At 38.6% G+C, this 121,573-nt stretch overlaps 1 protein-coding gene across 1 annotated transcript; it reads left to right on the top strand.

Moving 5' to 3' along the window:
- Window positions 1–39,927: 39,927 nt before the first annotated feature.
- Window positions 39,928–85,922, top strand: ZNF713 (zinc finger protein 713). The gene is made up of 5 exons (XM_047089554.1): window positions 39,928–40,079; window positions 52,665–52,753; window positions 73,307–73,433; window positions 73,771–73,863; window positions 84,376–85,922. The coding sequence occupies exons 2-5, from the start codon at window positions 52,667–52,669 to the stop codon at window positions 85,431–85,433; spliced, it is 1,365 nt and encodes a 454-aa protein (XP_046945510.1). The 5' UTR covers window positions 39,928–40,079; window positions 52,665–52,666; the 3' UTR covers window positions 85,434–85,922.
- Window positions 85,923–121,573: the final 35,651 nt, after the last annotated feature.

Here is a 121,573-nt window from a genome sequence, read left to right as displayed (position 1 = left end):
TCATCCTCAATGGGGAAAAACTGAGAGCTTTTTCCCTAAGATCAGGAACACAACAGGGATGTCCACTCTCACCGCTGTTGTTTAACATAGTGTTGGAAGTTCTAGCATCAGCAATCAGACAACAAAAGGAAATCAAAGGCATCAAAATTGGCAAAGATGAAGTCAAGCTTTCACTTTTTGCAGATGACATGATATTATACATGGAAAACCCAATAGACTCCACCAAAAGTCTGCTAGAACTGATACATGGGTTCAGCAAAATGGCAGGATACAAAATTAATATACAGAAATCAGTTGAATTCTTATACACTAATAATGAAGCAACAGAAAGACAAATAAAGAAACTGATCCCTTTCACAATTGCACCAAGAAGCATAAAATACCTAGGGATAAACCTAACCAAAAATGTAAAAGATCTGTATGCTGAAAACTATAGAAAGCTTATGACGGATATTGAAGAAGACATAAAGAAATGGAAAAACATTCCATGCTCATGGACTGGAAGAATAAATATTGTCAAAATGTCAATACTACCCAAAGCTATCTACACATTCAATGCAATCCCAATCAAAATTGCACCAGCATTCTTCTCGAAGCTAGAACAAGCAATCCTAAAATTTGTATGGAACCACAAAAGACCCCAAATAGCCAAAGTAATTTTGAAGAAGAAGACCAAAGCGGGAGGCATCACAATCCCAGACTTTAGCCTCTACTACAAAGCTATAATCATCAAGACAGCATGGTATTGGCACAAAAACAGACACATAGGCCAATGGAATAGAATAGAAACCCCAGGACTAGACCCACAAAAGTATGGCCAACTAATCTTTGACAAAGCGGGAAAGAATATCCAATAGAAAAAAGACAGTCTCTTTAACAAATGGTGCTGGGAGAACTGGACAGCAACATGCAGAATAATGAAACTAGACCACTTTCTCACACCATTCACAAAAATAAACTCAAAATGGATAAAGGACCTGAATGTGAGACAGGAAACCATCCAAACCCTAGAGGAGAAAGCAGGAAAAGACCTCTCTGACCTCAGCTGTAGCAATTTCTTACTTGACACATCCCCAAAGGCAAGGGAATTAAAAGCAAAAATGAACTATTAGGACCTCATGAAGATAAAAAGCTTCTGCACTGCAAAGGAAACAGTCAACAAAACTAAACGGCAACCAACGGATTGGGAAAAGATATTTGCAAATCTTTTTGCAAACTGGACAAAGGGCTAGTATCCAAAATCTATAAAGAGCTCACCAAACTCCACACTCGAAAAACAAATAATCCAGTGAAGAAATGGGCAGAAAACATGAATAGACACTTCTCTAAAGAAGACATCCGGATGGCCAACAGGCACATGAAAAGATGCTCAATGTCACTCCTCATCAGGGAAATACAAATCAAAACCACACTCAGATATCTCCTCACGCCAGTCAGAGTGGCCAAAATGAACAAATCAGGAGACTTTACATGCTGGAGAGGATGTGGAGAAATGGGAACCCTCTTGCAGTGTTGGTGGGAATGCAAATTGGTGCAGCCACTCTGGAAAACAGTGTGGAGGTTCCTCAAAAAATTAAAAATAGATCTACCCTATGACCCAGCAGTAGCACTGCTAGGAATTTACCCAAGGGATACAGGAGTACTGATGCATAGGGGCACTTGTACCCCAGTGTTTATAGCAGCACTTTCAACAATAGCCAAATTATGGAAAGAGCCTAAATGTGCATCAACTGATGAATGGATAAAGAAATTGTGGTTTATATACACAACGGAGTACTATGTGGCAATGAGAAAGAATGAAATATGGCCCTTTGTAGCAACATGGACAGCACTGGAGAGTGTTATGCTAAGTGAAATAAGCCATACAGAGAAAGACAGATACCATATGTTTTCACTCTTAGGTGGATCCTGAGAAACTTAACAGGAACCCATGAGGGAGGGGAAAGAAAAAAAAAAGAGAGAGAGAGGTTAGAGTGGGAGAGAGCCAAAACATAAGAGACCCTTAAAAAATGAGAACAAACAGGGTTGATGGGGGGAGGGAGGGAGGAGAGGGTGGGTGTGGGTATTGAAGAGGGCATCTTTTGGAACGTGCACTGGGTGTTGTATGGAAACTAATTTGACAATAAATTTCATATATCTAAAAAATGTTTTTTAATTAATTTTTCTACATGATGGAAGGTTAGATTGCAACTTTATTCTCTGATACGTGAGTACCCCATTTTCCCAACACAATTGTTGAAAAGTTTGTTCTTTCCCCCTATTGAAAGTTCTCAGGACTGTAGTTGAAAATTATTTGATTATATATGTGAGGGTTTATTTCCCTATTCTATTTCATTGGTCTATATGTTTGTCTTTATGCCAGTGCCATGCTGCTTTGATTACTTTAGCTTTGTAATAAGTTGTGAGGTCAAGAACTGTGAGATCTCTGAGCTTTTCCTATTTTTAAGATTTTTTTTTTTGCCTTTATAGGGCTCTGAAGACTCTATATGAATTTTAGGACAAATTTTTCTATATTTGGAAATACGTGTAAATTTTGGTAGGGATTACTTGAATCTGGAGATCATTTTGAGTAATATTTACATCTTAACAATATTAAGTTTTCCAATTAATGAACACAGGATTTCTATATTTGTTTGTCTTTTTCACCAGTTTTCTTTAATTAAGCCAAATATTTAGGAAATTTTAAAAACTGCAATTCTTAACAAATTTCCCTTCCTTCTGCAATGCTTCTCCAGTGCCTTCTACTGCTAAAGCTTAATACACTGGCTGGAAAAGGAAAAATATTTAAAAGGTCAATATAAATTTTCACAGTGCTGAAAATGAAGAGTGAACTCAGAGTTGAGAGGAAACACATTGATAACTAGCATAGTCTATCCCTTTGACTATTCAATTTTCATACACACCCTTGAATATATGTTTGAACTCCTACATATCAACAAAACAATTTCATATAGTCATCTAACAAGATACATATTTCTTTCTTACGAATGAAGAGGTTCTTAGCCTTTCCCTAAAATGAGGAAATGTACAATTCCAAAAGTAACTGTATCCATTGCTGGCTCAGATTCATTACTTCTCAAATATAGTCACAGTCACACTGAATACTTAGTTTCCTAATGAATAAATTGTTGCTTTAACCTCCAACAAGTTGTATATAAAATAAAATGGGGAAGGTAGAGAATAAAATTATTGTTGTACACAAATAAACATACATATTTCAAGCAAAGAAAAAATGTGCAAAGACACTACAGTCCTTTTTATTCTGTAATTGGTCATGAGGTCATAGTTGATATTCACTGCTTCATTCTTCAACCCTTTCCACATTTTTCTTGCTTTTTGTCAGAAGCTGAGTTGCTCTATGTTCTTTACCTGGTTAAGTAACCCAAATCTTCATTCCTGAAAGGTTTGAGTTCTCAATCGTTTTGCCTCTTTTTTCTTTTCTTTTTCAAACTTTTATTTAAATTCTAGTTAGTTAATAGTGCAATATTGGTTTCAGGAGTAGAACTCAGTGTTTCATCAATTACATACAACACCCAGTGCTCATGATAACCAGTGCCCTCCTTATTAATACCCATCACCTATCTAACCCATCCTCCACCTAACTCCCTCCATCAACCCTCAGTTCTCTACTGTTAAGAATCTCTCATGGTATTTTCCCTCTCTTATCCTCCCTCCAGTATGTCAATCTATTTTGTTTCTTAAATTCCACATTTGAGTGAAATCTTGTGGTATTTACCTTTCTCTGACTGACTTATTTCACTTAGCACAACACACTCCAGCTATGTCAGTGCAAATGGCAAGATTTCATTCTTTTTTATGGCTCATTTAATGGCCCATTGTGTGTGTGTGTGTGTGTGTGTGTGTGTGTGTGTGTGCCAATGTTCTTTAGTCATTCATCAATCAATCGATGAACATTGGACTCTCTCCATAGTTTGGCCAATATTGATAATGCTGCTATAAACATCGGGGTGCATGTATTCCTTCAAGTCTGTATTTTTGTATCCTTTGGGTAAATACCTAGTAGTGCAATTGCTGGATCTTAGGGTAGTTTTATGTTTAACTTTTTGAGAACTTTCTGTTCTCCAGAGTGGCTGCACCTGTTTGCATTCCCTCCAAAAGTTTAAAAGTGTTCCCCTTTCTCCACATCCTCATCAATATCTGTTGTTTCCTGAGTTGTCAATTTTAGCCATTCTGACAGGTGTGAGGTGGTATCTCATTGTGATTTTGATTTGTATTTCCCTGATGATGAGTGACGTTGAGCACATTTTCATGTGTCTGTTAGCCATCTGGATGTCTTCTTTGGAAAAAAATGTCTATTCATGTTTTCTGCCCATTTCTTAACTGGATTATTTTTTTTGCCTTTATTCTTTTCCTCCTCCTCCTCCTCTTCTTCTCCTCCTTCGTCTTCCTCTTTTTTTTTTTTCGTCTTCCTCTTGGTTGCTGCACTTCACTCTTGACCATGAAAGTACTAAGAAGCACTTTCAGAGAATTCCAGTTTGCATATATAGTCCTTTTTGTATTGTATAGCAACAATCCAATTTCTTCTTGGTAATCTAGATCAATCACCCTACTCATTAAATTAATCCTCTCTCTCTCTCCCTCTCTCTTTTGCCTCTGGGCTCAGTGGCATAGTACCCCAAAATGGCCAGCTGAGTCTCACATTCCAATTCAGTAAAATCATTTTTATTCCATATTATGGCACATTTCCAGATAAACTAGATGATTTATAAAGTATTGCATTTCACAAAAGTTCATGAGAGTGGAAAGAAATAGAGAACTGATATATGACCTCTTCCCTTTTTCTTATATTTTCCTGGTTAAGGTTCACTCATTGGAGCTTCAACTCCTCACATTTGCTGGTTGCTTCTCACATTACCTACAGGCCACCATGTTACTGAACCCAAGTTTGGCTGCCTATCTTTCAAAAGGCCAACACTCGGGAGACAAGTTTTGATTGCAAAGGAATATGAGCCTTATTCAGGAGGCTGACAACCTGGAGAGAAGGCAGGCTTTTGTCCAAAAGCCAACTCTGGTTCTACCTGGCCCAAAGATTTTTAAGGGTTTAAACAGTTAAAGGAGTGCAGTGGTCTATGACATTTCTCAATTACATACAGACTTGATTATACCAGCTACCAAGTTATCCTTATGCTCAAATGTTGTGTAAGAAGGTCTAGTTCTTTAGTGCCCATGATAGGGGTTGTACAAGAATGCCTGGTCCTTGGCACCTGGGGGTTGTGCAAGAATATCTTATTCTTTCTGTAAAGGAGTGCAAAGTCTACAGATGGGCAAAGGGGGGTCAGAAAATTCATTTGTGTGACCTTAAAAAAGAAAAACATTTTGCTAAAAGATTGCTGAGCTTATCAGAAAGCCAAGTTGGCTTCAAACAGACTTGCTGGCCTCTGTGACCTGGGAAAGTTCTGGCCCTTCATTCCCCAAGGCCAATGGTCTGTAAATCTCAAAGAAAGTAAATTAGTTGTGCTACAAATTAAGGGCCTTAGGTCAGCAAGCAAGGAGTGTGTTAACTTGAAGAAAGTTAATGCTTAAGACAAGCTGGAGTGCTGTTACAACCATGGGGTAAGTTCCCAAGAGAAATGCAGCAGTATCCACAGCATGAATCAGTGCTCATACAGTGCTGTGCCCCAGCATCTCACCCACAGCCTTGCAAGTCTCCTGGAAAACTGGTGCACATGTAGAGATGCCCAGTGTTTTCACAACACTTTTCACACAAAACATCAAGGAAGCCTATCTAGGAAGTGGGAGACAGAATATTGTTGGGTCATGCCAATGAGCAATATGGAAGACTTGGAACAATAGGCCAGTGCTTGGATAAGTAGTCAGTGCATCACAATGGTGTGGCCCCTGTGATACCCTGAAACCAGTAATAGATCCCAAAGAATCTTCCTCTGGGGAATATTAAAATCTCTCTTCTATGGCCTATAAGAATTCAGGTGGTACTAGAATATCTTTCTGAAATGCTTCCATTAGCTTCAAGCAGAAAACCATTGCTGAGAAAATACAGGAAGGCACATAAACTGTGAGAGACTGAATAAACAATCTAACATAAACAGAGAATATATAATACAACTCTAATCTACAATACTCCAGGAATCCAAACTACAATCTCTGTCTACAGCAACTGACTTATAATGGTGAAAACCTGGCCAATGACTATCAACTTTCCTATATTTTTCGCCATCTTCTGACTTATGACCAACCAGAGAGCACTGAATATACTCTCCAACTCTGTCACATAAGATTCCCCTCTCATAGTTACTCTGCCTCCAGTTTCCCCATGCCAAAGACCTCCAATCAGAGTATGTCTGAACCTTTTCCTTTTTTTCCACTATAAAGCTTTCCCACTTCCCTGCTTGCCTTTGAGTCTCTGACAAATACAAGAGATAGTGGCTGATTCTCTTGCTATAGCAAGCTCTGTTGACTCTGATATCGTGAATGGTCTTTGTTTATTTCTACAACTGGATTTGGCACAGCCTCTCATCAAACAAAGAAACAAAGAAACACATGTAACTTCTTACCATAACCTATAACCTGTAACCTGTAACTTCTTTTTGCTTCTTATAAAGTTTTACATAACCTTACCACTACTTTTTATCCACTATTTCCCTGTCCTTCACTAAATAGACTCCCAACACATTGGCCTCCTTTCTATTCTTTGAACTCATCAAGCCAGTACCACTCGAAGTACTTTGGTTTGTTGTACCCTTTGCCTGATATTCTCTCTCCCCCTCTCTCTCAACCTATTTTTTAGAGTAGTTTACCACTCATAACAAAATTAAGGAGAAGGTCCAGATATTTTCCATATACTTACTGTCCCCACACATGCATAGGCCCCCTCACATGCATAGGTGTTGATCTCACAGTTCGTGGGTTTGAGCCCCACATCAGGCTCTGTACTGACAGCTCAGAGCCTGGAGCCTGCTTCATATTCTGTGTGTGTCTCTCTCTCTGCCCTTCTCCTACTTGTGCTCTGTCTCTCTCTCACTCTCAAAAATAAATGAACATTAAAAATTTTTTTAAAAGAATATGATTTTCAGTTGAAAGGACAAAAGTTTCTTAGATTATTAGTCTTTTCTTAATAGGAAATTGTAAACAAATATTTTTATTTACCTTTAATGCAATCTACCTAGAAAACAAAGATTCTGTGTTTAGTCTTTATCATATCTTTGATTAAGAATATTGAATCTTCTCTATTAAAAGAACTCAGTTTTTTTAACTGTGTTTAACTTTTTGCATATGTTCCATTTTATGGGAAGCATTAACAAATACTAAGTGATGCTAAACTTTCTTTAGTGTATATTTCAAATCTGATATATCCTGGAATAATGTTTACAGTCATAGTTTAAAAACATATGTCACAGAAATACCCAAATTATCTGCTCAACTGCGTTATAATGAACTTTCACCAGTTCTTTAACCATGGATATTTTAAAGTCTTCTGTCATTTGCAGACAACTATTTTTTCATTCTGATGCTTTAGCAAGGAAGAAAGAAGAAGAAGAAGAAGAAGAAGAAGAAGAAGAAGAAGAAGAAAAGAAAAGAAGAGAAGAGAAGAAGAAGAAGAAGAAGAAGAAGAAAAAAAAAGAAAGAAAGAAAGAAAGAAAGAAAGAAAGAAAGAAAGAGGAAAGGTAATGAAAGGAAAGGAACAAGGAAAGAAAAGAAAAAGTGTTCTTGTAAAAGTGCCTGAACTTCAAAGAGATTCATGGAAAAGACTTGGATATGTTTCTGATTACAGAGATCAATTTGCCTTCTTGTGGGAGGGATAATAATGAACCTATCATGTGCTTCACCAAAGCTACCTGCATAGCCTCACAATATATCATGAGATGGTAACCTGAGACCTGTCCCTGTTTTCCTTCCTCATATCAGTAAAATAGGACCATTACATCAAGATATGATGCTAACATCCAAAGACTTGCCTCTGCTGCAGGACACTTTTCAGACTTTGCTGGAGTATCTGGGAGAAAGTAGATGAAAGGTGAACCCACAGACAATTCAAGGCCCAGGCAAACCATCAGTTTTGGAAGTCATTAAGTCAATTAAAATTCACACTGTCCCAACAAATCAGCCCTCAACAAGTATAAAAATCATACCGTGCATATTTTCAGACCACAATGCTATGAAACTCGAAATCAACCACAAGAAAAAATTCGGAAAGGTAACAAACACCTGGATACTAAAGAACATCCTACTAAAGAATGAATGGGATAACCAAGAAGTTAAAGTGGAAACTAAAAAGTATATGGAAGCCAATGAAAATGATAACACCACCACCCAAAACCTCTGGGTCACAACAAAGGCGTCATAAAAGGAAAGTATATGCCAATCCAGGCCTTCCTCAAGAAGGAAGAAACGTGACAGATACACAACCTAACATTACACCTTAAAGACCTGGGAAAAGAACAGCAAATAAAACCCAAAACCAGCAGAAGACAGGAAATTATAAAGATTAGAGCAGAAATTAATGCTATTGAAACAAACAACAAAAAAAAACCCACCAGTAGAACAGATCAATGAAACCAGAAGCTGCTTCTTTGAAAGAATTAACAAAATTGATCAACCACTAGCCAGTTTGATCAAAAACAAAAAGGAAAGGACCCAAATAAATAAAATCAAGAATGAAAGAAGACAGACCACAACCAACACACCAGAAATAAAAACAATAATAAGAGAATGTTATGAGCAATTATATGCCAATAAAATGGGCAATCTGGAAGAAATGGGCAAATTCCTAGAAACATATACACTGCCAAAACTGAAACAGCAAGAAATAGAAAATTTGAACAGACCCATAACCAGTAAAGAAATCGAATAAGTAATTAAAATTCTTCCAAAAAACTAGAGTCCAGGGCCAGATGGCTTTCCAGGGGAATTCTACAAAACATTTAAGGAAGAGTTAACACCTGTTGTCTTAAAGTTGTTCCAAAAAATAGAAATGGAAGGAAAACTTCCAAACTCTATGAAGCCAGCATTACCTTGATTCCAAACCCAGACAGAGACTCCACTAAAAGGAGAACTATAGACCAATTTCCCTGATGGACACAGATGCAAAAATCCCCAACAAGATATGAGCCAACCGGATCCGACAATACATTTAAAAAATTGTTCACCATGACTAAGTGGGATTTATACCTGGGATGCAGGGCTGGTTCAATATCCACAAAACAATTAACATGATTCATCACATCAATAAAAGAAAGGACAAGAACCATATAATCCTCTCAATAGATGCAGAGAAAGCATTTGACAAAATACAGCATCCTTTCTTGATAAAAACCCTCAAGAAAGTAGGAATACAAGTATCATACCTCGAGATCATAAAAGCCATACATGAACAAACCAATGCTAAAACAATTCTCAATGGGGGGAAACTGAAAGCTTTCCCCCTAAGGTCAGGAACAAGATAGGGATGTCCACTCCCACCATTGCTATTCAACATAGTATTGGAAGTCTTAGCCTCTGCAATCAGAAAACACAAACAAATAAAGGCATCCAGATCGGCCAAGAGGTGGTCAAACTTCCACTCTTCGCAGATGACAGGATACTCTATATGGAAAACCCAAAAGATTCCACCAAAAAAGTTCTAGAACTGATTCATGAACTCAGCAAAGTTGCAGGATATAAAATCAATGCACAGAAATCAGTTGCATTCCTATAAACCAACAATGAAGGAACAGAAAGAGAAATCAAGGAATCGATCCCATTTACAATTGCACCAAAAACTGTAAAATACTTGGGAATAAATCTAACCAAAAAGGTGAAAAATCTATACACTGAAAACTATAGAAACCTTATGAAAGAAATTGAAGAAGACACAAAAAATGGAAAAAGATTCCATGCTCCTGGATAGGAAGAACAAATATTGTTAAAATGTCAATACTACCCAAAGCAATCTACATATTCCGTGCAATCCCTATCAAAATAACACCAGCATTCTTCACAGAGCTAGAACAAAAAATCCTAAAACTTGTATGGAACCAGAAAAGACCCTGGATAGCCAAAGCAATCTTGAAAATGAAAACCAAAACAGGAGCCACACAATCCTGGACTTCAAGCTATATTACAAAGCTGTAATCATCAAGACAGTATGATACTGGCACAAGAACAGGCACTCAGACCAATGGAACAAAATAGAGAACCCAGAAATGGACCCACAAACATATGGCCATCTAATCTTTGACAAATGCAGGAAAGAATATTCAGTGGAATAAAGACAATCTCTTCAGCAAGTTGTGCTGGGAAAACTGGACAGCGACATGCAAAAAATGAGCCTGGACCTCTTTTTTACACCACACACAAAAATAAACTCAAAATGGATGAAAGACCTCAATGTAAAACAGGAAGCCATCAAAATCCTCGAGGAGAAAGCAGCAAAAAACTCTTTGATCTTGGCCACAGCAACTTCTTACTCAAGACATCTCCAGAGGCAAAAGAAACAAAAGTAAAAATGAACCATTGGGACCTCATTAAAATAAAAGCTTCTGCACAGCGAAAGAAACAATCAGCAAAACTGAAAGGTAACCGAAAGAATGGGAGAAGATATTTGCAAATGACATATCAGATAAACGGTTAGTATCCAAAATCTATAAAGAACTTACCAAACTCAACACCCAAAACACAAATAATTCAGCGAAGAAATGGGAAAAAGACATGAATAGACACTTCTCCAAAGAAGACATCCAGATGCCCAACCAACACATGAAAAAATGCTCCACATCACTCATCATCAGGAAAATACAAATCAAAACCACAATGAGACACCACCTCACACCTGTCAGAATGGCTAACATTAACAACTCAGGCAACAACAGATGTTGGGGAGGATGTGGAGAAAGAGGATCTCTTTTGCATTGTGGGTGGGAATTCAAGCTGGTGCATCCACTCTGGAAAACAGTATGGCGGTTCCTCAGATAGTTAAAAATAGGACTACCCTACCACCTAGCAATTGCACTACTAGGTATTTATCCAAGGGATACGAGGATGCTGTTTTGAAGGGGCACATGCACCCCAATGTTTATAGCAATGTTTACTGAAAGAGCCCAAATATCCATTGATGGATGAATGGATAAAGAAGATGTGGTACATATATACAATGGAGCATTACACAGCAATCAAAAAGAATGAAATCTTGCCATTTGCAACTACGTGGATGGAACTAGAGGGTATTAGGCTAAGCGAAATTAGTCAGAGAAAGTCAAATATCATATGACTTAACTCATATGAGGACTTTAAGACACAGAACAGATGAACATAAGGGAAGGGAAGCAAAAATAATATGAAAACAGGGAGGGGGACAAAACATAAGAGACTCTTAAATATGGAGAACAAACCGAGGGTTACTGGAGGGGGTGTGGGAGGGGGGGATGGGCTAAATGGGTAAGGGGCATCAAGTAATTTACTCCTGAAATCATTGTTGCACTATAGGCTAACTAACTAGGATATAAGTTTTTTTAAAATGAGTTAAAAAATTAAAAAAGAAAAAAAAATGATTCACATTGTCCAGAAATTGTGATTGATAAGATGCAAGTTCACCCAATCCCTAAGAATGTGAATGAGGTGCAAGCCTTTGGTGGGGATTTAGGGGTTTTAAGGAATTTTATTCCCTACTTGGCACAGTGTCTCAATCTCTTATACTGCCTGTTAAAGAAAGGACACGTGTAGGAATGGGGGTCAGAGTAGTGAGTCATCTTTGAGAAAACAAATAGAAAAATGAAGCAAATAGAAAATATAGGCATCTCCCATGCAGGGTTATCTTTTGAGTTAAATGAGCTTGTAACTTGAGAAGGTATGCATCAGATACTGTGGCAAAAACAAAAAAGGGAATAATGTCCCTAGGATTTTTGTCCTAGCTCTGGAAGGGAGCAAAAACACAATATACTCCATAAAGCAACAGCTCCTAGCAGTGTACACAGTGCTTCTCCAGTTAGAACCTCTCAAGAAAGAGTAACTTATAGCAAGTCAATGGGCTGAACCCAAAGTGGTTTGACTGGTCATGAACCCTGGTCATTAACCCTTTGCACTAACAGTTGGGCTGTTCTAAAGAGATTAGAATGGCAATGGGAAACTGAGGGATGTAAAATCATGAATAAACCCTTGTGTGGTCAGGATATATAGAAAGACATTTTGGTTCATCCACAAGAGCTGAGACAGTTCTCACTGCTTTTCATATCTCAGCTCATAAGGCACTGACACCCCTGCAACGAGGAAGCTGATGCCCTTAGCTTGGATGTAAGCCCTAATAACTGAATCTTAAGTAGATCAGAAGATTGGGTGTACAGAAGGAAAGATCATTGCAGTGCCTTGGTGGGATGGCATACTGCCAAGGGTGCCAGATTGGTCTTGAATTACTGTGACTTGGTTAATGTAGTAATATCATGTCCTGTATGTTCTAAACAATGCCCAAGACTTTGCCAAAGGAGTCTGGGGCCATCCACCAAAGTTCCCAATCAGTAAGGGATTGGCAAATTGATTATACTTGCCTCCTCCCTCTGAGTGAGGGTCCTAAATATACCCTGGTTTGTATGAACACTGAGTCTGAATTAACCCAAGTTTTCCCTTGTTACCATGTAAACTAGGCTGCCATCATTAGGAGGCTTAAAAAGCTGAGCACCATGTCTGGATACCTTTATCAACTAGACAGTGATCAAGGGTCATATTTCAAAGGTCATAATATGAAAGATTGGGCAAAAGAACATTACATTTGTTGGAAGTTCCATCATTCCTATAATCTGCAAGCAGAGGGTTGGTAGAAAAAATGGAATATTAAAGCAGCAGATTGAATTATTAACAACTGAAACCATCTTGGCTAAATGCACTAAAGTACTGTGTCAGGCTTTAATACATTTGAATTATCAACTAATATGGTCTATTGCCATAGGCATCCAATACCATAAAGGTATGGAAGCCTTGGGAACAACCATTGCCCTGGCTCTTACTGTGGATGATATGTTACTGAGAATACCTAGCTCCATCACAGCTGTAAAAGAAATTATCTACTGGAATTTGCTATGGGACATTCCACCAGGATGGGTAAGTTATGAAGCATCCCTGGTGAGGGGGAATTACTCATTCTACCCTGGATCGCACTGTCCTGCTGCAAGCTGGACCTGGTGAAATGCACTATACATGGAATGGAACATGTACCATTGAAAGAGGGAAGAAAAAAAGAGTTTTAGTCTGGCATATCCTACTGACAGTCCGTCTCTTTATGCCTGACAACTCTTTATGTCCTCCACTGGACAGCGTGTATGGTATGTACAAACACGTTAAGTTGCTAAAACTGCCAACTTTGCTCTCCTAAATGCTATGTGGGTATGTTATGTTTACCACTGGTAATAGTTATTTGGCCACTGTCTTTTTCCCCTCCATTGGCCTGGAGTATATTATAGCACACGTAAATGCCTTACTAACTTTGTCCAGCAAACTTTAAATAATAGTCAACAAAGCCTGTTCTTACTGAACACTGAAATGTCTTTAATAAAAGTGGTCCTCCAAAATAAGATGGTCTTGGACATTGTTACTTCTTTGCAAGAAGGCATCTGTGCCATTATCCAAAAAGAATGCTGTTGTTTCATACCTGGTGACTCTACTAATGTATAATCTTATTAATTTACACAAGAACACAAGTGAACAACCTGAGTGATGTGACTCCCAGTCTAGAAGACTTAATAAATCAATGGTTCATATCATGGGCATTTAGGTGGATAAATTCTCACTGATATGGGAAATCATTGTCTTAATCTGTGTTTTCTCTTACATGAGCCTGTGCTGTTGCTGTGTCATCTGCCTCTGATGCACCCAGCTGCCAAAAGAGCCACCTCCATGCTAATGAAACACCTTGCTGACTTCTCAGGGCATATAAGATTGTAATAGTTTGTCATGAAGGATGTATTATTGGGGAGGTCATGGAGAAGATGTGACTGCCAGCTCACATGTGAGATGGAGCCCAGCAACTGAAGACTCTTTACCCTCAGTCCCTCTCCTTGGAATATGCATTTCATTTGCCTTCTCTGCTCCCAGAGGCTGTCCCAAAGACATACATAACCTTGAGATAATGTTGTATTAAGACCATCTGGAAGGTAAATGTGACTGAACCCAGTCAGGCCCTTTATATAAACTTTTAAGATTTGGTGGGTAGGTGCTGAGATCTCTTCATTTTGCAGTCACCCTAAACTAGCCTCATATGTAAGTTCCTTTGGTTATTAAGCCTGTCAATTACCAATCTGGAGTAGGCTGGGCAAGTCTCCCCCTGCCCACTACCATGTATGGGGGCCAGTTTCCAATTACACCTGGGAAGTTCCAGAGGCGCTTGTAAACCAACAATGCTAAAATTACAAATTCTCATCCCTATTAATCTTGTCACCTGGCTTTGTTTTAGATCATATATTTATCAATCCTTGGCATTATACTAAGTGTTTGTTTTTAAGTGGTTTACTGTCTGTTTGTATTATTCAAGTAGGCTGGAACCTTGTCATGTGTTTTTTTTTTTAATTTAATGGAAATATATAAGTCCTCATTGCCCAAAATAGTGCCTGGCTGACATATAATTGGCATTTGCTGAGTATTTTCTAAATGAAAGAGAACTGTTAACACCTGCATTTCTGAGCAGAAGTCAGTGTCTAGAATGGATCCCTTGGGCAGTGCTGTAAGATGCAAATGCCTTTCCTCTGGAAAGCCTAATCTTGAATGACATTGTGAGGGAACAGGAAAGTCTATTTCAGGCCTAGTGGCTTCTCAGACAGGCTTCTGCACAGGCACAGCACTATCTGGTTCTGGTGCCTCAGGTTAGAATTACACAGGTGGGTCTGGTTTGAAAGTCCTTACCTGGATCCATGGATAGGTCTGTCAGGAAAAGGAGGCAGCCATAGAGTCCTGAGAAAGCCTGGAGAGGGTGAAATGGTGAGGGCTGCAGGATTGTGAAAGGTAACAAGGACATCCACGGATGTAAATGTAGTACAGAAGGATCCTTAGTACTATACACAAATTATTATTCTTTCCTAATATAAGTCAATTTCATGGCAAAGAATGGAAGAAACTTCTCCCCTTAAGAAAATATCAGAGAATTACAATTATGTTACATTTTTTAAAAAGATACTCTGTTTTTCACATTTGTGTTGTGTGACAATACACAGCTTTGCTTCTACTCAGGAATAGATTAAGGGAGCACACACTCTTCATGGTATTTTACCACTACAAATGCCAGAAGCTGGAGAGGCATCTATCCTAGAAGCTTCCAGAGAAACAGAGCATGGGGACTAACTAGCCTCCTAACCTTTCCATATGCTCAGAGTCAATACTAACATGCCTCCCTTACCTGTTTTCTCAGGAACCACTAAAGTTCAGGTCTTGTGGGTGCTGGATCATTAGTTCCTGATCCTCAATCCTCTCCTTGCTCTGTACATCCCTCATCTAATTCTTTATCCTTTTTTCCTTCCCTCTCAAACCCTTCAAGGTCATGTTCCTGCAGTGTGAGGCTGAGGTCCAGAGAAAACGAGGGTCAAAACTACTATTAGCTATCAGCTCATACCTGTTAAAATGGCTATTACCAAAAACAACAACAACAACAACAACAACAACAACAACAACAAACAAGAAATAACAAATGCTGGCAAGGATGTAGAGAAAAGAGAACCCTTGTGCACTGTTGGTGGAAATGTAATTTGGTGTACCAATGTAAAAAAAGAGTATAGAGTTTCTTCACAAAAGTTAAAAATAAAACCATATGAGAGAGACTTGGGGAAGATGGTGGTGGATTAAAGAGACCCTAGGTTTGCCTCCATCCATGGACACAAATAGGTAACTATCAAATCATTCTCAATATCGCAGAAATCAACCTGAAGACAGACAAACTCCACAATTAAAGGGAGAGAAGAAGCCACATCAAAGAATATAGGAATTGTGGAGACCTGGTTCAAGGGAGAAATGGATCTTGGGGGTGCAGAAGGGAGGGAGACATGGTCACAGAGTAAAGTGAGAGAGAGGGGCAGGAGGGAACACACAGGGGAAGGCACAAGGAGAGCATTTCCCCAAAGCCATTGACTTAGAAACCAAGAGGAGCTGAATTTCATGAGTTCTTATAACCAGTGGAGCTTAAAGCCTGGAGTTTTAAAGGTGAGAGGGCTTAGCTGGAATACAGCCTGAAGATAGACCTGCTCTGGAGAGAATGCAGGCAAATAACTCAGGAGCAAACAGTGTGGAAACAGCAATCAGAAAAACACTTGGGCACAGAATGGGGAGACTATTCGCTCTTCTTGGAGCATGTATCTAAGAGGTAGTGTCCATGGAGACACCTCTCAAGGAAAAAAAAAAAAAGCTGGCTGGCTCCATTTCCCTCCCCAACCCCTCAGCATAAACACAGAGCCACCTGTTGAAAGCAGCACAGCATGGACACTGACTGCCAAATTTGCCTACAGCAAACTCCACCCCCACCCTCCACTCTGGTGTGACTGCCTTTCTCAGTCAATCATGCCTCAGTCCCAGCACACTGGGCCTCTCCGCCAGAATACCAGCACAAACCTCTGCCCACACCATGTCTCTTGGCCATAGTGCTCTGCTTGGCCTCAGTTCTAGTGGAAGTGGTATCAGGTCTCATTTAAAGAGCACCATTTAGTTTAACTCTTAGTTTAACACTTAGTTAAAACTCACCACATATGGCCAGGGACCAAACACAGCCCTCTGCAGGGAAAGAGAACTTCTGCAGATGACCGGCCTAAAGGATTGAGTATCCAAAGCACAAGAGCAGAGTACACCCAAAACACACAAGAGACACTCCCTGAAATGCCAGGCCCAGGGTACTACATAACCTCCTCTTCATAAGGCCATTACTTTCAGAAGCAGGAAACATAGCTGGCTTTCCTACCACAGAGAAGAAGGCAGAGACTTGTACAAAATACCAACATGGAGGAATTTATAAAAGGATAAGACCATGGTCAGAGATCTAAGTGAAACAGATATAAGTAACATGCCTGATGGAGAATTAAACAATCATAAGGATACTCACTGGGATTGAGAAAAGAATAGAAAACATCAGGGAGGTCTTATCACAGAGATAAAAGGATTAAAAAAGAATGAATCCGAGATGAAGAGTGCAGGCTTGATGCAATGAACAACAAGCTAAAAGAAGCAGGGGAACAAATTAGTGACATAGAAGACACAAGAATGGAAATTAATGAAGTTGAACACAAGAGAGAAAGATTTATGCAACACAAGAATAGATTTAGGGAACTCAGTGACTCCATCGAATGTAATAACATTCATGTTATAGGAATGCCAGAAGAAGAGAGAGAAAGGGGGCAGAAAATTTATTTGAAGAAATAATAGCTGAAAACTTCCCTAATCTGAAGAAGGAAATAGATATCCAGATCCAAAAGACACAGAGAACCCCCATCAAAATCAACAAAAGCAGGCCAACAACAAGACAAATAGTAATTAAATTTGCAAAACATAATGATCTTAAGAAAACATCTTTAAAGTAGCAAAAGAAGTCCTTAACTTACAAAGAAAAACTGATAAGGCTAGCTGGAGACTTCTCAACAGAAACTTGGCAAGTCAAAAGGGAATGACATGATATGTTCAAAGTGCTGAATGGGAAAAATTTATAGCCAAGAATACTCTATCCAACAAGGGTATCATTCAGAATAGAGGGAGACATAAAGGGTTTCCCATGCAGACAAAAATTAAAGGCGTTTGTGACCACTAAAACAGCCCTGCAAGAACCAAATGGCCATCAACTGATAGATGGATGAAGAAGATGTGATATGTACACACACACACACACACACACACACACACACACACACACACTGGAATATTACTCAGCCATCAAAAAGAATGGAACCTTGCCGTTTTCAATGACATGGATGGAGCTAGAGTGCATTATGCTAAGTGAAATAAGTCAGTCTGAGAAAGACAAATGCCATATGAATTCACTCATTTGTGGTTTTTAAGAAACAAAACAAATGGGAGGCTGGGGTAGCTCAGTCAGTTAAGTGTCTGACTCTTGATTTCAGCTCAGGTCATGAGCTCACAGTTTGTGAGTTTGAGCCCCCAGTCAGGCTCTGTACTCTGACTCTCTCTCTCTCTGCCCTTCCCTCACTCACTCTCTATCTCTCTCTCAAAATAAATAAAAATAAACTTTAAAATATTTTAATGTTTTGTTTTATTTTTGAGAGAGAGAGAAAGAGTATGAGTGGGGGAGGGGCAGAGAGTGAGGGAGACACAGAACATGAAGCAGGCTCCAGGTTCCATGCTATCAGCACAGAGCCCATTGTGGGGCTTGAACCCACTAACTGTGAGATCATGACCTAAGTCAAAGTTGCGCTTAACTGACTAAGGCACCCAGGCGCCCCAATAAAAATAAACTTCGTGGGGAAAAAAAACGGATGAACATAAGGGAAGGGGAAAAAAAGAGGGATGCAAACCACAAGAGACTCAACTATAGAGAACAAACCGAGGGTTGATAGAGGGGAGGTGGGTGCGGGATTTGTCAAATAGGTAATGGGTATTAAAAAGGACATTTGTGATGAACACTGGGTATTATATGTAAATGATGAATCACTAAATTCTACTCCTAAAACCAATATTACACTGTATGTTAACTAACTGGAATTTAAATAAAAACTTGATACCAAAAGATAAGACAGCCCTGCAAGAAATATTAAAGGAGACTCTGAGTGGAAAAGGGAGATGAAAAGAGACAAATACAAGAGAGGGTAAGAGAAAATCTCCAGTAACAATGACAAGACAAGCAATAAAATGGCACTAAATATCTATCTATCAATAATGAACTTGACTGTAAATGGACTAAACACTCCAATCAAAAGATAAATGTCAGGGGTGCCTGGGTGGCTCTGTCAGTTGAGCGTCTGACTTTGGCTCAGGTCATGATCTCACAGTTTGTGAGTTCAAGCCCCACGTCGGGCTCTGTGCTGACAGCTCGGAGCCTGGAGCCTGCTTCAGGTTCTGTGTCTCCCTCTCTCTCTGCCCCATCCCCACTCATGCTCTGTCTCTCTCTGTCTTAAAAATAAATAAAATATTTTTTTAAAAAAGATAAATGTCAGAATGGATAAAAACAAAAACAACAAGACTCACCTACATGCTGCCTAAAATAGAATCATTTTAGACTGAAATACACCTGGAGATTGAATGTGATGAGATGGAGAAATATTTATCACACAAATAGATGTCAAAAGGGAGCCAGAGTAGTGATACTTATAGTGGACAAACTGGATTTTAAACAAAGTCTGTATCAAGAGACAAAAAGTTGGCACTATAGCATAATAAAGGGGACAATCCAACAAAAGATCTAACAATTGTAGATATTTATGAACCCAATACGGAAGTACATAAATATTAACAGATATATTCAGAACATTTCAACCTAAAACAGCAGAATACACATTCTTTTCAAGTGAACATTGGGCATTCTCCAGAATAGATCACATATTAGGTCATTAAACATGTCTCAACAAATATAAAAATATTGATATCATACCATGCATATTTTCTGACCACAACACTGTGAAACTAGAAGTCAACCACAAGAAAAAGAATGGAAAGACCACAAACATAGAGGTGAAACAACATGCTACTAAACAAAGAATGATTCCATGAAGAAATCTAAGAAGAAATTTTAAAAATACATGGAGGGGCGCCTGGGTGGCGCAGTCGGTTAAGCGTCCGACTTCAGCCAGGTCATGATCTCGCGGTCCGTGAGTTCGAGCCCCGCGTCAGGCTCTGGGCTGATGGCTCAGAGCCTGGAGCCTGTTTCCGATTCTGTGTCTCCCTCTCTCTCTGCCCCTCCCCCGTTCATGCTCTGTCTCTCTCTGTCCCAAAAAAAATAAATAAACGTTGAAAAAAAAATTTAAAAAAAAAATAAAAATAAAAATACATGGAAACAAATGAAAATGAAAACACGATGATGCAAAATGTTGGAATGTAGCAAAAGCAGTCCTATGAGGGGAGTAGATAGCAATACAGGTCTACCTCAAGAAGCAAGAAAAATCTCAAATACACAACCTAACCATGTACCTAAAGGAGCTTGAAAAAGAACAATAAATAAAACCTAAAGCCAGAAGGAGGAAGGAAGTAATAAAGATTGGAGCAGAAATAAATGATATAAAAACTAAAGCCATGATAGAACAGATCAATGAAACCAGAAGTTGGTTCTTTGAAAAAAATAATAAAATTGATAAACATCTACTCAGACTTATCAAAGAGAAGAGAAAGACCCAGACAAAAAAAAAATCACAAATGAACAGAAGATAAGTACCAACAAACACCACAGAAATACGAATAATTATCAGAGATTATGAAAAACTATATGTCAACAAATCGGACAACCGGGAAGAAATAAATACATTCCTAGAAACATGTAAACTACCAAAACTGAAACAGGAAGAAATAGAAAATTTGAATAGAAAAATAACCAGCAAACTAATTGAATCAGTAATCAAAAAGCTCTCCAAAAACAAAAGGCCAGGGCCAGAGGGCTTCAAGATGAATTCTACGAAATAATTAAGAAGATTTAATACCTATTCTCAAATTATTCCAAAAAAACAGAAAAAGAAAGAAAACTTCCAAATTCATTCTCTGAGACTAGCATTAGCCTGATACCAAAACCAGATAAAGAATCCACTAAAAAAGGAAACTACAGGCCAATATTCCTGATAAACATGGAAACAAAAATTCTCAATACAATGCTAACAAACCAAATCCACCAATAGATTTTTAAAAAACATTTATGAGAGGTGCCTGGGTGGTTCAGTTGGTTAAGTGTCCTACTTCGGCTCAGGTCATGATCTCACCATTCATGAGTTCAAACCCCACGTTGGAATCTGAGCTGATGGCTCAGAGCCTGGAGCCTGCTTCAGATTCTGTGTCTCCCTCTCTATCTGCCCCTCCCCTGCTTGCTTTCTGTCTCTCTCTCTCTCTCTCAAAAATAATAAACATTAATTTTTTTTAATGATAATAAAAATAAAAGTCATTCACCATGATCAAGTGGGATTTATTCTTGGGCTGGAAGGGTGGTTCAATATTTGCAAATCAATCAATCAATGTGATACACCACATGAATAAAAGAAAGGATAAGAGCCATATAATCCTTTCAATAGATGCAAAAAAAAGCATTTGACAAAGTACAACATCAAGTGATGATAAAACCCTCAACAAAGTAGAGGTAGAGGAGAGACATTCCTAAACACAGTAAAGGCTGTATACAAAAAAATCCACAGCTAGTATCCTCCTCAATGGGGAAAAAATGAGAGATTTTGCCCTACAGTCAGGAACAAGATGGGGATATCCACTCTCACCACTGTTATTTAGCATAGTACTGGAAGTCCTTGCCACAGCACTCAAACAACAAAAAGAAATAAAAGGCATGCAAGTTGGCAAGAAAGTAGTTGGAACTTTCACTACTTGCAAATGACTTGATATTCTACATAGAAAACCCAAAAGACCCCACCAAAAAATTGCTAGAACTCATACACAAATTCAGTAAAGTTTCAGGATACAAAATCATGTACAGAAATCTGTTGCATTTCTAGACACCAATAATGAAGCAGCAGAAAGAGAAAGCAAGGAATCAATTTACCATGTACAATTGCACCCCAAACAATAAGATACCTAGAAATAAACCTAACCAAAGAGGTGAAAGACCTATACTCTGAAAGCCATAAAGCACTGATGAAAAAAATTGAAGATGACACCAAGAAATGGAAAGACATTCCATGTTCAAAGATAAGAAGAATAAATATTGAGAGGAGCCAAGATGGTGGAACAGCATGGAAGTTTTTTGTGTGTCTCGTGTACTGAAATACAGCCAGACCAACACTAAACCATCCTACACACCTAGAAAACTGATTGGAGGATTAACACAACAATCTGCACAACCTGAACCACAGAATTCAGCAGGTACACGGCATGGAGAGGTGAACTTGGGGAGTGAAAAGCTGCTGAGAGAAGGGAACCGCTTTTGTGGGAGGAGAGAAGACAGAGACTGGGGAGGAGGGGAGAATATGGGAAAAACACTCCTCCCCAAAAGCAGCTGGAGAGAAAGTGAAAAATTGGAAACAGCTGCAGGGACTAAACTAAAAAGGGAGAAAGGAGAAAGGAGAGGGTTTAAATTCCATTAAGACTGTAAAAAAGGGGAGCACAAAGTCTGCAACTCCGCAGCTTGATACCTGGCGGTGCTCTGGTGGGAAGGGTGAATCCCCAGGAGCAGAGTGAGGTCCAGGAGGTTCTCGGGTCACACGGGGAAAAGCGGTTCCACTGCTGGAAAGACATCTGGTAGAGACTGTTGAGGCCACCTGGTCCTAGCAGACCCCAGAGAATGGCCACATTCACTGGTGCTGGAACAAGGTCTTTAAGGGTGAAGCCTGGTGCCAGATGTGTGGTGATTTTCCACAATCCCTGAAATGCTGCTGCTACACTGTCTCATGAATTTTTTCTGGGGTGGGCTGGTACTTGGCTGCAGTCTCTGGTCACCAGCAGCAGGGTCCAGCAAGCGTTCCTGGGTGCAGCCAACATTTGGCCATTGCTCATTTGGCCATTGCTCGGTGAGACCCTTCCACAGAGGGGCGGAACAGGTCAAAACCACAGTCCTTCAGAAGTAAGGGGCCGGGTAAAACAGCCGCATCTGAGACAACTCTGGAGAGAGGTACTGCCTGGGGCTTGGTCACAGAGACTGAAAAGGCAAGGAGTGGATGAAAGCTGAAGACAGAGGATGGGTGGGCAATTGCTGATCAGTGAGAACACACTGGGTCGCTGGGTGGCGCCATTTTCACCACTCCCACATATGCGCTAGGCACCTACGAGCCCAACAACAATCCACCCCAGGAGGCTAGCAGCACCATCTAGTGGAGAGCGGAGCTGTTACACTGAGTCCCACCCAACTGGGCCAACTTCGCTCTTCAAGAACACAAGTCTCACTGTCAGCTTAGTTTATGGACTATAAAGCGCTTCATATTCTGACTTCTAGGGGAAAACAAAGTAATTTCAGTCCAACTTCAATCTGATAGCAGGTTCATCTATTCAATTTTCTTTCTTTTTTCTTTTTCTCTTTTACAATTATCTTTTTCTTGAATACAGAAAGAAAAAATTCATTTTTATTTTCAATTTTTATTAAAAATATTTTTCTTTAATTTTTTTACTATGTGTTTTACTTTTGTGTAAATATTTTCAAATTCTATTTTACTTCCATCATTTTATTTTGGTCTACTTCAGTGTATTCACCTTTTCAAATTTTCAAGCAATGTCCTTTTTCTTTCTTTCTTTCTTTTTTCCTCTTTCTCATTTCTTTTCTTTTTCTTGAATGCAGAAGAGAAAAACTTCATTTTTACTTTAAGTTTCTATTAAAAATATTTTTTATTTAGTTTTTTTACTATATTTTTGCTTTCATGTAAATTTTTCAAATTCTATTTTACTTCCATCATTTTATTTTAGTCTACTACAGTGTATTCACTTTTTCAAATTTTCAAACGATTTCCTTTTTTTCTTTATTTTTTAAATCTTTTTTTCTCTTTTTCATTTCTTTTAATTTTTCTTGAATACATAAAAAGAAAAAATTCATATTTATTTTTAACTTTTATTAAAAATATTTTTGTTTAATATTTTCTACTATAATCTTTACTTTTGTGTACATTTTTTCAAGTACTATTTTACCCTAATCATCTCATTTTAGTCTACTTCAGTGTATTCATTTTTTCAAATTCTCAAATGATTTCCTTCCCCCCCCACTTTTTTTCTCTAATCTGTCAAACCACTTTCAACATCCAGACCAAAACACACTTGGGATCTAGCAACATCTATTTGGTTTGTGTGTGTGTGTGTGTGTGTGTGTGTGTGTGTGTGTGTGTGTTTAATTTTTAATTATAATATTTTTTATTTTAATTTTTTTAATTTCAACTTTTCTACCTCATTAATTCCTTTTCTCCCTTCAAAATGACAAAAACGAAGGAATTCACCCCAAAGGAAAAAGCATGAGGAAACAACAGCCAGGGACTTAACCAACACAGATACAAGCAAGATGTCTGAACCAGAATTTAGAATCACAATAATAAGAATATTAGCTGGAGTAAAAAATAAATCAGAATCCCTTTCTGCAGTGAAAAAGAAGTAAAAAATAGCCAGAATGAAATTAAAAATTCTATAATGAGCTGCAATCATGGATGGATGCCCCGGCAGCAAGATGGATGAGGCAAAACAGAGAATCAGTGATATAGAGGACAAACTTGTCGAGAATAATGAAGCAGAAAAAAAGAGGGAGATCAAAGCAAAAGAGCATGATTTAAGAATTAGAGAAATCAGTGACTCATTAAAAAGGAACAACATCAGAATCATAGGGGTCCCAGAAGAGGAAGAGAGAGAAATAGGGGTAGAAGGGTTATGTGAGCAAATCATAGCAGACAGCTTTCCTAACCTGGGGAAAGACACAGACATCAAAATCCAGGAAGCACAGAGGACCCCCATTCGATTCAACAAAAACTGACCATCGACAAGGTATATCATAGTCAAATTCACAAAATACTCAGGCAAGAAGAGAATCATGAAAGCAGCAAGGAAAAAAAGTCCCTAACATACAAGGGAAGACAGATCAGGTTTGCAGCAGACCTATCCACAGAAACTTGGCAGGCCAGAAAAGAGTGGCAGGATATATTCAGTGTGCTGAATCAGAAAAATGTGCAGCCAAGAATTCTTTATCCAGCAAGACTGTCATTCAAAATAGAAGGAGAGATAAAAATTTCCCAAACAAAAATTAAAGGAGTTTGTGACCACTTAACCAACCCTGCAAGAAATTTTAAGGGGGACTTTCTGAGGGGAGAAAAGATGAATATACATACATACATACATACATACATACATACATACATACCAAAAGCAACAAAGATTAGAAATGACCAGAGAACACTACCAGAAACTCCAACTCTACAAGCAACATAATGGCAATAAATTCATATGTTCAGTACTCACTCTAAACGTCAATGGACTCAACGCTCCAGTCAAAAGACATAGGGTAACAGAATGGATAAGAAAACAAGATCCATCAATATACTGTTTACAAGAGACCCACTTTAGACCTACAGACACCTTCAGATTGAAAGTAAGGGGATGGAGAACTATCTATCATGGTAATGGTCAACAAAAGAAAGCCAGAGTAGCCATGCTTATGTCAGACAATCTAGACTTTAAAATAAAGACTGTATCAAGAGATGCAGAAGGGCATTATATCATAATTAAGGGGTCTATCCACTAAGAAGACCTATCAATTGTAACCATTCATACGTCAAATGTGGGAGCAACCAAATATATAAATCAATTAATCACAAACATAAATAAACTCATTGATAGTAATACCATAATAGTAGGGGACTTAAACACCCAACTAACAGCAACAGACAGATCATCTAAGCATAAAATCAACAAGGAAAGATGGCTTTGAATGCCACACTGGACCAGATGGACTTAACAGATATATTCAGAACATTTCATCCTAAAGCAGCAGAATATACATTCTTCTCCAGTGCACATCGAACGTTCTCCAGAATAGACCACATACTGGGACAGAAATCAGCCTTCAGCAAGTACAAAAAGACTGAGATCATACTGTGCATATTTTCAGACCACAATGCTATGAAACTCAAAATCAACCACAAGAAAAAAATTTGGAAAGGTAACAAATACTTGGAGACTGAAGAACATCAAACTAAAGAATGACTAGGCTAACCAAGAAGTTAAAGAGGAAATTAAAAAGTATGGGAAGCCAATGAAAATGATAACACCACAACCCAAAACCTCTGGGAAGCAGCAAATGCGGTATTAAGAGGAAAGTATATAGCAATCCAGGCCTTCCTAAAGAAGGAAGAAAGATCTCAGATACACAACCTAACCTTATGCCTCAAAGAGCTGGAAAAAGAACTGCAAGTGAAACCCAAAACCAGCAGAAGACAGGAAATAATAAAGATTAGAGCAGAAATTAATGCTATTGAAGCCAAAAAACAGAACAAATCAATGAAACCAGAAGCCAGTTCTTTGAATGAATTAACAAAATTGATCAACCACTAGCCAGTTTGATCAAAAACAAAAAGGAAAGGACCAAATAAATAAAATCAAGAATGAAAGAGGACAGATCACAACCAACACATCAGAAATAAACATAATAAGAGAATATTATGAGCAATTATATGCCAATAAAATGGGCAATATGGAAGATATGGACAAATTCCTAGAAACATATACACTACCAAAACTGACACAAGAAGAAATAGAAAATTTGAACAGACCCATAACCAGTAAGGAAGTCGAATTAGTAATCAAAAATCTCCCAAAAAACAAGAATCCTGGGCCAGATGGCTTTGCAGGCGAATTCTACCAAACATTTTTTTAATGTTTTTATTTATTTTTGAGACAGAGAGAGACAGAGCATGACCAGGGGAGGGGCAAAGAGAGACACAGAATCTGAAGTAGGATTCAGGCTCTGAGCTGTCAACACAGAGCCCAACACGGGGCTTGAACTCACAGACAGTGAGATCATGACCTGAGCTGAAGTCGGACGCTTAACCGACTGAGTCACCCAGGCGCCCCATACCAAACATTAAAGAAGAGTTAACACCTATTCTCTTGAAGCTGTTCCAAAAGAGAGAAATGGAAGGAAAACTTCCAAACTCATTCTATAAAGCCAGCACTACCTTGATTCCAAACCCAGACAGAGACTCCACTAAAAGAACTATAGACCAATTTTCCTGATGAACACAGATGCAAAAATCCCCTACAAGATATGAGCCAACTGGATCCAACAATACATTAAAAAAATTATTCACCATGACTAAGTGGGATTTATACCTGGGATGCAGGGCTGGTTCAATATCCACAAAACAATTGACATGATTTATCACATCAATAAAAGAAAGGACAAGAACCATATGATCCTCTCAATAGATGCAGAGAAACATTTGACAAAATACAGCATCCTTTCTTGATAAAAACCCTCAAGAAAGTAGGAATACAAGTATCATACCTCGAGATCATAAAAGCCATACATGAACAAACCAATGCTAAAACCATCCTCAATGGAAGAAAACTGACAGCTTTCCCCCTAAGGTCAGGATCAAGAGGGGATGTCCACTCTCGCCACTGTTACTCAACACAGTATTGGAAGTCTTAGCCTCTACAATCAGACAACACAAAGAAATAAAAGGCATCCAAATTGTCCAGAAGGAGTTCAAACTTTCACTCTTTGCAGATGACATGATATTCTATATGGAACACCCAGATGATTCCACCAAAAAACTGCTAGAACTGATTCATGAATTTAGCAAAGTTGCAGAATATAAAATCAATGCACAGAAATCGGTTGCATTCCTATACATCAACAATAAAGCAACAGAAAGAGAAGTCAAGGAATCAATCCCATTTACAATTGAACCAAAAACCATAAAATACCTTTGGTTAGGAGAAATCTAATCAAAGAGGTGAAAAATCTATACACTGAAAACTATAGAAACCTTATGAAAGAAATTGAAGAAGACACACAAAAAAGGAAAAAGATTCCATGCTCCTGGATAGGAAGAACAAATATTGTTAAAATGTCAATACTACATATTCAATGCAATCTACATATTCAATGTAATCCCTATCAAAACAACACCAGCATTCTTCACAGAGCTAGAACAAACAATCCTAAAACTTGTATGGAACCAGAAAAGACCCTGGATAGCCAAAGCAATCTTGAAAAAGAAAACCAAAACAGGAGGCACCACAATCCTGGACTTCAAGCTGTATTACAAAGCTGTAATCATCAAGACAGTATGGTACTGGCACAAGAACACTCAGATCAACAGAACAGAATAGAGAACCCAGAAATGGACCCACAAACGTATGGCCAACTACTCTTTGACAAAGCAGGAAAGAATATCCATTGGAATAAAGACAGTCTCTTCAGCAAGTGGTGCTGGGAAAACTGGACAGCGACATGCAGAAAAATGAACCTGGACCACTTTCTTACACCATACACAAAAGTAAACTCAAAATGGATGAAAGTCCTCAATGTAAGATACGAAGCCATCAAAATCCTCGAGGAGAAAGCAGGTAAAAACTCTTTGATCTTGGCCACAGCAACTTCTTACTCAAGATATCTCCAGAGGCAAGGGAAACAAAAGCAAAAATAAACTACTGGGACCTCATCAAAATAAAAAGATTCTGCACAGCGAAGGAAAGTTAGTATCCAAAATCTATAAAGAACTTACCAAACTCAACACCCAAAAAACAAATGATCCAGTGAAGTAATGGGCAAAAGACACGAATAGACACTTCTCCAAAGAAGACATCCAGATGCCCAACAAACACATGAAAAATAAGATACCACCTCACACCTGTCAGAATGGCTAACATTAACAACTCAGGCAACAACAGCTGTTGGCGAGGATGCAGAGAAAGAAGATCTCTTTTGCATTGTTGGTGGGAATGCAAGCTGGTGCAGCCATTCTGGAAAACAGTATGGAGGTTCCTCAAAAAACTAAAAATAGAACTACCCTACAACCCAGCAATGGCACTACTAGGCATTTATCCAAGGGATACAGATGTGCTGTTTCAAAGAGACACATGCACCCCCATGTTTATAGCAGCAGTATCAACAATAGCCAAAATATGGAAAGAGCTCAAATGCATCGATGGATGAATGGATAAAGAAGATGTGATACACACACACAATGGAGTATTACTTGGCAATCAAAAAGAATGAAATCTTACCATTTGCAACTACATGGATGGAACTGGAGGGTATTATGCTAAATGAAATTAGTCAGTCAGAGAAAGACCAGTATCATATGACTTAATTCATATGAGGACTTTAAGATACAAAACAGATGAAAATAAGGGAAGGGAAGCAAAAATAATATAAAAACAGGGAGGGGGAAAAACATAAGAGACTCTTAAATATGGAGAACAAACCGAGGGTTACTGGAGGGGTTGTAGTAGGGGGGAATGGTCTAAATGGGTAAGGGGCATTTAGGAATCTACTCCTGAAATTATTGTTGCACCATATGCTAACTAATTTGGATGTAAATTAAACAATAAATAAAGTTTTAAAAAATAACCGTATAATCCAGCAATACCAGTACTGGGAATTTATCCATAGGATACAGGAATACTGATTCATAGGAGCACATTGTACCCTAACATTTACAGCAACGCTATCAACAGTAGGCAAAATATGGAAAGAGCCCAAATGTCCATCAACTGATGAATGGATGAAGAAGATGTGGTATATGTATAAATATACAATGGAATTTAAAAAGAATGAAATCTTGCCACTTGCAACATTGTGGGTGAAACTGGATGGTATCATGCTAAGCAAAGAAGTCAGTCAGAGAATGACAGATATTATATGATTTCACTTATATGTGGAATTTGAGAAACTTAAAGGAAGACCATAGGGGAAGGGAAGGAAAACTAAGTTATGAACAAAGAGGGAGGCAAACCATAAGAGACTCTTACATAGAGAGAACAAACTCAGGACAGATGGTGGTGGGGGAATTGGAGGGCAAGGGAAATGGGAGATGGGCATTGAGGAGGGCACTCGTTGGGATGAGTACTGGGTTTTATTAAAGGGATGAATCACAGAAATCTACTCCTGAAGCCAACACTACACTTTATTCACTATATGTAAGCTAACTTCACAATAAATTATTAAAATTTAAAAATAAATCAGTCAATAAATCAAAGACTGTCACAAGAGATCAAGAAAGGCATTATATCATAATTAAGGCATCTATCAAGAAGATCTAACAATAGAAAAAAGGGGGAAAACAAGATCTAGCAACTGTAAACATTTATGCCCCAACATGGTAGAAACCCAAATATACAAATCAATTAATCACAAAAATAAAGAAATTCACTGATAATACCATCATAGGGGATTTTAACATCCCACTTACAACAATGGACAGATCATCTAAGCAGAAAATCAACAAGGAAACAATGAATGACAAACTGGACCAGATGGACTTAACAGATAAATTCAGAGTATTTCATCCTAAAACAGCAGAATACACATTTTTGTCAAGAAAGAACATGTTACATTCTACAGATTAGATCATATATGGGTCACAAATCAACGCTCAACAAGTACAACAAGATTCAGATCATACTGTGCATATTTTCAGACCACAACACTATGAATCTTGAAGTAACCACAAGAAAAAAGTTGGAAATACCATGAGTACTTGGAAATTAAAGAGCAACCTACTAAGTAATGAATGGGTTAACCAAAAAATTAAAGAGGAAAGTAAAAAGTACATGGAAGCCAATGAAATTGAATACACAACACTCCAAAACCTCTGGGATGTAGCAAAGGCAGTCATAAGAGGGAAGTATATAGCAATCCAGGCCTTCCTAAAGAAGGAAGAAAGGCCTCAAATACACAACCTAACCATACACCTAAAAGGGCTGGAAAAACAACAGCAACTAAAGCCCAAAAACAGCAGAAGAAGGGAAATAAGAAAAATTAGAGCAGAAATCAATATCAACATTAAAAAAACAACAACAGAACAGATAGAATAGAATAGAAAATGGACCCACAACTAAATAGTCAATTAATGTTTGACAAAACAGCAAAGAATATGCAATGTATAAAAGACAGTCGCTTCAACAAGTGGTGTTGGGAAAGCTGGACAGCAACATGCAGAAAAATGAAATTGGACCACTTTCTTTCTTACACCATGCACAAAAATAAATTCTAAATTCTAAATTTGAGACAGGAAACCATCAAAATCCTAGAGAACACAGGCAGTAACCTCTTTGCAGCCAGAGCAACTTCTTTTTTTTTTTTTTAATTTTTTTTTTCAACGTTTATTTATTTTTGGGACAGAGAGAGACAGAGCATGAACGGGAGAGGGGCAGAGAGAGAGGGAGACACAGAATTGGAAACAGGCTCCAGGCTCTGAGCCATCAGCCCAGAGCCCGACGCGGGGCTCGAACTCACGGACCGCGAGATCGTGACCTGGCTGAAGTCGGACGTTTAACCGACTGCGCCACCCAGGCGCCCCCAGAGCAACTTCTTAATACACATGTCGCCAAAGGCAAGGGAAATGAAAATAAATGTGAACTATTGGGACTTCATCAAGATAAAAGTCTTCTGCACAGTGAAGGAAACAATCACACACACACACACACAAAAGGCAGCCTACAGGATTGGAGAAGATATTTGCAAATGACATACCTGAAAAAAGGGTTAGTATCCAAAATCTATTAAGAACTTCTCAAACTCAACACTCAAGAAACAAATACTCCTGTTAAGAAATGGGCAGGAGACATGAATAGACACTTTTCCAAGAAAGACATCCAGATGATGAACAAACACATGAAAAGATGCTCAACATCATTCATCATCAGGGAAATATAAATCAAAACCACAATGAGATACTACCTCACAGCTGTAAGAATGGCTAAAAGTAACAACTCAGGAAAAAAACAGATGTTGATGAGGATGTGGAGAAAGGGGAACCCTCTTGTACTGCTGGTGAGAATGTATAATGGTGCAGCCACTCTGGAGAACAGTATGGACGTTCCTTTAAAAACTAAAAATAGAACTACCCCATGATCAAGCCTCCCCTCTCCCACTTGTAAGCACACACATGCATGTGTATTCTCTCTTTTCCAAAGTAAGTAAATAAACATTAAAAACAAAGACAGGGACACCTGGGTGGCTCAACCAGCTAAGTGTCTGCCTCTTGATTTTGGCTCAGGTCATGATCTCACATTTGTGAGTTTGAGCCCCACATCAGACTCTGTGCTGACAGCACAGGGCCTGCTTGGGACTCTCTCTCTCTCCCTCTCTCGCTGCCTCTCACTCTCTCAAAAAAAAATAAATGTTTAAATAAAATAGAATAAAATAAAGACAAAGACATAGGGTGACAGAATGGATTTTTTTAAAAAGACACATTTATATGCTGCCTAAAACAAACTTGTTTCAGACCTAAAGACACATACATATTGAAAGTGAGGAGATGGAGAAACATTATCATGCAATGGATATGAAAAGAAAGCTGTTCTAGCAATACTTACATCAGATAAAGTGGACTTTAAACAAAGACTGCAACAAGAGACAAAAAAGGACACTATATAATCATAACACAGACAAAACAACAAGAAGATAAAACAATTGAAAATATTTATGTACATAAATATGGGAACAGCCAAATACATAAAATAGTTAATAACAAACATAAAGGAATTAATCAATACAATAATAGTAAGGAATTTTAACACCCCACGTACATCAATGGACAGATCATCCAAACAGAAAATCTAAAATGAAATAGCGGTTGTGAATGACAGATCCAACCATATTGATTTAACAGATATATTCAGAACATTTCACCTAAAACAGCAGAATACACATTCTTTTCAAGTACACAGGGAACATTCTCCAGAATAGATCACATATTAGGCCACAAAGCAAGTCTTAACAAATTCAAACAGATCACAGTCACCATGTATCATTTCTCATCACAACACTATGAAACAAGAAGTCAACCACAGGACAAAATCTGAGAAGACCACAAATACATGGAGATTAAAAACATGCTATTAGGAGGCACCTGGGTACCCAAGTAAGTTAAGTGTCTGATTATTGATTTAGCCTCAGCTCATGATTTCATGGTTAGTGAGATCAAGTCCCATTTTGGGCTCTGCGCTGACATCATGGAGCCTGCTTGGGATTCTCTCTCTCCCTCCCTCTTTGTCTTTCCCCACTCTCAAAATAAATAAATAACTTGAAAAAGAAAAACATGCTACTAAGCAATGAATGGGTAAACCAAGAAATCAAAAGGAAAGTAAAAAAAAAAAATACATAGAGACAGATTAAAATGAAAATACAATAGTGCAAAATCTTTGGGTGGCAGCAAAAGTGGTTCTCAAAGGAAAATTTATAGTAATACAGGCCTACCTCAGGAAGCATGAAAAATTTCAAATGAACAATCTAACTTTACACCTGAGGGAGCTAGAAAAAGAACAAGGAAAACCTAAAAACAGTAGAAAGAAGGATTAGAGTAGAAATAGATATAAGTTTATTTTCAAAGAAAAAAAGATCAATGAAACCAGGAGCTGGTTCTTTAAAAATAACCGAACTTATAAACCTTTTAGCTACACTGTGGTCCCAGCAGTGGGCTGGGGGCAGATATTGGGCCTGAATGTGGCCCCGCCCACCAACGTAAGTTACTCCAGACAGCACAGGGGAAGTGCCCTACAGTTTGGCATCACCCCAGGGACTACCCAAAATGATGAAATGGAAGCACTCTCCTCAAAAGACATACCAGGAAGTAGCGACAGCTAATGAATTGATCGAAAAGGATTTAAGCAATATAAAGGAACAAGAATTTAGAATAATAGTCATAAAATTAATCGCTGGGCTTGAAAAAGTATAGAGGACAGCAGAGAATCTATTGCTATAGAGATCAAGGGACTAAGAAATAGTCAGGAGGAGCTAAAAATGCTATAAATGAGGTGCAAAATAAAATGGAGGTGGCCATAGCACGTATTGAAGAGGCAGAGGAGAGAATAGGTGAATTAGAAGATAAAATTATGGAAAAAGAGGAGGCTGAGAAAAAGAGAGATTAAAAAATCCAGAGAATTAGAGAACTAAGTGATGCAATCAAATGGAAAAATATCCGTATAATAGGAATTCCAGAAGAGGAAGAGTGGGAGAAAGGGGCTGAAGGTGTACCTGAACAAATCATAGTTGAGAACTTCCCTGATCTGGGGAAGGAAAAAGGCATTGAAATCCAAGAGGCACAGAGAACTCCCTTCAGATGTAACTTGAATAGATCTTCTGCATGACATACCATAGTGAAACTGGCAAAATACAAGGATAAAGAGAAAATTCTGAAAGCAGCTAGGGTTAAACACGCTCTAACTTACAAGGGGAAACCCATAACACTAGTGGCAGACCTATCTACTGAAACTTGCAGGCCAGAAAGGAATGTCAGGAAATCTTCAATGTGATGAACAGAAAAAATATGCAGCCAAAAATCCTTTATAGGGGAAGCCTGTCATTCAGAATACAAGGAGAGATAAACATTTTCCCAAACAAACACTGAAGGAATTCATCACTACTAAACCAGCCCTACAAGAGATCCTAAAGGGGACTCTGTGAGTGCAATGTTGCAAGGACCACAAAGTACCAGAGACACCACTACAAGCATGAAACCTACAGACATCACAATGACTCTAAACCCATATCTTTCTATAATAACACAGAATGTAAATGGACTAAATACTCCAATCAAAAGACATAGGGTATCAGAATGGATAAAAAAAAAAAACAAGACCCATCTATTTTCTGTCTACAAGAGACTCATTTTAGACCTGAGGACACCTGCAGATTGAAAGTGAGGGGATGGAGAACTATCTATCATGCTACTGGAAGTCAAAAGAAAGCTGGAGTGGCCATACTTATATCAGACAAACTAGACTTTAAATTAAAGGCTATAACAAGAGATGAAGGAGGGAAATATATAATAATTACAGGGTCTATCCATAAGGAAGAGCTAACAATTATAAATGTCTATATGCCGAATATGGGAGCCCACAAATATATAAAACAATTCCTCACAAACATAAGCAACCTTATTGATAAGAATGTGGTAATTGCAGTGACTTTAATACTCCACTTACAACAATGGATAGAGCATCTAGACACAGGATTAGTAAGGAAACAAGGGTCCTGAATGATACATTGGATCAGATGGACTTGACAGATATATTTAGAACTCTGCATCCCAAAGCAACACAATATACTTTCTTCTCGAGTGCACATGGAACATTCTCCAAGATAGATCACATGCTGGGTCACAAAACAGCCCTTCATAAGTATAAGAATTGAGATCATACCATGCACACTTTCAGACCACAATGCTATGAAACTTGATATCAACCACAGGAAAAAGTCTGGAAAACCTCCAAAAGCATGGAGGTTAAAGAACACCCTACTAAAGAATGAGTGGGTCAACAAGGCAATTAGAGAAGAAATTTAAAATATATGGAAACAAATGCAAATGAAAATACAACAATCCAAACACTTTGGGATGCAGCAGAGGCAGTCCTGAGAGGAAAATACATTGCAATCCAGGCCTATCTCAAGAAACAAGAAAAATCTCCAATACAAAATCTAACAGCACACCTAAAGGAACTAGAAGCAGAACAGCAAAGACACCCAAACCCAGCAGAAGAAGAGACATAATAAAATCAGAGCAGAAATAAACAATATAGAATCTAAAAAAAACCAGTAGAGGGGCGCCTGGGTGGCGCAGTCGGTTAAGCGTCCGACTTCAGCCAGGTCACGATCTCGCGGTCCGTGAGTTCGAGCCCCGCGTCGGGCTCTGGGCTGATGGCTCAGAGCCTGGAGCCTGTTTCCGATTCTGTGTCTCCCTCTCTCTCTGCCCCTCCCCCGTTCATGCTCTGTCTCTCTCTGTCCCAAAAATAAATAAAAACCGTTGAAAAAAAATTTTTAAAAAACCAGTAGAACAGATCAATGAAACCACGAGTTGGTTTTTTGAAAAAATAAACAAAATTGATAACCCCTAGCCAGGCTTCTCAAAAAGAAAAGAGGACCCAGGTAGATAAAATCACGAATGAAAATGTAATTATTACAACCAATCCCTCAGAATTACAAGCAATTATCAGGGAATACTATGAAAAATTGTATGCCAACAAAAAGACAACCTGGAAGAAATGGACGAATTCTAAACTCCCACACACTACCAAAACTCAAACGGGAAGAAATAGAAAATTTGAACAGACCCATAACTAGTAAAGAAATTGAATCAGTTATCAAAAATCTCCCAACAAATATGAGCCCTGGACCATATGGCTTTTCTGGGGAATTCTACCAGACATTTAAAACATAGATAATACCTATCCTTCTCAAGCTGTTCCAAAAAATAGAAAGGGAAGGAAAACTTCCAGACTTATTCTATGAAGCCAGCATTACTTTCCTTCCCAAACCAGAGACCCAGAAAAAAAAGAGAACTACAGGCCAATATCCCTGATGAATATGGATGCAAAAATTCTCAACAAGATACCAGCAAATTGAACTCAACAGCATATGAAAAGAATTATTCACCATGATCAAGTGGGATTCACTCCTGGGCTGCAGGGCTGGTTCAATATTCGCAAATGAATCAATGTGACACATCACATTATTAAAAGAAAAGATAAGAACCATATGATCCTGTCTATCGATGCAGAAAAAGCATTTGACAAAATATAGCATCCTTTCTTAATAAAAACCCTCGAGAAAGTTGGGATAGAAGGAACATACTTAACCATCATAAAAAGCCATTTATGAAAGCCCACAGCTAATATCATCCTCAATGGAGAAAAACTGAGAGCATTCCCCCTGAGATCAGAAACACTACAGGGATGTCCACTCTGACCACTCTTGTTTAACATAATATTGGAAGTCCTAGCATCAGCAATCAGACAACAAAAGGAAATCAAAGACATCAAAATTGGCAAAGATGTGGTCAAACTTTCACTATTCACAGATGACATGATACTTTACATGGAAAACCCAAAGACTCCACCAAAAGTCTGCTAGAACTGATACATGAATTCACCAAAATTGCAGGGCACAAAATCAATGTACAGAAATCGGTTGCATTTTTATACACCAATAATGAAGCAACAGAAATAGAAATAAAGAAACTGATCCCTTTCACAATTGCACCAAGTGTCATAAAATACCTAGGAATAAATCTAACCAAAGATGTAAAAGATCTGTATGCTGAAAACTATAGAAAGTTTATAAAGAAAATTGAAGAAGATACCAAAAAAAAATGGAAAAACATTCTGTGCTCTTGGATTGGAAGAATAAATATTGTTAAAATGTCAATACTACCCAAAGCTATCTACACATTCAATGCAATCCCAATCAAAATTGCATCAGCATTCTTCTCGAAACTAGAATAAGCAATCGTAAAATTTGTATGGAACCACAAAAGACCCCAAAAGCCAAAGTAATATTGGAGAGGAAGACCAAAGCAGAGGCATCACAATCCCAGACTTTAGCTTCTACGACAAAGCTGTAATCATCAAGACAGTATGGTATTGGCACAAAGACACATAGACCAATGGAATAGAATAGAGACTCCAGAAGTGGACCCACAAATGTATGGCCAGTTAATCTTTGACAAGGCAGGAAAGGGTATCTAGTGGGAAAAAATCAGTCTCTTTAGCAAATGGTGCTGGGAGAACTGGACAGCAACGTGCAGAAGAATGAAACTAGACCACTTTCTTACACCATACACAAAAATAAACTCAAACTGGATGAAGGACCTGAATGTGAGATAGGAAACCATCAAAGCCCTAGAGGAGAAAGCAGGAAAAAACCTCTTTGACCTCAGCCACAGCAATTTCTTACTTGACACATCTCCAAAGGCAAGGTAATTAAAAGCAAAAATGAACTATTAGGACCTCATCAAGATAAAAAGCTCCTGCACTGCAAAGGAAACAATCAACAAAACTAAACGGCAACCAATGGAACGGGGAAAGATATTTGCAATGACATATCAGACAAAGGGCTAGCATCCAAAATCTATAAAGAACTCACCAAATTTCACACCCAAAAAACAAATAATCCAGTGAAGAAATGGGCAGAAAACATGAATAGACACTTCTCTAAAGAAGACATCCAGATGGCCAACAGACACGTGAAAAGATGCTCAATGTCACTCCTCATCAGGGAAATACAAATCAAAACCACACTCAGATACCACCTCACACCAGTCAGGGTGACTAAAATGAACAAATCAGGAGACTATAGATGCTGGCAAGGATGTGGAAAAATGGGGACCCTCTCGCACTGTTGGTGGGAATGCAAACTGGTGCAGCCATTCTGGAAAACAGTGTGGAGGTTCCTCAAAAAATTAAAAATGGACCCACCCTATGACCCAGCAATAGCACTGCTAGGAATTTACCCAAGGGATACAGGAGTACTGATGCATAGGGGCACTTGTACCCCAATGTTTATAGCAGCACTTTCAACAATAGCCAAATTATGGAAAGAGCCTAAATGTCCATCACCTGATGAACAGATAAAGAAGATGTGGTTTATATATTCAATGGAATACTACGTGGCAATGAGAAAGAATGAAATCTGTGCATTTGTGGCAACGTGAATGGAACTGGAGAGTGTTATGCTAAGTGAATTAAGTCATACAGAGAAAGAGAGATACCATATGTTTTCACTCTTGTGTGGATCCTGAGAAACTCAACAGAAGACCAGGGGGGAGGGGAAGGGGGGAAAAAAAGTTACAGAGAGGGAAGAAGGCAAACCATAAGAGACTCTTAAATACAGAGAACAAACTGAGGGTTGAAGACGGGTGGAGGGGAGGGGAAAGTGGGTGATGGGCATTGAGGAGGGCACCTGTTGGGATGAGCACTGGGTCTTGTATGGAAACCAATCTTACAATTAATTATATTTAATATAAAATAAATAAATGAATAAAAATAAAAATAAAGAGGAAAAAATAGAACTACCCTATGATTTAGCAATTGCAGTATTGACCCAAATAATACAAAAACACTAATTCAAATGGAGACCTGCACCCCTATGTTTACAGCAGCATTATCTACAGTAACCAAGTTATGGAAACAGCCAGAGTATATATATACTTGTATATATGTACAATGGACTATTACTGAGATATAACAACGAAATCTTGTCATTTACAACAACATGGATGGAGCTAGTGAGAAAAATATGTCAATTCGAAGAAAGACAAATGCCATATGGTTTCACTCATACTTGATATTTAAGAAACAAACAGCACAGGGAGAAAAAAAATGACTAACCAAGAAACAGACTCTTAATTATACAGAACTGATAGTTACCAGAAAGGAGGTGGGTGTGGGATGAGTAAAATAGGTGAAGGGGACAAAAATACAGTTATCCTGATGAGCACTGAGTAATATATAGAACTATTGAATCACTATATTGTACACCTGAAACTAATATAGCATGGTATATTAACTAGACTGGAATTAAAATTTAATTTTAAAAATCCTCCATGCAAGTGCAAAGGACGTTTCTGTATTTTACAATCCATTTAACTGTGCAGTCGAGAAGCCTGCCACCTAACCTTCATTCAGAAGTGGTTAATCTGCCTTTTTTAGCATGCTAAAAAGCAAATATAAAAAGAGGAAAATTATGGGATTCCATAAATACCTTCCAAGCAATGAACATGCTCCGTTTAAATCATAACCTTGTGAATGTTAGTATTTGACAGTACCTACATACTTGAAAAGTTTTCAAAGATGAAATATGTTAAATATTATAGAATGGCATTAAGAGATCAACCATGGCAATCAATTTTGATGATGGAGAACATTTTGAATCCCAATTAAGCAAGTTATCCCTGTGAAAAGAATTTCATTCTTCTCATCAGTAGACCTATATTACAAAACAGAAAATTGAATTCAATCATTAATTATATTTTGAGTCTCAGTACAAAAGGAGGGTGGGAGGGGTATGCCGGGACTGAGGAGTAGGAGGGCTTCCCTCGTCGCCTTGGGACGCAGCAGCTACAGCGCCGGGGAACCGGGCAGTACAATGTTTCCGATTGGCAGGGACTATGGGAGGGTCCTCGGCCTTCCCTTTTCTTCCCCCCACCTTCACTCCCACCCCTACCCCAACTTCCACCCCCGTTAAGCGAAATTTTGCGAGGCCTGGGGCGGAGGTCCGAGCCTCCTGGGTGAGCGCTGCCCGGGAGAAAGCCGACCGGGGCAGCGGGTGGGAGTTCCGAGTCCAGCATGTGGGAAGCGCTCTGCCTGGGGCGCCGCTGGCGCATGCGTATCGGGGAGCTTCAGCCAGCGCGACGCGGTCGCCATCGCGGGAAGGCTTCCGTTAGAGCGGGCCTGGAGCCGGCGGCTGGTCCAACTCCAGGGACCCAGCCGCTGGGCGTCATTGGCTCAGGCTGTAAGGCCCTCATCACCCTGTCCCGCCTAAGTCGGGCCCGGCGGCGGTGGCGTCAGGGGGCGGAGCCGCCCCGAGCGCCCTTTGTCTGTGGAGGCTGGTGAGTGCGGCGTGCCGCGGGCCCGGAGGCGGGCGAGGGGGAAGGGCGGGCGGCGGCCCAAGGGTGCCCGGGTAGCGGTCGCAGTCCGCGTTCAACTCGGAGTACCTCTGCAGCGCCGTCCTCCTTCTCGGAGACCCGGTACCCTTCTTTGATAGAAAGGCCGCCCCATCCCAAGAGTACAAACATATTTTCCTCTGGTATCTTCTGCAGTTGTTATTTGGTGTGGGCATGGGTGGGTGTCATTTTTTGGAAAGTTTTTCCCCATCTCAAGATTATTAAAACCTTAACCTTTACTTTTTTCTAATGTTTTTAAAGGATTTTTAAAATGTCTTTTTTACATTTGTACTTATGTTGGATATTAATTTGTTGTCAGGTGTTGGATAGAAATGAGCCTTTTTCCCAGTTGTCCTGCCATTATCTATTGAATCATTTTCCCACTGAATTGAAATGACACTTCTATTACATTCTGCAGGCGTGTATATACTCGGAAATGTTTCCAGACAGTTTCTTGCACTGCTCTGACAGTTTTTGCACTGTGTTTTAATGTTAAGTATGTTTTAATATGTGGCAGAACAAACGCCCCCTAATTATGTCCTCTGGCAGTAATGATCTATTTCTTTTGACGTATTTGGAATTGTGAAAAATGTAAAGGTTCAAAAATTATAATTCTCTAAGGAAAGAATTGATCGTGGCACTTAGCGGTGCTCAATAGATAGTTATTAAACGAGGGAATGTTTGTTGAAAGTCACTGTGTTGTTGAAAATGTTTACGTTTCCTTGTTGCCATCAGGATAATCTACTTTCTTAGAAGTGCCTTCAAAGCCCTTTATGATCTTAATACTGCATAATATTTTGCCATCCACTCTTGCACATCGTGCTATAGCCATACCAAACTGTTTAAACATGACACAAAACCCTCTGGGAAAAATTCATTCATTTGATTATGTCAAAAATTTAAATTTCTGTATTCAGAAAGAACAAAGGGCTAAAAATAAGAGACATGAAAAAATGTGCAACATGTGTAGGAGACAAAGGATTAATGTCCATAATATGTAAAGAACCTCTGTAAGTAGAAAAAGAAAAAGAAAGAAAGAAAGAAGGAAACAACAGAAGGAAAAAGGGAAAATGGTCAAAGGATATGCACAGGCAATTTATAGAATACAGGTAACCAAAAAACAAAACAAAACAAAATTTCTAATGCTTAACCTCATAAGTAACCCTAGAATGCAAATGAAGACAAAGATATTTTTCACAAAATAGAATGGAAAAATATAAAAATATTGATGATAAAAGGTGTGAGGGAAATGCCCAGAAGAAGGACCCAGTTGTAAAATTGAGGAAGACACTTTGAATGGCAGTGTGACAGTACCTACCAAAATGTTAAATGAGCTCACCTGGCTCAGAAATTTCATTCTGGAATCAGTCCTGCAGAAATAGTTGCACAGGTACACAATGTGTAAAAAAGTGTGTAAAAAGAAGTTTTATTTCCATATTATTTGTAATTGTGAGAAATAAGTACGCTTAAATGTTCACTAGGGATATGCTTAAATATATTATGATAGATCCATACAATGGAATACTGCCATAAAATAGAATAAGGTAGTTTATTTTGAAGTTAACAAACAAGGAACAATTTAGTGAATAAAGACATTTAGTGAATAAAGGATGCTAGAGAACAATGGCACGTAGTGTAGTGTTCATCATATTAAGTACAGATGTGGTTATATATGTTCATAAATGCACAGAAAAGGATGTACACCAAATGACTGACAATGATTTATTTCAGAGAGGGAAATCGAATAGAGAAGAGGGATTGAAAGTCACTCACATCTTACTCAGTATATTCCCATGTTTTGAATACTTATGGTTTCATGTAGAATGTGTAAAAAAAATTGAAACATATATTACATGTGTAAGGAAAAAACACTTGATCTTAGCCAAAAGACCGAGAAGCTATTTCTTGTGTAAGGAAAAAACAAAACAAAAGCCTCACATGAATTTAAGATCTACACAGGGGGGAAAGTGTTTTATGATGCAGAAAATTTTTAAATTAACTTTTTTTTAAAGCAGCAAAGAATAAAAGACAAATGATAACAAGAAGACTACATTTGTTATTTATGTTATACCAAGGGAGTTGCTGTTTACTGTCTGTGTTCAGGAATCCCCAAGACTACCCTTAGGTTCAATGATTTGCTAAAATGATTCACAGAACTCAACAAAACTGTTATACTTACAGTAGCATAAGTATTACAGTGAAAAGATACACATTAAAATCAGCAACAAAAAATACAAGTAGAGTCCAGAAGAGACCAGGTACAAGCTTCCAGTTGTCTTCTATCAATAAGAGTCTTGCAGCTAGCATTTACATCCTCCCAGAAGTGACATGTAATAACATGTATGCAGTATTGCCAACCAGGAAATCTCCTCCAAACCTTGGCATCCAGAGTATTTATCGGAAGTTGTTCATGTAGGCATAGCTGACCACCTGTGCTGCTGACCTTCAGTCTCCAGTCTCTCCAGAAGGCAAGCTGATACCACATGGCCCAAGGATCCCACCATAAATCCTCTTTTGGCATGAACTTTCTGACCTGTCCCAAGGCTTCAGGTAAACAGAGACACTCTTAAAAGGCAGGGTGTTGCAAGGCTATAGATTATCTTTCAGGAACCAGGCCACGATCAAACCTTTCCTTAAAATGTACAGTCTGGGCCACCCAGACCTGCTTAGTTCATCCTTTCCTGCACTCTGTACTTTGTAATAAAGAATTCTTACAAATTAGTGGAAAAGGCAAAATGGTAGAAAAGTGGACAAATTACACAAAAGTGCAATTTATGAAAGAAGAAACATGAAAACTAAAAATGTAAAGTCTGCCTCCCATGTTATCTAAGAATTACATTCTAAAGCAGTAATTATATACTATGTATTATATTTATTTTTTTTTTTTAATTTTTTTTTCCAACGTTTTTATTTATTTTTGGGACAGAGAGAGACAGAGCATGAACGGGGGAGGGGCAGAGAGAGAGGGAGACACAGAATCGGAAACAGGCTCCAGGCTCCGAGCCATCAGCCCAGAGCCCGACGCGGGGCTCGAACTCACGGACCGCAAGATCGTGACCTGGCTGAAGTCGGACGCTTAACCGACTGCGCCACCCAGGCGCCCCCTATGTATTATATTTAAAAAGAATAATGCTGATCATTCTTGGCTAATGGTCACTCTCATATATTGTTGATTAATATGAAAAATGGTACAACCTTCCTCAATAGTGTTTTGTCTTCCTTTTGATCCAGCAGTTCCACTTCTAGGAATCTATCCTAAAGAAATAATCACACAAAATTATGCCAAGACTGTATAATGTTTGCTGTCGTCTATAACAGGAAAAGAGAAATAAAGCTCCCTAAATGCCTATTAATAATTAACTTATTAAACAAGTTTTGGGTATTGCAAGCAATTGAATATACCATGACACTATTTTTTTTTAATTTTTTTCCTTTTTTATTTTATTTCTTTTGTATTTTATTTTATTATTTATTTAATTCCAGTAAACTTAACATACAGTGTTATATTAGCTTCAGGTGTACAATAAGTGATTCGACAATTCTATATACTATTCAGTGCTCATCATAATAAATCTACTCTTTAATCTCCACCACCCATTTCACCATCCCTCCCCACTCACCTCATCTCTGGTAACCATCAGTTTGTTCTTTATAGTTAAGAATCTGTTTCTTGGTTTGTCTTTCTTTTTTTTATTTTCTTTTGCTTGTTTGTTTTGTTTCTTAAATACCACCTGTGAGTGAAGTCATATGGAATGTATCTTTTTCTGACTTATTTTGCTTAGCATAATACTGTCTAGCTCCATCCATGCTGTCACAAATGGCAAAATTTCATTCTTTTTTGATGGCTGATTAATATTCCATTGCATATATATGCCACATCTTTATTGATCTATCTGTAGACACAGGCTGCTGTAAACAGTGTGGCAGTAAACATAGGGGTGCATGTATCCCCTTGAATTAGTGTTTTTTTGTATTTGGGGGTAAATACCCAGTAGTGCCATTGCTGGATCATAGGGCAGTTCTAATTTTAACTTTTTCAGAAACCTCCATAATGTCTTCCACAGTGGCTGCACCAGTTTGCATTCCCAACAGTGCAAGAAGGTTCCCCTTTATCTGCATCCTAGCCAACACTTATTGTTTCATGTGCTTTTTATTTTAGCCATTCTGTCAGGTGTGAAGTGACACCTCATTCTAGTTTTGATTTGCATTTCCTTGATGATGAGTGATGTTGAATATCTTTTCATGCATCTGTTGGCCATCTGGATGTCTTCTTGGGAGAAATTTCTGTTCATTTCTTCTGCCCATCCTTAATTGGATTATTTTGGAGGTTGTGTTTTTTGTTTTTTGTTTTTGTTTTTGTTTTTGTTTTTGTTTTTTTTTGGTATTGAGTTGTTTGTATAAGTTCTTTATATATTTTGGATACTAACGCTTCATCAGATAGATCATTTGTAAACATTTTCTCCCATTCAGTAGGTTACCTTTTAGTCTTGTTGATGTTTCCTTTGATGTGCAGAAGCTTTTTATTTTGATGTAGTCCCAATAGCTTATTTTTGCTTTTATTTCCCTTACCTTGGAAGACTTATCTAGAAAAATTTTGCTACAGCTGATGTCTGAGTGCCTGTGCCCTCTTCTGCAGTTTTTATAGTTTCAGGTTTTACATTTAGGTTTTTAATCCATTTTGAATTTATATTTGCATATGGTATAAGAAGGTGGTCCAGTTTCATTCTTTTGCACATAGCTGTCCAATTTTCCCAGCACCATTTGTTGAAGAGACTGTATGACCCTAGTTTTTTTAATATTTAGATTTTTGTTTTCTGTCCTGAAGTGATGTACACAATACTGTCAATTAAAACCCAGATTTCAGAAAAGAAAATCAGGCATATAATAATGACATATGCCATATTATAATATGTGTGAGAATTAGTATAGAAAAAGCTGGGAAGTATGTATCCCCAAAAAACTGGTTATCTCTGGGTAATGATATTATAAGTGATTTTCTTTCTGCTTTTCTATGTTTACAAAAATTTTTGTTTTAATATTTGTTAGAAAATAAAATTAAGGTGTTTCCAAGGTAGAGAAAAGGTGTGGAGAGAGAAATCACTCTGACTCCAGCATGAAGAAAATACTGGACTAAAGTTAAGGACCAGTTTGATGGATGCAGAAGTAGTCAAAGTGAGAGATGATAGTGGCCTGAATCAAGGTAGTGGAAGTGAAGATGGGACATTCACTGCATATTTAAGGGGATAAATTTACCAGGATTTGACTTTAATTGAAGAGAGAGACTAAGGGAAAGAAAGAAAGAGAGGTCAGGAATGGCATTCAGGTTTCAGGCTTGGTGGTGCTATTCATTGAGATAGGGAATTTAACAGGAGAATAAGAACAGTATGTAACAAACTGATGAATGGATAAAGAAGTTGTGGTTTATATACACAATGAAATACTACTTGGCAATGAGAAAGAATGAAATATGGCCTTTTGTAGCAACATGGATGGAACTGGAGAGTGTTATGCTAAGTGAAATAAGTCATACAGAGAAAGATAACATATGTGTTCACTCTCATGTGGATCCTGAGAAATTTAACAGGAGACCGTGGGGGAGGGTAAGGAAAAAAAAAGTTAGAGAGGGAGGGAACCAAACCATAAGAGACTCTTAAAATCTGAGAATAAACTGAGGGTTGATAGGGGGTGGGAGGGAGAGGAGGTTGGGTGATGGGCATTGAGGAGGGCACCTGTTGGGATGAGCACTGGGTGTTGTATGGAAACCAATTTGACAATAAATTTCATTTTTAAATAAATACTAAAAACAAAACAAAAAAAGAACAGTATGTAACATATAAATATGTCTACTATGTGGCATTTTGTTTTAAATATTTTCAAAATATTCACTTACTTAATCCTCAACAAACCCATGAGGTAGGTACTATTATAACTAGTTTTACAAATGAGGAAATTGAAACATTGAAAGGTTGAGTAACTTATACAACCAAACTCACACAGCTAGTAAGTTGTGGAGCTAGGAATCAAACCCAATCAGTTTGGCGATAGAGTTGGTGTTCATGCATACTTCATTGCAAATATATGGCAAGAGGCTTAAGAGAGAATGAGTTTGGGACATGTTAGGTTTGAGAGATCTGAGGGACACATGCCTGGGGATGTCCAGTAAGGTGGTTGGGTAGATATGTGATTATGTAGCTCAAAAAAGATGATCAGTGAAATCATGGCAGTGGGTAAAGCTGAAGGAATCCACCTTAGAACAAATAGAAGAGAATAAACACAAGTACTAACAAATGGACCTAACTATATTACAAGTGAATGACATAACCACACTGAAGGAAGTGGCAAAGAAAAAAATTAAATTATTTTAGAAAACACTATCTTGACTAGATACTGTATAAATAAAGACAAAGAGAACTCTACACAGATGCTGTAATTTTCAGTTAATAACTGTGTTTGTCACAGGGGTATGAGTCAATTCTGAAACTACTTTATGTATATACCAAAACTGAACAAATAAGTAAATGTATTGTGGATACTAAGAGCCAAGAATCTGCCTCCTTTCCTCACTGGTAACTTCTTTGTTGAAGAAAGAAGTGAGGAAAAGAGGAAGATTAAAAATGAGCCCTGAGGTATTGGATTGGAATCAGAGGTGTCATAATGAACTTGTAGTGTTTAATACATAGATGAATACAGTGTGTGTGTGTGTGTGTGTCCGTGTGTCCATGTGTCCTATCTCTCCTAGAGGGCCTAGAAGCAATGATACCCCAGTAGCAGCGAGCACAGCTGATCTTTGTGCTGATCCAGCACCCAGATCTTTGTTTCTAAGCACTTCTCCAATAAAAGGAACTAGGGCTCCTTGGAGAAGTTGATTTCTAGGGCTGGGCAGGGATAATACAAGAACTTGAAACATCTTACAGTGCCAAGAAGTGCTCAAAATAGGATAGAGGCTGGTCAGAATAACATAGGAGCCACCAACTGACCAAAGCCAAAACTATTTGTGCAATAAAATAATGATAATATTGGTGCTTACAAAATATTCATGAGTTCATAGTGACATAAATAAATTAGTAAATAAATGATAAGAGATATGGAGCAGCTTTTCCTTGCAGAAAAATTTCAGTTAATAAATTAGTGGGAGGTATACCTGGGTGGCTCAGTTGCTTAAGCGTCAGACTTTGGCTCAAGTCATGATCTGACAGTTCATGGGTTTAAACCCTGTGTCAGGTGCTGGCTGACAGCGCAGAGCCTGCTTCAGATCCTGTCTCCCTGCCCCTCCCCAGCTCCCTCTCCCTCTCTCAGAAGTAAACATTAAAAATGTATACATAAATAAGTTAATGGGAAAGAGAGAAATAGAGAAATCACCATTAGACCAACACTATATTACTAACTGTTGCAGACAAGATAAACTGATGGATGCTAAAGTTAGTGGGTTTGAGAAGAATCAGGATATTTATATCTTCAAGTATCTCCCCAAGATATTTATCAGCTACAGAGGGAAAGATGGTTGCTCTACAGTAGAGAAGCCAGGTGAACACCACCTTAACCAAGTGATAAAGGTTAACATTATCATTAATGAAGTGTACCAACATCATAAACCCATTAATGCGATGTAAAAGATCACTTCTGTGTTATTCTTGCCAAAAATACTTAGCTTCATTCCAACCATGAGAAAACATCAGACAAACCCGAATTGAGGGACACTGCAAAATAACTCATCAGTACTCTTCAAAAGTATTAAGCTCAAGAAAGACAGAAAGGCTGAGGAACTTACAGATTGGAGAAGACAAAGGGAAAAAACAACTAAATTCCATGTGGGATCCTGGATCAAAGAAAAAATACTACTAGAGAAACTAGTAAATTTTGAGTAGTTTGAATTAATAGTATTGTACCAATTTAAATTCCTTGTTTTGATCATCGTACTATAGGCATATAAAATATTAACATTTGGACAAGGTGAATTGTATGTGGGAATTGTGTATTATTCTTGTAACTTTACTGTAAGTCTAAAATTGGTTCAAAATAAGTTAAAAATAAAAAATAGAAGAGGAAACAGAAGAACCCTTTCATTTACTCATTTAGCAGATACTGAGTGCCTACTATGAGCCACATACTGAAAGTATTAAAAGTGGAATAGTAAATAAGACAGAAAAGATTCCTGTCTTCGTGGAGGTTAACATCACACAATGGTGAGGTATAAATAAAAATGATGACTACAAATAATTAACAATGATAAAAAGTGCTACCAAAAAAAAGGAAGGTGTAAATGAGGGACCTCACATGTCTGTGATATCAAAAATCTTCCTTGATTTAAACTGAGACCTGAAGGAAGAGTAAGTATCATCTGGAGTGGAGGAGGGGAGATACCACACAGGACACATTTAAGGACTTAAAAGCAGAGCTGTGTAGATGAAATCTCAGAAGCAAGCAGGGGAGTGGCTTGAAAGATCAGGAAGCAGGTCACAGGATTTTTTATGGCTTTGTATTCCAGCCTAAGAGCTGTAGGGAGCCACTGAAGAATTTCAAATAAGGGACTGATATGATCAGATTTGTACACCTTTAAAGATTCCTTTACTTCACCTGTGGAGGGAACAAAGATAGATATTGAAAACTCCTAAGGAACAACAATATGTAAATGGTAGGCAGAGGAAAAGGGACTAGAGCATAGCCTGCTGAGAAAGACTGTGGACATAAAGCAAAACACAGCTGTTAGTAATGTCAGATACCCATCAGAGCTCAGGAAGTAATAAAGCCCATTGCATGAACAAAAGTGTTGTTGACATTCCTAACCAGAGCAATTTTAGCGGTGTGCTGATGGCAAAACAGAAGAAAGATCATAGATAATTGAAAAATAAATGGGTAATGAAGAAGTAGAGACAAGTACTAACAATCCTTTGAAGAGTTGTAGCCTTGAAAAAAGAATGGATATTAGTTACAAAAGGGCATATAGCCAGTGAAAGTTTTTAATGCTGGGAGAGATCTTAAATGGTTTTAAATTATGACAGGAGGAGTCAATAAAATGAAAGATCAAGTTGCAGATCAAGGACTGAGAAGATACATGCTAGATTCAGGCCTGTAGGGAGGCTGGAGAGAATGGTTTGATCCTAGAGAAGAAATATTTTTTAAGGCAAATCCCTGGGCCAAGAATACTCCCCCAGAGATGCCATTTCATTAGGTCTGGGATTGAACCAGTGAATCTGCTTTTCAGCAAATGCTGTGTGATTCAAGTGATCTGCAGACCACACTTTGATAAACATTGCTCTTTTTTTCTATTTTTCCCCTATACTAAGCCACTCCTGTCTTTTTTTTTTTTTAATGTTTACTTCTTGAGAGAGAGACAGAGCATGAGCGGGGGAGGGGCACAGAGAGAGAGAGAGGGAGACACAGAATCTGAAGCAGGCTCCAGGCTCTGAGCTGTCAGCACCCAGCCCGACGTGGGGCTTGAACTCACAAGCGAGATTATGACCTGAGCCGATGTTGGACACCCAACCGACTGAGCCACCCAGGCACCCCAAGCCACCCCTGTCTTCACTTTCTTCCCCATCCAGTCTATAACATAAGGTTTCCTGGTTCATAGTCTAGCATTTTGTAAGGGAAGAAACTTCAGAACTACTATGGCACCGGAAGTGGGTGACAGAAGTAGAATGATGGCGAAAATCACTGGCATTGAAGAAGTTAACAAAATTAGAGGCTCTGATAATGGTTCTGAATTCCTGCTTGCTTAAAAATCACTTGTGAGGCACTTAAAAAATGTATAGATGCCGGACTTCATCTCAACAGTTTTTGGGTGGAACCTGGACATGTATATATACGTTAATATATACATGGTCAAGGAAGTTCACTCAGATTTTTGGAAAAGCTTGGAGGAAAAAGGGTGTTAAGCCGGAAGTCATTCTTCATCTGAATTGATTATAATTTTAGTATTCCTTAGGCAGTCATGGGAATTCCTTACTTTCCAAGCCATCATGGTTACATATTTGAAAAAGCCTGTGGTGATACCACAGGCTTCTCTGGAAAGGACTACATGTGTATTGTATGAAAAATTACACACAGTTTGGGGATGGAGAGTGGTTGGTTTGGGGGGTTTTATGTGTGTGTGTTTCCAATACAGGAATTAAAAGGGAAATTTTCAGAAGGGGATCAGATTAAAAAATGAAAAGGGAGAGAACAGGTACTAAGAAGAACTTCAGAGTATACTAGAAGGAACCTAGGGCTGTGAACCAGGAGACCCAGGTTCTAGAACCAGCTCTTTCACTTAGTTCTATGATCTTCAGCTTCAGAATCCTCCTTTAAACCAAAAAGCTGAGAACTAAATCAGTGCTTCCAACGTGTGTTCTCTGGAAACTTAGTCTCATCAGATGCCATAAGAAAATTCTCAAATAACTAAGTTTGCAAGCAATATATATTTGACATGCTCTTTATCCCCTTGGGTTCACACGTATGAAGGAGAAACCCTGTTCTGCCTAACTTGGTAAATACTGTTTTTTATTATTGTGATTATTTATTATTTTGTAAGTGGTTTTGAGGTGATTGGGTTGAAACCATCAGAGCATTCTCATAGATTCTGTCTGGCTCTTCAGAGAATAGGACCCTTTTAGAGCTTTTGCTTGGTGAAATAGGACCTGTTGTTGTTGTTTTTTTAATGTTTATTTATTTTTGAGAGAGAGAGAACAGGGGAGGGGGAGAGAGAGAGGGAGACACAGAATCTGAAGCAGGCTCCTGGTTCTGAGCTGTCAGCACAGAGCCCGATGCTGGGCTTGAACCCACAAACCATGACATCATGACCTGAACTGAATTTGGATGCTTAACCGACTGAGCCACCCAGGCGCCCCAGGCCCTGATTCTTAAAATGCTTTTAAATTACTCCTGAAAGGTGTACCTCTTAGTCAACTGGTTGTAAAATGTTGAATTCATGCCCTATCTTGGGCAGTGATTGGCTTCCTCATCTAACAAGGCCATTCCACTGGAACTGTGATTTTCTCTTCTTAAAAAAACTTACTTCTCAGGAATGACTTCATTCTTTAATACCATCACTAGCTTTTGAGAGAAATTTTTCAGGCCAAACGTTGTGAACAGAAAAAAGAATGTTTTCTTTCATGCTTATCAGCAGATCAAGATATTTTGCTCTGTTGTTGATGTTGGTGAAAGTCTTCTGAAAATCTTTCACTAGGCACGGACCACATGTTTTCTATTCTGAGAAGAGGATGGGTAAGAACTAAAGCTAAAGTTTGTTTTTGGTTGATGGATCTGTATATATCTGCTTTTTGTAATGTGTGAATCTGAGAAATTCTAGAAATGCTTTTTGATTGTTTTTAAAAATTCCACACCATACTGTGAAGTATGAACAGATAGTTTGTATGTTTCTTTACAGACTCTCTAGGTCACTAAGTGACTGAGACTGCTGGACTTCTTTTGTAAGACTGGTGCATCTCATTACATGTGCTACACCTGATATAGTATCTCACAAGATTCCTGTCAGAAGGGAGATTTGAGTATCATAGTGAAGTCTGTTCATGAAGGACTGATGCCTTTAGGGGGAAAAAGTAATAGCCGCTTTGAGGAACCCCCACATGTCAACCTTGCGTGAACAAGGCAAGATTCTGAGAGTGGCTGCCCTGAGAAGTCATTCTTGTGGATAGCCATTGGCTCCTGAGGTTCTCATCAGAGATGAAGCACCTTTAATACCTGGGAGTGAGTGATTGTTTTCCATAAGGCATTGGAAAATCAGCTTTCAGGGACTGACAAGGACACTGAAGCTGTTAGTACTGGTGTATCTCCTGACTGTCCTTCTAGAAGAAAGCAAAGCTTTGATGGCATTATAACTTAAGAACTGCAAAGAGGTGTAGTAATCCTGGTGGAGGACTGAATCCACGTACTCAAACAGGAAGGTGAACATTTTGAAAAATGAGAAGAGTGAAATCTCCTTTGTGTATTAGAAAAATCATCTTTAAAGATTTTCTTTTTAAGTAATCTCTTCACCCAACATGGGGCTCTAACTCACAACCCCAAGATCAAGATGGCCCAGGAAGATCAGCTTAAAGAGAGTAAAGGAGAGAAGATCTCTGGAGTTTGAGTTTGGGGATGAATGTATCCCCTTAAAAATAAGATCAGGCTCTCAACATATGTTTTCTCTATCAGCTCATATCTGTGGTTTTCATCTCCTTACTTAGAAGTCACCTGGAGACTTTAGAATTTAAAATGCTGTTGCCCAGGGTCATCGTAGACCAATTTGTATAATACTGGATTTATCCAAATCTTAGCATTTGCATTTTCAGAACATCCCCCAAGTGTGTAGCCAGGGCTGAAAATCACTGAACTTCCTTGAGCTTCCCATATGCCACAATAAGAGAAAGTCCTACACTGAATTCCTCAGTATGTTGGAAGAACAAGAATGTCATGGTTAAGTTATCCAGCCTTTGAGCTTATGTCTTAGAGGGCTTCTCTCTAAACTGCCATCCTAACACAAAGCAAAAACTCTAAGAGTTAGTTTCAGTGTTATCACGTATTGACCAGATGCTTCTTTGCTCTTTTTCTTAGTTATGCCCTCTCAGAATGTTACACTTTCCCAAAGAGGGAACATGGAAGAGAAGGAAATGAATGATGAATCACAGATAGTCAGGTCTCAGGTAAGTTCACTTTTATTCTCCTCGGAAATGCTGTTATAGTTCTAAGAATGTGGGCACTTTTATTTTTCAGTTCTCAGTTGTGAATCCAGAGCCCTTTAGACTTTTATGGCAAATGATAATCTCTGTAAGATGTTTCCCATTTGCCTTATATATCCTTTATAACTCTTCTCTTCTTCCAGCATTTTTACAAGATCATGGGCTCATGTCTGTTCTAGATGTTTTAAAGGAAACAAAAGAAGCCATTGACTATCTTTTAATCACCCTTTACTTAAACAGCTCACCAGACTTTAAACAACACTTGTCATTCTCTCTGTAAACAATGAATGATGCCCAAGTATGACTTCTTGGAGCTAATGACATTATTAAATATACGTGAGGACATCTGCCGCAAGACAGTGTTTATCAAGAATCTCTTGTATCTCTTACAAAATCTGTTTAAGCCTGTTGTTACTATTCCATAATTTAAGTATTATGTAAACTGATAAGGTGTAACTATGACAAGGAGTTGTTTCTATGAAAACTAGTTGAATGCTTTGGAAAGACCTTATAAATGCCACTTTTTTAAAAATTGCTATCAAATTATGTGTGAGAAAACTGTAAAACACTGAAGTAAAATTATAAAAATCTCAGAGGATTCTACACTTGTATAATTTCCCAAGTGTCACTTGCTTGTTCCACTTTAATGAAACAAAAACTGATGTATTATGGGTATGGGCACTCAATCATTAAAATCACTCTCATAGAAGAGGCTTAGATTTGCATCAAAAGATGAGCAAATGAATATACATTTATAATTTCAAATGAAAATGTTTAAGATATCTTTTATGGATCTCAACTTTAACAGCTTTTTAGCTTAACACACCAGCTACCAGTATCAATTAATTCAGATAGGAGTGATGAAATTTGAATTGGGGTTCATGAACAAATGGCTAAGAAAGAATTCTCAAGACTTTTTTTTTTTTTTTTTTTGGTGCAAAAAGGTGATTTTATTTAAGCACGAGGACAGGACCCGTGGGCAGAAACAGATGCACTGGGATTGGGAGGAGCAACTGATTATATACTTTTAAGTTTGTGGAGGGAGCAGGGTTAGATGAAGAAAAAATTAGTTTCTAAGGAATTTCTGTAGGGTGAAAGCAGGGTCTTACTGGACCCTGAAGACTTAGCTATTGTCAAGATAAGGTTGCTTTTAGATTGTAATGAAATGTAAACATTAATGCATTAAGGCAGCCACAAACTCCTTGAGGAATGTTACACACTACAGGTCTCTGGTATCTATCAATGGTCTGCAAGCTGTAAGGGGATTTAATTTAAACTACATTTTTCTTCTCTTTGTTTCCCTCAACAGGAGGACTTCTCTTGTCCCAAATTATATGAAATAATCATTATCTGTAGGTAGCCAATAAATTCATTGGAGGAGATTTTTACAGGTCTACACCATACAGCACTTAAAAAAGTGTAATGTTGGATGCTCCTATGAGTGTAGAATGCAACAAAATACACCAGGTACTCAGAGAAGGGAGGAATCTGTTTGAGACCAGAATGATGAGGGTAGACTTCATGAAGAAGATAGAGTTTGAATTTGTGCTGATATTGGGTAGAATTTGGGGACTGAAGTAGACAGGAGCACTGCAGACAGGAAATAAAACTTGTGCAAGAGCAGGGACAATAAGAAGACTGGCAGCTGGAGCTGAGCGTTTATTTGGTACATTAGTGCTTTGGGAATCTTTGGGTTGCAGGGAATAGATTTATTAGGTTTATTCTTAATTATAAGGCTCCCCACAGACAGGAATAGAAAGACATCAAGAACTAAGGTGACATATCTGCTTCTTGGCATTCTAGCCAAAGAAGTTTGTTTTAATTTTCCAGAACCACTTATTATGTTAAGAAAGAAGATGATTCAGAAGCACCTGGGTGGCTCAGTCACTTAAGTGACAGACTCCTGATTTCAGCTCAGGTCATGATCTCATGATTCATGAGATTGAGCCCTGTGTTGGGCTCTGCGCTGTCAGGACAGCCTGCTTGGGATTCTGTCTCTGCCCCTCCCCTGCTAGCGCTCGCTTTCTGTCTCTCTGTCTCTGTCTCTGTCTCTCTCTCAAAATAAACTTAAAAAAGAAAAAAGAAAGATGGTTAATTCATCAAGTATTTTTTGAGCAGCTACTATGTACCAGAAATTGTGCTTGGCATCAGATATACATCAGTAAGCAAAATAGATGTTCCTAAATCCAAGTTGCTTAGAGTCTAACAGAAACGTCCACTCACTTGCAAATTGAGGTGTTTATTATACAAAATAAGAATAAGAGGCTGTGAATGTGCATTAGGAAATCAAGAAAAAACTCTCTGGGGAAGTGAAATTTAAGGTGAAATGTAAACGTTATACAAGTGTTAAAAGAAGTAAGTGAAAAAGAGCATTTAACATCATGTGTAAAAGCTATGGGTATATTTGAGAAGTTAAAAGAAGGCCACCATTGTTGGAGTGGAGGGAGGGAGAGAATGACTTGAGATAAGCTTGGAGAAGTATACATGGCCTAAGTATGCAGGACTTTCTTATGCAAGAAAAGTTTGGGTTTTATTCTAAATGAGGTAGAAAGCCTTGGGGGAATTTAAGCAGGATAGTAACATAATAATTAACTGAATTCCACTTTAAAGATCACCCAGATGTGTGCTATATAACAAATGAATTTTTGACAGGCAAGAAAGGAAGGGGGAGAGAACCACTTAGGAAGCTACTACCACATTGTAGATGATAGAAAATAATAACTTACAACTAGGTGGAGAAGGGGAGCTTGAGTGGCTCAGTCAGTTTGTTACAGAATCAGGCTGGAACGCTGGCAGAAAAACCAAGCGACACTTGGAGACCTTGGTGGATTGGAGATTTATTTAACACCGGCGGGCTCAGAGGAGACCGTTTCTCCGAAGATCTGAGCCCTGAATGCGAGCGGGAAGGGAAATTTATAGTTATCAGCCTCCATATTTGTGTGTGTGTTGGGGGAGGGAGGGTTGGTTTTCATGCTGCAGCAAACAAAGGAAGAACCCAGAGGAGGGGTCTCTAAGCTAGAGACCAGAGTTTGTTTTAGTCCAATCAGCCATCTTTGGTGTACTTTATCCACTTCTCCAACATTCCCCCTTTTGATGCCTTTTTAAAAAACTTTTAGTAGGCATCACCTTTCAGTTTTACAGGTTGGTACTCTCAGAAGGCTAAGATATTGGCAGTAGTTTGGCAAGCAACAGTGTTTTCAATAAAATGTATCATGGCATTCAGTATACAGGGGCCAATGGATATAAGTAAAATTATGGAGAGGAGAGGCCCCATCAGGGCAGAAAGCCAGGATGCCCAATCTGTGAGATCCCATCCTTTCCATTGATTGATATTTTCCTGTTGTCTATGTTGAATTCTTTCCTTGAGCTCCTTAACCTTAGTTGTAACTATTCCTGACTGATTTATGAAATAGCAACATTCCTCCCCCAGAAAGATGCAATTCCCTCCTTTTTCTGAAGTGAGGAGGTTGAGGGCTTTCCTATTTTGGAGGGTCACTGCTGCCAGAGAGTTTATTTGGCTTTGTAAGGTTACCAGAGAATCTGCTACCTGTTCCATGTCTTCATTCAGCTCTTGAGATAGTCTATGGTACAGTCCTACGGATGAACCTGTACCCCCTATTCCAGTCCCTATTCCTGTCTCAATTCCTGCTCCTATCAGAATGAGTAGCAGGATTACCTGTTTAGTCCAGGACTTGGGGCTAAAGGCTGTTAGAAACTGATCTTCAGTGTATATGGATATCTCTGGGGTTAGGAAGACGGAATAACATATCTGAGTCCAGTTGGCCTCTAAGCAATTGGTAGGCTGAATTAGAACATAGATAGAACAACCCAGGGGTTGAACATAGGGTTGTATTCCTCTTTAAGGTTATATTTCTTCTGTATAGAGAGTTACCATTCATACCTTCAGGGACTGTACAGATTAGATTGTCAGCATTTGTGAGACGGATCCCAGGGGCCAGGGGTCCAATTAAGACAGAAGTGTTGGTTTTGAGATTTTCAGAAGCTTCACAAGTCAAATGGATAGGAGTGGCTAAGTAAGCCCTTCTGCTGAGGGGCAAACACATCCAGCAGGTTTGGGTGTGATTATCTATTTTATGGAGGACTTGTAGAGTAGTGTTAGTCCAACACTGGAGTGGGGAATTGGTAAACATCTGATTGAAGGCTGAAAGGTTCAGACCCTGGTAGGCTGCTGGGGGAATGGTCACCTTTATGGCTTATATTACCCTATCCTGGGTATCCTTTATAAGCTTTTGAAGGGCTGTGTCTTGCATACCTCCTCCGTCCGAGATCCTTCATTGAGGAAGGTAAGGTAAAGTAGCAAGCTTCCCTCTCTGGAGGCCCTTGTTGTGACATGGGTTCCTGACATTTTGGGTTATCTCTGCGGTCCAATACTTAGTCCTTGGGGCACCGGGTGACTGACAGAGAGTGTTTCTCCCTTGTAGCAATCTTTGTGGAGGGAGGTGAAGGCGCTGAACGCCCTTGACCCCTTTATTGTCACATAACAATCCTGGGAGCAAAGTGGGTAAGCAACAGTTGAGAGGGTGAGAGAGGTTATCATAATACGCAGGCAATACTTAATAATCCTCCCATCCAGAGGAGGTATGTGAGACCCAGCATGCATCTTTTGTCTCATGTCCAGCTTGTTGGTGCAGTCTCTATCAGCCCAACAGTAAGAAGTAAGATTAGGTGGCGCTTGGGTGGCTCAGTCGGTTGACCGTCCAACTTCAGCTCAGGCCATGATCTCGAAGTTCGTGAGTTCGAGGCCCCGCATCGGGCTCTGTGCTGGCAGCTCAGAGCCTGGAGCCAGCTTCGGATTCTGTGTCTCCTTCTCTCTCTGCCTCTCCCCCACTTGTGCTCTGTCTCAAAAATAAATAAATGTAAAAAAAATAATTTTTAAAAGATATAAGATTAGTGCTATGACACCAGTAAGGGGCAAGGGCTGGCAGAGTTGCATCCAAACCCCTGGGCTAGGTTCACGTGTTGATTCCTCAAGTTTCTGCTGTGCGCAGGACAGCCAGGGTGTGGCTGGAGCAGGGCTGGAGGTCTCAGGGGCCAGTGTCCCTTTTGAGGGTCAGTTTAAGCGGGTTGACTGGATCTGGATCACTTCGCCAAGTTGTGGGTTCTTCTGAGCTGGCCTTCTTAACTCTGTATTGATGGACCCATGGGGTAATACCTGAAACTTTAAGGGCTGTAGGAGTTGTTAGAATAACAGTATGAGGCCCAGTCCACCGTGGTTTAAGACGTTCCCTCTTCCAATCTTTGACCCACACAGAGTCTCCTGGCAGAAAGGGGTGAACGAGAGTCCCTAAGGAAATTGGGGCCCTCTCTATGGTGTATCTCTGTAACTTGTTTAGGACTACCCCCAAGGTCTGGAGCTGTTCTCGTATTCCCTTGTCTCCAATCTGGTAGGTCTCCTGAGAGTTTTCCTAAACATGGGGAGTCACCAATGTAATAACTCAAAAGGGGAGAATCCTAGTGCCCCAGGCATGCATCGGGCATGCAAGAGGGCCAGCGGTAGTAAATCTGGCCATGGGCAATTAGTCTCTTGGTGGAACTTAGCCAGGATTTCCTTGAGGGTTCAATTCATCTGCTCTACTTTCCCTGAGCTCTGGGGTTGGTAAGCAGTGTGCAGTTTCCAGGTAATGTTAAGGGACTTTGTCAGGGTTTGTATAATGTCTGCCACAAACGCAGGTCCATTATCACTGTGTATGGTTAAGGGTAGACCAAACCGAGGCACAATCTCCTGTAGAAGAGCTTTGGCCACCTCGCGACTTCATTCTATTCTGATCAGGAATGCTTTGACCCATCCCGAATATGTGCAGATGATTACAAGAAGGTACCTGAATCCTTTATTTGGTTGTATGTCAGTAAAGTCCACCTCTAAATCTTTGAAAGGGGTGGCCTCCCTCCTTTGTGTGCCAGGCAGGGGCCATGGGGCAGACCAAGCATTGTTTTTGGCACACGTTACACATCGTTCACTGACAGCTCGGCATAATGCCAGCAGCTGGCTGATATAGTAGTTCTTTTTGAGGAGGGCCTCTGGTGCAGTTTTCCCTAGGTGCGTGAGTTGGTGATATTCCTTCACTAGGTGTTTTCCCGTAGACAACGGGACAAAGATGTGCCCATTTGGCATGACCCACCATCCCTCTTTGCTTAATGTGCCCCCTTCTGTCGAGGCCCAACTTCTTTCCTCATTTGTGTACAGGGGCGGGGAGGCTTCCCTCTGGGGTGCAAGAGTCATAGTGTAGGGAGGAGCTTCACCTAGATCACCACAGGCGGCTGCTCTGGCTGTTTTGTCGGCCAGGCAATTTCCTTGAGATATGGGGTCATCCTTTCTGGTGTCCCTTACAGTGTAGGATAGCTACCTTGTCTGGGAGCCAAACAGCCTCAAGAAGCTTTAGTATTTCTTCCTTGTTTTTGATAGTTTTCCCTACAGCTTTCCCTGCAGTAAGGAGGTCTTTTTTCTTTATAGATGGCCCCGTGTACATGCACAGTAGTGAAGGCATACTGTGTAGATGTTAACTCATTTACCTTTGCTAAGGATGAGGGCTGGGGTTTAAGGCTTACAGTTCAGCTCATTGTGCCGACCACCTTTCTGGCAAAGCCTCGGCATCCAGAACTTCGCTGGTTGTGGTTACTTCATATCCTGCTCTTTGGCTGTCCTCTTGTAAATAGCTGCTCCCATTGCTGAACAGGGTGATCTCTGGGTTTGTTATAGCCTGGTCTTGGAGGTCCAGGCGGCTGGCGTAGACTTCATCCACTACTTCGGAACAGTCATGGTCGTGTTCTCCCTCTTCCGTGGGAAAGAAGGTGGCCATGTTTAGTGTTCTTACTGTTTTGAGAGTGACCCTTGGGTTTTCATAGAGAAGGCCTTGGTATTATGTCAGCTGAGAATTGGAGAGGAAATGATATCCTTGGGTACTCATGAGGGACATGACCGAGTGTGGGACCTTAACATTAAGTGTTTGTCCCAGTGTGAGTTTGTCTGCCTCCTTGATGAGCAGGACTGTGGCTGCCAGCGCTCTGAGGCACAGTGGCCATCCTGCAGCCACAGGATCAAGTTTTGTTTGACAGGCCACTGGCCATTGCCAAGGCCCCATGCTCTGAGTGAGCACTCCAAGGGCTATTTTGTCCTTTTCATGTACGAAGAGGTTAAAGGGCTTTTCTGTGTCGGGCAAGCCCAGGGCTGGGGCTCGTCCCAGAGCCAACTTTATTTCTGTGAAAGCAGCCCTTGCCTCGTCAGTTCATGTGAGGGGCTCCCAGTCTGGCCCTCCCAACAGGTCATAGAGGGGCCTCGCTATGGTTGAGAATCCAGGGATCCAAATGCGACAGAACCCTGCAGCCCCTAAAAATTCACACAAGTCTCATTTTGTTTGGGGCTGTGGCAGTGTGGTGATAACCTTCTTCCTTTCCAGTCCTAGTTTTCTTTTTCCTTTTGTGAGGAGGAAGCCTAAGTATTGGACCTGCTGCTGGCAAATCTGTGCCTTTTTACAAGAGGCCCAGTACCCCAAGTAGGATAGGAGCTGCAGGAGGGCCTTGGTACCTTTCATACAGCCTTCTTGGGTGTCGCTGGCAAGGAGGAGGTCACCTACATATTGGAGGAGGACACACCCTCTGGTTTCCCTTGGAAAGCTGGTGAGGTCTGCAGCTAATGCTTCCCCCAAAAAGGTGGGTGAGTTCTTGAAGCCTTGGGGAAGTCATATCCAGGTCAGCTGCATCTGGCACCCTGTAACGGGCTCAGTCCATTCAAAGGCAAACAGTGGTTGACTTTGAGGAGCCAGGCAGAGGCAGAAGAAAGCATCCTTTAGGTTGAGGCATGTAAACCATCTGGCTGACCCTGGAATTTGGCTGAGGAGAGTACATGGGTTCAGAACCACTGGGTGTAAGGAAACAGTCACTTTGTTAATGGCCCTCAAATCCTGTACTGGTCTGTATCCTCCTCCTGGCTTCTTGACTGGCAAGAGCAGGGTATTCCAAGCTGATTGGCACTCAATTGGAATACCTTCCTCTCTGCGCTTGGTCAGGTGCTCTGGTGTACCCATTCTAGCCTCGAGTGGAAGGGGTTCTGCCTTTGTCTCTGAGGTTGGGCTCCAGGGATCAGGTCAACAATGATGGGGGCCCGACTCCAAGCTAGTCCAAGTGCATTATATTCAGCCCATACAGAGGGGAATGTAAGCCTGAATTCTGAGGGGCTACAGGGTAGGGCCTGGGCACAGAATAGTCTCCATTCTTCTTCCCTTGGCAGGGTAATCACCAAGACCAGAAATCCTTCTGCCTTGGGTTTAATTGGAGGCTAGTGTGTCCAGTGGGTTCAAAAGTTATCTGGCCCCAAGTTTGGAGAGCAGATCTTGGCCCAGGAGAGGAATCAGGCAGTCAGGTAAGTAGAGGAACTCATGCCAGACCTTGTGACCCCCAAGTTCACATTGTTGAGCTTGACAGAAGAGCTCTTGTATCGCCCATGTCCCAGTAGCTCCAAGTATGATTGCTGTCTTTTGGCTGAAAGGGGCTACCGGGGAAGTAACAACCAAGTGTTTAGTCCCAGTGTCAACCATGAAAGTTATTGTTCAGCTGCCTACTTTCATTTCAACCGTGGGCTCATGGGGCCAAAAGAGAAACAGACCGGTCCCCCTCAGTCTGATTCTATCCTGGCCAGACCAATGAGGTCCTCACCTCGAGGTTCCTCCCCATATCAGCTGGGTTTTGAGGGCCCCTTCCAATTCGGACATTCATTCTACAGTGTCCCTTCTCTTTGCAGTATGCACGTTGGTCCTTTGCTAAGGGGGCTCTGGGCTTCCCCCTTTTTGGTGGTTGGGGTCTTCCCATCTTTGCAGTGTCTATTTCTTTCAGTGCTGCTGCAAGAAAGGTGGCCTTCTTTTTAGTCTTCTCTCCACTTCTCTTTCGGCTGCAACTTCTCTGTTCCTGAAAACTTTATTGGTGACCTCTATCAGCTGAGTGATATTCACCCCAGCAAAGCCCTCCAACTTCTGGAGTATTCTTCTGATATCTGGGGAAGCCTGTGCCACAAAAGAGGTATTTACCATTTGATGACTTTCTGGTGCCTGGGAGTCAAACGGAGTGTATACATGGTATGCCTCACATAGTCTTTCATAGTAGTGTCTGGGAGACTCCCCAGGCTGCTGTGTGACTGACAATATTTTAGTCATGTTCATGGGATTTTTGGCTCCAGTTCAGATTCCCCGAAGGAGGGCTTCCTGGTATTGTCAGATGTGGGCTTGTCCTCCTTCTGTGGTGAAATCCCATGTTGGGCATTGAATCAGGGGCAGCAGCTTGAGCCCAGACAGCAGGGTCATTGATCCCCAGAGGTGCGTGATCTTCTAGGTACTGTCATGTTTCTCTCATTCTTCTTCTTTCTTCTGTATTAAACAGAGTACAGAGTAACTGTTGACAATCTTCCCAAGTCGGTTAGTGGGTCTGGAAGAGGGACTCCATCAAGTCGACCATTGCTTGTGGCTTTTCAGAGTATGATGGAGTGTTATGTTTCCAATTGAGGAGGTTGGTTGTAGAGAAAGGTTGATAATAATACATCATGGAACAGCTGGGCTGGACTATTCTGTCCTCATTCTGTCTTTCAGGCTCTTTCGTCTCCCTTACAGGCATTTGGAGAGTGTTAGGTCTGGGTCTGGGGCGCAGTCTGGCTGCTGGTCCTTGTAGGGAGGGTTCTCTGGGTCTGGGAGGGGAGGAGGGATGGGTGGCAGCAGCAGCGGAGGAGGAGAGACAGACGGGGGGCAGGGAGTTTCAAGCTCAGAGGAAGGGGGGAGGGAGCCCAGTGAGTCATAAGGTGGTGGAAAGATGGGATCTTCCTCTGGGTCTCCTGCAAACACTAAAGGAGTGGTGGATTGCTTCTTTGGCTCCCTGAGGGAGTCTTTGGATAAAACAGCTCAAACCTTTGCCTGGCTCTGCTTGCTATGGATGAATTGCACCCAAGGCAGAGGATTTCAGGCAATTTCAAGCCAGGAGTTGATGTATGGAAACTGATCAGGGTGACCTGGGTTCCCAGTGACTATCAGCCAAACCTGCTGCACTATTTGAGCATCTAATATCCCTTCCAGGGGCCATCCTACATTGAATATGGGCCATTCTAGTTCACAAAAGGTCCTTAACTTCCCAGGTGTCATTTTGACCCCATAATCACCTGAAAATCCCTTTTTAAAATTTTTGAGCATGACCTCTAAAATCATAGGCTTACTCTATTTTGACCCCATTATTAATTCCTTTCTCGTGTTCGGTGTTGCAGAGACAGACAAAGGGAGGGTATCCCCTCAGATGAGAGGACCAATCAGATACTCCACTGGTCGCATTCCCAAGGGAAACTTTAGGTGAGGCTTGGCTATAGTGGACTCAGCTTTGTGACTTGCAATTGGAGTCTATTCTGATGCCGCCCTGGACTGTATGCTTTCACCACGATACAGGAGAGCCCACTCAGACTCCGTAGACTTTTGGGGACCTTAAGGGTGCCTGTCCATGGAGCTACAAACTCAAACTCGACTGGCAAGCCTGGACGAGCTGCACATTCACACACACACACACACACACACACACACACACACACCCACCAGAGGCTATTACATTCCCTCCTGCAAAATTTTCTACCCGTGAGAGTGCTAAAGTCTCTGGGGAGTGATCAGGTCCCCCATCCACCCTTTTGGATGGGCCTGACTACTTTGGGGCCCCGGCCTTACTGGTTCCGACGTCGGGTCCAGGTCCTCACCTACCAGCCTCTTTGAGTCCGGTGGGAATGACGGAGCGGGGCCAGCCTGAGGCGACCAAATAGGAGACTGCCAAAATTCAGGCAGGGCGCGCCTTCTTTGCGATTCCTCGCTCTGTCACCGCCTTACCGTTCTTCCAAACCGGTGGCAACAATGGGACAGCACGGTTGGGTTTCCTGGTCAGGCAACCAAATATGTTACAGAACCAAGCTGGAACACTGGCAGAAAAAACAAGTGGCACTTGGAGATCTTGGTGGTTCAGAGATTTATTTAACACCAGCGGGCTCAGAGGAGACTTTCTCCAAAGATCTGAGCCTGAATGCAAGTGGGAAGGGTAATTTATAGTTGTCAGCTTCCATATCTGTGGGGGTTTTCATGCTCACAGCAAACAGGGCAAGAAGAACCCGGAAGAGGGGTCTCTAAGCTAGAGACCAGAGCTTGTTTTAGTTCCGTCGGCCATCTTTAGTGCAGCACTTTATTCATTTCTCCAACAATAAGACTTCTGATTTTAATAAAAACAGAGCAAGGACCCTTACTCGGGGCTCTTGTCTCCTCAGAACATTAGCCTCTCTCGCGTTTTAATTCTGTGACCTGCTCTCTTACTGAACAAGAGAGAACTCTAGACTCAGGATCTATGACACTCAAGCACCATGATTGTCACATAAGGAAGCACTGAATATTTTTTGAAAAATAGAAATTTGTGGGGCGCCTGGGTGGCTTAGTCAGTTAAGTGTCCAACTCTTGGTTTCAGCTCAGGTCATGATCTCACAGTTCATGAGTTAGAACCCTGTGTCAGACTCTGCTCTGACAATGTGGAGCCTGCTTGGGATTCTCTCTCTCTCTCTCTCTCTCTCTCTCTCTCTCTCTCTCTTTCTCTCTCTGTCAAAATAATTAAGTAAACTTTAAAAAAGAAAGAAAGAAAAATAGAAATTTTCATATGATGAAGATTGTTATCTCAAACCAGTGATGAAAAGATAGTTTATTCAATAATTGATGTTGGCATTTCTGGAGAGCCATCTGGAAAAAGGTAAAGTTGAATCCATACCTCATACTTTACATCAAAATAGTCTGCAAACAAAACAGGTGAACATGGGAGGGGCAGGTGGGAAGAGATAGACAAACCATAAAACAGACTTTTAACTATAGAGAACAAACTGAGAGTTGCTGGAGGGGAGGTAGGTGGGAGGATGACGGGTGATGGGTGATGAAGGGTGATGGGTGTTAAAGAGGGCACTTGTGATGAGCACTGGGTATTCTATGTAAGTGATGAACCACTAAATCCTACATGTGAAACTAATATTACAGTGTATGTTAACTATTTGGAATTTAAAACTTGGAAGAACAAAAAGAATAGTCTTCAAATGGGTCAAAGATTTAAATATGAAAAATTAAGCCTAAAAGTATTACAAGAAAAAATGGAAGTTGTAACACCAGACACAATAAAATAGCTAGAAGAAAAAAAAGATGGTAAGCTCCTTGACATTGGTCTTAGTGATATTTTTTGGGATCTGACTCCAGAAACAATGGCTACAAAAGCAAAAATAAACAAATGGGACTACATCAAACTAAAAGGATTCTGCACAGTGAAAGAAACCATCAACAAAATTAAAAAGGTACATATTAAGGCACTTGGGTGGCTTGGCCAGTTGAGCATCTGACCTTAGCTCAGGTCTTGATCTCACGGGTGAGTTCAAGTCCCCATCTGGCTCCCTGCTGTCAGAGCAGAGACCGTTTCAGATCCTCTGTCCCCCTGTCTCTCTGAACCTCCCCAGTTTCTTTCTCTTCTCAAAAATAAATAAATATTTTTTAAAAATAAAATAAAACAAAATAAGAAGGAACCTACTGAATGGGAGAAGATATTTGCAAATAACATATCAGATAATGGGTTAATATCCAGAACATATAAAGAACTCATACAGCTCAGTAACAGAAAACAAGCAACCTGATTTTAAAAATGGACAGACGATCTGAATAGACATTTTTCCAAAGAAGACATACAGAAAGCCAATAGGCACATGAAAAGATGCTTGACATCACTAATTATCAGGGAAATGCAAACCAAAATCACAATGAGATATCGCCTCACACCTGTCAGATTGGCTATTATCAGAAAGACAAAAACTAACAAGTGTTGGCAAGGCTGTGGAGAAAAGGGAACCCTTGTGCACTGTTGTTGGGAATTGAAATTAGTGCAGCTACTGTGGAAAACAGTATGGAAGTTCCTCAAAAATTAAAAATAGGAGCACCTGGATGGCTCAGGCAATTAAGTGTCCAATTCTTGATTTCAGCTCAGGTCATGATCTTGCAGTTCATGAGATCAAGCCCCACATCGAGCTATATGCTAACAGCACAGAGGCTGCTTGGGATTCTCTCTCCCTCTCTCTCTGCCCCTCCCTGGTTCATGCATGTGATCTCTCCCTCCCTCTGTCCTTTCCTCCATCCCTCTCTCTCTCTCTCTCTCTCAAAATAAATAAATAAACTCTTAAAAAAATTAAAAATAGAGCTACCATACAACCCAGCAGTTCCACCTCTGGGTATCTATATGAAGAAAACAAAAACACAAAGTCAAAAAGATATATGCACCCCTATGTTCTTTGCAGCATTGTTTGTAATAACCAAGATATGGAATCAACCTAAATGTCCCATCAATGGATAAAGAAGATGTAGGGGCCTCCTGGGTGGCTCAGTCAGTTGAGCATTAGACTCTGGCTCAGGTCATGATCTCACAGTTCATGGGTTGGACCCCTGCATCAGGCTCTGTGCTGACAGCTCAGAGCCTGGAGCCTGCTTCAGATTCTGTGTCTCCCTCTCTCTCTGCCTCTCCCCTGCTTGCACTCTGTGTCTCCCTGTCTCTCAAAAATTAATAAACATTTTTAAAAAGATGTAGTGTGTGTGTACATGTATGTATGTATGTGTGTGTGTGTGTGCACAAGGGAATACTAGTCAGCCATAAAAAAAATGCAGTCTTGCCATTTGTGACAACATAGATGGACTTCAGGAGTATTATGCTAAATGAAATGAGTCCAAGAAAGATAAATATTACATTACTTCACTTATATCTGGAACCTAAAAAACAAAACAAATGAACAAGCAAAAAAAACCCCAAAACTCATAGATACAGAGAACAGATTGGTGGTTGCCAGAGGGGAGGGGAGTTGGGAGGTGGGCAAAAAGAGTGAAGGAGATAAAGAAATATAAGCTTTGAGTTACAAAATAAGTCGTGGGGATGTAATGTACAGTGGGGGGATTTTAGTCAATAATATTATATTACAAATTTGAAAGTTGCTAAGAAAGCAAAACTCATCACAAGAAAAAAAAAGTGTGGTAACTTTGTATGGTGACAGATGATAAATAGACTTAATGTGGTGATAATTTTGCAATGTATACAAATGTCAAGTCATTATGTTGTATACCTGAAACTGACATAATGTATCTCAATTATACATCAATTTAAAAAATGGGAGAATTCCTTCACTGAGGAAAGGTTTTATAATTACTGGGAATCCAGAAACCATAAAAGAAAAGATTGATGGACTCAACTCCTTAAAAATACCCAAAAAGTCTGCATGATAAGAAAACTATAAGCAAAGCAAAAAGACATTGTCAAATGATGAAAAACATTTTGCCACTCAAATTAACAGTGGGCTAATTCTTGAAATATATAAAACACTTGTCTAAATCAATAAGAGATTATGGATCCAATAAAAAATGTACAAATAACATAAAAAGACAATTCACAGGAAAGAAAATTCAGGTAGATCCTAAAGAAAATGTCAAATATACTTGTAACAAGAGAAAGTTTAAATTAAAACTAGAGAAGCTTAAAAAAAATAAAACTAGAGAAGCTTGATATTTTATCACCAAGCTTCATATGTGCCATGAGTTTGATATTTCCACAAGCTGGTCACATAATCTCTTGGCAAAGCTTTGGGGAAACAGGCACTCTCTTACATTGCTGGTATAAGTGTGTGGCAACTTGCTATTTCAGAAAAGTGGCCAAAACATCTCCCATCAGAAACACTTCCTTTACAGTGTGACTTTGATACTCATTGCATCAAGAGACATTGAGGTGTGTATTCCCTCCAATGACTCTGGGCAGGTCTGTGACCAGTGGAAGTAAAGCTTTGTGACTTCAAAGGCAAGTCAAAAAGCAATAAGTCTTCCACCTCATTCTCTTGGGATGCTTACTCTAAATCCAGCTACCTTGCCATTAAGAGCACCAGACAGTCCTTGGAGAAGCCCACGTGAAGAGGAAACAACATCCTCAAAGAAGAAATAATGGGCAATGTTGTCACCTTCATAATAAGGAAAATAGGAAATATACTTAATGAACCCAATGATCTATCTAAGAAGATTTTCACGTAGAAAATTGAAATCCCTGATTGCTTTAGCTTCTGGCTACCTAAAGTAAAATGTAAAAGCAAAAATATAGGCTAAAAAAAGGTCCGTTAAATATAAAGAAACCGAGAGTTACTGGATTTGAAAATGAAACTTTCCCATTCACACCTCTCAACATGTGCACAGTTCAGCTACATTTTAGAACTACAATGAACGGCTATTTACTTGAATGGGGATACCTCCAGTGATTATTTCTGTGCCTTTCCTACCACTGTAAATTGGGGGTGGGGGGAGGAGTTCAGGATGGGACCAAATAACTACTTCTTTAGTTCACAGGTCATAGTATAGACAGAAATCATTCAAGGAACCAAACATGAGGAACTACACTCTAAGATCCTTATCTGTATGTGGACCTAATTTAGATGACAAGATCCTGGACTTCAAACTGATGCCATAATGGAATGAAACTTGGGGGCTTAGGGGAAGAAGATGGGTATATTTTGCATGTGGGAGGAATGTGAATTTTTATATTCTAGAAGATATACTGTGGCAGAGAGTATTTCCACAAATGGCATAATCTCTCCCATCCCACAGACTCCTCTTATAATGTGACTTGAAAACTCTTTCCATCTGAACTTGGGTGGCTTAGTTAAGCATCCAATTCCTGATTTCAGCTCGGGTCATGATCTCACAGCTGTGAGATTGAGCCCCACATAGGGCTCTGTATGGAGTGTGGAGCCTGCTTAAGATTCTTTCTCTCCCCTCCCTCTGCCTCTCTCTCTCTCTCCAAAAAAATTTAAAAAAAAATAAAAAAGAAAGAAAGAGGAAGAAAAGAAAGAAAGAGAAGAAAAGAATGAAAGGAAAGAAAGAAAAAGAAAGAAAAGAGAAAGAAAGAAAGAGAACGAAAGAAAGAAAGAAAGAGAAAGAAAGAAAGAAAGAAAGAAAAAGAAAGAAAGAGAAAGAAATGAAGAAAGAAAGAAAAACTTTCCATTAAGAGGTAAGGGTCTGTATCTTCCCCTTGGATCTGGGCAGTTTCATAGGCTTGTGACTATAGTGGAAGTGAACAATGTGACTGCTGAAGCTTGGTCATAAAAGGTGGTCCTTTTGGGAATTTTACACTCAGGATCCAACTACTATCCCATGAAGAAGTCAGAAGCACCCTGTTGAGAGACCCATGCAGAGAGAAACTGAGACCCCTGTCTGAGCACCATCTGACAGCCAACTTGTCAGCCATATGAGCAAGCCATCTTACAAGTGATTCCTACAGCCCAAAGTTGAGCCATCCCAGCTGAAACCAAATGGGACAAAGATGAGCTAATCTCGTTGAGTCTTGCCCATGTTTCAGATTTTGTAAACAAAATAAATGATTGTTCTTTTGAGCTACTAAACTTTGGAGTAGTTTGTTACGCAACAATAGATTGTTATAGCATGTAAATTGATAGAACCCTTATAAAAGATCAGTTTGACAATATATATCAGAATTACAGATTCATGTATTCTTTTACTAGATATCCTATTTTGAGAAATTGATTCTTCAGACAGACTTGTTCACAGTTGCAAAATAATATACATACAAGATGATTCATTGCAGCATTATTTATAATAGCAAGAGTAGAAAATAACTAAAGTGTTTTTAATACACTAGTTAAATAAATTGTGCAACATTCACACAAGAGAGATCCATGTAGCCATGAAAAAGAATGAGATAGATAACCATGAACTGATGTGGAGGAATTTCCAGGATAAACTGTTCAGTGAAAAAATCAAAATACAAGAGTATCTATAGTGCACTATTTTTTGTGTAAGAAAGAAGAGGAAATAAAAACATACATATATGTATATTTGCTCATTTGAGAAAAAAGGAACACCAGGTTGAAATTTAGTCTGAGATTGGTTGCCAATAGGGCTTGAATGAGAATGGGTGAAAAAGAAAGAGGGAATGGCAGGGAGAGGGAGAGAGTTTGCAGGGAGGGCCTACAATCGAATACAAGCAGAAACAAATGAACTAAACTGTATTTCAAATTACTGACATAACCACACGTAAGGAATCAGGCAGGAAAAGGAGTTAACCTTTAAACCTAAATTGTTGGACTCTACTCAGAGACTAAAAGCAAAAGCAACTGCAAATACAGAGCTCTAAGTTGTAGGTTTCTTTTGTGCAGAGGCATGAGTTAGCATGAAAAGAGATGATAAATAAACTCTGCCATGTTGGATTGGAATTAGAGGTATCAGTGTAATCTCATAATATATACAGCTAAGTATAGAAATGGTTATGGAGTTGTATTTGTGTTCATGTATACATACATCATTATATACATACCTCTATTTCCCAGGTACAACCACTTAGAAGGCCTAAAACCAGTAACATTCCAGTAGCATTGAACACACCTAGGGTCCACATCTTGGTTTTTAAATGCCATTCTCTATTAAGAGAAAGTAGACATAACACTCCGTATTTGACCAATAGAACAGAACATGATACACGGCAGCCCTACAGATCCTTTGGTTAGAAGCAGAGCCGCTCAGTGTTTGACCACTAGAAGGAACCATGGATCTTTGAAGAAATTGTTAATTCCATCCTTGGGACAGAAAAGCACAAAATGTACCTTGAAAGAACATTTTTCTGTCCCCAAAAAGTAAAGTGCTCAGAGAATGATAGGGAAATGTTGAAGGACACAGAGCCAGTTTGAAGGTCTCCTCCCAACTAAATTTAAGACAATCTGAGCATTAAAATAAATAGTGATAGTAAATGACTATAACTTACTGAATAAAATAAATAAATAAATAAACCCACCTGATACAAATTAATGAATGAGAAGAGAAACCTCTTCATCACAGTAGAAAGCCAACTTATACAAAGAATGATGGGATTAGAAAAGTAAGCAACAATCATAAATGTAATTCATTCAGGCAAGAAGTATCAGTGCCAAAACGAGTGGATGAAAGTTTAAGGAACAAGATATTTACATAGTCTCAAATTATCTCCCCCACAAGATACTTAAAAATTTCAGGATGAAATAGTAATTTTCTAGTAGAAATTGCTGGTAGATAACCACCTTAACCAAATTATCAAAATTGCTGGTAATGGAACGAGTCAATAATGTGTACCTTCTGATAGGATTCACCGAGAATCCAGTATCCCTTCCATACTACCTCTGCCAAAAGTGTGTGGTGTCAATCTACTCATGAGGAGACATTAGACAAGGCCAGAGTTTTATTCTCAAAATAATTAGCTTATACTTTTCCAAATATCTATGTTATGAAATTTAAAGAAAGGCTCAGTAACTGCTGCAGAGTAAAAGAGACAAAAGATAGAAGACAAATGTAGTACATGGTCTTGAAATTTCTTTTGTTATAAGGGACATTATTAGGACATTTCATGAAATCTGAATTAGTATATAGTTTAGACACAGTATTGTGTCAGTGCTAATTTCCTGATTTTGATCATTGTGCTATTGTTACATAAGAGAATCCCTTGTTTAGAGAGTAAACACTGAATTTTTTAGAGGTAAAGGGGCATCATGTCTGCAACTTACTCTTAAAGGGTCCAGAAAAATTATAGAAAGAAAAAGGTAGAGGAGAGGGAGGAATTTTTTTTATTATTGCAGCTTTTCTTTAAGTCTGAAATTATGTCAAAATTTTTTAAGTTTAAAAACTATAATGAGGGGCCCCTGGGTGGTTCAGTCAGTTAAGCATCCAACTCTTGATCTCAGTTCAGGTCATGATCTCACAGTTTGTGAGTTTGAGCTGCAAGTAGGGCTCTGCGCTGAAAGCACAGAGCCTGCTTGGGATTCTGTCTCTCCCTCTCTCTTTGCTCCTGCCCTGCTTATGCACCTGGTCTCACTCTCACTCTCTCTCTCTCAAATTAAATAAATAAACTTTAAATAAAATGAAAAAAAAACCAATCTATACAATATGTTACATTTGAGGTAAAAAAAAGTGGGAGAAAATAAAAATCCATATTCATATTTGCATAAAGAATTTTTGGGAAATACACTAAAAAATTATAAATAGTGATTATCTATTGGGAGCAAGAGCTAGATAGAGAGGAAAGAAGCCTGGGAGAGAGATTTTTTTTTACTACCTTTTTATATGTTTTTGTTTATGAACTATATTAATATTAACACATTATCTACCTAAAAATAGAATTCAAATAAGGATATTTTTTAAAAAGAATAAAATAGAAGAAACAGGTAACCAAGTGCAAAATCATTAGAAGGTATAGAAGGAAATAAAAAGTACTAAATAAAACACCCAAAAAAGAACTACAAATGCAGGTATTAAAAAATGTAGACTATAATAAATTAATAGTTTTCCTCACCCTGGTACTGCATGCAAGAAGCATGGGGAAAGTAGAAAGGAAATTAGAAATAAAAGTCACAAGAGGGAAGATGTTTGTAGAAGCAGAAAACACATCTTTGTGGTATGATGGAAAGAACATACTCTTAGAATAAGATTGAAGATAAAATCCAGTTCCTGCTATTTACTAGCTGTATGTCCTTGGATAAATTATTTAATTTCTTCCAGCTTTGGTGACTCATCTCTAAATTGTCTATGTCACTTAATTGAAATATATTTTAGAAGGATATGTTATCAAAGCATGAAAATTAATATAAGTAAAATGCCAGAACTGTATTTAAATATCGACTATTACCTTATGGGGGAAAGGACTTATTTGTAACACTACACTCATTCTGATGGGTTGAGGAGCTATTATACCCATGAAATGGGTGGTATTTGGTGGGGGTGGGAGACGGTTAGGTAGTAAGGGAAGAGGGGGAGGTATATATATTGTTTGTATGTGCTTGTGTTTGTATGGTGTGTCCCTTAAAGCAAAAGGATTGTTAAAAAGCACTGACAGTGGAGGAAATTTAGAAGTCACCCTTTTTTATTTGAATTTCCTACCTGTAACAAGGTAGTTTCTTTTTCTGATCCCCACATGCACCATGTGTCTTCTATTCTCAACCTGTTTGCCCTTGCTGCTTTTTTTTTTCCAACCCACTGGAATACTTTCTCTTAATTCTGTCTGAAATTTAAAAATCTGTTAAGGATCTGTTGAGAATACACAAAATCCACCAACTTGACACCTCCTGACACCTCAGTATTTCTACTGATCCTGGATTCTTTCATTTCTGAAATCTTACAGCATGAATTTCCTATAGTTTTTCAATTGTTTAGGTGAGGAGAGTCTTTGCCTTGCAACAAACTGTAAAAAGCTTAAAAGCAAGCGTTATTTCATGCATGTCTTTATGTCTGTCTTAAAAGATGATAGGTAGTAATTGTTGTTTTAAAATTTTTGACCTAAATTACTCAAGAGAGAGCCTTGAAGACTGGCAGCTCAACAGTTCAGACATCCTAACCTTTGCCACTGCCACGGTTGCACCTTTGCCCTTTCCCCAAAGGGCCCCTGTAAAATGCAGTCTGGCTAAGCAGGGTGTTCTTGATATTTCAGGAATCACTGACGTTCCAGGATGTGGCTGTGGACTTCACACGAGAGGAGTGGGACCAGCTCTACCCTGCTCAGAAGAATCTTTACCGAGATGTGATGCTGGAGAACTACAGGAATCTGGTCGCACTGGGTAAGGATGTTGCCCCTGTAAAACTAGCAACCATTCTAAAGGGCTTTGTTTCCTTAAGTAGTGAAAATTTCCAAAGCTTTTGTGAATATAGTTCAGGCCAGGACAGAATGCTAATCAATGCTTGGAGACAGAGGACCTTTGTTTCCTGCTGTTTCTCCTCAGGTAAAAGGTCTTGACTTTGTTGAGTTTGAGATGAGTAAGCTTTATTTTGCTGCCTCTGAAGTTTCCCCTTTCCAAATCCAGAGGCTCTAAAGACTAAAAAAGTTGGAAATGAGTTCTGAGAGACAGTTTTGTTCCCAGTATAAACTTCTATGGCATACATTTTTCCCATGAATAGGGCATCAACTTTATAAGCCAGAGGTGATCTCTCAGTTGGAGCAGGAGGAGCAATGGATGATGGAAAGAGGCAGCTCAGGGGACATTCATGCAGGTGAGGAGCAAGCATTTGGGTATTTGCTGCTCAGTAAAGAGAAGCGGTCACTTTTGAAATATTCAACTGAGTGTGCTCCAAATCTCTGCCTCTGGGATTTAAAGAATACTGAGGACTTTTTAAATTCAGTTTATGTTTGACTTTTTTCCAAAGTGGAAATGGCTCTTTTTTTCCGATTAAACAGATAATATATACTTACTATTTAAAAATTTACACAACACAAAAGTTACTTTCAAGGTATTAATTTTAACATTCATAAATACCTTGGTGTTGTAAATCTCCACATAACATTTTCTGGTCTTTATTCATACATCCTCTCTCAGTATTCTTTAAATCTTTCTTTTCCATGTCAAAGATCCTCTGCCATTTTTACCTACTTTTCATTCTTTTTCCTTTTATTATCAAACTCTTTAAATTTGCCTAAAACCCATAACCTGAATTTTAATTCTTTAGATTATCTGTGTGATATGACCCCTATCCTACCTGTACTACTAAAATTGTTTACTTGGAGATTACCGCTAACTTCCTATCAGTCAAATCCAGTGGCAAAACAAAACAAAACAAAAAAAAAAACAAACAAAAAAACCCCAACGGTTATTGTCTCCTATGACTTTGTTGCATTCACTTTACTTTCTTGAAATTTTCTTCCACCCTGGCTTGTGATACACACAATTCTTGTCTCTTGTAGTCTCAGTCTTGTATCTCTACCTGCTTCTTTCACTACCTTCTGTCCCTTTTCATTCTTCTAAAGGTATGTATTCCTACAGACGTGGTGCTCAACTCTGCAGTACATCACTTTAAAATAGGCCTTCTGTGTCCTTTTCCCATGTCTATATTTCTAGCCTCAGTATTTCACCCACATTCTCTTCCCAGATTTCAGATTATATTTTTGTTTATGAATGTCATGCCATTATTTTAATTATTTCAAAACCTGGATTTGTTGACTTTATACTCTCTCTTTAAAGTATCTCTTTATTTTTATTCAATATATGAAGTTTATTGTCAAACTGGTTTCCATACAACACCCAATGCTCATCCCAAAAGGTGCCCTCCTCAATACCCATCACCAACCCTCCCCTCCCTCCCACCCCCCATCAACCCTCAGTTTGTTCTGTTTTTAAGAGTCTCTCATGCTTTGGCTCTCTCCCACTCTAACCTCCTTTTTTTTTTTCTTACCCTCCCCCATGGATTTCTGTTAAGTTTCTCAGGATCCACATAAGAGTGAAAACATATGGTATCTGTCTTTCTCTGTATGGTTTATTTCACTTAGCATCACACTCTCCAGTTCCATCCACGTTGCTACAAAAGGCCAGATTTCATTCTTTCTCATTGCCGCATAGTAGTCCATTGTGTATATAAACCACAATGTCTTTATCCGTTCATCAGTTGATGGACTATTTAAATGAGAGGCTTCTTAACCAAAAAACCCCAAAAGCTTAACTCTCTATTGTTGGCATACCACCTACAGTGTTCTGCCCAGTTATATTAGCAAGTAGTTGTATGTTAAACGTATGCCAGACACTGAGTTAGGTATTTTCCACTCTGGTTTATTAAGTCAAGTTAACCTACCCCGTCTGTGTCTAGTGTCCACCCTGATTCTTTGCTCTGGCACCTGGTTTTCCCATTTAGACTTGGTTTTCTGTCATTCAGTCTTCAGCTTATTTTTCAGTGTGGCTTTGACTTGGCTGTCCTTCTTGCTTTTAGTTCTCCAGGTCATGTTAGGTAGGAATCCTTGTTCCTGTTTTAGTCTCATTGAACCTGAATTTTGGTCTGACCAGTGCTGCCATTCCATAAGTAGAGGCTAATAATTAAAACATTTTTTCAGGAACCCTAACACTTACCCTGACAACAGTAGGTGATGTTATTTCTATGAATTTCCACACTTTGAAACCTGGGAAGTAGGAAACTAAAGGAAGAAAATGAAAACTCCCTTCCCAGGTGAATTGCCAGCATAGGAACTTACAGCAGAAGGCAAAGCTATTCTTTCCCTCAGGTACATATTTTTCCCCACAGACATATCCATTTGTAAGATCCACACTCTTTCCCATTATGTCCCTATCCACAGACCACCAGCTAGAGAAAATAATTGCTAACTTAGGAAAATTTCCAGAAATTATTATGTGGATGCCTAAGGCTCTTGGTTCACAGATCGGCTTGAACAAGTGATTTCCTCATATCCTCCTTGTCAGGAATCAGCAGCCTGGCAGTCTCCTCCAAGAAGACAGATTGTATTTTTGCATTATCCTGTAAGACACTGAGACACAGTGACTGGTTCCTCTGATGAGGATGTGGCAAAACATTTCCATTGATGAACTGATCTAATTCTGGCTTGCCCTCTGGGTTACTGCTTGCCTTTTTGGCATCTACTGATGCCTATTTATCTAGAAATCTCTTCCAGATAAAGATGAGACCTGGAAAATGTCCAGTGGACTTAGAAACAAAGAAGTTAATAATTATATTAATAAGAGTGATTATATAAGAATGATCAGTTAGTACATTTTGAGTGAACAGGAAGTAAACAGGTAGAGCTGGGTATGCAGTACTCTTATAAGAAGCTAGAATAATAAAGGGAGACAATAGAAAGCATATGCTAGAATAGAAGCTAGTGTCCAAAGAGGATTGTTCCAAGCAGGAATGGTTTTAGCTTGTTTGTAATGCTGAAGGGGAGGAGTTAATAGAGGGGGTAATTAGAAAATAGATACAAATTATGAAGCAAGGTTCTAGAAGAGATGGGAGTGGGATTGGAAAGAAGGAGGTGAGGGTGATTTTTTATGTAAATAATTTTGTTGAAGAAAGATTTGGGAGAGTTCACAATGGTTATTTCTATTTTCTCGGCAAAGTAGGAGGCAAGGTTGTCTTTTGAATATAAAGGAATCGGGGAAGGATAAGTACAGAACTTGAGGAGCACTTGCTTTAGCTTACTAAGGTCAACAGAAACTGACCAAAAATGAATCAAGAGATTACCAAGCAGCTTTGAGGGTCCAGATGAGATTTTGCCCTATGCATTTGTGGTTTCCAGTAACTATGCATATATTTGCCATTTCTCCCATTCTACTTGGCACTAGAAAGGCTTTTTTTTTTTTTTTAATTTTTTTAACGTTTTATTTATTTTTGAGACAGGGAGAGACAGAGCATGAACAGGGGAGGGTCAGAGAGAGGGAGACACAGAATCTGAAACAGTCTCCAGGCTCTGAGCTGTCAGCACAGAGCCCGATGCAGGGCTCGAACTCAGGGACCGAGAGATCATGACCAGAGCCAAAGTCGGCCGCTTAACCAACTGAGCCACCCAGGCACCCCTGGAAAGGCTTTGTAGAGCCCAGGCTGAGAGCCTGTCGGACTGGTGGAACTGAAGGAGGAAAACTGAGAGAGAGTTTGTTAATTCAGGTGAGTTGACATAGAGTCCAAAAAGTGACAAAAAGTAAAGTAAGGCCTGAAGAGGACTGGAAACTAGAAAACAACAGACAAGTCAAAGCAGCAGAGGTCTTGATGAGATTAGAAAGCAGGTGGAGGGGCGCCTGGGTGGCTCAGTCGGTTGAGCGTCCGACTTCAGCTCAGGTCACGATCTCGCGGTCCGTGAGTTCGAGCCCCGCGTCGGGCTCTGGGCTGATGGCTCGGAGCCTGGAGCCGGCTTCCGATTCTGTGTCTCCCTCTCTCTCTGCCCCTCCCCCGTTCATGCTCTGTCTCTCTCTGTCTCAAAAATAAATAAACATAAAAAAAAAAAAAATTTAAAAAAAAAAAAAAGAAAGCAGGTGGAGAGTGAATAAGGCCATAGTCTACTCACTGAGCCAGAGAGTGTGACACTGAGTTTGAGATTCCTTGTATGGATCAAAGTTCAGATATAACTGTATAGCCAGGTAAATAATTGTTGAAATGAGATGAAGGTAAAAGCACAAACAACTACCAGTTAGAAAATAAGATGGAAGAGAAAAGCCCAATTAATAGTAACTAAAAAGATAAAACACATAGAAATAAACTTTTAACAAGAAATGTGCAACACCTGCATGAGGAGAACTTTAAAACACTGACAGACACAAAAATAAACTTGAATAAATAGACATACCAAGATGTCAGTGTTCCTGATACACATGTAATGTCATCCCATAAAAAGTGCCTTCAAGGGGCGCCTGGGTGGCGCAGTTGGTTAAGCGTCCGACTTCAGCCAGGTCACGATCTCGCGGTCCGTGAGTTCGAGCCCCGCGTCAGGCTCTGGGCTGACGGCTCAGAGCCTGGAGCCTGTTTCCGATTCTGTGTCTCCCTCTCTCTCTGCCCCTCGCCCGTTCATGCTCTGTCTCTCTCTCTGTCCCAAAAATAAATAAACGTTGAAAAAAAAAATTAAAAAAAAAAAAGTGCCTTCAAGATTTTGGGGGAATCTTAGATAAGCTCATTCTAAAGTTCATATTGAAAAACCAAAACACAAAAATAATCTGGAAAACTCTGAAAGGAAAACAATGAGGGGTTATCTCAACTAGATAATATATAGCAAAAGTTTATTAAGCAAAACAAGGCAACCAACTGAACAGAATAGAAAATCCAGAAATAGACCTAGATGTATGCAGGGGTTTAGTATCTGTTAAAGGCATTATTTCAAATTAGTAGGGAAAAGGTACACATCTTAGTAAAATGATATTGAGATAACTGGTATTTAAGAGGTAGACCTTTTTTTTTTTTTTTGAGTATAATTGACACACAATGTTACATTAGTTTCAGGAGCACAGCTTAGTGAATCATCTTTATGCTGTGCTTACCACAATTGTAACTATAAAAAGGTAGACCTTTTAAATTTTTTTTTTTCAACGTTTATTTATTTTTGGGACAGAGAGAGACAGAGCATGAACGGGGGAGGGGCAGAGAGAGAGGGAGACACAGAATCGGAAACAGGCTCCAGGCTCTGAGCCATCAGCCCAGAGCCCGACGCGGGGCTCGAACTCACGGACCGCGAGATCGTGACCTGGCTGAAGTCGGACGCTTAACCGACTGCGCCACCCAGGCGCCCCAAAGGTAGACCTTTTAATGAATATTGAGTAGTCATCTGGAAAAAGATAAAGTTGGATCCATAGCTTACCCCTTAAACCAAGATACTCCAAAAGAATCAGAGACGTTAAATGTAAAACATGAAACCATAAGAGCATGGAAGAAAACGTAGGAGAAATCTTTTATAACCTTGAAATGGGAAGTCATTTCTGACTATGATTCAAAATCTAGAAGCCATAAAAGAAAAGATTTATACTTTCAACAGACACAAATCCCCAAATTCTGCATGGTATAGAATAATAAGCAAAGTGAAAAGGTAAATGGCAATGGTTGGGGTGGGGGGGAATATTTGCAACTTATATCAAAAGGGCTAAGCTCCCATTAACAAATGGCTCCTGGGATGCCTGAGTGACTCGGCTGGGTGTCTAACTCTTAGTTTCGGATCAGGTCATGATCTCATGGTTCACGGGTTCCAGCCCTGCATCAGGCTCTGCACTATCAGTGCAGAGCCTGCTTGGGATTATCTCTCTCCCCTCCCTCAATCACGCTCTCTCTCAAAATAATCTAATCTAGCCTAATTTTAAAAAGGCTCCTCTAAATCAATAAGAGGCCAACAGCCCAATAGAAATATACACATGTGAACAGTTCTTAGGTAAAGGAGTACAAATATGTTTAATGTAAGAAAAAATGTTCAGTCTCACTCATGATAAGAGAAGCACAAATTGAAACTACACCAGATGACTTTTTCTCACCTGTCAGGTTAGCAAAAGCCCAAAAATTTGTCTGCATACACTGTTGATAAGCCTGTAGGAAAGAAAGAACTCTCATACATTGCTAGTATAAGATGAACCACCAGTCAACACAGGATGTCATAGATTAATCGAGGGGGTCTCCCTTTCCAGACAACCCTGTTTGGTATTGTAGACTCTTTGGATGAACGAACATTGTCTAGAATCATATGTTTGTGTAAACAGTTTTATGGGAACACAGCCACACTCCCTCTATCACTCATATATTGTCTGTGGCTGCTTGCACACTATAACAGCAGAGTTGAGTAAACAGTAAAGACCATATGACCCACAAAACCTTAAATATTCACGAGATGACCCTTTATAGAAAAAGTTTACAACCTCTCCTAAACCAATCATTTTTAATTATTTATAACCACCACTGTCATCAAGAAATCCATTTTTATTGCAACTCATAAGATCAGTATAATCTATAAAATTGAGACAAAAATTTTACCAAACACCGTTTATCTTTATTGCTATGTCAGATGAACTCTGATAGTTTCTCATCTTTTTTAAGCTATTTTGTTTCAGTTTTTTTTCTTTTTAAAATTAAGACTTTATTTTTTATTTTTATTTTTTTGAAGTATTTTTATATTAAATATAATTTACTATCAAATTGGTTTCCATACGGGGCGCCTGGGTGGCGCAGTCAGTTAAGCGTCCGACTTCAGCCATGTCACGATCTCGCGGTCCGAGAGTTCGAGCCCCGCGTCGGGCTCTGGGCTGATGGCTCAGAGCCTGGAGCCTGTTTCCGACTCTGTGACTCCCTCTCTCTCTGCCCCTCCCCCGTTCATGCTCTGTCTCTCTCTGTCCCAAAAATAAATAAACGTTGAAAAAAAAATTAAAAAAAAAATTGGTTTCCATACAACACCCAGTGCACATCTCAACAGGTGCCCTCCTCAATACCCATCACCCACTTTCCCCTCTCCCCCACCTGCCATCAACCCTCAGTTTGTTCTCAGTATTTAAGAGTCTCTTATGGTTTTCCCCCCTCCCTCTCTATAACTGTTGTTTCAGTTTTTAATTTATTGTTCTACCCAATAAATTAATATCATAACTCACTATAGATCAGGGCATGTTTTTTAATTAACAAAAGGGAACTGGAAATACTACAGTGCCTTGCACATAGAAAGGGCAAACTTTTCAAAATTTGTTTTTCTCCCTCCCTTTCTCCCTAATTCTTTCCCTTTCTCTCCCTCCCTCTCTCTGTTCCTCTTTCCCTTCTTGTTTCCTTCCCTCCTAATTCTAAATAATTCAGTTCAAAAGGCATTGGATGAGGCTAAATATCAGGGTAAGTTGTTTACTTGATGAGATATACAGCAGTCCAGAAGGCCCTTCAAGATGTTGTTCAAGTTGCCCAGTGACATCACAACATGCTTAAACTGACCATGGTCACATCTAGAGGGTATCCCTTCCTGGATACAAAGGAGATCAGAGGTCTAGGTATCCTAGAAATCTAATTTTATCAGCAGGTCATAACCCCAAGAGTTGATCCAGGAAATATGGAGTCAATGAAGACAAACAGTAACCACTTGAGACTACAGCAAATCCCCTGTTTTTCTTCATGTAGAGCCCTTAGGTTCCTGCAAGAATAATGAAGGCCTAATGAACCCCTGCAATAAGCTAGAGAGGCTTAGTCTGTAGCCATGACCAAGATATTACACTTGCTTAGTTTAGGACTTGGGCATAAAATAGATTGCATGTCATTCTCACAGTGTAGGCAGGCAAAGCTCTTCTGCTTCCATGTCTGAAAACACTTTCTTCCCAGGTAACACTTTTTCTGTAATCTCAGACAGCAGAGGATCAGGCAGTGTAAGAGGGGAGTAGGCAAAAGTACAAAGTAGGACTTGGGAGCTTCAGTTAACGATTGGGTTCCTAGTCAGGTAAGGCCAAACCAGGAAGAAAGTACACAGTGAATAATGAATGAACAGCATCTCTGCATGCTGTCTTATACATGGCTTGATAAAAGTGTTCATCCTTATCAGAGCCCACCCTCCTTTTAAGGAAAGTTGCAGTCATGTCCGCTAACATGGGGCCTTAGGTTAGGTGAGGAGCTAGAGCAAATGGACTAGAGTTTGTTCTTCACAAATGCTTTGAAACTCAAAGTGATCATTGTCTCATTTTGTAGTCTAGATTCTGTTCCCTGGCATCCCACTGGGATGTAGATAGGCAGCCTTGTGATTGCAGATCTGATGTGCCTTGAAGATATTCAGAGTGGGGGAGCAGTGTTTATATAGCCCATGCATAGTCACTCCTTCTGTTATCAGTAGATGAAAAGTCTGTCTACCAGCAGCAGTTTTCCCTTTTCCCTCACAGAGGCATAGAAAGAATGCAGTCAGGGGCGCCTGGGTGGCGCAGTCGGTTAAGCGTCCGACTTCAGCCAGGTCACGATCTCGCGGTCCGTGAGTTCGAGCCCCGCGTCGGGCTCCTGGCTGATGGCTCGGAGCCTGGAGCCTGTTTCTGATTCTGTGTCTCCCTCTCTCTCTGCCCCTCCCCTGTTCATGCTCTGTCTCTCTCTGTCCCAAAAATAAATAAACGTTGAGAAAGAATGCAGTCAACAAAAATGGCCATGGATATGTTGATCAAGCCACCATGTTTCCAGGAATAAACAAAAGTTTCAGAAGCTAGGCCATAGGGAATGAAGGCCCTGAACTCTACTCCTAGGCAGAAAATGTGTCTTCAAAGTTCTAGCCAGTTATTCTAAACACTTTAGAGCCAAAGTCCCTAGGCAAGACAAAAGCATTTGGGCTGAAAATAAAATCCGATTGGTAATCTGGTTGAAATGGTCAGTGGGTTTAAAATGAATCTTCTAAATCACTATTTTTTTCCACATACAATTTTAGACCAGAGTAGGTTCTGTTTATGTATCTTTTTGTATATCTTTAAGCAAACTGATCAGTTTTTTACAATTTTCTTTTTTTCTTTATAAAATATATGTTTCATGTTCAGCCAACTATTCTTGCCATGCTGTTTGTGATAACAGCAAGTCCAAGGTAACCTAAATGTGATTGATTAAAAATACTTTGACATATCCAGAAAATTGGATATTTTAAAACCTTTAAAAATAATATGGAAATGTATTTGCTGACATGTAAATGTGTTCATGATATGCAGTAATGTAAAAAAACAAAATACAAAACAGTATTATGATGTAATTCCAGTTTATTTTCCCAAGGCAGTTGTTGACATTATTATTAATGGAGCCCCCTTTTACTCTCAAGTGTCCTAATTAGGATGATAATTGTATGTGCCAGCTTCAAGGGCAACACTCCTTCAGCTTTTATATATACATTCCCTATGGTTGGAAGACCAAGACTAGTGAGTGACTCACATTTGAGAAACCTAAAGCAGTCTAAGGCCCAAGAACAGCTAACTAATGAAATGGCTTTTGTAGGTGAGCCAGAAAAACTGTTGAGTTAGGATCTGTCTGTACTATCCAAGTTTGTTAGAACAAGGTATCGTGAGTGTTATGAGTCAGGCAACATGATCTTGGATCTTGTCCAGTAGGATTCACGCTGTAGGGCTGGTCTGAAGGGACTATCCAAACTAGAGCTTTATCTGTCTAGATCATGGAAATGAGAGGAGAGGTCCAGCTAAAACCTCCCAAGAATCATAAAAGTTCCCAAAGTGAGTCCTATTTAGCTTTCTGCAAGCTGAGAATGTGAAGCCACTCAATTATACAAAAATTGGCCTTTCTCTTAATCCCTCCCTCCACATGACTCCTACCCTCCAACTCTTGTTAGAAGGGAACTAAACAACACTTAGTAAGTGAAGGAAGAAGTGGCCAGGGAAATAGTTAAGTGGGGAAAGAAATGAGAGAGTAGTCAGGGAAAAATCTAGCAGGAAGAAAGTAGGGCAGGGGAAGAGGCAGGCAGTGGGCGGAAAGGAAGAATATGACTCTATAACAGCCCAGGGGAAGAGAAAGGGATTAATTTTGGAACTTTGATTATTAAACACATGATTAAATTTTTAATTATTGAATAGAGGCTGTGTTTGAATGTAACAGGAGTATCTGTTATCTAAGAATGAGAGAAGCCATGGAACCTCCCCAAATCTTCATCTGGAAGCAGACTAAGAATACCCCCACTAAATTAAGTTCAAAGAAGTGGTAGGAGGCTGAAATGAAATTTTGTTTGTATCACAATTCATATGACTTACATTTATATTTGTATGAACATAGGGGAAAAATCTGGCAAGACAGCCTCCAACAGCTCCAAACAGCTGCCTCTACAGATTGGAATTCTTACTTTATGCATTTCTACATTATTTGAATATGTTACTAAAAGCAAGTATTCATTTTATCATTTTAAACAAAAAATTAAAATAGGAAGAAATACATACTTTTTCAATAAACAAGTAGCTGACACTACATAAGGATAATCCACAGATGAGATCTATAAGGTCTGGATCTGTCTTCTTCCAGTAGTCTTTCTTCTGATACCTCCTACCTCTGAGCACAGATCTTTCTCTGATATTTCTTACTCTCCTTTCCATTTCCTTTCAACCGTGGATACTCCTGGATGATCTTTTCTTATGATTACCACACATGTTTTAAAATTTCCCCCTGATCACTGCTTTTTGTGATCCTTTTATAGTCTTCCCCCTTGTTACATGGCCATATTTTAAAACTTACGCCACATATGCTTTGTTCACATTACTTTAAGTCTCACTTGGTAATTCATTGTGCAACAATTTCTTTTTCAAAACAGAGAAGATGGCAAAGTATTTGTATGTTCTGAATTTCTTTTAGGTGGAGAGAATAGACCTGATATCAGAAAATCAATTCCAAACCAGAATATTTCTGATGAAAATCAAAACCATGACATGATAATGGAGAGATTAACAGGAGACAGTTTCTGGTACTCCATCTTAGGAGGACTCTGGGATTTTGATTACCAATTAGAGTTTAACCAAGAAAATCAGCAGAGACATTTAGCACAAGTATCTTTCAACCACAAAAAGATTACACAGGAGAGAAGCCTTGACTGTAATAGATTTGGAGAAAACTATAATGTAAACTCAAACCTTATTATGCATCAGAGAATTCCTTCAATTAAAATACCCCTTAATTCTGACACACAAGGAAATAGCATCAAACATAATTCAGACTTGATTTACTATCAGGGAGACTATGTAAGAAACCATCCTTATGAATATAATGAATGCGGAAAAATCTTCAATCAACATATTCTTCTTACTAATCATATTCATACTGAAGAGAAACCCAGTGAATGTGGGAAAGCCTTCAGCCACAACTCATCTCTTACTCAACCTCAGATAGTCCTTACAGGAGAGAAGCCCTATAAGTGTGATGAATGTGGGAAAAGATTCAGCCAGAGGATTCATCTTATTCAACATCAGCGAATTCACACAGGAGAAAAACCTTTTATATGCAATGAATGTGGGAAAGCCTTCCGTCAACATTCATCCTTTACTCAACATCTGAGAATTCATACTGGAGAGAAGCCCTACAAATGTAATCAATGTGGTAAAGCCTTTAGCCGTATCACATCCCTTACTGAACATCATAGACTTCATACCGGAGAGAAACCTTATGAATGTAGTTTTTGTGGGAAAGCCTTCAGCCAGAGGACACATCTTAATCAGCATGAGAGAACTCATACAGGAGAGAAACCCTATAAATGTAATGAATGTGAGAAAGCCTTCAGCCAGAGTGCACATCTTAATCAACATAGGAAGATCCATACTCGGGAGAAATTGTGTGAATATAATAAATGTGAGAAAACCTTAAGTTCCAGTCCTTCTCTTACCCAGCAGCATATAACTCACAGGGGGGAAATCATATGAATATATAAATATAGGAAAACTTTTGGTCAGATCTTTTCATCCCCTTGAATATAAAATTATTCATAGAGAAGAGAAAATTTATAAATAAACTTTTAATGCATAGAAACCAAATAAATTTAGATCTTAAATTAGCATATTCCCAGGAGAGATTATAAATAGTGAAAATAATTTATTTTATAAATAAGGTAATATTGAGTCATGTTCCAAATATGATATAAAACTTTTTTTAATGATCAGAAATCTTATAGGCAATAATCTGAAATTATTCTCCTGTAACTTTTATGATATAAAGTTTTTAAAGTATGTAAACATTGATTACTTAAAGCAGTGATGTAGTATAACCAGTCACATAAACTTGAAATAAACATAAAAGCAATATTTCTCAAACCAGCCATTTGTTTCCTTTACAGTTTTTACCATATTCAGTGTTTACTTAATATTTTTCCTTAAAGGGACTCAGAATTTTTAGCATTGCCTAGGAAATATTATTTGCAGAAATTATGAGTTTTATATGCCAATTATATTTGTTCTAAAATAAATAAACATATTTATTTATCAAAATACATATATAACTTTGAAATTAAAAATATCCGCTTGAGGGGCGCCTGGGTGGCGCAGTCGGTTAAGCGTCCGACTTCAGCCAGATCACGATCTCGCGGTCCGTGAGTTCGAGCCCCGTGTCGGGCTCTGGGCTGATGGCTCAGAGCCTGGAGCCTGTTTCCGATTCTGTGTCTCCCTCTCTCTCTGCCCCTCCCCCGTTCATGCTCTGTCTCTCTGTCCCAAAAATAAAAATAAACGTTGAAAAAAAAAATTAAAAAAAAAAATATCCGCTTGATGTACTACCTAAGTCTTCTGTACCTTTATTTGAAAAACAATGTGACAGGATATTGGCAGTGTTTGTTTTCATTTCAGCAACTTTTGCGTTTTCGTCAAACAACTTATAGGATCATTTTAAGAAGCATGTTGGAGGAGACTAAGGGTCATAGTGATGAACTTTGAAAATGATTCAGAGAAGTCTACTTTTCTATCCTGTTGTTCTAGTTTTAAAATTCCCTCTAGCAAACATAGGCTTTTTTAATTAAAATGGATTTTTTTGTGTGTTTGAATACAGAGTTTTTTGTTGTTGGTTTGTTTTGTTTTTATATAATGACCAGGGGCTAAGAATCCCTACACTTCCCTACACAACTGTGAAAGACAAGAAGTAGAAGACTATACCAGATGTTGAGCTGTGGTGCCATGATGAAGCTGAGAACCAGGGAAGAGCCTTACTGGCTTATATAAATAACTAAGGAGGTACTAATAAATTGGCCTAAAAATTCATTTTATTTATATAAATTTATTTATGTAACACCTTTTTCCAAAAAGAATTTAAAGTAGTTAAATTTTATTTTATGAATACAGTCCTGTGTAACAGATAATCACATTTTGATGTTAAAAAGCATTATAAATGTAAACTGTCATAAGCCACAAATAAATACATTTTGGGGGCTGCTTCAGTTTCTTGGTTTTCTGTTTTTCTCTTTCCTCAGGCATGGCTTGAAGAAGCCATGAGGCTAAGGTAGAAATGTATTTCCCCTTTGCTTCCTCACCTTTTTTCTTCTAACGTAGCTCCCATCTCAAGACTTCTTTTTTTTTCCCTCTGAAGGACTAGATTTTATAAAGTTATTGAGTCAAAGCTGAAATGATTTAAAGACATTTAAAAATTAAAACACTAAAAGAAAGTAATAAAATGAACTCATTTCATCAGAGAAGTTAAACTTTTCAAAGTACATTTACGTCCTGTGCATCAGCAGTGTGCAACAGTTAATAAAACCATGAGTTACTATGGTCAAGGAGAATTTTTAATAACATTTTGTGCTCAGATGTCTGTGTAGTAGAGATCCATTTTCAGGGTAGTTCCAAAATGAACTACATTTAACATTCATTTGCCATAAGTAGGGCACTGAGATTTCAGGAAAAGAGTGAGCCAAGGTGAAATCTCAGACAGTAGAGGTATGTATTAAAAGAAGTAATGGCTAATTACAATTGATAAATGCTTTGATCAAAGTTTAATTTTGCAGTCGGGAAAAAAAATAAAAAGATGTATCCACAAAGAGTGTTAAAAGCTACAGTATAAGGCAGTGTATCCAACAGGTGAATTGAGAACAATGGAATTTTCAGAAGAGATTCAGTAGAACTTGGATAATCCTAGAAAAGAGGTGTCTGGACTGATATAATAAATAAGAATCATAAAAATAGAAGCTTATTAAATATTCTTTAGTGTCATAAATGATTATGCTTAGATGTACAGTAAACTAGTGATTCTGAGATGAATTTATTTTCATGTCCTTTGTTCTCTTCAAAATGTTGCAAACTAAGGAGTGAACCCTAAATATATTGATTACACCAAAATACTGGTTCTTAGAGCAGGGAAGCCAGTGGTGTAGTACTTATTCAAAGACCTGTTAGTTGTGACTGATTTCTGTCTAGGAGGGCAAGACATTATCCTTTCATGTATATTAGTTCATTTGGTCTGTCTAACCAGGTGCTAATGCCTTTCTTTTATGAAAAGAGATATTTAAGCTTAGACACAATAATAATAAATAATTTATTATTCAGGATTTCTCACTGGAAATGTCACTAGAACGTGGATCATCTACTCCTGATTCAGTGGATACCAACAGTGCCTGGAGCAGTATTTTGTAACACTTTGAAAACAATTGTTAAATATATTAAAATTAATAAAGTGAAAGATTGCTGCTCAACATTAAAACCTGTGTGACTTTCTCAGAACTTCAGAGTGTTAAAGGATCATCATGTGATAGATTCTCTTATGTCCACAGGCCTTGTGGGCTTAGAGAAATATAGTCATTACTATTTGTATTTTGATTAATGTTTAGTTTATTAGTTTAAGAAACTGAAATTCTTTAAGCATCCAACATTCCCCTAATTATTCACAGATGTGAAACTAATAAATAAAAACAAGAATGTCTAAAATTAGATATCCCCACTCTTTTTAACATGGGTTTCAGGATTAAAAACATCTAAAACTCTCATTAAATCACAAGCCTAAAATTTCAGATTGTGGTAAATATTTTAAATACCTTAAGAAACAGGTAAGACATACCTAGAATATTAATTATACCAAAACCATAAAAATGTTAGCTTCATGGATTTATTATCTTTATTTGAATGGCATTCCAGTTTTTGTCCATTTGTTGCTAGGCTTAGGTTGTCCTACCAGGTATTTGTGTACCTTTCCTGGGTTCTAGTAATCTTATCTAACCCAAAATAAGAATAATAATTTCTCAGACAAATAAATTGCAATTTACAGATTAGCAACTGGCCAACCCTTAATCAGGTCATCCATAAAACCTAGTTGCATAGGCCAAACAACTTTTCTTTGTTTTTCTTTTATATCAAAATATTACTTATTATGTCATGGGGCATTTTAAGACTTTCTTCTTGTATAGATTGGAAATTTTTGACACTTTAACTTTCCCAAAACCATCTGGCCCATTGTTCTGTCTAGTTGATATAAGAATCTTATTGACTAGCATTATTTAAAGCTTTTCTATGCTTCATTAGTATAGTTAATAAGGCCCTCCAGCTCCTTCCTGAAGAATCCAAGTTTTGTTATACATTTTCCTCTGTAGAACATTTGGCTACTTCATCATTTTGCAACACATTGTTGAATCCTCTTTCTACTTGGTTATTGTATATAACCATTGGAGCTGATTAACTGTTGAACCATCTTTCTACTTGGTTGGATCATCAAGTTCTTCGTCTTCCTTGATAATGGTTCAACACACCACCCCTATGTTTGTTCTTAACCAATTAAACAGGAACAAATTATACACACACACACACACACACACACACACACAAATGTGTATATACAAACACACATCTGTACATAAACACATACTTAGCAAGAAAAATTTTATATTACTCTTTAAGGTCAATAATGAATCATACATACACCATATTCAATTTTTTTTACAGCTGTGTTTTAACATACTTGATTATATTAACTTTGCTCTTGAGTATCATTATGAACACTTAGACTCTTCTATACTCATGCAATCCCAATTAGCCATTGTTGTAAATGTTCAAATTGTGACCTTGACCAGTGGAAGCTTTATTAAGCTAACTTCTTTAACTCTTACCACTGTATCTGTTATCCTTAAAAGTATTCTCATTTTTGGAAGTAAGATGTTCCAAGCCCATCCTGAATTCTTTCCTTGCTCCAAGAAATGGGATTAACTTATCCCCCCACCTCCAGCCCAAAGAGTTCCAGTTTCTTTTCTTTTAGTGCAAAGTGGTAATGACCAAAATCTGGGCCCTGGAGATGTACACGACCATTAAGAGCGAGCAGAAGTCCTGCTGTTTCTACAGCTACTCCTATCAGTCGCTTTTAGCAATAAAAGCTAGATAATGTCTTTTAAGACAAGGCCATGATTTCTCACAGGCTTTTCTAATTTAGTGTATATGGATGTGCCTAATTGTTTAAAACAGGATCTTTTTTAGCACTGGGATGTTCACCTCCTTTGACAAAAATCATTTAAATAACTTTATTTGAAAATGATTCCAGGGGTGCCTGGGTGGCTCAGTCAGTTGAGCATCTGAGCCTTGATTTCAGCTTAGGTCATGATCCCAGGGTTGTCAGACTGAGCGAGCCCCAATTGCTCCATTTGGAATTACAAAAGAAAAGGTTCTCTCCAGTTTGTGTAGAAAGGGTATTTGGAAAGCCATATTTCAAGCACCCTGGAGTTATTACATGGAGCTGAGGTAAGGGGTAGATTTTGGAGAAAAGAGTGGGTTGATGAGTGCAATACAGCTTGCTGAAGAAAAAAAACAGTATTGATAAAGTAACAAAAGTAAAGTGCATGTTTTTGAAGAGCCCTATATATGATCATGAAGGTTTAAGAAATAATTACTACTCAAAAATCGTCCCAATAAATTAACACAGTGCTCTCATTGTATGCACTAAAGACAACACACACACACATACACACACACACACACACACACACACACAAACTCCAAAAGCAATCTGGAGTTATACTTAGCAAGTTTGTTGTTATTACAACTCCAAAAGTATCTAGTGTGTATTGTGGCATTTGGCAAGTCAGTCATTGATGTTGCTGGAGCGGAGACAGGGTTCTTCTCACTGTGTGGGGAAAGGAAATACAAACAAGGAATAGGGGAAGGAGAAGAAGAAACTCATTGGTGTTTAGAAGTTTGTGTTGTGTGCCTGTGTGCACATGGACTTGTGTATGTGTATTTGAATGTATAGATAGCTACAGCTTCTGAAATATACTAGAAACAAAAAAAAGTCCAGTAGCAAGGTGCTCACCTAGCACCTGCATCTTGTTTTCTTTTTTTTTTTTTTAATTTTTTTTTCAACGTTTATTTATTTTTGGGACAGAGAGAGACAGAGCATGAATGGGGGAGGGGCAGAGAGAGAGGGAGACACAGAACCGGAAACAGGCTCAGGCTCTGAGCCATCAGCCCAGAGCCCGACGCGGGGCTCGAACTCACGGACCGCGAGATCGTGACATGGCTGAAGTCGGATGCTTAACCGACTGCGCCACCCAGGCGCCCCTGCATCTTGTTTTCTAAATACCATTCCCCACTGAAACTTCTCCTAGGAGAATTTGCCAATCCAATAACTGAGGCAGGAAAAGTACAGGTAGACCCGAATGACACTTTTATGCCAGAAAGTAAGGAAATTCACAAAAACTAATGAAGGCAAGTCAGAAAGACACAGGCATCAGCTTAACAAGGCTCCCACTGGCTAATGAATGAAATTCATTAAATATCCTATTCAAAATGAATGAAAACATTAAATTTAAAAATCCATTAGTAGGATGGGTGCCTGGGTGGCTCAGTCAGTTAAGCATCTGACTCACGATTTCAGTTCAGGTCATGATCTCATGGTTAGAGAGATCAAACCCCGAGTCAGACTCTGAGCTGACAGTGCAGAGCTTGCTTGGGATTCTCTCTCTCTCCCCCTCTCTGCCCCTCCTCCACTCATGTGGGCACACACTCTCTCTCAAAATAAATATTTTTTTAAATTCTTAAAATTTTGATTTTAAAAAGCAACATTCATTGAACCTTAAAATGAGCCAAAACTTTATAGAAAAAAAGTTAGGACATGAAAGAAGTAGTAATCTAATGTAGGAAAAACTTGATAATTTTATTGAACTGAGAATTTATAAGTTATACCAAAACTCCATAATAACGCACTTCATGATAGTCACATTTTGAATATAACGTTATCGCCAAATTGCCTACAAGATCCCTGACACTCCTACCAACCCTTCTCTTCCTCTACATCACAATAATGTGATATTGTATCTTACACAATTGTATACAGTTACATTTTACATAATTACAATGCTATAATTTATAGTTTATATGAAACCTATGAAGTCCAGAAATAGAAATGTTTTGGTATTTTATCAGGGCCACACATGTTGAAATTACCAAGAGCTGAGAGATGGATGGGTGGAATGCAAGGACTCAAATAAGACAGAAGGACAGACATGCAAGGCAGTAACAATTTGTCTCTGAGGCCCACATAGCCATGTGTAAAATGTGGTTTAAAATATTCAGTTGGACTAAAAGGTAGAGAAATTGAGCATTACCTAGACGTGATAAACCTTAAGAACTTTTATAATCCTACAAGTAAATCCAACTGAACAGCTTCCTCATTCTCTCATCTATCAAATACCAGGATGCCCAGGAATCCACCAACTCACTGAAGGCAGACCCCTGAGAGTTACCTTAGATTTCTCTCTCCTGCCCTCAAACTCACATGCAATCATGAAGTCCTATATTTTCTGCCTCCCTAAAATCACTGTAAATTCAAATCCTTGACCATGCTCCCAGTGGGATTCCTAAAACAGAACCACAGATGCATTCCTATGGTACACAATCATTTGTTCAACAGCTGTGTGTTAATATTATTACAATTTTATTTGAGATATAGTGGCCTCCCTTGGATCCCTGAGCATCAAAAAGCACAAAAGCCAGCCTGGTTCATAGCTGTGGCAGACATTACTAATCCATTCCTTGAGATCTGTTTTCCTTTCCCTCCAAAATAATAGAAACCCTGACCTTTAACTGTGCACTTAGCCTCTTAGAATAAATTTCTCAGCCACCTTTGTGGCTACATATGGCCATGTGACTAAGTTTTGGCAAATGAGACACAAGTAGAAGTGTGACTAATTTCCTGGAAGAGTCCTTATAAGAAAGTATGGTCTTTTTCCCTGTCTTCCTTACTACTGACTAGAATATAGATGTACTAGCTGCATCTTGGAAGATCAACAATATAGAAAGAGCCAGAGTTCCTGATTATCATAAGGTTGCCATACCAGCTTTGCATTGTGTGAATTTACAGAGAGAAATAAACTTCTGTCTCCTTTAAGTCACTGTTATTTTGAGAATCATACATTCAGAGACAACTTCATTCTACCAAATACAACAGCATCTTTTTAAAGTTTTGTTGTCATCACGATGCCTGTGGTCATGAAGTGAGTAGGTAATTTGAAGACCTAAGCCAAATGTCAGCAACCCTTTCTAAAAAGGGATAAAGGTGCCTGTCTCAGTCAGAAGAGCATGAGACTCTTGATCTTGGAGTCATAAGTTCAAACCCCACATTAGGTGTAGGGATCACTTAAAAATAAAATCTTTAAAAAAATACACAGTTGATGTCTTAAACATAGAGGAAAAAACTGGTGGTTCCCAGGGGGAGATGGGGAAGGGATGGATGAAATAGGTGAAAGAGATTAACAGTACACTTATGATGAGCACTGAGTATATGTATAGAATTGTTGAATCATTATATTGTACACCTGAAGCTAATATAAAATTTATGTTAATTATTCTGGAATTAAAAATTTTTTAAAGCATGCAGTAAGCCAGATATAGCTTATGGACCACAGTTTCTTGGCCCTTAAACTAACCTTAATGGTATATTTGAAAGTGCTATGTACATCAAAATCTCCTACCTTCATAATAATTTGTAATTTCACATATACCCCTTTATTAGTGTCCTAGGACTGGTGTAGCAAACTAACAGAAACTAAGTGGCTTAAAGCAACAGAAAGGTATTCTCTCAGAGTTTTGGAGGCTAACATACCAAATCGAGGTTTCAGCAGAGCCATGCTCCCTCTGAAGACTTTTGGGAAAAATATTTCCTTTCCTCTTGTTAGCTTTTGGTGGCCTCCAGCAATCTTTGCCTTATAGCTGCATCATTTCAATCTCTTCCTCTATCTTTGCATGACCCTTTTCTCTGTGTATCTCTGTGTCTTCTTTCTTAAAAGGATGCTGGCTTTAGGGTGCACCCTAAATCCAGTATGATACTATCTCAAGATCCTTAACTAATTACATCTGAAAAGACCCTATTTCAAAATAAGGTCATATTCTCAGGTTCTGGGTAGACATGAATATTGTTCAGACACTATTCCACACACTACAACTCCCTCATCACAATAACAACTCACAACCCATGACAAATAGGGCAGGAGTATTATCAAGAGGAACACAAGGAACAAACCTGTAAACAGGCCCTTTGTCTGGAAATGTTTACCCTTAGATCAGCTTCTCTTTCTTATGATTTCTTGTAACATACAGTATCAACCAACATGTACCAAAATGTTTCCTGATAGATCTGAACCTGCCAGTATCCTTAGAAAGAAAGATATTTTATTGGGTCCATTTGTGTCACTCTTATATTCAAGATCAGATAATTAGATGAACACATTTGTTATTAAGTCTAATATTTCAGCTAGGAGAAACATGAAGGCAAAATATTTTAATACAAAGGAGAATTAAAGTTTTCATGGAAAGATACCATACATAGAAAAGGAAATGAACAGTGGCTAAGAAAGGCAGAAGATAGATCTAACATAGATCTAATAAAATTTCAGCTTGTTGTTTGTTTGTTTGTTTGCTTGTTTGTTTTGCAGAAATTGACAAACTAATCCTAAAATTCATAACAAAATGTAAGGAGTAAGAATAGAAAAAATATTCTTGAAAACGAACAAACATAGAGGATTCACACTTCTTGACTTCAAAAATTACTACAAAGCTATCATAATCTAGACACAATGGTACTGGCATATAGATCAATAGAACACAATTGAGAGTCCATAAGTAAACCCTTACATTTATAATGATCAACCAATTTTTAACAAGGTTGTCAAGACAATTCAATGAGGAAGGAATAGACTTTTCAACAAATGATGCCATAACAACTGGAATCCACATGCTAAAGAATAAAGTTGGGCCCCTTCCTTACACCATACACAAAAATTAATTCAAAATGGATCAGACCTAAATGTAAGAGCTGTAACTATAAAGCTTTTTAAAAAATAGTAAATAAAAAGAAAACATAGTATTAAATCTTCAAGGCCTTCCTAGATATCTGCAACACCACAGCCACAGTGACAAAAGATCATTTTTAATAGAAACAATTAGGCCTTTATGTATTGAAGTACTTCTCCTTTTATCAACTTTAGGTCAAGGGAGGCACGACCTTGGATGTCCTATGACTATCTCAATGAGTGAGAGTCTCTGAGTTCCAAAACAGGTGGATCTGAGATATAGAGGACCAACAGCAATGCTGTAGGCCTAGGTATTTGAAAGGTCTCTACAAATTTTTCCAGTTGAGTCTAAATAGTGCTGTTAGTGTGTGTGACTAACCCTGAGGATTGAGGATGCACAATGAAAGTGTTGTAAAATGGCCAAACAGCACAGATTCCTTGAAGCTGCTGACCAGTGAAACAGGTTCTCCAACCACTAAAAAGTTTGAGAGGGGTTCCTGGGGTAGGGATAATCTTTTTTAATGGAAGAATCATTAGCCTGTCTACAAGAGAAACCTTTGAGAAAATATTCAAGCCATGACTAAAACAGTTATTCATGAGAGTATTGAGGAATTTCATTAAAAAGACGTGACCATTGATTGACTTGTAAGCTGGACCCAGACACTCAGACTCCTTAGCTGCTAACCTGTCCCTGGAATATGGATTCAACTTGCTTTTCCTTGAGATAATGTTGTGGTGTTGAGAACATCTGCACAGTATACGTGACAGCTCATTTAAGGTTGTTTTATAAACATTTAAGATTTAAATGTCAAGTGTGGGGATCCAATTACCTTCCTGCCACCAAGAGAAACCTTGTATGTAAGTTCTTTTTGCCTAAAAAACTGCTATCTACCAACCTGGTATGGCGTGCCTCCTTCTTTGGCCTCTCCCTGCCATCTGCATATGGAGACTGCAGTCAGGTTACACCAGGGAAGTCCCTGTGAGGGTTACAAACCAACAAAGAGGATGAAGTCATATGAAATCCATTTGTGTGAAGCAAGTTTCACCGGATTATACTTTGGACAGGTGGGACAAGGGAGGTAAGGCACTTTTTGTGGCCTTAGTGTTTCCCCAGCAATATTGGTTCATGAAGAGACCAATGGTTTAATGCGTGTACAATAGTAAATAGTGGGATTTTTATAATTTCTGTAGGGCCAGATTGTTATTTGGTCCAAACCATAGTTCTCAAGCCAAGAGTTATGAGATATCCAATGTTGTTTTCCCCTCTCTGGAGCCAATTGTTGGATATCTTTTGCCAATTTTCCCAAAATTATCATTTCAGGGTTTGCCTATTGGTTTCCTAGAGAACAGCATGGGCGGGTGGTGGAAATATCAGTGAGATAGATTACTTTGGCTTCTGGGTAGTCTGAAATACCCAGTAACCGTAATAACAGCAAGAGCAGCCAACAAAAGTATGCCATCTAGTAAATTTTGGACATAGCCATTTTTATAGTTTTATTCCCATTGGAAGTAAGGACACCTCATTGTTTCCATAATATTCCAAAGTCATAAACTGCCCCAAAAGCATTCCAACTATCAGTAGAAATGTTTGTGTTTTTACCCTTAGCTAAGGTACAAGCTAAAGTAAGGGCATATAAATCAGCCTATTTGGTTGAAATAGCCAAAGGTAAAGGTGCTGCCTCAATGGTTTCAAAAGGAATGGCAATAGCACACCCAGCATGATATATACCATTTCATCCTTTAAATAAAAACTATTAGTAAACTATGAAGAATGCATTGTTTAGAGGAGTTTCCTGTAAATTATCACAGGGAGTCAAAAGGTAATCTGTGAGCATTAAGCAATCATGGGGGGTTTAATCTAGATCCAAATGCAGTCCTTGTTCTGAGATCAGATGCCCTAAGTATCAAACCCGAGTTTGAGCAAACTGCAATTTTTCTTTGGAGGTTTTATGTACCTTTAAAGCCAAAAGTTTTAACAGATTGATGCTGTCTTCCTGTGAAGAGGCTTGAGAAGCAAATCATCTACAGATTGTAGCAAAGTAGAGCCTGCAAAAACTATCATCTAAATCTGCTTTAAAAGCTTTGTGAAAAGTAAGGAGGACTCTCTGTGAAACCATTGGGCATTACAGTCCAGGTAGTTTTGCATGCTTCCCAAGTGAAAGCAATAAGATATTGGCTCTTCTTATCAATTAGAATACTAAAAATGCACTACATAGATCAATTACAGTAAAAAAAAAAACTTTCAGTGGGAATGAGGATCAGTTGCATATGGGAGTTAGGAACAACAGAGTGCCAAGGAATAACAATGTAATTTATTGCTCCAAGGTCCTGGACAAACCTCCATCCTCAGCCATTGGTTTTCAAAATAACCTTTATATTAGCCAGAGCTACCCCTACAGATGTTACAGGGACTTGTGCAGGGGATGAGGCCCTGAACCTTGTAATCTTCTATTACAATCTGGAGTGAACATGGTTTTCCATTACACCCTGGTCCTTTAGGAGAAAGATTCCAGTTCAGCTTGTTAATAATCACAGAGTTAAATGCTGCCCAGTTGGATTCAACATCTAAAGGAAGACCAGAACTTTATTAAAAGATAATTTGGAGTTGATTATAATAGTCATGAACAGGTTCATCAAGCTTCATGTGCATGCCTGAATTTTGTTCAGAAGGCTTAGGAAAATCTACTGTAAATACTCAGTGGAGACTTCCAGTGAGTGTTCTAGCATCATGCCAAAAGTTAGAGATTTGTTTCTCTAAATCTCATTCAGGATATTCCTTTCAGGCTAGTTTCATCCAAGGTTTGGCCTGATCCTCACCAACAAGCACGTGAACTAATTGGTATAAACCTAAAACATCAGGTTTGTAACATTCAATGACTATGTTAAATTCTTCAGCAATTTAATAGGGATCCTTGGTCACTTTAGGAAACTTTAAATATGGCTCACAATTCAGCCTTAGTCCAGGGAACATAAGAAATATGTGGTTTACTTAGAGCCTCAGAAGACTTAACTTTAAAGAGGCAGGTTTGAATAGATTCAAGAGAGAAACAAGTGGTAGAGATTTGAAGAAAAAAAGGAAGTTCAGATGAGAGAATAGAGAGAAACGTCAGTAAGGGTGGGGCCTGAGCACAAAGTGGCTGCCACATGTCTACAGGACAGGGAGAGGGCAGAAAGAGGCACCAGAAGACTTTCTGACTTCTTTCAATTGTTTCTTTGCTTTAGTTAATTTAGAAATAGTATTTTGCAAAGAGGTAAAACTTAGAATCCTGAAAACATTTGGAAGCCTCAAGGTACCATTTATAAAAGGCATCCAATTCTGCTTTTTTTTCTAGATACCATAGCTTTCTAATTTAATTTTTAGTAAAAACAAGTTTGCAAAGATTTAAAGTCCCCCATAATTGCTACTGAAGTTCTAAATTACTTTTGGCTAAGTCATTCCACTTAGTTATAAATGAGCATGTGGATGGGACAATAGATTTTAAACATAAAATCAGTGGAGTCCCAAGGAGTAGGGGGGGGGGTTGCTTCCAAAGCATTTTAATGACTGGGATCCCATTTCTTAGAGGTTTTTCTCTCAAGCAAAAAGAAAAATTCTTAAACAGCACAGCCTGTAAATGGAATATACCGGTTCCAGAAGGAATCAGATAAAAGGCCAACACAGTTCCAATAGGAATAGTCCAGTACCAAACAGGAGTCAGACTGAAGGTTATTGCAGTTTCAATAGTAATAGTCTTGTTCCAAGTAAAAGTCAGACCAAAGGCCAGCATAGTTTCAACAGGAACTGAAAAAAAGTCAGACTGAAGGTCAAACAGGTATTCTTGGGATGAAAAAGACCTTAAAACAGATCCTGAATAAAGCTTGAAAAGCTTGAACACAGTGGGGTTAATGGTGGAGGAGGATAACCCTAAGCTTGCCTCCTCCTACAAAAATTAAGTAAATATCAAATCATTCTGAACACCCACAAAATTGATCAGAAGTCTTAGAGAACAAAGCTGCACATCCACAAATACAAAAAACGACCTGTGGAAGGCAGAGAGTTGATTTGTGGGAGAAAAAAAAAAAAGCTGCAGATGCCATGCTGGGGAGGGATCCCTGACTGCAGAGAGGTGAGCTGAGAGTGAAGAAAACCAAAAAGAGTGAAAACACACATAGAGGACTGCACAAGAAAATTGTTCCCCAAAATCATTGACAGGGAAAAAGGAGAGGGTTTCAATACCACCATTTTCTTATAAACAGTGAAGGACAGAGTCTGAAGTTTCAGAGGTCAGCACCTGGCAGTGCCCTGGCAAAAGGGTGGAGCCCCAGGAGTAGCCAGTGTGGCCTGAGCATCCCCTGGGTCACACAGGGAGGAGCAGTTCCCCTGCTTGGAGTGAATTTGGTAGAGGACATACAGCCTCCCCACTGGCAAAAGACCTGGGAGGTGTCATGGAACTACCCCATTCACCAGTATAGGAACAAAGATGCTGGCTGAGGCAGCAAACCCTGGTGGGCTGTGTTGCAATTTACCATAAACTCTGAGCCACTGCCACTAAGTAGTGGTGCAACTGTCCCTGGGACAAACCAGCATTGACCACAGTACAGCAAGATCCTGACACAGGTCCGAACCAGGGGATGTCTCTGAAGTGCTGGGCTTTAAACACAGCTGTGCCTGAGATAAAACCCAGGAAAGTGGTGCTACCTGGCAGGGGGACAGCTAGGACACAGGATGAAGGCGGGAATCTGATGGAACCAGGGACACAGGAAGGGTGATTGAATGAATATCTATGACTGTGGGAACTTCCCCCTCTAGAGACTAGAAAGTGGGGTGAAGCTATTTTTTCCCTATCCCACCAACACTGATGGACCTCAGTGAGCTAAAGAGCGCCACCAAGTGGAGAATGGAGCCATTACATCAAGACCCGACCCCTGCACCCCCCAACCACATCTCCACTAGGAAGAGTCCTCAAGAAAATCAGAGTAGCAGGCCCCTCCCCCAATAGATGAGCACTACCTCCTTCCACGCACAAAGTCTACTGATAATAGACTACTGCAAAGCTTCAGCTCTAGCTTGCTTTGGGTTTTTGTTTGTTTGATTGGTTGTTTGGTTGGTGTTTTTGTTTCTGTTTTGGTTTTGTTTTTATTTTTTCTTGGATACAGAAAGAGCAAATTCTTAAATTTATTTTATTTTATTTCATTTTTTTAATTTTTAATTTTGTATTTTTTTTCCTTCTCTCTATGTTATATCAAGCTTCTCTTAAGCAGGTGAAAACACACCCAGGATGCAGCTTCCTTTATTATTATTTTTAATTTTTTAATTTTAATTTTATTTTATTATTTCCTCCAAAATGACAAGATGGAGGAATTCACACCAAAAAAAGAACAGGAAGAAGTGACAGCCAGAGATTTAATCAATACAGATATAAGTAAAATATCTGAACTACAATTCAAAACAATTATAAGGATTCTAGCTGGGCTTGAAAAAGCATAGAAGACTCTAGAGAATTACTTACTGCAGAGATAAAAGAGCTTAAATCTACTCTGGCCAGAATTAAAAATGTTATGACTGACATGAAAACCTGAATGGGTGCCATAACAGTGAGGAAGGATGAAGCAGAGGAATGAATTAGTAATATAGATGATAAAATTATGGAAAATCATGAAGCTAAAAAGAAGAAGGAAACAAAAGTAATGGATCACGAGGGTAGACTTAGGGAACTCAGTGACTTATTAAAACAGAATAACATTCATATCATAGGAGTCCAAAAGATGAAAAGAGAGAAAAGGGGACAGAGGGTTTATTTGAGCAAATTATAGCTGAAAACTTCCCTAGTCTAGGGAATGATGCAGACATCAGAATCAAAAAGCACAGAGAACTCCCATTAAATTAAACAAAATCTGGCCATTGCCAGGGCATATCATAGTAATATTCACAAAATACATAGACAAGGAAAGAACCCTGAAAGTAGCAAGGGAAAAAAGTTGTTAACATAAAGGGAGACAGATCAGGTACAAGCAGATCTGTCCCCAGAAACGTGGCAGGCCAGAAAGGAATGGCAGGATGTGTTCAATGTACTGAATGGGGATAATATGCAGTCAAGAATACTCTATACATCAAGGTTATCATTCAGAATATAAGAGGGATAAAGAGTTTCCCAGACAAGCAAAAACTAGAGGACTTTGTGACAACTAAAGCAGACCTGCAAGAAACATTAAGGAGGACTCTGAATGTGGGGGGAGGGGAGACCAAAAGCAACAAAGACTAAAGGAACAGAGAACATCACCAGAAACACCAGAAATCACCAAGATTACAGGTAACATGATGGCATGAAACTTATCTTTCAGTAATCACCCTGAATGTATATGGATTAATGTTCCAGTCAAAAGATATAGGGTATCAGAATGGTTTAAAAAACAAGACTTATCTATATGCTGCCTACAAGAGACTCATTTCAGGCATAACACCTCTAGATTCAAAGTGAGGGGATGGAAAAACATCTATCACACCAATGGATAGAGGCCAAAATAAAGCCAGAGTAGCCACAATTAGATCAGACAAATTAGGTTTTAAAATAAAGACTGCAACAAGAGATAAAGAAGAGCATTATATTGTAATTAAGGGGTCTGTTCATCAAGATCTAATAATTGTAAATATTTATGCCCCCCAACTTGAAACACACAAATATATAAATCAATTAATCACAAACATAAAGAAATTCATTGATAATAATATAATAATGGTACTGGACTTTAACATCCCACTTACAACAATGGAGAGATCATCTAAGCAGAAAATCAACAAGGAAACAATCACTTTGAAGAACACAGTGGACTGGATGGACTTAACAGATATATTCAGAACATTTCATCCTAAAGCACCAGAATACACATTCTTCTCAAGTGCACATGGAACATTCTCCAGAATAGATCACATACTGGGTCACAAATAAGCCCTCAACAAGTACAAAAAGATTGAGAACATACCATGTGTATTTTCATATCACAACACTATGAAACTTAACCACAAGAAAAAAATATGGAAAGCCTGGGGCACTTGGGTGGCTCAGTCAGTTGACTGTCCAACTTTGACTTAGGTCATGATCTCACAGTTCATGAGTTCAAGCCCTGCATCAGGCTCGCTTCTGTCAGCGCAGAGCACAGCCTGCCTTGGATCCACTGCTCCCCTTTCTCTCTGTCCCTCCTCCACTCATTCGTCCTCTCTCTCTCTCTTTCTGAAAAATTAATAAACATTTAAAAAATTGGAAAGCTCTCAAATACTTGGAGATTGAAGAACATCCTACTAAAGAATGAATGGGTTAACCGAGAATTTAAGGAGGAAATTAAAAAGTGCATGGAAGCTAATGAAAATGAAAACACGACAGTCCAAAACCTTTGGGATGCAGCCAACAGTGGTCATAAGAGGGAAGTGGAAGAAAAGTCTTAAATACACAACCTAACCTTATACCTAAGGGAACTAGAAAAAGAACAGTGAAGAAACCCAAAACCAGTAGGAAGGGAAATAATACAGATTAGGGCAGAAATCAATGCTATTAAAATAAAAAGAAAAACAACAAACAAACAAAAAAGCAGTAGAACAGATCAACAAAACTAGGACCTGGGTCTTTGAAAGAATTAACAAAATTGATAAACCCTAGCCAGATTTATCAAAAAGAAAAAGAAAGGACCCAAATAAATAAAATCGTGAATGAAAGAGGAGAGATCACAACCAACACCATAGTTAACCAAATAATAATAATAATAGAATATTATAAGCAATTGTATGCCAATAAATTGGGCAATCTAGAAGAAATGGATAAATTGTTAGAAATTGAACTACCAAAACTGAAACAGGAAAAAATAGAAAATTTGAAGAGACCAATAACCAGTAAAGTGAAGCAGTAATCAAAAATCTCCCAACAAACAAGAGTCCAGGGCTGGATGGATTTCCAAGAGAATTCTTGGAATTTAAAAAAGAATTAATACCTATTCTTTTGAAGCTGTTCCAAAAAAATAGAAATGAAGGGAAAACTTCCAAACTATTCTATGAGGCCAGAATTACCTTGATTCCAAAACCAAAGACCCCACTAAAAAGAATTACAGACCAGCTTCCCTGATGAACATGGATGCAAAAATTCTCAACAAGATACTAGCAAATCAAATCCAACAATACATTAAAAGAATTATTCACTATGAACAATGGGGAGCAGCATTATACACTAGCCAAATTATGGAGAAGGACCAAATGTCCATTGATTAATAATGGATAGAAAAGAAGATATATATATATATATATATATATATATATATACACATATATATATGGATAAAGAGGAAGTCATATATATATATTATATATGTTGTGTGTATATATATATATATATATAATGGAATATTAGTCAACCATCAAAAAGAATGAAATCTTGCCATTTGCAATGACGTGGATGGAGCTACAGTGTATTATGCTAAGTGAAGTAAGTCAGAGAGAGAAAGACAAATGCCATTTGATTTACTTCATATGTGGAATTTTAAAAAACAAAATAGATGAACATAGGGAAAGGGAAAAAAAAGAGAGGGGGGAAACCATAAGAAACTCTTAATGATAGAGAACAAACTGAGGGTTGATGGAAGGGAAGTGAGTGGGGGATGAGCTAAATGAGTGATGGATATCAAAGAGGGCAGTTGTGATGAGAACTGGGTATTATATGTAAGTGATGAATCACTAAATTCTACTCCTAAAACCAATATTACCCTGCAAGTTAACTAACTAGAATTTAAATAAAAACTTGAAACAACAAAAAAAGCATGCACCACGATCAGTTGGAATTTATTCCTCAGTTGCAAGGGTGGTTCAATATTCGCAAATCATTCCCCATGATACATCACATCAATAAGAGAAAGGATAGGAGCCATATGATCCTTTCAATAGATATAGAAAAAGCATTTGACAAAGTACAACATCCATTCATGATAAAAACCCTCAATGAAGTATTTTTAGAAGGAATATAACTCAAAATAATAAATGCCATATGTAAAACACCCACATCTAACATCATACTCAAAGGTGAAAAACGGATAGCTTTTCTTCTAAGATCAGGTACAAGATGAGGATGTCCATTCGCACCACTTTTATTCAACATAGTAGTGGAAGTCCTAGCCACAGCACTCACACAATAAAAAGAAATAAAAGGCATCCAAATTAGTAGGGAAGAAGTAAAACTTTCACTATTTGCAGATGACATTATATTATATATATAAAACACTACTGACACCATCATAAAAACTACTAGAACTGATAAATGAATTCACTAAGGTCACAGGACACAAAATCAATATACAGAAATCTGTTGCATTTCTATACACTAATAATTAAGTAACAGAAGGAGAAATTAAGAAAACAAACCCACTTACAATTGCACCAAAAAGTATAAAATACCTAGGAATAAACTTAACCAAGGAGGTGAAACATCTGCACTCCCAAACTACAAAACACTGATAAAAGAAATTGAAGAGCACACAAACAAATGGAAATATATTCCATGTTCATGGTAGAAGAACCAATATTGTTAGTGTCCATACTACCCAAAGCAATTAACGGATTCAATGTGATCCCTACCAAATACCAACAGCATTTTTCACAGAACTAGAACAAGTAATCCTAATATTTGTATGCACCCACAAAAGGCCCAAATAGTCAAAGCATTCTTGAGAAAGAAGAACAAAACATGAGGTATCAGAATCCCAGATTTCAAGATATTCTACCAGTCTATAATAATCAAAACAGTATAGTACTGGCACAAAAATAGATACATAGATCAATGGAACACAATAGAGAGCCCAGAAATAAGCACACACTCATACGGTCAATTAATCTGTGACTAAGGAGGCAAGAATACACAATGGGAGACAGACAGTCTCTTCAAAAAATGGCGTTAGAAAAAATGGACAGCTACATTCAAAAGAATGAAACTAGACCAGTTTCTTACACCATACACAAAAATAAACTCAAAATGAATTAAGGAACTAAATGTGAGACCTGTAACCATAAAGCTCCTAAGAGGAAACACAAGCAGTAACTTCTTTGACATGAACCTTAGCAACATTTTTCTTGATATATCTCCTCAGTCAAGGGAAACAAAAGCAAAAATAAATTAATGAGACTACACCAAAATAAAAAGCTTTTGCACAGCAAAGGAAACCATCAACAAAACAAAAGGGCAGCCTATTGAATGGGAGATGTTTGCAAATGATTTATCTGATAACTCCACATTAAAAAATAATAATGCAATTATAAATGGACAAAGGAACTGAATAGACATTTTTCCAAAGAAGACATACAGATGATCAACAGACATACAAAAATATTCTCAACATCACTCATCATCAGAGAAATGCAAATCAAAAAAGATATCACCTTACACCTGTCAGAATGGCTTGTATCAAAAAGATTCAAGACAAGTGTTGGTGAAGTGGAGAAAAAGGAACCCTCTTACATTGTTTTGGGGAATTTAAATTGATTCAGCCACTATGGAGAACAGAATGGGATTTCCTCTGAAAGTTAAATATAGAAATACTATATGATCCAGTAATTCCATTACCAGATATTTACCCAAAGAAAACAGAAACACTAATTCAAAGAGATATATGCACCCATATGTTTACTGTGGTATTATTTACGACAGCCAAGCTATGGAAGCACCCATGAATAGATGAATGGATAATAAGGATATGATACACACACACACACACACACACACACACACACACACACACACACACAATGGAATATTACTCACCCATAAAAAAGAATGTGACCTTGCCATTTGCAAGAACACAGACAGACCTAGAGGATATTATGTTAAGTGAAATAAGTCAGACAAAGACAATTACCATATGACTTCAGTTACATGTGGAATCTGGAAAAAAAAAACAAAGGAACAAAAACAAAAAAAGTAGAAACAGACCCATAAATACAGAAAGCAAACTGGTGGTTGGCAGGGGGCAGCAGGGTGAGGGGACAGGCTAAAAAGGGGTCAAGGGGCACACGGGTACAGACTTCCAGTTTTGAAATGAATAAGTCATAGGGATGAAATGTACAGCATAGGGAATATAGTCAATAATATTGTAATAGCCTTGTATGGTGACAGATGGCAGCTACAATTGTGGTGAGCATAGCATAAGCTATAGAGTTGTCAAATAACTATGTTTTATATCTGAAACTAATGTACATTCTGTGTCAACTATATTTAAATAACTATATATATTATATATGTGTATATATATTATGTATGTGTGTATATATATATATATATGTGCAAATATAAAATAGGTACACACAAAAAGGTGGGCTTTCCCATATTCATTCATACTTCCATACAAATTGTCACTATTTAGAATATATTTACATATAGGATACATTACTATTTCTGTTTAAAAGTAGGCTTCCAAAGCCAGATTTTCACCTTCATACCCTTGAAGACACCCCATCTTTCTTTTTCTTTTAATATAATTTGTTAAATTGTCTAACATACAGTATGTAAAGTGTGCTTTTGGGATTTGGGGTAGATTTCCATAGTTCATCAGTTATGTACAACACCCAGTGCTCATCCCAACAAGTGACCTCCTCAATGCGCATCACCCATTTCCCCCTCTCCCCCACCTTCCCCGTCCACCCTCAGTTTGTTCTCCATATTTAAGAGTCTCTCTTATGGTGTGCTTCCCTCCCTCTGTTTGTAACTATTTTTTCCCCTTCCCTTCCCCCATGATCTTCTGTTAAGTTCCTCAAGATCCGAATATGAGTGAAAACATATGATATCTGACTTTCTCTGACTTATTTCACTCAGCATAATACCTTGCAGTTCCATCCATGTTGCTGCAAATGGCATGATTTCATTCCTTCTCATTGTCAAGTAGTATTCCATTGTGTATATAAACCATATCTTCTTTATCCATTCATCAGTTGATGAACATTTAGGCTCTTTCCATAATTTGGCTATTGTTGAAAGTACTGCTATAAACATTGGGGTACATGTGCCCCTATGAATCAGCATCCTGTATCAATTGGGTAAATTCCTAGTAGTGCTATTGCTGTGTCATAGGATAGATCTATTTTTAATTTTTTGAGGAACCTCCACACTGTTTTCCAGAGCAGCTGCACCAGTTTGCCTTCCCACCAACTGTGCAAAAGGGTCTCCATTTCTCCACATCCTCGCCAGCATCTGTAGTTTGCTAAGTTGTTCATTTTAGCAACTTTGACTGGTGTGAGGTGGTATCTCAGTGTGGTTTTGATTTGTATTTCCCAGATGAGGAGTGACGTTGAGCATCTTTTCATGTGTGTGTTGGCCATCTGGATGTTTTCTTTAGAAAAGTGTCTATTCATGTCTTCTGCCCATTTCCTCACTGGATTATTTGTTTTTCAGTGTTGAGTTTGGTAAGTCCTTTATAGATTTTGGATACTAACCCCTTATCCGATATGTCATTTGCAAATATCTTTTCCTATTCCATTGGTTGCTTTTAGTTTTATTGATTGTTTCCTTTGCAGTGCGGAAGCTTTTTGTCTTCATGAGGTCCCAGTTGTTCATTTTTGCTTTTAATTCCCTTGCTTTTGGAGATGTGTCGAGCAAGAAATTGCTGTGGCTGAGGTCGAGAGGTTGTTGCCTGCTTTCTCCTCTAGGGTTTTGATAGTTTCCTGTCTCACATTTTGAACTTTCATTCATTTTGAGTTTATTTTTGTGTATGGTGTAAGAAAGTGGTCCGGTTTCATTCTTCTGCATGTTGCTATCCAGTTCTCCCAGGACCATTTGCTAAATACTGTCTTTTTCCCACTGGATACTCTTTTCTGCTTTTTCAAAGATTAATTGGTCATATATTTGTGGGTCCAATTCCGGGGTCTCTATTCTATTCCATTGGTCCATGTGTCTGTTTTTGTGCCAATACTATACTGTCTTGATGATTACAGCTTTGTAGTAGAGGCTAAAGTCGGGGATTGTGATGCCTCCCACTTTGGTTTTCTTCTTCAATATTACTTTGGGCATTCGGGGTCTTTTGTGGTTCCATATAAGTTTTAGGATTGTTTGTTCTAGCTTTGGGAAGAATGCCGGTGAAATTTTGATTGGGAATGCATTGAATGGGTAGATAGCTTTGGGTAGTATTGGCATTTTAACAATATTTATTCTTCAAATCCATGAGCATGAAATGTTTTTCCATTTCTTTGTGTCTTCTTCAAGTTCCTTCATAAGTTTTCTATAGTTTTCAGCCTATTGATCTTTTACAGTTTCGCTTAGGTTTATTCCTAGGTATTTTATGGTTTTTGGTGCAGTTGTAAATGGGATTGATTCCTTGATATCTCTTTCTGTTGCTTCATTATTGGTATATAGAAATGCAAACGATTTCTGTACATTGATTTTGTACCCAGTGACTTTGCTGAATTCATGTGTCAGTTCTAGCAGTCTTTCAGTGGAGTCTTTCAGGTTTTCCATGTGGAGTATTATGTCGACTGCGAAAAGTGAAAGTTTGACTTCTTTGCCAATTTGGATGCCCTTTATTTCATTTTGTTGTCTGATTGCTGATATGAGAACTTCTGACAGTATATTAAACAACAGTGGTGAGAGTGGACATCCCTGTCGTGTTCCTGATCTCAGGGGGAAAGCTCTCAGTTTTTCCCCATTGAGGATGTTATTAGCTATGAGCTATTCATAAATGGCTTTTATGATTTAAGGATGTTCCTTCTATCCTGATTTTCTTGAGAACTTTTATTAAGAAACGATGTTATGTTTTGTCAAATGCTTTTTCTCCATCTATTGACAGGATAATATGGTTCGTCCTTTCTTTTATTAATGTGATGTATCACATTGATTGTGTTGTGAATATTGAACCAGCCCTGCATCCCAGGAATGAATCCCACTTGATCATGGTCAATAATTCTTTTTATATGTTGTTGAATTCAATGTGCTAGTACCTTGTTGAGGATTTTTGCATCCATTTTCATCAGAGACATTGGCCTGTAATTCTCCTTTTTTTCTGGGGTTTCTGTCTTGTTTGGGAATCAAGGTAATGCTGGCTTCATAGAATGCATCTGAAATTTTTCCTTACCTTTCTATTTTTTGGAATAGCTTGACAAGGATAGGTATTAACTCTGCTTTAAATGTCTGGAAGAATTCCCCTGGGAAGCCATCTGGCCCAGGACATTTATTTGTTGGGAGTTTTTTGATAACTGATTCAATTTCATCATTAGTTATGGGTCTGTTCAAATTTCTATTTCTTTCCTTTTTGAGTTTTGGTAGTGTGTGGGTGTCTAGGAATTTGTACATTTCTTCCAGTTGTTCAAATTGTTGGCATATAATTTTTCATAGTATTCTCTGTTAAATTCTTGTATATCTAAGGGATTGGTTGTAATAAATCCATTTTCATTTATGATTTTATCTATTTGGGTCTTTTTTCTTTTTGAGAAGTCTGGCTAAGGGTTTATCAATTTTGTTTACTTTTTCAAAAAAAAACAATTCTTAGTTTCATTGATCTGTTCTACTGTTTGGGTTTTTTTTGGATTCTATATTGTTTTTTTCTGCTCTGATCTTTATTATATCCCTTCTTCTGCTGGCCATGGGGTTTCTTTGTTGTTCTGCTTCGAGTTTCTTTAGGTGTGCTTTCAGATTTTGTATTTGGGATTTTTTGTTTCTTGAGATAGGCCTGGATTGCAATTCTTCTTAGGACTGCCTTTGCTGCATCCCAAAGGGTTTGGATTGTCATGCGTTCATTTTCATTTTTTTTCCATATATTTTTTAATTTATTCTTTAATTGCCTGATGGACCCATTCATTCTTTAGCCTACATTCATTTGGAGGTTTTCCAGATTTTTTCCTGTAGTTGATTTCAAGTTTCATAGCATTGTGATCTGAAAGTGTGCATGGTATGATCTCAATATTTTTGTCCATGATGAGGGCTGATTTGTATCCCAGTATGTGATCTATTCTGGAGAATGTTCGATGTGCACTCGAGAAGAATGTGTATTATGCTGCTTTAGGATGAAAAGTTCTGAATATATCTGTCACGTCCGTATAGTCCAGTGTATCATTCAGGGCCATTGATTTTCTGTCTAGATGATCTGTCCATTGTTGTAAGTGGAGTATTAAATTCCACTGCAATTACCACATTTTTACTGATAAGATTGCTTATGTTTGTGATTAGCTGTGGTTATATATTTGGTGCTTCCAAATTCAGCACATAAACATTTATAATTGTTAGTTCTTCTTGATGGATAGACCCCGTAGTTATAATCTAATGTCCTTCTTCGTTTCCTGTTATAGCCTTTAGTTTAAAATCTAGTTTGTGTGATATAAGTATGGCTACTCCATCTTTCTTTTGACATTCATTAGCATGATAGATGGTTCTCCATCCCCTCACTTTCAATCTGAAGGTGTCCTCAGGCTAAAGTCTGGGACTGTGATGGCTCCCGCTTTGGTCTGCTTCTTCAAAATTACTTTGGCTATTCGGGGCCTTTTGTGGTTCCATCCGAATTTTAGGATTGCTTGTTCTAGCTTCAAGACAGCAATCCTAAAATTCATATGGAACCACAAAAGGGAGGCATCACAATCCCAGACTTTAGCCTCTACTGCAAAGCTGTGATCATCAAGACACCATGGTATTGGCACAAAAACAGACACATAGACCAATGGAATAGAATAGAAACCCCAGAACTAGACCCACAAAAGTATGGCCAACTAATCTTTGACAAAGCAGGAAAGAACATCTGATGGAAAAAGACAGTCTCTTTAACAAATGGTGCTGGGAGAACTGGACAGCAAGATGCAGAAGAATGAAACTAGACCACTTTCTTACACCATTCACAAAAGCAAACTCAAAGTGGATAAAGGACCTGAATGTGAGACAGGAAACCATCAAAACCCTGGAAGAGAAAGCAGGAAAAGACCTCTGTGACCTCAGCCATAGCAATTTCTCACTTGACACATCCCCAAAGGCAAAGGAATTAAAAGCAAAAATGAACTATTGGGACCTCATGAAGATAAAAAGCTTCTGCACAGCAAAGGAAACAATCAACAAAACTAAAAGGCAACCAACAGAATGGGAAAAGATATTTGCAAATGACATATTGGACAAAGGGCTAGTATCCAAAATCTATAAAGAACTCACCAAACTCCATACCCTAAAAACAAATAACCCAGTGAAGAAATGGGCAGAAAATATGAATAGACACTTCTCTAAAGAAGACATCCAGATGACCAACAGGCACATGAAAAGATGCTCAACGTCGCTCCTCATCAGGGAAATACAAATCAAAACCACACTCAGATATCACCTCATGCCAGTCAGAGTGGCCAAAATGAACAAATCAGGAGACTATAGATGCTGGTGAGCATGTGGAGAAATGGGAACCCTCTTGCACTGTTGGTGGGAATGCAAACTGGTGCAGCCACTCTGGAAAACAGTGTGGAGGTTCCTCAAAATATTAAAAATAGACTTACCCTATGACCCAGCAGTAACACTGCTAGGAATTTACCCAAGGGATACAGGAGTACTGATACATAGGGTCACTTGTACCCCAATGTTTATAGCAGCACTCTCAACAATAGCCAAATTATGGAAAGAGCCTAAATGTGCATCAACTGATGAATGGATAAAGAAATTGTGGTTTGTATACACAATGGAATACTACGTGGCCACGAGAAAGAATGAAATGATGCCTTTTGTAGCATCATGGATGGAACTGGAGAGTGTTATGCTAAGTGAAATAAGTCATACAGAGAAGGACAGATTCCATATGTTTTCACTCCTATGTGTATCCTGAGAAACTTAACAGAAGACCATGGGGGAGGAGAAGGAAAAAAAAGGTTAGAGGGGGAGGGAGCCAAAGCATAAGAGACTCCTAAAAACTGAGAACAGAGGGTTTATGGGGGGTGGGAGGGAAGGGTGGGTGGGTGATGGGTATTGAGGAGGGCACCTGTTGGGATGAACACTGGGTGTTGTATGGAAACCAATTTGACAATAAATTTCATATTAAAAAAATAATAAAATTATGTATTTATTTATTTATTTATTCATTTATTTAATACTAATCTCTACACCCAACATGGAGCTCAAACTTGATCCTGAGATTGAGTTGCATACTCCTCCCAACTGAGCCAGCCAGGCACTCCTCCATGCTGATCTTTTAAATTTCCTTTGTTTGCTCTTCTATTTCTAGTTTTCTGAGATGTAAATTTGGCTTGTTTGAGATTTCTAAATTTTCTTATTATACGTATTTCTTGCTATAAACTTTCTCCTAAGAACTGCTTTCACTGAATACCATAAATTTTGGTGTATTGTTTCCATTTTCATTTGTTTCAAGATTTTTAAAATTTCTCTTTTGATTTTTCTTTGACTTACTGTTTGTTCAGGAGTGAAGTTTTACTTTTTACATGCTTATAAAACATGCTTTCCTCTTATTCTTGATTTTTAGTTTTATATTATTTGTTTGGAAAAAATACATGGTATAATCTCAATCTTCTTAAATTTGCTAAGATTTGTTTTGTGGCCTATTGTATGATCTATCTTTTTGAATGTTTCATGAGCACTTGAGAAGAATATGTATTCTGCTGCTCTTGGATAGAATATTGCATAGATCTCTCTTAGGTCCATTTGGTCTAATATATGTATCATTGAAGTCCAACATTTCTTTGTTAATTTTCTGTCTGGATGATCTATCCATTGCCAAAAATGGGATGTTGAAGTCCCATACTATGATTGTATAATTGTCTATATCTCTTTCAGATCTGTTAGTATTTGTTTACTGTATTTAGGTGTCCAATATTGGGTGCATATATGTTTACAATTATTATACTTTCTTGATGAAATGACCTCTTTATCATTATATAATAATGTGCCTTTGTTACCATTTTGGCTTAAAGTCTATTTTTTTTTCTGATACAAACATAGCTTTCCCCACTTTCTTTTGGTTTCTACTTGCATGGAATATCTTTTTCTGTCCCTTCACTTGGGCTTATGTGTGTCCTTAAGGTGAAATGAGTCTTTTGAGGGTTGAATATATTTGGGTCCTGTTTTTTGTTTTGTTTTTTTTTAATCCATCTAGCATTTTTGTCCTTTGGAGAATTCAATCCATTTACATTTATAGTAATTATTAGTATGTAAGGACTTACTAATGCCATCTTCTCAACTGCTTTCTTGCTCTTTTGTGTTTCAGGTCCAGCTCACACCTTAGGAAGTATGAAGAATCTCAGGAATCAAATCTCAGGAAGCATTCTTTGACTCCATAAGCATTAGCACATTGACTATTGGAAGTGATAGTACATTGACACTCATTTTTTTACTCTGCATGTTCTTGTTACTTACATATTTTTTAAAGCTCAAAAGTTTTTATTAAGAAAGGAGGCTGAATTTTGTCAAATGCTTTTTCTGCATCGATTGACAGGATCATATGGTTCTTATCTTTTCTTTTATTAATGTGATGTCACACTGATTGATTGCGAATGTTGAACCAGCCCTGCAGCCCAGGAATGAATCCCACTTGATCATGGTGAATAATTCTTTTTATATGCAGAAAACTAGAAATAGAAGAACAAAGGAAATTTAAAAGATCAGCATGGAGGAGTGCCTGGCTGGCTCAGTTGGGAGGAGTATGCAACTCAATCTCAGGATCAAGTTTGAGCTCCATGTTGGGTGTAGAGATTAGTATTAAATAAATGAATAAATGAATAAATAAATAAATAAATAAATAAATAAATAAATAAATTTAAAAAAAGATCAGCAGAAGTAAATGAGAAAAAAGACCAGAGAAAACAAAAGAAATGATCAATGAGAGTAATAAGTATTTTTTTAAATATATATAAGCAAAACTGACCTGCTTTTAGCTAGACTAAGAAAAAGAGAGAAGTTCAAATAAGTAAAATCAAAATGAAAGAGCATACATTACAACTGATACCACAGAAATGCATAGGATCATAAGAAAGTATGAAAAATTTTATGCCAATAAACTTGAATCCTAGAAGAAATGGGTAAGTTCCTAGAAACATACAATCTATCAATACTGAATCATGAAGAAACAGAAAATCTGGAGACCAATAATGAGTAAGGAGATTGAATCAGTAATCAAAACTCTCCAACAGAGAAAAATCCCAGGACCACGTGGCTTCACTGGTGAATTCTAGCAAATGTTTAAAAAATAATACCTATCCTTCTCAAACTCCTCCAAAAAACAAAAGAGGAGGATACTCCCAAACCCATTGTATGACACTACAAGAAAAAAAAACTGCAGACCAATATCCCTGTAGAACATAGATGCAAAAATTCTCAACAAAATCTTAGCAAACTGAATTTGACAACACATTAAAAAGATCATACACTATGATCAAGTGGGATTTATCCCTGGGATGCAAGTATGGTTCAACATACACAAATCAATAAAGGTGATACACATTAATATAATGAGAAATAAAAATCATATGATCCTCTCAATAGCTGCAGAGAAAGCATTTGATGAAAACAACCTCTCATGATTAAAAAAAACCTTCAATATATTGGGTATAGAAGAAGCATAATTCAACATAATAAAGGCCATATGACAACCCACAACTAAATCATACTCAATGATGAAGGAAGGGTTGAAAGCTTTTCCTCTAAGATCAGGAGAAAGACAAAGGTGCCTATTCTCATCACTCTTATTTACCTAATACCTAAAATCCTGGCTAAGGGAATCAAACAAGATAAGGAAATAAAAGCCATCTAAATTGGAATGGAAGTAAAATTGTCATTATGTACAGGTGATTTTACATATAGAAAATTTGAAAAACTCTACCAAAAAACTTTGTAATTACTCAACAAACTCAGTAAAGTTGCAGGATATAAATTCAAAATACAGTAATCAGTTAGGTTTCTATACACTAACAATGAAATAAAGAAAAATATCCTATTCACAATAGCATCAAAAACAATAAAATACTTAGGAATTTAACAAAGGAAGTGAAAGATCTGTGCAATGACTACAAGACTTTGATGAAAGAAATTGAAGAAGACACAAACAAATGGAAAGATATTCTGTGTTCATGGGCCAGAAGAACTAATAATGAAAATATGTTCATACTGCCCAAAGTCATCTGTAGATTCAAAGCAATCCTCACTGGGGCACTTGATCAGTAGAACATGTGACTCTTGATCTCAGGGTAAAGCCCCACATTGGATGTGGAGCCTATTGAAAGAGAAAGAAAGAAAGAAAGAAAGAAAGAAAGAAAGAAAGAAAGAAAGAAAGAAAGAAAGAAATCCTCATCAAAATTCCAATGGTACTCTTCACAGAAATAGGAAAAAACCCACAAAATTTGTATGGAACTGCTAAGATCACAAATAGCCAAAGCAACCTTGAGAAATAAGAGCGGGGCACCTGGGTGGCTCAGTCAGTTGGGCATCCGGCTCCGGCTCAGGTCATGATCTCACAGTCCGTGAGCCCCGCGTCGGGCTCTGTGCCGACAGCTCAGAGCCTGGAGACTGCTTCAGATTCTGTGTCTCCCTCTCTCTCTTCCCCTCGCCTGCTCACACTCTGTCTCTCCCTCTCTCAAAAATAAACATTTAAAAAAATTTTTTTATAAAATTCAAAGTTGGTAAGAGACTAGATCTTTTTTTCAATATATGAAATTTATTGTCAAATTGGTTTCCATACAACACCCAGTGCTCATCCCAAAAGGTGCCCTCCTCAATACTCATCACCAACCCTCCCCACCCTCCCACCCCCCATCAACCCTCAGTTTGTTCTGTTTTTAAGAGTCTCTTATGCTTCGGCTCTCTCCCACTCTAACCTCTTTTTTTTTCTTCCCCTCCCCCATGGGTTTCTGTTAAGTTTCTCAGGATCCACATAAGAGTGAAAACATATGGTATCTGTCTTTCTCTGTATGGCTTATTTCACTTAGCATAACACTCTCCAGTTCCATCCACGTTGCTACAAAGGGCCATATTTCATTCTTTCTCATTGCCACGTAGTACTCCATTGTGTATACAAACCACAATTTCTTTATCCATTCATCAGTTGATGCACATTTAGGCTCTTTCCATAATTTGGCTATTGTTGAGAGTGCTGCTATAAACATTGGGGTACAAGTGCCCCTATGCATCAGTACTCCTGTATCCCTTGGGTAAATTCCTAGCAGTGTTACTGCTGGGTCATAGGGTAAGTCTATTTTTAATATTTTGAGGAACCTCCACACTGTTTTCCAGAGTGGCTGTGCCAGTTTGCATTCCCACCAACAGTGCAAGAGGGCTCCCATTTCTCCACATCCTCGCGAGCATCTATAGTCTCCTGATTTGTTCATTTTGGCCACTCAGACTGGCGTGAGGTGGTAAGAGACTAGATCTTAACTGTTCTCACCACAAGAAAGAAATGGTAATTATGTGACACGATAGAGGTGTTAGCTAAAGCTACAATGGAGAACACATATAATACATGTAATACATGTGTATCAAATCAACACCTTGTATACCTAAAACTTACACAATATTATATGTCAATTATATCTCAAGTTTTAAAAAATTTTCCAAAACACCCAATGGACACTGGTTTAAAAAGAGGGAAACATTAGGAAATGTCATTTGGAAAAATAGAAGAAAAATGGAAAGCACCATGCAGTTATCTGTGGTGTAAGACATGAATTAGATGCTTCTGGAAATGAGTAATATCTCCCCATGTTTGATGAGGTTCTTGGTCAGCCATTCAGTATACATATCATATACACACCATTCATTCTCATATTCTCTCTCTCTCTCTCTCTCTCTCTCTCTTGCTTTCTCTCTCTCTCTCTCTCTCTCTCTGTCCCTCTCTCTCATATCTTTCTCATGCATTACCCTCATGGTCAATAGTATGGTCTGAATGTTTGTGTCCCCTACAAATTCATATGTTGAATCCTAATACCCAAGGTGATGGTATTAGAAGGTGGGGTTTTGGAGAAGTAATTAGGTCATGAAGACAGAGCCCTCAGAATGGGTTTCAATTTATAAACCTAAGAAAGCTCCCTCAGCTCTTTCTATACCGTAAGAGAACACAACAATAACATGCTATGAATCAGGAAGTGGGCCCTCACCAGACAGGTGCCTGAATCTTGTCAGCAAATTGATTTTGGATTTCCCAGTCTCCAAAGTGTGAGTAATAGATATATACCAGTCTATGGTATTTTGTTATTGCAGCCCAAACAGACTGACGGTCACATCTGAGAAGTGTGTTGGGAAAAATTCCCTTTGTTTACAGTTCCCCTGACTGTACAACTCTTAAAAATATATAGTAGTCTTTATAGTAGTCTTATAGTAGTCTTTCCATTTTTATTCATGCAACAGCATGCCCTAATAAGCAAAGCCCAAGAAGCTGTTGGTTTATGGCCCTTGAATCTAGAACTTAGCCTGGGTGTTAATGATTTGTAGCAATAGGCTCCTTACCTCAGACTCCACCTTGGCCTGTCTCAGAGCAATAGAAAGCAAAGTCTCAGAGACAAGGCATCACCAATCTGTCCCTTGCCTATGGAAATTTCAAGGAATTATTTAGTTATGACCTCTGTCTAGCCAGTAGCACATAGGTATAGGTGCATAAGAGGAGCTGGGAATGAGGCTTTTCTCCTAGGTCCCAATATCTTACCTCTCCTATTTTGCCTCCAGGCTTCCTCCATGTACTCTCCCAAAATTTTGCTAGAGCAAAGAGATTGGCTTTTCAAAATTGAAGGTACAGATTAGCTAATTTAACCATCTTGGATTTCTGGTCTCTCTTGGCCAAGCTGAATATTCTCTTTCTGCTTTTTCATATGGGCTAGCTTTAACCAAAGCTTGTCTGTTTCTTACAAGAACTTACTAAAAAACTCCTTCTTGTAGACAATCAGATGCCAACATTCTAACTTTTCTATTAAGCTTCTTAAAACTCCAGTCCCAGGACAGAGTCTGAGACCCAAGATGCTACATGGGGCAATTTATCAGCTTTTGGCTGGGCACAATGAATATTGCCAAGTTCCTAGCCCATTTTCCTTGCCCTCCAACCTACCCCTATTCAGCCCTACCTACATTTTAAGGTCATGTGTAACATCAAATCCCAGTTCCAATTTCCTTATAGGTTAATATCTGTAGGTGCAAATAGCAGACATAGATTCTAGTCAAATAGTCTCTTCAGAGCACCTCCCTCAAGATGCAATTGCTCCAGCCACTTCCCATCTTCCAATCAGAACCCCCAATATTCCTACAAGAATCTGATTGGTCCTGCATGGGTCATATGCTAAAGGAAGACAGAGCACTTTGATTGACAGACTCATCAAGACTACAGACACAGGAAGAGTAATGATTTTACAAAGGCAAGTCAAGATGTTTTTACCCCAGAAGACAGAAACGACACTAAGGGGTGATGGGACCAATTGGGATCCATCAAAATGGTATAAAGATTACTTTAAATTGAAGACATTTAAGATAGGGCAGATGAGAGAAGGTGGAGGAAGACTTTTCAGAACTTCCCTTATCTAACTAATGGCAGAGGCTTCTGAGACAGAAGCCATAAATCCCCTCAAGGGAGACTCCAGACAGGAAGGAGACTATGCAGCCACTGGCACCAGGATGAGAAATTACATAAACAGACATATCATAAATATTATCAAATTCATATTATTATAGTTTCCATTTGTTCTCATAAAAGTCCACCTACCTTTCCAAAAACTCCCATTTGTTTTCCCATAGAGACCCTTTCTCCCTCCTCTTCTTCCCCTCTTAAGTTGGTATATAAATTCCTATTTCTAGTGTCTCTTCATCTGAATGCTCCCTCATGCATGTGTAAATAAGCCTTGTCTTTTCTCGATAGTCTATTATCAGTTAATATTCACAACCCAAATTTTCCTCCCAACAGGGGTGAAAAAAAAAAACAACCCAAGTTTTCCTACCAATAAGGATTGGAAAAAAAATCATTGCTCTTCATTGTACTTCTGATGATGTGAAATGATTTTATTTGAATTTTCAAAAAACACTCTGGGTATGTCATTGGTGCTATTAGCAACAGAGGTTTTAAGACTGTAAAAGACAGGAATTTAAGTTCATAGCTGTAGGGAAATAGGGTACCCTGAAAGGTTGTGTTTACATCAAATAATGCATGTAAAGTTTTCACCACTTTCAATGAAAGCTAACTCCCCTTTCTGAAATTTCAAACATCTTATACTGTCTCCACTACTGTCTCTCTTTTTAAATTCACTTGCTTGAGTGTGCCCTATACCTCAATTTTTGGTCTAAATTCAAACTTTAATGATACTACCTCTTTTTTTTTCAATCAGTTCCCTCCAATCTTCCATCCTTGTCTAACCAAATGTGACTGTTGTGGGGTCATGAAGTACAACGGCCAAGAAAGAATTCTTGAGACTTCATAGGGTGCAACTTAGTAAGTTTATTTAGGTATCATGGGAACAGGACCAGTAGGCAAAAAGAGCTCCACTTTTTGCTGTATGGAGCTGTAGTTATATGCTTAGTGCTCAAAGGGGAGGGGACATGCAGGGAGTATTAGATCATTAATGTTTCTTCAAACTTCTGCTCATAAAACTACTTTTTCACAAGTGCTTATCAGAGCACTCATTATTTTTTGATCTTTGCTTTCCCTGAATTTCCATTCCCTTTAGAGTCTACCCCTCACCATAATGAGTTTTGACTACTACTTATATTGCTTTTTTATTGTTTTTTTCATACTTGGACTTTAACCTTATGGGGAAAAGACCTGTGTCTTTAACTCCTATCTACACTTCTGGCCACAAAATAAGCACGTAAACATCTGACTTATTAAAACTGCTAGGGGGAAGATGAGGGAGATTGCCTTCTTCTGTGATAGTGGTAGGAAGGGGCTATACTCCTCTGTAGTCAGACTGTCTAAGATCAAGTTTCATTCCTTCCATTTGTTGGCTATGAGACCTAGAGCAAGTTATTTAACCTCTCTCTGCATTGGTTTCCTCATCTGTAAAATGAGAACAACAGTAGCAACTGCCTAATAAAATTCTAGATTAGATAATATGAAGAAAGGTATCATAATGCCTAGTGCATAGTAAGTATCCTATAAACATTATCTGTTGCTATATACTCATTTAATGAGGATTTCTTAAATGTCTACTGGGAAACATTCAAGTGATGTATAAAATACAAGGTAATTAACATTTGTTGAGCATATAATCTGTGTCAGATATTATGCTGGGCACTTTACAGATTTAGGCAAGTGAAATAATCCATATTTTTCAGATGAAAAGCCTGAAGACAGAGAAATTAACTAACTTACCCCATGTTATATGGCTTTGTAACTATGATTTAATAAGATGATAATTATAGCAATCAAAATATAGAAGAGAATCTATTCTCAACCCCAATAGCTAGATTTCATTTTCCTGGGCATGAATCTTCCTGATTACCGGTGTCTGTATAAAAATTAATTGTAGTTGGATGTAAAGCAGGAATACTAACTCTTGAGGTGAGAGTGAAAGTAGAGCTGAAGCTACAGAACTATTACAAAATGGGAAGATTAACAGGATGGTAGTGTTTTGGATATATTTAAATCAAGAGCCTGAAGCTGTTACATCACTAATTAAAACGCTGTTGTAGTGATCTGGGTATAAGGCAATAATTTCTTTTTTTTAAGTATGAAATTTATTGTCAAATTGGTTTCCATACAATACCCAGTGCTCATCCCAACAGGTGCCCTCGTCAATGCCCATCACCCACTTTCCCCTCCCTCCCACCCCCCACAACCCTCAGTTTATTCTCAGTTTTTAAGAGTCTCTTATGGTTAAGGAAATAATTTCTTAATTTGGGAGGAGCAGGATCACAGACCTCTTTAAGAATCTGATAAAAGCTATAGGCTATCTCCACACAGAGACCTGTAGATACACACCAAATTTTGAATATATAATTTGGTAGAATTCAGAAGCCACCTAAAACCTTCTTACAACAACTTCAGATTAAAAATCCCTAGGGGGCACCTGGGTGGCTCAGTTCGTTAAGCATCCAACTTTGGCTCAGGTCATCATGTCACTATTCATGAATTTGAATTCTTCAGATTCTGTGTCTATTTTTCAGATTCTGTGTCTCCCTCTCTCTATTTCCCCTTCCTCTCTCTCAAAAATAAATAAAACATTAAAAAGTATTTTTAATGAATCCCTAGAATCAGAAATGATCCAGACTCCAGAACCTGATCTGTCCTTTCAAAATCTAGTCCTCTGATACTCAAAGACAATGGAAATACAATGCCCCAACCCTGTTCCCTTGCCTCATAAGCATCTACCATGGCCCACTCAGTGTTTCTGGAAAACTGGATGTTTTGCAAAGATATTCATGATGGCCAGGATGAAACATCCAACTTCGAGTAGAGGAGACTGAAGGAAAGTGTGGGTGTGCACGCATTCACCCGAACGTGTACAGAGGGAAACAACGGGTGTTTCCTTATCAACCTTTTAGTCGCCTTATCAACCTTTTGTCCATCCAGTACTCTGGTTAGGTATCCTCTCTCTGTTCACCTTGGACAACAAAAAGGCAACATCATTTACAATCACTTTTGTCCTCTGCTCAATGATTCTTCCCTCTCTTACATTGTTTCTCTGGGTTTCAGGGTCATGACTGGGCCTTGTCAGGGTGTGTGTGGGAGGACTACATATTTTTTTTGTAAAATTTGTCACTTTTATTTTTTCCCCAAAGAACTGTTCATCTAGAGATGAGGCCTGAATCCAAAGAAAAAAACACCAAAGCTCAAAACTGATCATGAAGAGACATCTCATGGTATGATAATGCAAAGACTCACCAGGGATAATCCATACCTGGAGAATTCTAGAATGTGATGATTCATCCAGAGTCCCAAGAAAACCATGACAGATTCTGGAATCAA

Source organism: Lynx rufus, unplaced genomic scaffold (assembly GCF_022079265.1).
Source record: "Lynx rufus isolate CCGP_SWC_20201006 ecotype Redwood Valley unplaced genomic scaffold, mLynRuf1.p SCAF_27, whole genome shotgun sequence".
Classification (NCBI taxonomy): Eukaryota; Metazoa; Chordata; class Mammalia; order Carnivora; family Felidae; genus Lynx; species Lynx rufus.
The sequence above is the reverse complement of the archived record's forward strand: the minus strand, read 5'-3'. Positions and strand labels throughout refer to the sequence as shown.

Coding starts and splice junctions, on each gene's coding strand:
- ZNF713 (XM_047089554.1), top strand. CDS start 52,667: ATGCCCTCTCAGAATGTTACACTTTCCCAAAGAGGGAACATGGAAGAG. Junction 52,754..73,306: donor CACAGATAGTCAGGTCTCAG/GTAAGTTCACTT, acceptor TTGATATTTCAG/GAATCACTGACGTTCCAGGA. Junction 73,434..73,770: donor CAGGAATCTGGTCGCACTGG/GTAAGGATGTTG, acceptor TCCCATGAATAG/GGCATCAACTTTATAAGCCA.